Below are 144,179 nucleotides of genomic sequence, written 5' to 3' on the forward strand. Positions count from 1 at the left end.
GCCTCAAGGACAGTGTCCAAGAGCTTGAGACTCTGGGTCGGGGATACAACTGGGGAGAATGACCAGTACCTCGCCCAGGTGCCCTCACCTGCTATGCTGAACAGGGGCCTGGTGGTGGATGGGAAGATTGGAAGGGATAGACAAGGAAGAGGGAAGGAAGCGACCGTGGCCTTAAGTTAGGTACCATCCCGGCATTTGCCTGGAGGAGAAGTGGAAAACCCCGGAAAACCACTTCCAGGATGCCTGAGGAGGGAATCGAACCCACCTCTACTCAGTTGACCTCCCGAGGCTGAGTGGACCCCGTTCCAGCTCTCATACCACTCTTCAAATTTTCGTGGCAGAGCCGGGAATCGAACCCGGGCCTCCGGGGGTGGCAGCTAATCACGCTAACCACTACACCACAGAGGCGGACAGTAAAACTCACATCCAGTAAAAACATGTGGATTCCCTTACTGATCAGGAAGTTAGTGAATCGAGAAGCGGGACTTCCAATGATAAAGAGACAAATGCTTCGATTCACCAGCCTGTAAGAGAAATAATTACCAGGTTATATAGTGGTATCAGTGCATGCTTGGCAAAGAACTAACCATTCTTTCCAAATTGGTGCTGAAAATAACAACTAGAAGAAACCTTTGATTTTTCCAGGGTTTTCCATTATTTGAATCGGCGATTGCTTTATTTACTTAATTGAATTATACGTTACAATATTTGCAGCGCATTGACTTTAAAGTACGCCAATTCTCTCGCATCATTCATTCCGCGCATGAATTTAATATTCGGCATGGCAGAGACGTGAACACGGGGTCCCATCTGAGTCTGGCATTGCTTCCATTTCATTTTGCCTAGCTATTGTCTTTCATCTACACAATCCGATCTCCTTGTTGTGTTTTCCTGACACCGACAATATTAGTTTTATGAACCCGAGGAAGTCCGCCATTTCTGTGTCATTCATGATGCTTCACTTTCTTCAGCCGGTGCTTTCATTATTTGTAGTGTTAGACTTATCACTCTCGAATGATCAGAAGTCTGTGACTATGGCACTCTGCTATCACACCACCAACTTTTATTAATATTACAATTTGTTTACATCTCACCGACACATGTAGGTCTTACGGTGACGATGAGATACGAGACGGCTAGGAGCAGGAAGGAAGCGACCATGGCCTTAATGAAGGCTCAGCCCCAGCATTTTCCTAGTGCGAAAATGGGAAACCATGAAAAATTATCCTCAGGGCTGCCGACAGTGCAGTTCGAACCCACTATCTCCCAATCACAATTTAACAGCTACGTGAAGGAAATAACGCAGCTACTCCTCGGTTTATTCATTTAAGCCTTTAAGTTATTTGTTCTCTAAAAGAATAGTTAATAGACCCAACAGTAACTCCATTCCCAAACATAATTATATAATTACTTGACGAAATTTTTACAACTACTATTTGATTTACTTTACTTGGCTCATGAAAATGATCACATTCTAAAGATCCTAGATTATCATGTCTTTCTCTGCTTGACGGTTATAATTTCTGCGTCTTATTTTATAATCTCTCGCACGCTTTTATATCTTTTATGTATTTTATATCTTTTATATTTTTCGTTTTATTTTCATCCAGCAAGTTTTTAAAATATTTTTTTATGTAGTCTCCCGTCCAGATTAATTTGAGACTTCGTCACGTACTGACTGACTGAAAAGTCCATGTTAAATATTGCCTCCGTCCACAAAACTTTGAAAATTACAGTTTCTAAAAATGTTTGTTTTTGAATCCGTGGTGATGCGATTTATGGCCGTTATCAAGACGTCTAAGCCAAAATGAATCAAGCAGTTTTTTTTTTTTTTTTGTAAATGAGACAATGTACACAGAGAGTCCAGTGGCCCGCCAGCGCCGTCCTTTCTACTTAAAAGTGCCCCACAACCACTAATGATGAATGGGATGCCTAACATCTGATTTTCACAGGGGTATAACTGCCTGCAGATCATTTACGTCAGAATAATTTGAAGGGATAACAACCGGACCGCCACTCGCTGCATGTTCATGAGCGCTACTTGTCAATTACGTAAGCCTCATTTTCGAATGCTCTGTATCAGGCTGCTATTTGGTACAGTAGCACTGCAGTTGTGACAATATATCGGCAATGACGAATACATGGAATCTATGGAGAGTCTGGTCGGAATGCAGCCGAAGTTCGCAGACGGTATGCGCAGGGGTTTACAAATAGCCACCTGTCTTTTACACTCGTATTTCACCGAACAGAGTTGCAATTAAGGGCTTTGGGATCGTTGAAGTCACATATCATATACAAGAAATATTATGATAGAGTTGAATGTCCGTACGTGTGTAAATTAATGAGTTAATAAACTTTATTTTCTGCATCATTGGCATGTTTACAAATGAACCCTGTTACAGAACGTGTGTAATAAAATGACTGCTATTTATTCATATCCGAAATACAGCAGGTTGTAGCACCCCTTTGTAAACCAGCGACTGGGCATTCCATTCATAATTGGTACATTCTGGACACTTTTAAGTAGAAAGTGTCGGGCTATAGGGCCATCTGGTATATCACACGAATATTTTCGTGTAATGTTGACATTTGATTATATGATCATGGTGATAATCTATCTTATCAAATAGTTCTCCATTTATTCTATTCGTTCCACAAGCTCATAACAAAAGGAGCTAAGTAGATTGAACTAAAGTTACTTTCTATTTTCTCTGTATTTACAGTTTACAGTCTAAAATTTGTTAAATTTCTGCGTTAAATTCCTTTGATCTGAGCAAATGTTAGTACGACTTCAGGTTACTAAGCCACTGATTAACAAGCTCAACCATAATAGTCACATATTCTTAAGAGAGATCAGAGCATTCCCTAATCGTAAATATTATAAATTACGGTCCATTACAGCGACATTTTTGGTAAGTGTAGTGCAATACTATCAATTTTTTTCGGGCTGTAATAAAAATTTAACATTAAAATGCTCCAATTATTATGTATTGAAATCCGTGATCATAAAGGTCACTCTCATCTGAAAAATGTAGGCCTATAGTGAGTCAGGTGGAGACTTGAACTTTAATTTTGTACACTAATAATACATCCAATTAAAAACATTTGGCATTTATAATGCATTAATGATCAGTGATCACCATGAACTTGTTGTCAGCGTGTGTCGTGAACTGTTCTAGCAGTAAGAATGATTCGGTTTGCAGTCCTGTAAAATAATAAGAAGAAGAAGCAGAAAAAGAAAATGATTAAGAATGTTATTGTTTTACTACCTACTAACTACATTTTTAATTTTCTGAGACTCAGAGGAGACGAAATCTTGTCCCGCAGGTGTTCCCTTAAGTGACGGTAAGTCTTTCAACACGAGGCTGGTGGTTTTGACTCCTGTTCAGCATTTTAAATCAGATGAACTGGAGAGATCTTCTTCTAAACTCTTAGGGATAAATGTGAAATGTATTAACATACTGCTCATTAGATATTATCATTATTCGATGTGGTTGGCAGCTGCTCCAGATAGGATTATAGAGATTACCGTATTCTTACTCCTAAAGATACGTGCGTGTTTCTGAGTGTTTTGTGCTAAAATTATGGACTTGTAATATTCCATCTGTTATTTAACCGAAGTTCGGAAGGCGTGCTCGGTTCACCCAGAAGGACGAAGGCTCGATTTCCCGTCAGGATATCGAAAAATTTTGAAACTAGCCTTCCACTTCTGAAGGGACTTATGGCCCAGAAGTTCACTCAGCTTATAGGATAAAATGAATTACAGGTTAATCCCTGGGGCAAAGACGATTGAGCATAGAGATAACTCTATTCCACTTTGTGCTCAGGTTACGAATCGTGGAGGCCTTTACTTTGCAGTTCTCTAAAGGTCTTCATTGATTTTTTATACGATTCTGGAAACTTCCTGGAACACATGTCGTGAAGTACAGTTAAACAACTCTGAGAACGACCACTGATATTCACCGTAGCGTGGGTTGCAAGGTGGCATATTTGATTTCTTTCAACATGTATGATTATGAAGATGACTTACAAAATAGAATTGTGGATAAAGAAATAAACGTTATATGTCAAGGAAACTGATACAACAAAAGAATCCATAATTTAAAAAGTGGAAAAGGCAACTGACTTATTTTTATGAATGTATAGACAAAGGGCTCAAAGAAGTCTTACGCACTATACCTAAGAAACATAATAAAGATAAAGAGAAACGTGATGAAATTTGGGCCGATTGAAGATGATAAGCTTTCTGAACCGAAGGCTTACAGATTCTAAGTAAGTCTGATGATATGAGAAGGATTTACACATCCCTCTATGTATGTTCAGTCTTCAGTCCTAAGGTTGGATCCTCAACAGCTCTGCCATCAGCTGTCATAGATGGCCTAGGCATCACTGAAGAGGCATACTAGGGAAATGAGGACAGAGGTAGTTTCCCGTTGCTTTCCTTGCTTGCCAGAAGTTACTATTACATATCAGTCTGCCAAGCCCACTGAATGCATGCAACATCCGACCCTATGAGCAACATTTTCACACCATTTTTAGGAGGGACTGGCTGCAGAAGTAATAGCATCACTAGCATCGCTCATACCTCAGTCACTTTCATATTGTCAAATCCAAGGATAAGACAGAGACAGATCAATGAAAGTAACAAAACTGCTCTAGCCCATACCAGAAGACATAGCGCACTGTAAACACTAGGTCCTGCCATTAAAGGCAAACATTACTGTAACATTCTTTAAATTCAATCTCATTAGCGGAAATATTACAAACTATATCCTTCTTCCTTTTCTTCTTCCTCTTATGACATACCAAGTAAGTAAGTTGGTAAAATCTTCATATTTAGTTCAATAATTATTGTAGATCTCATCATTGATATTTACAATTCTGTGTTATTTCCTCCCAGTTTGGGTGGTGGTGGTTGTGGCGATAATGATTATTGTGTTATTCCGTCGTTATCTTGATCTCAAACATCAATATTTTCCTAAGGATCAGTTTTGCTTTACCAATATCTGTGGACGTCCATTATAGACCATTTATAATATCTAAAAATCCGTCTTTCGTCTCATATTAGACCTCATCCATCTATGTATATTTCTTGCAGAATCTGTTTCACTTCATCGTTATTTGACCTCATTCACCATATAATCCACAGAATTAAACTTTTCATCAATATTTGAACTCGTCCATGTATATTATCCTAAAAATTCACTTGTGTACGTGCATTTCAAAAATTCATATTTTCGGTACAGAAAACCCGCATTACATTGCAACGAAAGTAAAGTTTGTTTTTTTTTTGCTAGGGGCTTTACGTCGCACCGACACAGATAGGTCTTATGGCGACGATGGGATAGGAAAGGCCTAGGAGTTGTAAGGAAGCGGCCGTGGCCTTAATTAAGGTACAGCCCCAGCATTTGCCTGGTGTGAAAATGGGAAACCACGGAAAACCATCTTCAGGGCTGCCGATAGTGGGATTCGAACCTACTATCTCCCGGATGCGAAAGTAAAGTAGTCCACTGCGTATGAAATTGTAAATTCATCTTGTTAAATTTCAACACGATCCTACAAGAATTCCACTGGAGCAGTAACAGGGGAGCGAGAATGTACGCAGGTCAAGGCCAGAGTGAGTAAGATATATAGTTGTGGCTACCAAACAATTGCAAGCCCTATGAATAATGAACTGAACGTTACAGCAAGATGCAGATTGAAACAAGTCTGAAAATATAGTCTTAATAATTCTTTGATCTTTTAACCTTTTGAACTAGATTTGTCAATATTCTTTCTCTGTTTGCGTAACGGTTAGTTAAGTACAGTAAGTGCTGCTGTTGCCCACCCACAAGGCATTGCTACCACTCCACTTCAATTAGACCACAATCGAGTAGGAAAATCTCTTGAATATTTATGATTCCCTGGTTTAATGAGTGTAGTGGTGGAGGCCGGGTCGGCACTTTGCCCTCTCTGGGTGGTGCGACAGATTTCCGTGCTGCAGATAGCTGGATGGCTAACTTCAAGACGTTCAAGATATAACTGATACAAACTCACTTCAGTTATTTATTTACTTTTCCACTTGCTCAATAAACATGAACCAGCCGGTTCTCCTCTGACTTCTATTACCTCGCCGCTAGTAAGATCAAGTTTGTCTGCTTTAACAGACTTCTTGAACGGTCTTGACTTCAATTACAGTCGGGCCACACTGGTCTTGTTTTTCATTCTTCACGTAAACGGACCAGGTCAGAGTACTCGTCTCTACAAGATAAAATAGACTGGACATTGTTATATAAATATTTGTTTACGGTGATTATTATTTTAGATTATTTGTTATTTTATTGATCTGCATGAGAATAGTGAATTGAGAGGCTTATAAGGTTAGACAAAGATATTATGTTCGATGTCCACCTTGAGTTTGATTTCTTCATAGTTCCTCTTTCAGTCATCGAAAATGTTGGGATTATGACTTTCTTACAGACCAGGTCCGGCTCTGTAACTGACTCGACATTGTCCCGCCTTCGGTCCACAGGGTCCCGGGATCGTTTCCCGGACGTGACATGTGACTTTTTCGCTGAAAAGTCGGCTCGGAGAGAGTGTTTGTGCTGTCTCCGATATTCCTTCAATTCAAACAATCCACACACAACACTATACTCCAGCACATTAAAACGCAATTTACCACGCTGTTTTTAAAATTTACAATTTGCTTTACATCGCACGGACACAGATTGGTCTTACGGCGACGGTGGAATAGGAAAGGGCTAGGAGTGGAAAGGAATCGACCGTGTCCTTGATTAAGGTACAGTCCCCAAATTTTCCTGGATAATTTACTATACATGGCCTTGTAAACCGTAGAAAGTAGTTAGTGAGCGTAAAACCAACAATAGTATTATTACTAGACCCTCATCCAAGGGTCTTCCTTACAAGGCTAAACGCTGGGAAGCAGTACCGGTGAAACACGAATCCTAGCGTAAAGTATACTGTATACCGCTGCAACGCTCAAGAAACATGATGATCACTCGTAACCTATCTCTAGTACTTCAGTTTTCACAACATATTTGTGTTCATAGAGATTTCTGTCACTGAACGACATTAAAATAAGGAACAAAAGAGATTCCATCTGTAGATCAAGAATTACGGTTGAGATTCTTTCCTGTATTTAAAAGCTATGCAAAATTAAACAAACATTTCGCATTTAGTTGGAATAATAATTTAATTACTCACAGAAAATTCTTAATTTTTCAATTACTATTACATGCAGTTTTGTAATCCCCTGAATAGCTTTACTAAAATATTTAACATACATGCCTGATTTTATGTGTTCATATTTTTTACAGTGTATTATTTTCTTTGCGGCAAAGCCAAGCAATTTCGAGGCATACTAATGTTCTGTGGCACACCCTTTGAGAATCGCTGGATTAAATGGAATAGTCGAACGCCCGGCTATACATGCAACGTTTCTGATGTGTTGCATACTACAACCGAGTATCACAAATCCGGTCAAGTCTGTTTATCTTCAGTCCTTACTGTCTTTCAGATAATTCTTTGTTTTCTGTAGAATCTTACCACCACCAATAACAACATAATCATACGATATGATGTCTTCTCCATTGTAGTTTGTATTATGAACAGGATAAATAATTTTGCTTCTATATATACAAAGCAGAATGTCTGTCTGTCCGTCCGTTCCTTATATAAAACCATACATTTCCACTAATCTGAACCAAATTTTGTATCCTTATCTCCTGGGGTCATGCGTGTAAACCTGTTTACAAGAAATTTGAACAGTCCACTCCATTTCCGCTGAGATGAATAATGAAATTCCGGATGTCCTACCAAGTTTATCCCCCATCAGCATAGGGTGGAGGAGGGGAAATGGGTGAAAAACGAAAATTTCCAAAATACCCCAGCTCATGGATGTATGTACGTATGATCCAGCATAGATTTCAAGTAAACTTAGCACACATAAGGTTTACTACCCGGAAAAATACTGTGGGGGTAAGACATACCTATCACCCGTAAGGGAGGGGATAACATGTAAAAATAATCGAAAACGACCGATATTAGTGTCGAATCCATAGTTTTCGAGGTCGCTAAGATGAAATACGACACTTTGGATGCAGTTTTAAGTCCAAGTTCCGTCTCGCTATGGGGGTTCAGATAGAGTGAAAAAGAAAGTGTCCAAAATGACCGAGATGAAAGTTGATTCCATCATTTTCTGGATCCCTAGGCTGATTGGAGACAGTGCGTCATATCTACAGAGCAATGGGTAAATATATATAGTTATAACTTACTTGTATTAGTTTGAAAGGATCAACTACTTCCGAGATAATTTAGGGTGTCACAAGGAAATAATTTTAATCGAAACTAAATAATCTCAACTCAAAACTTAAAATTATACACATAACAATATTTCTGAAACTACAAAAGAGTTCGTAAATTATCAATTGATGTCACAAGAAAGAAATCTACAAAAACACACTTCAAACTTCCTTAATATAAACATTCAAATCAAAGTACCCGAACTAGCCGGAACTACAGCTAGTTATTATATATACCAGTGATTAATTAACATAATTATGTTTTCTAACACCATGAGAATACAGTGATAATTTAAGAAGTACATCATTTAAGTCATTTAGAACAATAGCAGATCCCTCCGGTTATAACAATAATCTTAGTGCAACAAGTTAAGAATTTCAAATCCATATTGCACCGTATCCTGTCTCAAATACAGCCTAGCTCAGCGTAAAAGCGCGTGGTACGTCCGAAAATAGGCAACAAAAATCTCTAATTACTAAATTATACTAAAAGTATATGAACAGGAAATACGTACCAGTACATATAAGATTAGTGAATAAGAACGCAGATATTCGGGTAAGATAGATTTATTAATCTAAACACATGAATAGAGCTCAAACTAATCAAAATAGCATATTAAATAAACGTAAAATCGACCGTAAAAGTGGGCAGAAAAAGTGATACGTACGTACTTATGATTGACATGTTAGCAATGTTTATACAAAAGAAACACGGGTAACGACCCGAAATTTACGATTACAAAAATGTACATGAAATTTGGAACGTGTTACATTATTTGGATTGTATGACTGATTCGTTAAACCCCTTTGCCCATAGGCTCGATCTGAAAACCCTCCATTAAATGCGAAAATAATACTCGATACATTAGTAATTTGTTTAACTGACATATATACATTCCGAATACTCGGACACAAACATATAAAAATACACTTGTTCAGGATGCGCCTAATCTACCCATCCAAAATAACACAGACTCTAATCATATGAGTCCGTATCCATGAGCAAAGAATCAGGGCAAAACCTGGCTTCCCGAAAATTAGCCAGCGGGCCAAATGGGAAACCACGGAAACCCATTTTGAGGATGGCGGACGGGGAAGTCGAACCCAGCTGTCTCTGGAGCTATCAATCATGACTGGCCGTGCAGAAGCGCACTGGCCAACCTTTTGTGTTCCTTTTTAGTTACAATCACTTATCGCGTTTCTTGAAAGACGTCCCATCGACGCTCGCTGGTGAACACCGACCCCAATTTGAATGAATGAGGTTTGACGTAAATAAAAATAAAATCCTTAACACAGTCGGTACGACTACAGAGATTTTTACTCGTCAACGTTTCTTCTCATTACTGATGATTAATCGCTTGTCCTTGTACGTTTCAGAGACTATCATTGCCACCAGCGTGACCGATATTCACACCACTCCCCCTGGAACGTTCTAAGAAGAATTGCATTCCCAGCAAAATTTGCTGAGGAAGCAGAAAGTTGCAATTCAGTTATTGCAGCGTGCACCATGACGGCCTCTGAAAGCATCGTGTGCCGTCGAGAAACTGTTAAAGGTGGTTTCACACATGAGCGCGGTACTGAGAACTAAATATGAGCCTAGTCCTTCAAATTAATAGACAGCAATATGATTACTTAACAGGTGTGCCTTCACTGCGGAGAAAAGGCAAGAATCCAATCGCTTGGGAGACAGATGAGTAATTCAGTTCATGGGTGAATGGCTTAACCTGTGCTACTTAACAGCGTTGGGTTTCAACAGCTCGTACCCTTAACAATAACCAATTAGAATAACGGATATCACAATAAATCCAACGGCGTTACGTCATCTTTCAAGAATGGAAGGTCGAATGGCTACTGAACTGAAACATTCTGCAATTCATTTATTAATGGATGAGTTCATAACTGAACGAAACTGAAATTCGTCCAGAGATTAATTATATCCTTATTTTTGTGGATGTTGTCTAGTCACCTTTGATTTCCTTCTGGAGTCTAAGAATGTATTCCAATCTGTACGACTCGATCCTGGTAGGCCTTGTGGTCTAGGGGCAGCGAGCTTGCCTCTCTTAGATTCCCTGGGTTTGATTCCTGACCAGGTCAGGGGATTTTTAACTCCATCTGAAGGTTGGTTCGAAGCGCACTCTGCCTACGTGAGAACAACTGAGGAGCTATCTGACGGTGAGATAGATGCCCTGGACTAGAAACTCAAATATAACAACTGAGAGAATTCTTCACACTGACCACGCGTTACCTCGTGATCTACAGGCCTTTGGACTGACCAGTAGTCGCTCGGTAGGCCAAGGCCCGTAGGGATGTAGTGCCATTGGGTTTGGATTTTTATGACTGGAATTCAATGATGTGAGTTTTATTGGACTGTAAAATAATGTTATTTGGATTAGGGCCTACATCACTCGACCATTTTTCCTTGATACTACATTATATCGAATTTCGCATGTTTGCGTTCTTCAAAGTAAAGTGAAAAGTGGGACCCCACGATACTGTACTTACTTAGAGCATTTAACTTCTAACGGGATAAAAACCCACCATCAAAATACCATTTTAAAGCCATGTAAACACTTTCTTAGACACATACTAGATGGCTACTTTGCGTCACGTGGGTGAGTCCATACATTTACTGACTAGTTATTTAATATCGATTATTTCGTGGATGGTGTCATCTGTTCTAATACTGGCCACTGAACTGAACATAACTTGTTCATCAGAATATTTTTAAATCAAGAAATTCGACAAAATATTGTGCGTTACATGGACAAAGGTGTTTCAGATATTCATTTCGAAATTCCAATGGATCTGAACGCGTACCTAAAACCTTACTTCAGCCCTTGTAACATAAATAATCAGTACGGTTTTAGGAGCTGCCGAATTGCTGGAATTTTGACACACAGAACTTATTTTACTTGCCAGTAAAGCTACAAGCAACAGGATAGCATATCTGTGCATTGTCTTAGTTAACAGTTATTCCCAACCCAGCGCTATAGATCTAAAGTGCTTTTAGCGTCTCTATGTTACATATTCATCCCATTATTGATCCAATATCCCCCGAATATCCTTCTACGATTAACTTTCAGGGGGATTGATAACGTCACTGTTTTCCCTTTAAGGGAACATTAATCAGAGTCATCATCATCACCACATGATGTCATTTGTTACAGTTTTATGCATAATGTGACTGCTAATGAAATGTGATAGTGTGACGAATGAAAGTAATGTGTTTTCTATGCTTCCGATTATTGATCATTCTTCCAACAAAGAATATATCATTTGCTACGTCAGTTTCACCTTATGGTATGCTTCCTTTGATATTTTGTTCTCAAAAGATGTGCCAATGCATTCCAGATACGGAAAGAATGGTAAGGGACCGCAGGGCGTTGCTTGAAAAGGTCGATGTGTTAGTTACGTGAAAGAACTGAAAGTGTTTAATTGTTTGTATTTAATCTATTTTTCACAGAACAACAATACTTAGTTGAATGCCAGGGTGTGGTAAAAGAAGTATGAAATGTGAGGTTTATCCTGCATTATATGTTGATTCTCCAGGTGTCCTACGGCCTCACTTTCTTAATGTTGTTCTTCTACGTCCCACTAACTACATTTGAAAGTTTTTTGGAGACGCCGAAGTGCCGGAAGTTTGAACCGCAAGAGTTCTCTCACTTGCCTGTAAATCTAATGTAATATAATAGTGTGATGATTGAAGGTAATGTGTTTTCTTTGCTTTTTATTTTTGATTATTCTTCCAACAAAGAATATATCATATGCTACGTCAGTTTCACCTTATAGTATGAAAGAATGGGGAGGGGCCGACAAGACTAACGTATTTGAGCACATTCAAATACCTGAACCAGGGCCGAACCTGGCAGGTTGGGGTTGGAAGGCCAGAGCCTCAACCACTCAGTCCGGCCTCTCACGTGACCCGCCGACGGCATCTATCTCCGTAAAGGGCGTCTCTCTAAACGTACTCCCACCGCACCGTCTCAGCTTTGCGCTAACCCGACATACTCGCTCGGTGGATGTCATTCTGGACTTGTTAGATTCCTTATTCGCTCCTCTTTGTAGTTAGATAGCTTCTCACCGGGCGAGTTGGCCGTGCGCGTAGAGGCGCGCGGCTGTGAGCTTGCATCCGGGAGATAGTAGGTTCGAATCCCACTATCGGCAGCCCTGAAGATGGTTTTCCGTGGTTTCCCATTTTCACACCAGGCAAATGCTGGGGCTGTACCTTAATTAAGGCCACGGACGCTTCCTTCCAACTCCTAGGCGTTTCCTATCCCATCGTCGCCAAAAGACCTATCTGTGTCGGTGCGACGTAAAGCCCCTAGCAAAAAAAAAAAGATAGCTTCTCGGTGTTCCATTGCCCCTTTACCCACTTATTTTGCATATTCATAGACGTTTTGCCACCATGTCAGCTTAAGTTCCACTTTTCTCGTCCGACATATTTGGTGGCCACTGTTAGATTCTGCTCTCGTGCTGGTGGCCTTCGCGAAGAGCTATAGAGGATTAGATCAATTTTCTTGACAATACAGCAATTTTAACCGCGGAAAATGGGAAATGTTACGGAAAAAGTTTTATCATAGACAAGACACGATTGTCAACCATATTTGTTGTTTGGTCCATAAGCTACAAAACTACACCTCCCGGGAGATACTACCCCATCCCGTTCCCATACTACAATGAACTTCGTGCCCTGAAAAAAAGGAAATCACCAGTTATCTTGGCAGCCTCTGTGACAACATTATCAACACAACTTATTTTGTTTATTTCTTTAGTCCTTGCTCTCTGCAAATATGCCAATATGCTAGATATACGTACAATGCAACTATGTTTTCAATAAATTTCAAATGTGACTATAAATGTACTTCATTTTTTCAACGTGGCACCCAGCACGGAACCGAATTAAACAATTAAACGATTAAAAACGTATTTTACATTGAGGACAGGAAATGTTTCGATCTTGTTGTTACATGATCTTAAGTTATTCCATAGAGCTTATCTTACATCTCTTTCCTAGATTCTCAACTGTAATAAAGTAATATGTCTAGAAGTAGGAAAGGGCGCTTGCCATTTTAACGAAAACTCCCTAAATCGGTTGTGACTCTCGCGAACTATAGCTGATTATATAAATTTTCTGGAATATTAAGCATTTATAACCGCGGAAATAGAGGAGGTTATGGAGGAGTAATAAGAGAATACATTTCTAACATAAACAAGGAAGTAAATACTATATACGCCCACACGGATAACAAGTTAAGGAATTCTGACATCATAATTAGAGCCCGGATTCTTATGACATTGTCATATTTAAACTGGCATATTTCCTCATACGTAAGTTAAACTTACATCTAATGTAGTTGTGTGAAAATACTGCTTTCTTGGGTCATGTGAATATATGGCCATAAATTTAGAAGTAGGTCATATTTTGGTGAGAAAAGTTAGAAGGTAATTCTTCATACCGATATATGAGTTCGGATGAAAAAGTATCAAAATAATTCCAGAATATTAAGGAACTCCAATGCCTTGAATAATTTTAGAGCATGAACGTGGTGCTGAAAATTATATTATTCATTCTGTACAGCGTGATTACTTTTATACAGCAGTATTTGATCGATTTAGTGCATTTTATGACTTTTTAATTAAGTGAAGAGAGTATTTTCGTGTACTGTAATTTTTAAAATGCTATTTTAACCGAAATGTTGAAGATTCATGAGGCTGAATACATTGCAGGGAGTGAACCTGAATATCATCACGCACTACAACGCCAGTCTACAGGCTTAAAGAGAGCATTATCACACTTACTGTAATGGAATGAGTTTAACCGTTCATCGAGTTTGAAGGGTATTTGTACGGATGTACGCTAGTAGAGTAAATTAGAACATCGAAATTGACTCACGGGCATCCTAAATGGCATCAAACCAAAAATAAATGTTTCTAGCACGGAAGAAGGGTTAATATTATTGTTATTATTGTTTCCAGTCCGCCTCTGTGGTGTAGTGGTTAGCGTGATTAGCTGCCACCCCCGGAGGTCCGGGTTCGATTCCCGGCTCTGCCACGAAATTTGAAAAGTGGTACGAGGGCTGGAACGGGGTCCACTCAGCCTCGTGAGGTCAAGTGAGTAGAGGTGGGTTCGATTCCCACCTCAGCCATCCTGGAAGTGATTTTCCGTGGTTTCCCACTTCTCTTCCAGGCGAATGCCGGGATGGTACCTAACTTAAGGCCACGGCCGCTTCCTTCCCTCCTCCTTGCCTATCCCTTCCAATCTTCCCATCCCTCCACAAGGCCCCTGTTAAGCTTAGCAGGTGAGGCCGCCTGGGCGAGGTACTGGTCATTCTCCCCAGTTGTATCCCCCGACCAAGAGTCTGAAGCTCCAGGACACTGCCCTTGAGGCGGTAGAGGTGGGATCCCTCGCCGAGTCCGAGGGAAAAGCCGAACCTGGAGGGTAAACAGATGATGATGATGATGATTATTGTTTCCGCGTTTTTTGTGGAAGAGGGAGGTGAAAGAAGGCGCGGGCATGAATGGGTGGATAGAGAAAAGATTACATTTGAATTAAAAGCTTAAAAATTAATAATTTTGTTTCTTGCCTTGTTTTTCTTTTCAAATTTGAACTTTACTAAGCAATAACAAATAATCAGGTACAAAAGTGGGATCGGAAAGCAATGTTAGAAAGGTCTAGGACAATCAGACAACATAAGTTAACAACCTGAGCTTCAAGCACCCCAGTTACAATTTTAACAAGAGCACCACCGCTCCCTTTAATAAATCTACAAGGAGACTGAGCTCCAAAATTTACAACAGTATGAAGAGCAGATTTGTTCCACACAATTTCTCTCCAGGAGACTGTTCTCCAAAATTTACAAGTTCCAAGCCTCTAAGGGCACAATCTACAGTTTACGAAAACTGAACACTAGGGGCTGCCTGGCCGAGGCGGTAAAGGCGTGCTCGGTTCGCCCATGAGGACGTGGGTTCGAATCCCCGTCAGGAAGTCGTAAAATTTAAGAAACGAGATTTCCACTTCCGGAGGTGCATATGGCTCTGAGGTTCACTCAGCCTACACCAAAAATGAGTACCAGGTTAATTGGTGGGGGCAAAGGCGGCCGGGCGTAGAGCTAACCACTCTACCCCATCACGCGCCGAGATTAACAATGGTGAAAGCCTTTACCTAGCACTCCTCCAAGGGCCTCCATGGCCTTTACAAAGGTGATTTTTGAACACTATTCACTCTCTTATCTGCTCAACAGTCGAATTTACATGTGCAATAAGTGCTCATTCTATCTGGCCTTAGAAAAAAGAAAATGTTAAAATTATTGGCCAGAAATGAAAATGTTGGGAGATCACTTGCACTCTTCTGAAATACACTTGAAAAATACCTAAGACGCTATTTGAGCTAACGGGCCTAAGTTACAGAGGCTAAGCCTGTATTACAAGAGGGATTCCACACTTTATTCCCTAATATTAATTAAGATCTTAGACTTGGATCGAGAATATACAGAGTTACATTACAAAAATTTCGAAACCTTCCCCTCGAGCTAGTTTTCTGAGACGATTACATGCTTAAAATATGTCTGCCATTACCTTGAGCTGGTGGACCTTCCTTCCGGAGATGGACGCGGCAATCACTCCCCTGCCTCCTCTATTAACACACTCTACTGCCGACTGAAGCGATCGAAAGACAATATGGCCCGAAATGTCCCAGCTTTTATAGTGGAGAGGAAGGTTCTACATTTCTCTGGGCCGAAGACCTGGCACACCCACAATTTCCATTGGACAATCAAATAAATATCAGAAACCCAGATTGGTTACTTAAATGTACTAAATTCCCTATTGGCTAAAATTTCAAGCTGGCTTGAAGAGATAGTTTTTGTTTTTTTTTTAACTTATAGTAAGCCTTTTCTCCCGATCTTACAGTTTACACAACCTAATCGATCTTAACGGATAAGAATAACAATCCTCAACAATCCTCAATTGGAAAAAAAGAAAAATAACCATACAAAACAACGACAATTACAACAAAGACCAAAAAACCAGGAAACCTAGATGTCATATACAATACATTATTAAGAGTACAATGATACCCCCCACTGGTTCGCATAACAGCATAAAATAAGAACACAACGGAAAGTTAGTCCACTGGCCTCTCTGCCAGCTGAATTAAAAATAAAATTAAAATTAAAGGGGCAATTAAAAATAACATTTAAAGGGCAATTAAAAATAAATTTAAAAGGGCAAAGTACGGCAACCCCATGTTAAAAGCACTTCACTTCCTGGATACGTGATGGCATGTCTCACCCGCCTGAACTAGCATCTATTGCATATGCTAATAAGTGAAGAGATAGAATTGCTGATAACCTTAGAACACCAGAAACAATCTACAAACAACACAGTTTAAGAAACCAACATTTCCCTTGAAATTTAATTGTCCATCCTCTCATCAAAGGGAGCACATATATTGATAGTAGAGACATCTGTCAGTGAATGTTCAAACTTCTTCCGAAATGCGTTTCATAGTTGATCTGATAGATTGCTTTCTAAAAGGCGCATAATTTAAATGCACGGAGCGGGTGTACCTCCGGTACAGACCTCCACCCCCTAAAGTCCTTCCACAGTTGACACTGTTTTGAAATTTTACTCTTTAGAAAAATTTGAATTTGAAGATTGAAGTTAGAAAATTTCTTGATGGAGAGTTTATTTGTAAGATATTACGTCCACTGATGCTGCACTTCTTATTGCAGAAATTGAACCATTATTTTTGGCTGCAATTTGTAGGGCTAAGCTTGCTTTACTCAAGCAAAATAGAATCTCATCATTATCACCGTGGAGGAACAGAGCAATTATTTTCAATCTTGACATCCTAGTATCTTTAAGAATCTTATCAGCGATAATTGCTCAAGCTCTCATGACTCTATAATATATACAGACGGCTCATGCATACCGGACAATAATGAATATGACCAACTTGGATGTGCCTTTGTGGTATATGAAAACGATCTTGAAATATTTTCAGAAAAACATAAGCTTTCTCAAGACTGTTCAGTTTATCAAGCTGAACTTTAGCTCATAAAGACAGCACTGCACTGGTGCATAGATAATGTCAAAAATGTAAAGGTATACAGTGAATCACAAGCAGCACTAAACACAATAAATGACAAGTAAAATTTAAATCCAATAGCTGCAGATATAAGATCCATAATCCGGAATGACCCCCACGTGAATTTATGCTGGTTTCGAGGACACACGGAGACAACTGGAAATGAGAAAGCACACCTGTTAGCAAAAGAGGCTGCAAAATCTGCGATGGAAGTATCATATGTTAAAGCTCCGATATATTACCTGAAAAGGAAGCTCAGAAATCACACATCTCTTCAGTGAAATAACATCTGGACCACAAGCACAAAAGGATCCGTAACAAGAGAACTGTTCTCTCCTGAGATCCAGCATCGATTTCAGTGCAAAGTTCTCTTGTCTGATTGTGTGCTTACACAATTTCTATCTGGCCATGGCAAATTTAAATCATATTTCGAGCGATTTAATATCAATGTTTCAGATAATTACTTACGCTTTTGTGAATCCTCTCAAACAGTGCAGCATTTAATTTTTGATTATTCTGCTTTCGAAAAACCAAGATATACCCTAGTATTTCACTAAAATTTTGTGATATTGAATTGAACAAATCTCTATTTCATATATTTAAAAAACAGTGTTGTTATAATAATTTTTTAACTTTCATCCACTGCATCTTTAATAAGCTTTCATCATAATGTTCAATCTGTTCCAAATTGTATGCAATTGTTAAACTATATCTCTAATATGCTTTTGCACAATAGGGTTCGCTTCTATTTTCATTGGAAATTCAATAATAATAATAATAATAATAATAATAATAATAATAATAATAATAATAATAATAATAATAATAATAATAATTCTTGAAGTGTTTATAATCTTGTAGACGTCCGGTGAGTACTGTCCACGTTTGTCGGCAAGAGCGGCCGCCAGGTCCCCCGGACCCCGCAAGTACCCTCATATACATCTCCTGCGCTACCTTGAGAGGGGTAGCCATGGTGATGGTCGCCACCGACTAACTGTTGAAATTGTTGAAGTTTTAGAACCGCACCTCAGCCCTTGCCACTAATGGTGGTGCTCAAGTTTGCCGTCGTGAAGGAGACTGGACCAGAGTGGGGTGGGCCTTTACCCCGCGCCAGCGTCACTCGCCAGTTGTTGTGACACGGTCTCAGATGACAATTAGGGCACTGAAACAATAATTTTCTGGGCGATAGTGATTGATTTTATAGAGAGAGTTTGTTTTATATTTTATGTTGGTGGTGCAAATCAGGTGGGCGGCATCGACGATGAGTGTGTGGAATGCAGGCTCGGTTTTTGGAGGCAGGGGCAAGGTAATGGCAGACAGGAAACGGAAGGAAAAGCAAAATGTTTCTAAAGGGGCAGGTTTATACAAATGATGCTACTTGAAAAAGGAGTACCATAGATGTATATTAACAGATCAGACGAACTCAACATTCAACTTGTATGAAAGTTTAAGATTCTGAGCTGTTAAAGAAAGAAATATAATAATTACATTTGCATAGTTGATGTTATAGATGGCCTTCTAAACGGTCCATAATTTAAATGTACAGAGCAGGTGTAGCCAAGGTACAATTATTATTATTATTATTATTATTATTATTATTATTATTATTATTATTATTATTATTATTATTATCTTAACTTATCTTATCTTAATCTGTTTACCCTCCAGGGTTGGCTTTTCCCTCGGACTCAGCGAGGGATCCCACCTCTACCGCCTCAATGGCAGTGTCCTGGAGCTTCAGACTTTGGGTCGGGGGATACAACTGGGGAGAATGACCAGTACCTCGCCCAGGCGGCCTCACCTGCTATGCTGAACAGGGGCCTTGTAGAGGGATGGGGATATTGGATGGGACAGGCAAGGAAGAGGGAAGGAAGCGGCCGTGGCCCTAAGTGAGGTACCATCCCGGCATTTGCCTGGAGGAGAAGTGGGAAACCACGGAAAACCACTTCCAGGATGGCTGACGTGGGAATCAAACCCACCTCTACTCAGTTGACCTCCCGAGGCTGAGTGGACCCAGTTCCAGCCCTCGTACCACTTTTCAAATTGCGTGGCAGAGCCGGGAATCGAACCCGGACCTCCGGGGGTGGCAGCTAATCACGCTAACCACTACACCACAGAGGCGACATTATTATTATTATTATTATTATTATTATTATTATTATTATTATTATTATTATTATTATTATTATTATTATTATTCACTTAGTCTTCGGTTATAGGGTATTAGATTTCGGTCATTAAGTACGAATTTACGGTCCTTAACCACCATTCGTAACAACGAGGAAATAAGACGTTTGAAATAGGCTAAAATATATTCTGCTTCACACATCTCAGCTTTCAGGTACAATTGGAAACAATCAGGAAGTGGTTTGCTCGATTTTAAAGCCAATATCTGGAAGATTAGATTCTACACAGAGCGTACTCCTTCACATTAGGTGAATAATCCCCGCTATCTTGTCTCATAGTTCGTCGCCCATAGCTTTTAAAGATAAATATGCAACAGCTAGCCATTATGTTTAACATATTCTGCCTCGAGGCCAGCAACGAGCCCTCAACTTCAGCATAATGCCGGTAGCGCCACTGAATTATGCGAATTACACCGCTAAAGTGCTTGTGCAATTGTCCATGACCACCAGGCTCAGAGAGTTATAATTTTACTTGGAGGTGATAATGCTGACCAAGTGAGACAATAATTACGTCCAGTAACAGGATTCAAAGATTGAAATCAAGTTCAACTGCGTTTGTCTCTCGTTTTTATTCTATTTAAATGTAATCATGGCTATAATCACGTGGAGACAGCAATTTTGAAATTATATTTTTTTAAAGAACTGGTCATAAAACGCGTGTGGATGTACTCCTACGGCTAGTACACCATTCTTTTCCCTACAGTACTAAATTACATGCCTGTCGGGTCCAAGAAAATGCAGGGTGTGGAATTTGTGTTACTTTAGTTTCATGGGAAGTAGAGACGAATTTGTCTTCTCCAGGAGAAATTAAACATTGCATCACCCAATGGGAAACTCTTACTCCAAAGAGAAGATCTGTAGATTGCATGTTCTTAAAGGTTTCCTGAATATCAAACGTAATATTTACCACAAGTCCATAGAAAGTCTTGAAGTGATTCCGTTGGTTGGCATTGTTAATTTAGATTAATTAGGGGTCTGATAGTTACTGACTATGGCTGCAATGACCAATTTAGGTATATGGACCAAGGACGTTGAAACCATGTACTTATAACAACAACAGGTATTCTGGATTAATACATCCATTTACACAAATGCAGTACAAATATATCTTACCTAATAAAGATTTGAACTGCTATGGCAACAGGAGAACACATAATTTTATTTGCCTTTCTCTCAATAACAAAATTTCAAAATTTGAAAAAAATTATCCGCCACTACAACATTTTCCGAACACTTTACTGTCTTGCCCTGTATGAAACACCTGTACTGACATGTGAAGTCAATTAATGTTAATGTTAAATAAATCTACAAGAAATACTTTCATTTTTATTTTCATGGGCCTGCTTTACCTATTATTATTATTATTATTATTATTATTATTATTATTATTATTATTATTATTATCATCATCATCATCATCATCTGTTTACCCTCCAGGTTCGGCTTTTCCCTCGGACTCAGCGAGGGATCCCACCTCTACCGCCTCAAGGGCAGTGTCCTGGAGCTTCAGACTCTTGGTCGGGGGATACAACTGGGGAGAATGACCAGTACAACGCCCAGGCAGCCTCAGCTGCTATGCTGAACAGGGGCCTTGTGGAGGGATTGGAAGATTGGAAGGGATAGGCAAGGAAGAGGGAAGGAAGCGGCCGTGGCCTTAAGTTAGGTACCATCCCGGCATTCGCCTGGAGGTGAAGTGGGAAACCACGGAAAACCACTTCCAGGATGGCTGAGGTGGGAATCGAACCCACCTCTACTCAGTTGACCTCCCGAGGCTGAGTGGACCCCGTTCCAGCCCTCGTACCACTTTTCAAATTTCGTGGCAGAGCCGGGAATCGAACCCGGGCCTCCGGGGGTGGCAGCTAATCACGCTAACCACTACACCACAGAGGCGGCATTATTATTATTATTATTATTATTATTATTATTATTATTATTATTATTTAAAACGGTCTATTATATAGAAAATAAGCATTTAGTTTTGAAATGTTTTCTTGAAACTTGAAATGCACCGGTGTCGCCAATAGTTTCCTATATGAGATTTTGATCACCTTCGCTCATAGTAATCATCATCATCATCTGTTTACCCTCCAGGTTCGGCTTTTCCCTCGGACTTAGCGAGGGTTCCCACCTCTACCGCCTCAAGGGCAGTGTCCTGGAGCTTCAGACTCTTGGTCGGGGATACAACTGGGGAGTATGACCAGTACCTCGCCCAGGCGGCCTCACCTGCTATGCTGAACAGGGGCCTTGTGGAGGGATTGGAAGATTGGAAGGGATAGGCAAGGAAGAGGGAAGGAAGCGGCCGTGGCCTTAAGTTAGGTACCATCCCGGCATTCGCCTGGAGGTGAAGTGGGAAACCACGGAAAACCACTTCCAGGATGGCTGAGGTGGGAATCGAACCCACCTCTACTCAGTTGACCTCCCGAGGCTGAGTGGACCCCGTTCCAGCCCTCGTACCACTTTTCAAATTTCGTGGCAGAGCCGGGAATCGAACCCGGGCCTCCGGGGGTGGCAGCTAATCACGCTAACCACTACACCACAGAGGCGGCATTATTATTATTATTATTATTATTATTATTATTATTATTATTATTATTTAAAACGGTCTATTATATAGAAAATAAGCATTTAGTTTTGAAATGTTTTCTTGAAACTTGAAATGCACCGGTGTCGCCAATAGTTTCCTATATGAGATTTTGATCACCTTCGCTCATAGTAATAATAAAGCTAACGTGTAAGCACTTTAATTTGACGCCGTCTGGCTGCATGCCCTTCAATTTTGATGTTCCGTTTTACTCTAGGCCTAGAAGATGGCAAGGCAAACCGGATCTCTAATGGGCGTCTATGGCTGAGATTTTAATTAATTTTGTGGGGGTAAATACCAAATGTGTCACCAGAGATCTTTCACATGCTGACATCGTACGTCGTGGACTATCGAATACACATTTTTCCGCCGGTCGACTACCTCTGCCAGGTTTGAACCCGCTATATTGGCATCCGGAAGCCAACACACTACCACTGACCACAGAGGGAGCCCATGACAACTGTACACAGAGAGAAGAAAATATGAACGTTTTGAAATATGTGGTCGTATATACAGGATGAACCGAAATTCGCGCACTCGGGCGTCGAAGCGCGACTCCTCACATGCCAGTAGTAAAAAAATGTCTTTCACAAAAGTTCGCCCTGCGAGTATATCCGGCAGGAAAGGGACGTTGAAGAGTGACAATCTTGCAACATTGTAACCACATGTAGGGTAACTACCTCTGTCAGCACATATGCTAGTCGTGCGCTACAGTTGGTGCAGCGGATAGCGTTTTGGGTTAGCATGCAGGAAGTCGAGGGGTCGGTCCTGGGTTGAGGCGTATTTTTTTATTTCGTAAATGTAGTCCAGGTGGTATGGTATCTGGCATCTGAGTCGTCAACAGCGAATAAATTCACGCCCACGATGTCAAAGCTGACCAATGGAAAGGATTGTTCGTCCATTTCTAGAATCGTAGTATGTAAAATGGTTTCTAGAGGACCCGCTGCAATATTTTCATATGACGCAAGAGATCACCTACCCTACACTTTAGTTCCGTTTCTTAATACTGTGCAGCGACGGGGATGAGTTGAGATGAAATTATATGGCATGTTTTACGGTCGGATGCCCATCCTGACGCCAACCTCAGTTGAAAAGCTAATGAAGATGAATGATGGTGAATTAAATTTGGTAAGGAAGTAGAATGAATAGGCTTTGGCCTGTGAATAGCAACTGTTGCGGCATTTGCCTCGAAGTGAAAATGGGGAACCACAGAAAACCATTCTCTGAACAGCCGACGATGGGGTTCGAACCCACTCGCCTCCCGAATGCAGAGCTTGGCCACATAGCTGCAGCGCGTTATCACCCACGACCAGTCCGCTCGGTTATAGTATGGAATCACTTACAAAATTAAGAATTTACGTCTAAAAATGTAAAAAAAAAATATATGAACTACTGAAGGATCATCATCATCATCATCATCTGTTTACCCTCCAGGTTCGGTTTTTCCCTCGGACTTAGCGAGGGATCCCACCTCTACCGCCTCAAGGGCAGTGTCCTGGAGCTTCAGACTCTTGGTCGGGGGATACAACTGGGGAGAATGACCAGTACCTCGCCCAGGCGGCCTCACCTGCTATGCTGAACAGGGGCCTTGTGGAGGGATGGGAAGATTGGAAGGGATAGGCAAGGAAGAGGGAAGGAAGCGGCCGTGGCCTTAAGTTAGGTACCATCCCGGCATTCGCCTGGAGGAGAAGTGGGAAACCACGGAAAACCACTTCCAGGATGGCTGAGGTGGGAATCGAACCCACCTCTACTCAGTTGACCTCCCGAGGCTGAGTGGACCCCGTTCCAGCCCTCGTACCACTTTTCAAATTTCGTGGCAGAGCCGGGAGTCGAACCCGGGCCTCCGGGGGTGGCAGCTAATCACGCTAACCACTACACCACAGAGGCGGACAACTACTGAAGGATTCCGATTAATATTGGTCATAATGCGTGGAGATCCGGGAGCGCGATGTAGAGAGTGGGTACACAGGTGAGGCGAGGCGAGACGAGGCATTGCATGGTATGGCGTGGTTCTGCTCCACTCCTGTTGCTGGTGAAGGGTGCTGCACGTTAGGTGTCAAAGGTTAAACACACAGCCGCGCTACTGTGCACTCTACTGTTTGATTTGTAACACTCCTACAAAGTAGAAGGCACAGAAATTGGCGGCTACTGCACGCATTCCACTGATGTATACCTTCCTACACTTCCCCAGCCCACTGTTTAGCAAAGAAAACTAGTTACTCCAAATTCTCCTTTAATGTTCATCTGCGCTCCTAACACACGAGGAGATAAGGGGAGGCATATTTATCACAATTGTAGTATTTCGATTTAGGCCATCCTACTTAACAAGTATACACAGCATACAATGTGTGGAACGCTTATCAAGTGTTTATGTTTCTTGAGGGCAGGATAATACAGTTATCTTGCCTTCCTGCATTAAACCTGTCATCAACACTCTACTAGGTGGCGTCATCAAGCAAGGAATGTGATGCATGAATTACATACTCATTAGATGACAAGAGACGGGAATTCGCCTATTTGCCTATTTTATTCCTGTGTTCAGAAACGTAGGCTTTTGAGATATAAATCCGTTTTGGGGTCTTTTTAGCTATATTTCGTTGGTTTTATTGTGCCTATAAATGCCTGTTTCAGGGGTTTCTGCCTATTTGGAGTATATTTGCCTATTTGATGCCTTTTGACTGTATTTTAAAAAAGCCATTTTTTTCAGTGCATTACCGTATACTGTAGTTAGTGTGCTCGACATTATCTTTTTTTCTCAATATCTGTTTTCACCACGAGCAAAAATGGGAATTCTCAGAAGTCACCAGAAATAGTTCTAGGGAAATTTCCATCAGGAGAAACAAGGAACAATTTCACCTCGAAGCCTTCAACCTCTCCAACCTCCTAAGATATAATGCGAGAAGCATTCAATGTCAAACTATGTTGCACAACCCGTATACCGTGTACCTCCCTCTTGATGCGAACTGTTGTAAGCATACGCTTTATGTTCAGAACGTGATGTAATTTATTGTGAAGTGGAAGAAGAAGTAGTGTGTTTGTGGCAATTCCCGAAGAAAAATCAATGAAGTCCTACAGGCTGAAGCAGTGGATCACAGGGGATCACAGGGTAGTCTGTCAAGCTTGCTGTAAGGAAGTAAGTTCGTTTGTTCCTTTTATCTTTTTTGTGATTGAGAATTGTGATGGCATTTCGTCGTAGCATATATAGGCCTATTAATTTATATATTGTGGCAAGTTGTTTTGTTGCAATGCTGTATTAGTCGTTAACTTTCAACAATTGATATTGCTAAAATGTAAATAATCATTAAATTACTGAAAGAGGAGTTAGTACGCCGGTGGTCTCTTCTCATAGAATTGATGAAAATTAAATCGGTACTTTCAATTGTGATTCATTTCCTATGAAAATAGAGATTTACAACTGAAATGCAATTTTTAAAACTCCCTTTAAAATATCGTGAATTCTTTTACACTTCCGTTAAGCCCTCGCGAAACACAGTTTGCAGATCCAATGTAGCCCGGCAAGGACAATGCTACAGCGTGTTTTCAAGGTTTGCCAAGGCTACCTTTACAAGACCAGGTCAGCGAAAAGATCGTTGGTCTGGATTGGTGAGGCCCGGTTAGTAACCGTTGTGCTTGGCGGGGGGGGGGGGGGTGATGTGAAGCAAAGAGAGCCTAAGGGGCGTAAACTCCCAGGTTAACAAGCCTCTAGCATTCCTTCTAGAGTCATGCTAAAATGTGACAAAAATAAGGTTATGGGCGCATGTCACGACAATTTCAAATTACGCAGTTTTTAATTTTCAACGAGGTTGGCGGCCTCGTGGGTACACATGATGCAGGACCCACTGTAGGCAACAGAGAATAGTCTTCATTACAGCTGACCCGGCTGACCAAAGTTGGCGAATAGAAACAAATAAAATGTTCACTAATCTGAGATTTATAGTGCCTCCGTTTTCAATCTATATATATAAAAGCAAGTCGGTCTGGAGCGATCTATATACAGTTATACTATATAAAGGTATAAAAATGAAAATAGACTGGAATTAATGAGGCACTTTTAGAAAACTCAGAAATTTGAAACTTGGTACCGGAGAAGCTGATGACCCCAGAATCCCTAGAAAAATCGAAAATTCTCAAAATTTCCTGAAGGGGCACGCCGGGATGGTACCTACCTTAAGGCCACGGCCGCTTCCTTCCCTCTTCCTTGCCTGTCCCATCCAATCTTCCCATCCCTCTACTAGGCCCCTGTTCAGCTTAGCAGGTGAGGCCGCCTGGGCGAGTTACTGGTCATTCTCCCCAGTTGTATCCCCCGACCCAAAGTCTGAATCTCCAGGACACTGCCCTTAAGGCGGTGGAGGTGGGATCCCTCGCTGAGTCCGAGGGAAAAACCGACCCTGGAGGGTAAACAGATTACGAACGAACGAACTTCTAGAAACATCATCTCTAATAGTCTTTTTTATTAAACAAGTGCATGACATATACTAAGCATTATTGCCAATTAGTTCAACTGTAGAAATTTAAGATATGGGGACAATGTAATTTATGTCAATTTCATTATTTTTCAGATCAAATGTAAGAAAAATACTACAAAGATCAACTTAGGAAAACTGCGATGCATCTGGTACGAGTACAGAAATCCGTATCAACGCAGCCTTTCTACCAATCCACTTTGGGTAGCGACCAACAACCATTTTCTTCAGACCTATGCACTGCAATGTTGGGAGCTAATATGCCCCTGCATGAACCGGAGCATCTTGAAATTTTAAGAAGCTGCCGGGAGCAATCACTAAGTTGGAGAAGAGTGGCGTGGCCCTGGTGGAGTCGTTTAGGATTGTGGAAGAAGTCAGGGGAAGTTTTGACCGAACCTCTGGGAAGGCAGCCGCCGTCAGCGAAATAAAACCAGATGAAGTGACTTCATTGAAGTTTCGTCCAATCACTTCATGTGATATTGAGAGATATTTCTCTCAGTACAAAAACATTATGCATGAGAGGAGAACAAGATTGTTACCGGAAAACATTGAAACGTTGCTTGTAAATTTCTTTTATAGTAATTGAGTGTGTCATTAAATTATACGGTGTATATGTCTATTTTGTTGCCTATTTTACACGTTAGTGCCTACATAAATGGCTATTTTGGCTGTTTTTAGTGCCTATAACTCTCGTCTCTAATGATGACAGACAAATGTAAATATCATGCATAATGTGACTTGCGGAGGTAGATTAGCAAAGGCTTAGGTTGTAAGATGACAAATACTAAAATGAACGTGCCGTAATCTTACTACGACTATACATGTGTTCATTATAGATTCTAATGTCTTTCAGCGTTCAGTCTGCAAGCCCCTGTGAGTTAACTATGTGCCTGTACGATCCTCCATTTTTGTGACCACATTTGGGTCCACACCTCTTATCATTAAATGATGTTCGGCTCCATGGCTAATTGGTTAGCGTGCTGGACTTCGGTCACAGGAATCCCGGGTTTGATTCCCGGGAGGGTCGTGAATTTTAAACATAATTGGTTAATTCCGCTGGCACGGGGGCTGGGTGTATGTGTCATCATGACTCTCGGGTCACCTACGGGCGTCAAATCAAAAGACCTGCATCTAGCGAGCCGAACTTGTCCTCGGACACACCCTCCACTAAAAGCCATACACTATTTCATTTTTTATCATTAAATAATTAAAAATTTAGTCTAACCATTGTCGCCTTGGTCTCCCTCTACTTCTCTTACCCTCCATGGCCGAGTCCATTGTTTTCCTAAGTAAGCTATTCTGATCCATTCGACTCACATGACCCCACTACTGAAGTTGGCTTTTACGTACAAATCCATCCATTCAGAGTAGCCTATTCCTAACATAGCTTTCCTCTCTTAATTCCAGGAACTCTCGTGCCACTGTTTCCATCTGTTTGTACCAGACATCATTCTATTTTTCTCTCTGTTAAATCTAAATCTGGAATAAGATATTCGAAATGTACCCAGTTTCCACTCTCGTACAGCGAAGTCTTACGGGAAGCAGACAAACGTAAAGACAGTTTTTTTTTGGTAGTTGCTTTACGTCACACCGACGCAGATAGGTCTTATGGCGACGATGGGACGGGAAAGGGCTAGGAGTGGGAAGGCCTTAATTAAGGTACAGCCCCAGCATTTGCCTGGTGTGAATATGGGAAACCACGGAAAACCATTTTCAGGGCTGCCGACAGTAGGGTTCGAACCTACTATCTCCCGAATACTGGACACTGGCCGCATTTAAGCGACTTCAGCTATCGAGCTCGGTAAAGACAGTTTTATCCGAAGGCGAATTCTTTTTCAGAGAATACCATTGATCGCAACTGTGAACTCCTTGCATTATGGACAGAGCGAATTGCATTTATTTGTGCTTCTCCCAGTTGGAGGCTGTCAAAAAGACAAAGCTTACATAAAAATTGATTAACAACCTCAAAGGTCGTGAACAGTATATAAATGATTAGTATACCATATATCTATCACTCAGTAAAAATCGTATCAGTCAATAATTCAGAAACCCATAAGGAACTCTTTATAGGACAATGGTATAGATAGGAGTATAAATGATTTCTGACTATTATTACGAGCCTTTCAGGGCTGCTAACCCAATGTCCTTAATAAATTGGTTATCCAAATCAAATTTCCTGCAAAAGTTTTGAAATATTTGAGTAATGGTGCTCTTACTCCTCAATAGACCACCATCCTGAGAAAATAACATTCTAAACATTCGGAATGAGCTATATTTCAAACATTTAGTCCTCTATGGTTTCTACTCAATGGACATCATGTACGTCTTGGTAATTGCATTTTGCGTAGCGGCAATGTTATAACAGGTGAAGTCTATCTGAAGTGCGATTATTGCTCGTCGAAAACTTCAACCTTACAACGACCGGTTCGACAAATTTGGCGCTCATTATGCAAGGGTGAGACGTATTTAACTGCTTGAATTATGTTCAACCGCAAATTACTGTAAATAAATCATTTCTCATTTTCTTCTTCGCGCACTCGTCTCAGGACTTCCAGCACATGCAATATTTCATGTTGCCCTGAGGTGATTTGAATTATACATTCAGTCTTCTCACTTATCATTCTAATGATCTAATCATTGTAATGTTTCGTCAAACTGCATAACGCACGCAGTCATCATTAAGTAAATGCATCCTCATTGGAACTCGTACGAAAACTTGTGTATAATTCATGTAAGAGGTAGCCGCGCCACGTTCTGTATATTCAGTGAACTACAAAGTTACTGTGTAATAATCGACCATCTACAGTAGCACTCCTGCCGTTGGTAATGCTATTTCAAGTTAATCATACTCGCTGGTCATTTCATTATTAAGAAGCAAATACTCATTACCATTACATCATTTAAAGACGGTGTGTTATTTTGTTTATTCACCGTGCGTAATATTCATTGCAGAGGTGTCTAAAATAAAAAAAGCCGGGCTGAGTGGCTCAGACGGTTAAGGCGCTGGCCTTCTAACCCCAACTTGGCAGGTTCGATCCTGGCTCAGTCGGGTGGTATTTGAAGGTGCTCAAATACGACAGCCTCGTGTCGGTAGATATACTGGCACGTCAAAGAACTCCTGCGGGACTAAATTCCGGCACCTCGGCGTCTCTGAAGACCGTAAAAGTAGTTAGTGGGACGTAAAAGCAAATAGCATTATTATTATTATTATTATTATTATTAAAATAAAAAATACAACCACAAGCTTTTATCTCGGTAAAGTCAGTGAAATTCTATATTTCTCTTCAAGAGATATTTGAGGAAACGAAGCTTACAGTTTTACGTGCAGGGCTGTGTCGAGGGTATACACAGATATACGCCCTACGCCTTCTGATTAACTCCACTCATTACAGTGTGCCTTCTGATTTCTTGCGTATACCTTCCCTTTTGGGTTTATTTTTTTCGCATTTCTGTCAGTGAGTTTTCAATCTCCAGATACGCCCGTAATTCTGAACATCGTAGGTTCAGCTTGATGAACAATATTATTATCCATCACTTATTTAAAGTTATCACTGTTCATACATTACGTTACACTTACGTTCATACATTCAAATGCCTGTTCAGTTGACGATTTAAGCCTGAAATCTATATGAAGACCTGGCTGCAAAACCACCGTAAGATAACGTAAACCAATTCAAGAGTTTGTTCCAGTGATCACAAATCAAAAGAGGATCCTTGGATTGGTTTTTAATAAAAAGAAGCACCTTGGATCGATTTTTAACAAATAGCTGGAAGTAGGTCCAGTAGAAAATAGAAAACTACTGTGTAAGAAAATTAAGATTATCAAACTAGTACGTTAAAATATGGAATTCTTCTTTGCCATCATAAAATGTCTTCTATATGCCTGATTTATGCCAAATTGAGGTGGTGTTTGTTATAATTAGTTATAACCCCTAATATGAAACCTAGGACGGTCTAGCATTCGGGATTTCTCATGCCCTGACTTAGCTATCTGCTTTACGTCGCACCGACACAAATATGTCTTATGGCGACGATGGGATAGGAAAGGCCTAGGAAGTGGAAGGAAGCAGCCGTGGCCTTAATTAAGGCACAGCCCCGGCATTTGCCTGGTGTGAAAATGGGAAACCACGGAAAACCATCTTCAGGGCTGCCGACAGTGGGGCTCGAACCCACTATCTCCCGATTACTGGATACTGGCCGCACTTAAGCGACTGCAGCTATCGAGCTCGGTGCCCTAACTTAGAGCATACCTTGTCAGAATTTTGTGACTACAGCGCTGTATCGTGATCACAGCCAGTGTTATCACGTCCCGCTGTCAGTCTATATTGAACATGTATCTATAAATGCATAATAAAATGTACTGGTTTTTATATTAAAGCGTTACAGCCTTATATGAAATCAAATGATGAAATAACCGTTGTCGGGCTGAGATTAAGTTGGCAGGTTCGATCCTGGCTCATTCAAGTGGTATTTGAAGGTGCTCAAATGTGTCAGCTTCGTGTCAGTAGATTTACTGGTACACTGAAGATCTCCTGCGAAAGAAAATTCCGGCACCTCAGCGTAAAGGTATTTAGTGGAATGTAAAACCAGCAACATCTATATATATAAAGTAGCTTGTCCTGACTGACTGACTGACTGACTGACTGACTGACTGACTGACTGACTGACTGATTCATCATCGCCGAGCCAAAACTACTGGACATAAAGAAATGAAATTTTGGGGATATATTCATATTAAGATGTAGGTGCTCGCTAAGAGAGAATTTTTGGATATTCCGTCGCTAAGGGGGTGAAAAGGGGGGTGAAATTTTAAAATGAGTGTGTCTATATCTCAAAACTTTAAAAGTTTGCAGATGTGAAAATTGGTATTTAGAATCTTCTTTAAAAATAAGGAAACACGTATTTTTTTTGTTTTCAGACAATCCTAATAGGAGGGGTGAAAAAGGGTGAAAAAGGGGTAAAATGCCTTTAATCCGGATACGCTACTTATATCTCAGCAACTGAAGATATTACAGTCCTCAAAATTGGTACTTTTGATCGCTGTGAAAAATAAAGAAACAAGTATTTTTTTGTTTTTGGAAAATCCAATTAATGCGAGGGTGAAAGGGGGGGAAATGGGGGGGTGAATTTTTAAAATGAGTGCATCTATATCTCAAAAGTTTTAAAGTTTAGAGATGTAAAAAGTAGTATTTAGAATCTTCGTTAAAAATAAAGGAACACGTATTTTTTTGTTTTCCGAAAATCCCAATAGGAGGGGTGAAGAGGGGTGAAAAATGTGTTGAATGCCTTTAAAGAGAATACATATATCTCAGAAACTGAAGACATTACAGACCTCAAAATTGGTACTTTTGATCGCTTTTAAAAATAAAGAAACATATATTTTTTGTTTTTGGAAAATCCAATTAATGCGAGGGTGAAAAGGGGGTGAATTTTTAAAATGAGTGCATCTATATCTCAAAACTTTTAAAGTTTATAGTTGTAAAATTTGGTATTTAGAAATCTCCTTTAAAAATAAAGAAACACGTACTTTTTTTGTTTTCGGAAAATCCTAATAGGAAGGGTGAAAAAGGGTGAAAAATAGGTTGAATGCCTTTAATGAGGCTACTTATATTTCAGAACCTGAAGATATTACAGACCTGAAAATTGGTATTTGGGATCTACTTTAAAAATAAAGAAACAGGTATTTTTTCGTTTTTGGAAAATCCAAATAATGGGGGGTGAAAAGGGGGTGAATTTTAAAAATGAGTGTGTCTACATCTTAAAACTTTAAACGTTTACAGATGTAAAAATTGGTGTTAAGAATCTCCCTTAAAAATAAAGGAACACGTATTTCTTTGTTTTCTCTAAATCCCAATAGGAGAGGTGTAAAAGGGTGAATAATGGGTTGAATGCTTTTAATGAGGATACATATATCCCAGAAACTGAAGATATTACAGAACTGAAAATTTGTAAATGGGATCTCCTTTAAAAATATAGAAACACGTATATTTTTTCTTTTGGAAAATTCAATTAATGGCGGTTAAACAGGAGTGGCAAATTGGGGTGAATTTTTTGAAAGACTATATCTACAGAATATCTGAGAAGCGTAAAATGTTACAGACGTAAATAGTGGGTATTTGGAATCTCCTGTAAGTGTAAAGAAACATAGGTGATTTGTCTTTGGAAACTCCACTTAAGGGGAACTAAAATGGGGTGAAATTTTAAAATGTGAATTTCTACAGTATATCTCAAAAAACTTAACATGTACAGAAGTGAAAAATGGTCATTTTTATCCTATTAAAAATAAACAAAAGTGTATTTTTAGTTTTCGGAAATACAACTTGGGTAGTGGGGGATGGGGGGGTAAAAGTGACTGAAAATGGTGTTGAATTCTTTTAATTAGGCTACTGATATCTCAAAAATGAAGATGTTACACACGTGAAATTTTATTTTTGGAATCTGCTTTAAAAGTAAACAAACACGTATTCTCGGAAAATCCAATGAAGGGGATTTGGAGTGTTAAAGGATAGAAAAAATTAATTGACTTAATTGTATGAGAATACATACATCTAATAAAAACTAAAGTTGTTACAGACGTGAAAATTGGTATTTTGATCTCCTTTAAAAACAAAGAAAAGCGCGTTTTGGGGGGGAAACAATCTTGGGGGGGGGGGCGGGAGTGAAAAGGAGTTGATTTCCTTTCATGAGGACACATAAATCAAAAACTGAAGTGGTTAGAGTGGTGATAATTGGTATTTAGAAGATCCTTTACTATTAAAGGAACAAGTATTTTTTGCTTCAATATCACTTTGTGATGGAGGGGGGGGGGGGGTGTGGAAGGAAGTTAAAAACGTGAATTATTTTTAAGGGGATACTTATATCTCAAAACTGAAGGTAATAAACGTGAACATTGGTATTTGGAATCTCCTTTAAACATAAAGAAACACGCCTTCTTTTAATTTTTTGGAGGGTGGGGGTAAATAAACTTAACGGTGGTGGGGTGTAAAAGGAGGTGAGACCAATTGATTTTACTGTTCGTAATGTACTTATAAGGAGCCTCCGTTGCTCAGTCGGCAGCGCGCCGGTCTCTCACAGCTGGGTTCCGTGTTTCAAATCCCGGTCACTCCATGTGACATTCGTGCTGGACAAAATGGAGGCGGGACAGGTTTTTCTCCGGATACTCCGGCTTTCCCTGTCATCATTCATTCCAGCAACACTGTCCAATATTTCATTTCATTTGTCACTCATCGATCATTGCCCCAGAGGGGAGCTTCGGCAGCCGGCACAATTCCTATTGTCGCCGCTAGATGGGGCTTTATTCATTCCATCCCTGATCCTGTCGAATGATAGGAAACAGGCTGTAGACTTGCAATGTACTTATTCTGATCATAAACCGATCATTTTTATCTTTCCTGGGTTCTTTTTCAACAGCCATATTTTCCTTCGGAGAACGTTCTTAGATTAGAGTAGATTCTCCTGGCATATAAATAAAAATCTAAACACATTTGAAATAAACGATAGGAATGAGATTGGCCGTCAAATTGTTCACCTCTATAATAAGGTCAATAATACACGGAGGTATGTCATTCGTATCGCCAGAAATTCCGCACACTTGCCTACGCGCAACAATGGTGCTGGTCACATTGTTAGCAATGACAATGGCAGCAGATGTATTTTACCGCCAAGTAGCGGTCTTGCATATTGCTGTGGGGTCCAGAACATATATAATAATAATAATAATAATAATAATAATAATAATAATAATAATAATAATAATAATAATAATAATAATAATAATAATAATAATAATAATAATGTTCTGGACCGTCGTCAAATGTGCGGACCGCGCTGGAAACGGGTCCTGGACGGGCAGGCCCTAATGACTAAGAATGCAGTCCGGTCGCGGGTTCAGTACCGCCAAGACACCCAAGACGACACCACGCCTGATCTGAAGGATTTGTTCCATATTAAAAATGCTTTTAGGAAAAGATGGCAAAGATTTAGGGACCCAAGTGACCGGGTGGTATACCTGGAACTAGCCCGGGAAGTACGAAATCGATTGCTGGAAGGAATGATTGAAAAGTGGGAGGAAACTTCCAGTAATCTATTAGAAAACGAGTCAGATCGAGAATTTTGGCTGATTCTCTCAGAAAAAGAGTCAGATCGCGAATTTCGGCGGATTATATATAAAACAATAAGCATTAAAATATAAATTTCAGTATAATACCGTAGCGAAGCACGGGTATCATGCTAGTTTTTAATAAAATTACATGTATGTTTCTCAGTCCGTAAATATCTTCAGGGAATTATTCTGTGAATGTTTAGAGTCGATTACTGCACTACAAAAATTTGGTAAACGTTAGTTACATTTAGCGTTGCAGTACTTCACATACATTCAATTTATTTATTTATTTCTATGCCTTGAGAATAAAATAACACTTCACAATAAATGAACAAGAACACAAACAACGCTGAAATAATCTGTTCCACCGTGATGAATCCGCGGTCAGATTAAGGATCACCTTTGAAATAAATAGCACTGAAATCATATTTGTAGCTGCAATCACATCCATTCCGTACACACAGATTACTCGAAATTTATCTACAAATTTATCCTCGAATCCTAGGCTTTATTTTTATCAATGATTATTATTGGAAAAGAAGGTCGAATAGTATTACTGATGACCTTCTGTTAAATTCTATACACTCAACATCTAACGTGACTTGTGATCGAACAAGAATTATCACTTAATTGAACATTGCTCCAACATCACAACGGCGATGTATTGAAAATAAATTATATTACTCAGAAGACATGGTAGAAACAATAACTAAGCATATCACCTGGGTTAAGATTGACTATACTCTAACACGTGGTCATTGAGTGTCCATAGATTATTATTATTCCTAATGTCGAAATACATTTCAACACGTGCTCTACTTTATCGGAATGGATTGTAACCCATCACTAATGCTTCCAAAATGCATATAATTGCCCGCAGGCTTACCATTTTCCAGGTAAATACAACTACAGCTGAGCACAACTTCACATACTCCACATGAACAACTCGAACATTATTTATCACTCACCTTCCAAGCTCTATGCCAGTGATATTGAACAGACACTTGTGTGGAACTGAAGTCACTTAAATTGGAAGGGATAATTTCTACAAATTAGGAGAATGCGAGCTGAGATACAATTTTTTCCCTTCCAGTAGCTGTTAAACTATCGACATCAATAATATTCTTGGGTAACATCCTTACTCTCAGGCGACTACCGTTGCTCAATTTCACCCTGTTTTTAACGTTGGTTGGCCGTGTGCAGTAACATAAATGAGGAACTCAACTGTGTAAGGTAAATTTAATCCAGTGTTAACATGCTTTTTAGTGATTTGAATAAGATCGATAATTTTTCTGAATAAGCAAGGAACCACATCGCCAAATAACTCTGAAATCCCATCAAAATTCTGAAATCTAGCAAATCTAAAAGAGGTTTCGATAGAACTACGCATCTTGCAGGTCTGTCAGTTATTTTTGTACAATCAGACACCAACTCAATTTCATTAGAGGTTATACATAGATTAGTAATCTACATATACAGTACTTTGTGATAATTCATTCTTCAACATTAACAAATGTCGGATATGCAAGTTATTAGCTCACCCGATGTAAACTTTTCTCTACTTCGAGGCGCGCTTCATCCGGGCCTGCTCATGAACATTCACTGACACTTATAATTTGGCTGTTCCTACTTTTCTGCATCCCTAACACTTCTTAGAATGCGTCTTAAGATATCGCCAAGTGATATGACTGTTTGTCGTACTCTTGTACTGCCGGCTTACTTCTCGATCATAGTAAGAAACTCCATAGTGCAGTGCACAAAATTCACTGCAGAAATGAAATGAAGCAAATAGTTGATGACAGGGTTTGGAATTCGCTCCCAGAGCGGTAAGTCATATGCGGGTGTGCTGCAGAACTAGAATATCGTCGCTGCCGGGACAAAACCTCCTATGTGATATATTTTAGCCTAGAACATTGGCCGGTAAGGTTCCGTCATCTATGGTGCAATATTGTGTGATATTGTCAAAGAATTCTCGCTCTTCACAATGTATGTGCTGCGGGTCAAAATGTCCACAAAAATATTATCATATAGGAGGTTTTGTCCCGGCAGCGACGATATGTTAAAACCCTCAAGCAATATTCTATATAAGCGAAATTCACAATATTCGATTTGAACGGAAATTTCACTTTGCCCTCTTTTCACACACTAGAACTATAAAATTCGGAAAATTTTTGTATTTAGTCGGAAATCGTGAAACTATGCCACAAATCAACTAACTATCGGGAAATTCCACCAAAATTCCTGAAATTTCGAGTGTGTACCGCAGATGATTTCAGAAATTTACCTCAAAATATTCAACAGAAGAAGTCTAAACTACTACTGAGAAAGAATGCTGTGTTCCATTAGGCCATTGTAGAAAGTTCTACGAGATTGGTAGGTATACTGCGTATATCAACACAGCTGCCATCAGATTTTGCACTATATACCTAACTCTCACTTGCTTCAGTCTTAGAATTCTTTCTTTCTTAATCTGCTTTCCCTCCAGGGATGGTTTTTCCCTCGGACTCAGCGAAGGATCCCACCTCTACCGCCTCAAAGGCAGTGTCCTGGAGGGTGAGACATTGGGTCGGGGGATGAAACTGGGGAGAATGACCAGTGCCTCACCCAGGCGGCCGCACCTGCTGTGCTGAACAGGGGCCTTGGTGGGGGATGGGAAGATTGGAAAGAATAGGCAAGGAAGAGTTAGGTACCATCCCGGCATTTGCCTGGAGGAGAAGTGGGAAACCACGGAAAACCACTTCCAGGGTGGCAGAGCCGGGAATCGAACCCGGGCCTCCGGGAGTGGCAGCTAATCACACTAACCACTACACCACAGAGGCGGACAGGGAATGTCTTAATTGCCATAATTATATACTCATGTCATGGGAGAAATAGAAATAGGTGATTCGGTATTGGTTAATGGTTTTTCTTATATATAATTATTTTGCCATTTATACTAAACAAATCGTCGCTGCTGGGACAAAACCTCCTGTGTAAAATATTTTTGCTTATAACTTTGGCTGGTAAGGTTCTGTCATCTAAGGTGCAATATTGTGTGAATATTGTCAAGGCGCTTTCGCTCTTCATAATGTATGTGCTGCGAGTCAGTATATATCCAAAAATATTATCACATAGGAGGTTTTGTCCCAGCAACGACGAGATGCAGACCATTTCTGGTGAAATGCGCTATATCTCCTGATATAGGCTAGGAAAAAATGTTAGCGCCATTGTTCTCAGTCTCATCTTTGGCTTTGAACGCTGCATTCTTTACATATAACGTGACCATGGAGATCCAAGATGGCAAAATACAATATAACGTATAATTTATAGGACAATTTTAACCCAGATATGTGTTCAACAGAAAAATCTTATCGGTTGTTATATAAAACAGGGGCTGACTGGCCGAGGCGCTTAAGGCGTGCTCGGTTCGCCCGGAAGGACGTGGGTTCGAATCCCCCGTCAGAAAGTCGTAAAATTTAAGAAACGACATTTCGACTTGCAGAGGTGCACATGGCCCTGAGGTTCACTCAGCCTACGCCAAAAATGTGTACCAAGTTAATTCCTGGGGGCAAAGGCGGCCGGGCATAGAGCTAACAACTCTACCCCATCAAGTGCCGAGTTTACGGATAGTGGAAGCCTTTACCTTCTACTATTCCAAAGGCTCTCATGGCCTGTACGGAGAAGACTTTGCATTTTTCTTGTTATATAAAACATGTTCAAAATGTGTACAGATTACTCCAAGATTCCACTTAAAATGCCCTAGAAGCTGCCTGGCCGAAACAAGGGATATCACACGGGCACCGAAGAGGAGGCTCCTTACCTCCCATATGCCCGCCTGTGGCCGTGGTAGTTAAGATGTCAAGTCTATATAGACTGATACCGTGGTTATCTTGTTCGATTGCCATTTGGACTGTACCTTAATTAAGGCAACGGCCACTTCCTTCCCCGCTCCTAGCCCCTTCCTATCCCATCGTCACCATAAGGCGATCTGTGTCGGTGCGACGTAAAGTAAATTGTAAAATGAAAGGTACCTAATTTTAATAAGTTTCCTCTTACGTGTTGGATGGTAGGGTAGGAGAGGTTGTGGTATACGATTTCTAATCACTAGATTGCATACCAAAAGTTTGGATTCAATTCCAAACCTCGTCGCAATGTTCATATGTAGTGAAGGCATATGCCACTATTGATGGTGATTCATCCGTCGGATGGCGACGTTAATCTTTGAGCAGTCTGTTTGGTATCTATATAAATAAAATTGTTTCTGTTTGTCTGTTTGTCTGTCTGTTTGTCTGTTCCACCATCACGTCGAAACGGCTGGATAGATCTCAACCAAACTTCATATTTAGAGTATACTGACCCCGGGGAAGGTTTCGATATGCATATCATTTTAAAATCTTTGAAAAGACGGGGGTTTTATAGGAAAAACGGTTTTCCTCCATTTTCTCTTATACTATTATAGGCAAAATATCGAATTTGTCGTATAAGGACGAGACAAAGCTCAATTTAATCGTCTTGACGCAAAGAACAAAACTCGGTAAGCCCTACGGGCCCGAAAACCATGTTTTAAGGCCCTAAAACCAACCGTTACGGAGATATTGGCACCACACTACCCCTGCTCTAGGAATCGGATAAAGAAATGAACTGCCGTAACCATGGCAACGTCAGCTCCAGGATTCTAGAGCAGTGAGATTATGGATGTACGTTTGGGCATAGCTGTCAACCAAAATAGGTACAAATAAGACTTAATATCTGGGAAAAAAATATACTGTTGTGTAAGGCACTCATAGGACTCCTTTGGGCGGGGATGGAAAGGGGGTGAAGAACGAGTGTAAAAATCTATATAAATAAAATTGTTTCTGTTTGTCTGTCTGTTTGTCTGTTCCACCATCAAGTCGAAACGGCTGGATAGATCTCAACCAAACTTCATATTTAGGGTATACTCATCCCGGAGAAGGTTTTGATATGCATATCATTTTAAAATCCTTGAATAGACAGGGGGTTTATAGGAAAACCAGAATGGTTTTTCCACCATCACGTCGAAACGGCTGGATAGATCTCAACCAAACTTCATATTTAGAGGATACTCATCGCGGGGAAGTTTTCCATATGCATATCATTTTAAAATATTTGAATATATGGGGGGTTTATAGGAAAATCAGAATGGTTTTTCCACCATCACGTCGAAACGGCTGGATGGATCTCAACCAAACATTGTATTTAGAGTATACTAATCCCGGGGAAGGTTTAGATATGCATATCATTTTAAAATCCTTGAATAGACGGGGGGTTTATAGGAAAACCAGAGTGGTTTTCCCACCATCACGTCGAAACGGCTGGATAGATCTCAGCCAAACTTCATATTTAGAGTATACTCATCCCAGGAAAGGTTCCGATATGCATATAATTTTAAAATCTTTGAATAGACGGGGTGTTTATAGGAAAACCACAGTGGTTTTCCTCTATTTTCTCTTATACTATTGATTTTCTGTAAACTTCGTTTACCGTACGTGAAACGTCTCTTCATTATAAACAACTTTCGTTATGTTCATAATTTACCTTACTCTTCACATGACGGAGAAATTTACAATTTTCTGCTGGTATCATGCTCTGCATTTAGTGACCGACAGACCGACAACGAACCTACAGGTTACCATGGCAACGTCTCTGACTGCATGCCAGTAGGGAAGTAACGTATTGCCATTTTCCTCATCATGCTTTTAAATTCGTGGTTGTTCCTTGGGTAGATGGCAAGAGAGGCATCAATCGGCTCATCTGCGGGATATTGGCGGAATATCGTTGGAGGTTATAACCGCCCTCGAATAGATTAAGTAATAACACCATTAGTCATCTTCATATTTGTTTACCTAAGAATCACTGAACCTAAATTTCTCCTCTGTTAGCGCTTTATTATATCCATAACTCACGGCATTTATTTATTTGTCGTTATCCGGCTGTCCTCAGTTATAATCCATTTTCTATTAGTTTCAACATTCTTAACTGTATTATTTTCTTCCTTAATTACGCCGTATGTACGTGAATGCTAGAAACTACTGGATGCATTTCCACCAAGATTCGTATTTAGAATACACCTGTCCTTGATAGGTTTCAGGGCAAATATTGTTTCTAAATCCCTGAATTAACTGGGGGTTTATACGAAACCGAAACAGTGATTTTGCACTTCCAAAAAATATACACAACAAAAGTTTATGGAAGTCTACCTACCTTGGTAGAAATTAATGTCTAAACCTTTTTTTCTCATGTGCATCATTTCGTGTTTATACGAAAGCCATCACATCGAAACGGCTAAATAGATCTCAACCAAACTTCATATTTAGAGTATGCTCATCCCGGGGAAGGTTTCTATGTGCATATCATTTTAAAATATTACAATAGATGGGGGGTTTATAGGAAAACCAGAATGGTTTTCCTCCTTTTTCTCTTATACTATTGATTTTCTGTAAACTTCGTTTACCGTACGTGAAACGTCTCTTCATTATAAACAACTTTCGTTATGTTCATAATTTACCTTACTCTTCACATGACGGAGAAATTTACAATTTTCTGCTGGTACCATGCTCTGCATTGAGTGACCGACAGACCGACAACGTCCCCCTGTGGGTGGGGGCGGTAGAATAACAAGAGAGGTGTCAATCGGCCATTCTGCGGGATAATGGCGGAATATCGTTGGAGGTTAGGCCTATAACCGTTCTCGAACAGCTTCAGTTATAACACCATTAGTCATCTTATATGTTTACCTAAGAATCCCTGCGCCTAATTTGCTCCTCTGTTACGGCTTTCTTATATCCATAACTCACACCAGCATAATTTATTGAGGGGCATAAGTAAGAGCAATACATTCACTTGGTATTTACATATTTGTCGTCATCCGGCTCTCCTCAGTTATTATAATCTATTTTCCATTAATGTCAGATTTCTTAACTATTATTTTCTTCCTTAATTACTCCGTATGTATGTTGATTGATTGATTGATTGATTGATTGATTGATTGATTGATTGATTGATTGATTGATTGATTGATTGATTGATTGATTGATTGATTGATTGATTGATTGATTGATTGATTGATTGATTGATTGATTGATTGATTGATTGATTGATTGATTGATTGATTGATTGATTGATTGATTGATTGATTGATTGATTGATTGATTGATTGATTGAATCCCAGCAGAAAGGCGTAATTGTTCAATACAATCCTCCACATTCGGTTGGCCTCAGGAACGGCATACGATCTTAAAATTGGGCCAACTCCCGAGATCTCTCAAACATAAGAACACAAGTCGGATGAGAGAAGAGAGTGGTGATGGTGCTGATTTTTGTTTCAAGAGGAACTACAACGGGGCAACCATCCTATATTAACAGTAATCAGTGACAAAAATGGAGGAATCCGACTCTTCCGAAATTAAGTTATCCGCGAAGGGCGTGGAAATGAGGCCTCGAATGTTCTTATGCCGTCGGAGTCTGCAAAGAACAAGAATAGACCACGGAAGTTCGGATAATATAGCTAAAGTGAGGAGCGTGGCATAAGTAAGTGCACCTAAAAGGGTCCGTGGTCGCGAGCCCACCCTGCCAAGTTAAGGACCCCTGGGGCGATTTCAGTCACCTGTTACGACAGGCAGGGAATAACCCGGATGTATTCCTCCCCCCCCCTCCCACCTTCACCACGCAACAGGCGGTTCACAGAAACGAACTACGATGCACACGCTACGCAAAATACAGTAGGTCACTATATACACCAACAGCAATATAAGGAAAGAAATTACGTACAGATGTTACATGGAAATCTTTCCTTTATAAGAGAGACAGCTATAAACAAAGAAATAAGATACACGTGCGGTTGTGTGCTACACAGTCACGGTGCTCCTGTGGGGAAAACCAACATCTACTGTCGTTCTCTATATGCGATTTTCTATTTTACGCAATAAAAATATCACACGAGAACACTTTAACGTATTCTAAAAGCAACTTTATTATCGCTACGAACTTATCCTGTCAGATAGAAGAAAACATTCAGTGCCTCTCTCGGAATACAAAAAAGAAAACAATCGCTCTCTAAAACAATCTACATGGAATTTATACATGTTTTACATCAGAGATCTAATGGTGCTGTTCCTTGACGCCATATTGGAAATCTGTGTGCCGTACGTCCGCACGTTATACGTCCATGGACACGAAACATAAATATAATAACATAATAATTTCGGCTCATCATAAACCTTCAAAATACCAGTATTGAAGGTTTTATCCTAATTAGGATACCTGTCCTACGACACTACTGCGCAACCAATCTGGGCCACCCGTGAGTCACAGGCAACAGCTACTTCGGTCAGCTTCAGCAGTCTATATCATCCATGTCGATAAGCGTAACCGAAATCAATATTGCTCTGAGCAAAAGGAACTTGACTGCTTAATGGTATTCACACTGGTGGCGCTTAGTTCTTCTCTGTATTACATTCTTACTTTCTAACTGAGATTGTTAACATATCTATGTGAGTGTTCATGTCAGTTATTGCGTTTAAAAATATCTGAAATATTGTTTCCTGTTTCAGAAGTGTTGCGACGGTACGTTAATTTATTTCCACTTTAGAAATTTTCGGATACTCTAATTTCATTGGGAACCACTGCATCTGAAATTCTTTTCTGGGCGGGGTTTGTGGTTGTTATTTGGAAGCATTTTGCGGCCTTTCCCTTTCTTTTGCCGATATCTTCATTCTTCGAAGTATCGGATCTCTTTCAATTTCGTTCTGATTAGTGATAAGGCAGGATTGTTGAGGAGTTGTCCTTCCTTTTGAAACAATCACCAATACGGCCATTTCAATTCTGTTGCTGATTGCGATTTTTAACCCCTTTGTGGACTTTATCTTCCTTTTCCGATATCTTCATTCTTCGAAGTATCGCATCTCTTCATATTTCGTTCTGATTAGTGTTAACAGAAGATTGTTGCGCATTTGTACTACCTCTCGAAACAATAATCACAACTACCTCTATTTTGTTGACTATTACCCCTTAGTACTTCCTGCCTTCCCAGTTTCTGCTCTGGGAGGGGTTTCTGTTTTTGATATTTTCGAGCTCATTGCGGCCCTTCCCTTTATTTTGCCGATAACTTCATTCTTCGAAGTATCGGATCTCTTTCAGTTTTCTTCTGATTAGTGTTAATAGAGGATAGTTGCCCCGTTGTACGTCCTGTTAAAACAATAATCACCAACACCACCGTCACCAACAGAAAATAATCACCACCACATGCACTTTGCTGCCCATTACAGAGTTACTGATTGGGTTTCGACACTTTTGTGACTGTTCCTTTGACCATGCCTGCTAGGAAGCGAATTAACATTGGACGGTCCATATCAAAAGCTAAAAAAGTTAAGATATTGAGGGCTTCCGAGACTGCTTCAGACCGCGAGGCCAGACTCAATGCAGACAGACTGAGGAAGAGCACTCACCGTGATTCGGAGAGTGCTTCTGAGCGCGAGGCCAGGCTTAGCTCACAGACAGCACGCCAGTCCACATCTAGGGCGTCTGAGACTGCTTCAGACCGCGAGGCCAGACTCAGTGCAGACAGACTGAGGAAGAGCACTCACCGTGATTCGGAGAGTGCTTCTGAGCGCGAGGCCAGACTCAATGCAGACAGACTGAGGAAGATCACTCACCGTGATTCGGAGACTGCTTCTGAGCGCGAGGCCAGGCTTAGCTCACAGAGAACACGCCAGTCCACATCTAGGGCGTCTGAGAGTGCTTCAGACCGCGAGGCCAGACTCAGTGCAGACAGACTGAGGAAGAGCACTCACCGTGATTCGGAGAGTGCTTCTGAGCGCGAGGCCAGGCTTAGCTCACAGAGAACACGCCAGTCCACATCTAGGGCGTCTGAGAGTGCTTCAGACCGCGAGGCCAGACTCAGTGCAGACAGACTGAGGAAGAGCACTCACCGTGATTCGGAGAGTGCTTCTGAGCGCGAGGCCAGGCTTAGCTCACAGACAACACGCCAATCCACATCTAGGGCGTCTGAGACTGCTTCAGACCGCGAAGCCAGACTCAATGCAGACAGACTGAGGAAGAGCACTGACCGTGATTCGGAGACTGCTTCTGAGCGCGAGGCCAGGCTTCGCTCACAGAGAGCACGCCAGTCCACATCTAGGGCTTCTGAGACTGCTTCAGACCGCGAGGTAAGACTCAGATCGCAAAGATTTAGACAGATGCGTTTAAGAGAGACAGAATCAGAGGATCAGCGGATGGCTCGAATGGAGCATGACAGAGAGCACCATTCCCTCACACGCGAAAACCTAGCTGCGGAGGAATATTCTCAGGCGTTAACACAACGACGAAGTACCTACGCATCGTTAAACGAAATGCAAAATGTCCAGCAGGAAGAGAAAAGACAACGTGCAGCAGAAAGACGTTCATCAGAGACCACTGATGAATATCTCAGACGGTTAGATGAAGATAGAGTGAGACATGCCAATGTTAGAGAATTACATAAAACGTCAATTGAATCTAGGTGTCCTAATATGATTCCATGGCATGAAAAGCAGCGAAGTGCATTTGCTTATAACCCTCTTATCGACTACCATCCAAGAGCCCATATAGGGTCTTTGAGTAAAGTGTGCCCTTTCTGTAGGGCTCTTAAATGGAAGCAAGAGCCAGAGGGAATGTGCTGCTCTTCCGGAAAAATTAAATTAAATCATCTAACTCCTCTACCGGAACTTCTTATTTCTCTGTTAAATGGGACGCATACTGACTCTCGCCATTTTCTTCAATTTGTGCGAGCCTACAACAGCGCATTCCAAATGACAAGCTTCGGAGCTACTAAAGTAGTGGAAGGAAATTTTATGCCAACATTCAAAATTCAAGGACAAGTATACCACTTAATAGGTTCACTTCTCCCTGCAAACAATGAAAATTCTAAATATCTTCAAATATATTTCATTGCAGACCACAAAGCAGAGGTAGATCAAAGAACAGCAATAATACCAAATTTAAAAACCCATTTAGTTAATGATTTGCAGGGCATGTTACATGATGTGAACCCATATGTCAAGGAACTGAAGACAACTCTAGAGACAATGCCGGACGGTGACACCCACAAGATTGTGATCCACGCCGACCGAGTTCCTGCTGGTGAGCACAGAGGCTGTTATAATCAGCCGACAACAAACGAGATAGCTGTCATATTGGTTGGACACGAATGTGATAAGCGAGACATCGTGCTTCGGACAAGAGACCAGGGCCTGAGACGAATATCTGAAACCCACCGATCATACGACGCTCTTCAATATCCCCTGATGTTCCCTCGTGGAGATGATGGCTACCACTTCCTACTGTACCACGTAGACCCACGAACCGGAGAACTAAAGACCCCTCTCAAGAAAACATCTTCTCTTCAGTTTTATTCTTATCGTATAATGATAAGACAAGGCGAGGTAAACTACTTACATTGTTACCGTCAACTGTCCAATCAGTTCTGGGTAGACATGTATGCTAAAATAGAGACTGAAAGGTTAGTCTATATCAGAACACACCAAAGGGAATTAAGGGCTGAGAGCTACATTCACCTTAAAGACGCCCTGAGGAAGGACGAGGGTAACATGGCAGATTTGGGACGGTTAGTCATTTTACCGTCCACTTTCACTGGAGGACCCCGATATATGCACGAGCGATCTCAAGATGCACTCTGTTATGTGCGAAAATACTCATGTCCAGATCTTTTTATTACAGCTACAACTAATCCAAAATGGGAAGAAATTGGTAATGCCGTATATAATGGTCAGTCAGCGAATGATCGTCGCGACATTATTACACGTGTATTTCACATGAAATTAAAATCTCTCATGGACTTACTAACCAGAGAACAAATATTTGGGCCAACTCTTTGTTTTATGTACTCTGTTGAATGGCAAAAGCGTGGCTTGCCTCACGCCCACATATTATTATGGCTTGAGGACAAGATACGACCCGTCGATATTGATAAGGTTATTAGTGCTGAATTTCCAGATCCTGATAAAGATCCACAGCTTTTTAACATAGTTAAATGTCACATGGTCCATGGACCATGCGGATCTTTCAACGTAGGCTCACCATGTATGAAAGGTGGACGATGCTCAAAACGATACCCACGAGCATTCGTCAATGAAACTGTCACAGGGAACGATGGGTACCCATCCTACAAGCGCAGGATTCCTTCTATGGGTGGCTTCACTGCACGCCTTATGATAAATGGACAGGATATGGAAGTGGATAATAGATGGATAGTGCCATACTGTCCTGTTTTGTCTAGGGTATTCAAAACACACATCAATGTTGAATACTGTAGCAGTGTTAAGTCCATCAAATACATCTGTAAGTACATCAACAAAGGAAGCGATCAGGCAGTCTTAGGTTTGCAAGACAAAAATGATGAAGTGTGCCAGTATCAGAGCGGAAGGTACATATCCAGCTCAGAAGCAGTTTGGCGAATTCTTTCATTTCCTATCCATGAAAGGTATCCTCCAGTAATGCATTTAGATGTTCATCTACAAAATTTTCAAAGAATTGTCTTTACTGCAGAAACGGCTCATGACATAGTAGAAAATCCACGTAACACCACCTTAATGGCATTCTTTAACTTATGTCAGACAGATGATTTTGCTAAGACACTGTTGTATGAAGACGTTCCCTCTTACTATACGTATAACAAACAGCAAGGTACATTTGTAAGAAGAAAGAAAGGAGTACCTGTGGTAGCATTTTCGGGCGTTAGAAAGCAGCACGTAATTAGCCGAGTGTATGCAGTCCATCCTAATAATTCCGAGTGCTTCTATTTACGCATGCTTCTGTTCACTGTCAGGGGACCAACATCCTTCACTGACCTTCGCACCGTCAATGGCATACTTCACCCTACATATCGGAGTGCATGCAAAGCCCATGGATTACTCCTGGATGACTCTCAATGGGAAGAGACACTGAAGGAGGCGATAGTTTCACAAAGCCCAGCAAAACTTCGCCGGCTTTTTGGCATATTGTTAGTCTTTTGCAGTCTCTCTGATCCGTTGGATCTGTGGAACAAATATAAGGAGAGCCTAGCAGAAGATTTCTTACGACAACTTTCCCCCTGTAACGACGGTACTGCTCATGAAATGATCGCCCATGTGGAAGACAGATGTCTTCAAGACCTCGAAGAATACGTTCTATCGATTGGCGGTCAGCCTTTGAACATTTACGGCCTTCCTTCCCCTCAGATCTTACAAACGTTAAATGCTGACTATCTCAGGGAAACAAATTACAATAAAGAAGCGTTAAGGTCTTTTGTTCTATTAAATGAACCAAAACTTACAGATGAACAGACTGTAGTATATCGGGAAATATTAAACTGTGTTAGAAATAAGGAAAGTAGAATGTTTTTCTTAGACGCTCCGGGCGGAACTGGAAAAACATTCCTGATTAACTTACTGTTGTCTAAGATCAGACAGGATAGTAAGATTGCTGTAGCAGTAGCCTCTTCGGGGATCGCAGCCACTCTTTTACCCGGTGGCAAAACTGCTCACTCGATGTTTAAAGTGCCTATAGATCTTGACTGCACAGAGTCACCAATATGTAACATCACAAAACAAAGTAACATATCCAAGGTTCTGCAAGACTGCAGTCTTATAATTTGGGATGAATGCACTATGGCTCACAGAAAGGCGATTGAAGCAGTTGACCGAACGCTGCGGGACATCCGAAACAGTGATAACTTCTTTGGAGGTGTCCCTATCCTCTTTTCTGGTGATTTTCGTCAAACGTTACCGGTTGTTCCAAGAGGGAGCAGAGCAGATGAAGTGAACGCTTCATTAAGGAGATCATCACTTTGGCCAAATATCAAAAAACTGTCTCTGACACAGAATATGAGGGTACATCTAGGTGGTGATGAAAACATACATACATTCACTGAAATATTGTTGTCGATTGGGAACGGCTCACTGGGAGACAGTAACGGGATCATTACTCTTTCGGATGAATTTTGTTTGTCGCTTTCTAACCTTGAAGCTCTCATTTCATCGGTGTACCCGGACGTAGAAAATATTAGGAGCAAACCCATCTCATGGCTCTGCTGCAGAGCGATCTTAACTCCAACTAATGAACAAGCGGCGTACATTAATTCGACTATCCTCACAATGTTCCACGGCGAGGAGACAGTTTATACGTCTGTCAATGAAGTAATCAACTCTGACGACGCAGTTCACTATCCTCCTGAGTTCCTGAATTCTATAACGGCTCCGGGGCTTCCATCGCACAAAATTACCTTAAAGATCGGCGCACCAATCATACTCATGCGCAATCTCAGCCCACCTAATTTGTGCAATGGGACAAGACTTCAGGTAAACGCCCTCCACAAACATGTGATAGAGGCAACTATCATGACTGGATGCGGTGAAGGAGAGTCAGTTCTTATCCCGCGGATACCACTAATCCCAACCAACTACCCGTTTGAGTTCAAGCGTCTGCAGTTTCCAGTCAGCCTCTGCTTTGCGATGACTATTAATAAATCCCAAGGCCAGACGTTGAGTATTGCTGGACTTGACCTCAGATCACCCTGCTTTTCCCACGGGCAACTGTACGTCGCATGTTCCCGAGTCAGCAGCAGCAAGTCCCTGTTTATATGTGCACCAGAAAATAAAACACGAAACATTGTTTATCAAGAGGTTCTTCAATGACTCTGTTCTTCCTTCGCTTCAGTACGTGTACTGGTGACAAATTAAATGAAATTGATCCCATAAACGAATAGACTCCTAATTATGGGAAGATCATCAGTGTTACTTAATTTTTCCAAGCACACTGTTGATTATCTGGAAGTAGAAATGGGGGCATGCCAACATAATGAAAACTGGCCAAATCGACACTGACTGGGAATAGGGAAGAAGACCTACGTTAAAATGGGAATTCTCCGAATTGACTGCGATTGGCCCTAGGTAAGGGGGTCTGCCCTTAAAATGAAAACTCTCGAGCTTGATTGACACTGGTGGTAGGCAAGGGGGAGTGCTATTATAATTAAAACTCCTCAACTCGATTGTGACTCGCAGTAGGCAAGCGGGACTACCATTATAACCAAACCTCGCCAATTACACTATGACTGAATATAGGAAAGAGGGCTGTGGCTATCGATAGGCAAGTGGGCCGGCCATTATAATGAAACCTGCGCAAGTCCATTGTGACAGGCAATAAGAGAAAGTATGCCTGACATCATAACTAAAGGGTGTATTCTGCCCGAAGGCAGGTCCGAACCTTCGTAGAGGTGTGCCTGAGCCGGAGTTTACGTACGGTAGGGTGGCCAGTCCCTTTCCGCTCCTCCATTCCCTTAACCCCACCCAACAGCGCGTGGCAACCCATCCAAATCTTGACCACGTCCAGTGTTGCTTAACTTCGGAGATCTCACAGGATCCGGTGCTTCAACACGGCTACGGCCGTTGGCTGTCATCATAACCAAAGCTGCTCAAATCTACTGTCTGTAGCGGTAGGGAACCTTCCACCTCGACTGTGACTGGCAATAGGCAAGAGGATCTGCCACTGTAATGAAAATACCCCACGTCGGTTGTGACTGGCAGAAGGTAAGGGGGCCTGCCAATATAATTTTAACTCCTCAACTCAATGTTTTTCGCAGTAGACAAACTGGAATAATATTACAATGAAAACTGTCCAACTTCGTTGTGACTGCCAATACGCAAGGGGGCCTGGCAATATAATCAAAACACGATAACCGGAAATAGGAAAGAAGATCTGCCGTTATCATGGGAACCCCCAAATTGACTGGGTTTGGCAGTAGCAAGGGGACCTACTTTTATAACCCACACGCCCGAACACATTTTTGATTGGTAATAGGCAAGAAGGCTTGACATTGTCATGAAAAGTCGCCAACTTGATACTAACTGGCCATAGGCAAGCGGAAATGCCATTTCAATGAAAACTGCGCAAATCAACAGTGACTGGGGATAGCAAAGACGACCTATAATGATAATGGGAACCTTGAAATTCGATTGTGACCGCCTGCCCACCAGTGGGCCTGCCATTATATTGAAGAACCCTAAATACATTTCGCTAACAGTAGACAAATGGGCCTTCTTTTCTAACCGAAACTTTCCAACTCATCTGACAGGGAATAGCAAAAATGATCTACCGTAATAACGGAAACCCTCCACCTCGACTGTGACCGGCACTAAGTAAGCAACCGAGCTCGATAGCTGCAGTCGCTTAGGTGCGGCCAGTATCCAGTAATCGGGGGATAGTGGGTTCGAGCCTCACTGTCGGCAGCCCTGAAGATGGTTTTCCGTGGTTTCCCATTTTCACACCAGGCAAAAGCCGGGGCTGTACCTTAATTAAGGCCACGGCCGCTTCCTTTCACTTCCTAGGCCTTTCCTATCCCTTCATCGCCATAAGACATATCTGTGTCGGTGCGACCTAAAGCAAATAGCAAAAAAATAAGTAAGCAGAACTGTCATTATAATTAAAACTCCCAACTCGACTCTGACTTCTACTCGAACTCCCCAATTGGACTAATACTGTCGGTAGACAAGTCCGCTTGCCATTATAGTTAAAACTTCCCAACTGATTATCATTGGAAAAAGGAAACAAGATATCCCATTGTAATGGGAACTCTCCAACTCGACAGCGACTGGAAGTACACACGGTGGCCTGGCATTAAAACGGAAAAACTCCATCACGTTTTTGATTGCTAACACCCAAGGCCACCTGCGATTTCATGATACTTCCCCAACTACACTATGACTGGAAATAGGGAAGGTATTTTCATTATAATGGCACGTTCCCTTTACTACTGTCAGTCGCAGTCGAATTCGAGTGCTATCATGATGCCGTGTCATAAGAGGCGACTACAAGCAACCTCAGGGGCTGTTAAGTAGGGAGTATGGGTTGGCGATCGCGGGGCCTTAGCTGAGTCCTGACATTGCTTCTGTTTCCTTGTGCTAGGCTTCTCACTTTCATCTATCCTTTTCGACCTCCCTTGGTCAACTTTCGTTCTATTTCAACTCGCACGGTATTACGTGTGGAGGCCTTTCATTTTCACGCCCTTTGTGGCGAGGGGGGGAGTGATATATACAAATAATCGAAAATAGTGTCGAATCCATAGATTTCGGGGTCGCTGACATGAATACTGACACTTCGGATTTTTTAAAGTTCAACTTCAGCCCCCTTTGCGGTGGGGGCGTACAAATATAACCTACTATGTGGAAAAAGTACTGTGGGAGCAAGACGCCCCTAGAACCCCTCGGTAGGGGGGTGAAATATAATATATATATTAATAAATTGAAGTCGCTTTGGAGACTCACCTAAGGGTCCGTGGTCGCGAGCCCACCCTGCCAAGTTACGGGCCTACTCACTGCCTTTACAGTAATTTACGGAGGAATCCGTATACAATGTAGAGTACCGTAGCGAAGCACGGGTACATTTGCTAGTTATTCGATAGGAGTAAACTACTGTGCCGACACCGGACTTCCCTCTCTACCTACACATGAAAGAAATCTAGGTACGAGCTATGCTAGTAGCACCATTCCTTGCATAGCCAGTCCCTGTTATGAATGTTGTGAAAGTGCCACTCTTACTGTCGGCTGTGTGCTCGTGTCACTTAGACTGATAAGTAATAAAACATTTTGATTCACTGAGGAAAGCAACGGGAAACTAATCCCTCAGTCCCTCGTATGCCTCTTCAGAGACGTCTAACACATCCATGACAGCCGATCTGTTGAGGATCCAACCATCCTGTGGGTTGAGTACTAAGCATATACACATAACTTACCTACCTAACAAACCTTCAGACTAGCATGTCAATTAAGGTCTTGTTTTTTACATTTGACTGTCTCGTGTGCCATCGGTTATTTTCCTTTAAAATCATCATGAAATCTTTCTCATTTGACTTCATTTAGGTATTAGTTTGCATTACATTTAAATCCATTCGACTGAATGTTTCATTATTTTATTTTGCAAAAATCACTGAAAATGCACTTATATAAGACAGGTTCAATTCGACTGAATGTTTCATTATTTTGCAAACATCACTGAAAGTTCAACTGCAAAAGACAGGTTCCATTCGACCGAATGTTTCATTATTTTATTTTGCAAACATCACTGAAAATTGCATTATAAAAGAAGTAAACTTTAAGAATAAGATACATCTTTGCTTTAGTGTAATACATTTTTTAAAGGTCATAGAATTATTCGTGACATATTTTAAAGCTTAATGTTAAAACATGCTATGTTGGTACATTTTCGACCTATTTATTACATGTTAAAAACATTAACATATGTTAGTACGAGTGTGTTGTGCGACGTTCCACAAAAGTCGTGTTCGCGTATCGCCTGATGACACGCGTGGCATAGGTTCGCCATCCCTGATCTAGACAAACCTACTTTTTCTGCAGAAGAGTGGACTATAATATTAATATCAGTAATTATAATTTGATTGAAAATAGTCATAAATCTAGCATGACAAACATTATTTTGTTTCAAATGTGATATCTAATTGTTCACTCCTAACTGTTTACTCTTATATCGTTGCAGGTAAATGTCATCGTAAACAGTTCGAGTACCTGTACCGTAAGTAACACGATATTGTCATTAATATATGACGGAAAATTGAGATATGTAATACTGTAGACAAGATTTTGATTATAAACTATTATAATCTTCCAGCTTTCATCAGTATGGCGTAAATTATGAATAAAGTACTCCTGAAATGGCATGATGTTTGCTGTGCACTATGTCAGGTACTAAGGGTGACGACAAGTTTACTTTTATTTGCCACAGTTTTATCTTTGGTTTTGAAAATATGAAAGTAGGACAGGCATGAGGGACGTCCATTATCCAGTCAGAAGGTATTGCTTGTTGAGTTGCCTAGTGTGGGCTTATGCTACAACTGACAATATTGTCACCGTTTGGTTCAGTAAAGAAGAACAACGGGAAAATTTCTCACTTCCTTGCTATTATCAGTTATCATCTTATATATCGTATAAATGAGACTGGAAGGAGTTCACGGCCGGTATTTACAGTGCTATAGTGTATTACTGAGGACGTGTGTATGTATGTTTAGTCCTCAGCCCGAAGGCTGGTTGGATCCTCAACAGCTCAACCATCAGCTGTCATAAATGGCCTAGGCATCACTGAAGAGGCGTACTAGGGAAATTAGGAGTGAAGTAGTTTCCCGTTGCTTTCCTCACCGAGCCAGAAGTTGCTATTACATATCAGTCTGCCAAGCCCACTGAAATACATGCACCAACTGACCCTATGAGCAACATTTTCACACCATTCATAGCAGGGACTGGCTGCAGAAGGAATGGCATTACTAGGATCACTCATACCTCAGTCACTTTCATCTTGTCAAAGCCAAGGATAAAGCGGAGACAGATCAATGAAAGTAACAATATTGCTCTAGCCCATACCAGAAGACATAGTGCACTGTAAACACTACGTCCTGCCAGCAAAGTACGAAACCCTTATCTGGCCTATATACGTCACTAAGAAAATCTAGCCGGTGTACCATTCTCTGTTACTCAGCGATCAGTTGTGTATTGAGGATTGAAGGAGATTACATTAAGAACATTAACTCCGAGGTATATTACTGAATCTTTAAAAGATATGAGGCGTCTAGTATCAAAACCGGCCAAGTCACAAAATTTACGAAAATGAGTTAAGGTTATAGAAGTATAGCACTATCAGGTGAAACAAGAATATGCTTTAAAATCGTCCATGTCTTCATGTTATAGAGCACTGAATTCTCGGTCGTGCAACAGAATCGGCCAAGTCATGCAGCCAGTGAATTCAAAACCGGCCAAGTCAAGGAACGAGCGACAATCTTTATGATGCAGCATTATTGTCTGGAATCTTGTGTTGTTACATTAAGCAACAATGTGATAATACCAGTAGGCAAAATTGTTCCTTGTAATGTATATTCTTTGAAGTCATTATATTTTGTTTTTGTTCCTTTGCAACACTGATTTACGTATTCGCGGGCTTCTTACCGTCATTGGCGCCAAAGCAATCCTATTTCCGGTGTGCTCGTATTTTGTCATTATTGTGTGCTGTAACGTGGATATTGTTCCGAGTGGAGAACTGAAAGATTTACTTTCATACCTTGTGAAATTGTACAAAATTGCAACAAAAACGGCCAAGTCAAAATTTAAATTAACAAAAAAGATGGGTTAATTATGAGTTCGATTTCTCAAAACAGCGGAACTTAAATATTAAACCATTAAGGATATAACTGTGAAAAAAAATCTTTTCTGACCATCATTGCTTTGTCTCTACAGGTTTTTCGTCCATATTGAAAAATATGCCTTGAGTGACTTGACCGGTTTTGATACTAGACGCCTCATATGCTTTCATATTCAACTTCGTAAGTTGGCAAATGATCTTCAATGATCTGATGGTTAACAATGTTTATACATGTAGACTTTAATGTGTTGATTTCAAGTCCAGTCTCATTATATCCTTGTAAAGCCATTCTTGTCACTTTCAGTCCAGAATCCTTGTCCTTTCCGATAATGACTGTGTCGTCAGCAAACGCGAGGACTCTTAGCGGGTTCAGAGTAGCTGTTAGTGAAAACCCGTGTTTGGTTGGTACAATTTCTTCAAAAAGAGCGTGAAGAATGTGGCCTGCAGTTAAATTATATAGAGCGAGTGAAAGGGCGAAAGGCGTGAACCTTGCATTACACCTGTCAATAATTTAATGAGGTTTGCTGCTGAATGTTTAGCATCGATTTATGTCCTTCTTGTAATAAAATAAGTGCAGTTAATTTGAAATGAACTGCGGAGTTTTCTTAAGATGTTCGTGGCTTTACGTATGTCAAGAAAGACGACGGTTAAATCCGACTTTGTGTCTTTGGCATTCCTTAAATTGGATTGCAATAATGCCGCATTTAGGTGAGTGCCTTGAGTATTGGCGAAGCTTCTTTAATGTTCGTGGAATGAGACAAATTCACGCAAATTCCAATCAAGGACTAGTTTTTTAATTCTTCTAGTCATCGAAGAGATGGTGACAGGTAGTTAGTTTTGTCGAGCTCTCTCCTTTTCTGGTCTATGAGAACGGTCTATGCTTTCTTGAGGCATCGGGGAACGAAGGATGTTTGGATGTTTTCAACATCCTCGTAGCCATAACGTCCGCGACTGATTCCTGTCATACGACTCGCATTAAAACGCGGTCAGAACCGGGGCGGTGTATCTGTTGTATACAAGGAATCGGTATACAGAAACACGACATAAATTTATTGCTTCAATAAGTTTTTACACAATCTGTACATAAATATATCTCAACTTTTCTTGAAGCTGGATGAACTTGTACGCAATTAATGATGATATTAACAGTAGACTGAGGGTCTGTGTGGAGAATTATCTAATTGACCGTACCTGTTCGCTACACAGCTAAGGAGTTTGAGCCTCCATGGACGTTAACATACTCTTGCTATGTACTTAATATGGACTCCATGAAAGTAATAGTATAGTAGTCATGGTGATGTTTGATGCTGTTGTAGCAGAGGATAATTCTTTGTAAGAATAAATCAGTAACCTATGACATTTCAGTGTTCTTATGAAGTAAAACATTACAGTCTGTTGAAATATACACTTTATACACACGAGAGTTCTATATACACACGAATCTATCTTGAGGAGATAGTCTGTCCAATAAGAGAGAGTTCAAGATAGTCGAAAACTATCTGTCTTGTAGAATTACTAGTATAACTTGCAATGAAAGTTCGTACTAACAGAATGCTAGTAATTGCCGTAGGCTTGTCAGGAGCGGACATAAATATTCACAATTAGTAGAATACTAATGTTGATGTCGGAGCATAAGTGAGGACTGTGGGATGAGTAGAATACTGACATCGGGGCTCGACGTGGCTACAAGAAGCAGGAGGTGAGGCAGTGTCTAGAGGTGAAACCTCCCAACCAGAATTCAGTCCACCTGTTCGATACACATGTTTAAGAGGGATTCGACTTGCAGTGTAATCTGGCGTTAGACACTGGGAAGTCCTGGGAAGTAGCGGAATGCTGCTCCTTTTATAGCGCTGGCTGACGTCATAAGCAAGCGCACTGCAGTCACCTCGTAGAGTCTGGAAAGATCCGGGCTGCGGCGTGTTGCGGAGCTATCAGGCACAGAGCTGAGATCGCGAGGGACACACAACAGTATCAACTGGAATCCATTTAAGAAGTGAACTTACTTCTCGTTTGGTAATTATGGCTGGACAAGTTTCACGGAAATTCTCTCGGGATCGGCAATTGGGCTAGGATAGTGATTTCGTACACAATAATTACTGATTGAAAACTCGTAGGAAAAAATGTTCTTCAGTATTTCTGAGGAGAATTTTACATTGCGGTAGGTTTTTAATTAAGATTGAGCAAATTATTTTCCTCCTTTGATTATAGTAAAATAACTGAGTCATTCGATACAAATAATTAGCTCAATTTTTTGCTCAATCCCTCTTTGTTTGCCGTTCGGGATTTGTGGACTATGAGAACATTCGCTGAATATTAAAGTTCTTTTTTTTCTTTTTAGCTCCTACAATCTCCTGGCATGTTGCTTTGGTCCGGGTAAGGAATTTGTTTAACCAAATATCTTTAATCGGAAGAAAAAGTGGTATTATCAACATCATGTTTGAATTTGTTTTTCCATTCTGTGATACTGTTCTTGAATTCCTCTATATTTTGACATAAATATGCCTTAGAGCTTGTGGCCATCTGAAAATTTGCATTACGAAATTACAGACAGGAGATGTGTGACGCAAGTGTAAGCTGACAATCGCGCAAACTGTGATGTACAGTATGGATGGATGGTCAAACAATGTTCATCTAGCAACCGTGCAGGCTTTGGCTGGTTGTCATCTAAAATTAGCAGCCGTTGATGGAAGGCCATAACCGAGAGACATATTTATGATGATTTTATTTTCGCAAAGATGGAAGAGGTTTTATTTTGACATAAATTTGTCTTATGGGTGGGAGTCATCCGAAAATCTGTATAACGTATATATATACAGTCTTCAGCCCTAAGGCTGGTTGGATCCTCAACAGCTCGGCCACCAGTTGTCATAGAAGGCCTAGGCATCACTGAAGAGGCGTACTAGGGAAATGAGGAGTGAGGTAGTTTCTCGTTGCTTTCCTCACCGAGTCAGAAGTTGCCATTACATATCAGTCTGCCAAGTCCACTGAAATGCATGCACCAACCAACCCTATGAGCAACAGTTTCATACCATTCATAGCAGGGACTGGCTGCACAAGGAATGGCATTACTAGCATCGCTCATACCTCAGTCACTTTCATATTGTCAAAGTCAAGGATAGGACAGAGACAGATCAATGAAAGTAACAAAACTGGTTAATTTCACTGGCACGGGGCTGGATGTGTGTGTTGTCTTCATCATCATTTCATCCTCACCACGACGCGCAGGTCGCCTACTGGTTTCAAATGAAAGACCTGCACCTGGCGAGCCGAACATGTCCTCGGACACTCCCGGCACTAAAAGCCATACGCCATTTCATTTATGTTATCTCAATGGAAGGGTCGGCAGAAAGTAGTCCTACATCATATGGCTGCGTTGATTGCGATCCGTTTCCTACAGTTCCAGTATGCTTCTGTCGCGCAACGACGATTCCTCTAGGAGTTTAGGGATTAGATTAATGACAATAGTTATGCAATGGAAAGTTTAATTCCGTGCGCAATATTAGTTACAGTGCCAAATAGTGGATAAAAAAGGCAAACTTTTGTAGAAAGCGAGTATAAACGGGTTCTAAATGAAGAGGTTCTGAAATAAAATAACGTATTTTAAAAGAAATTCATCATGGCAACTAGTGTAAACAAGAGTTTATGCACTGCATTTCCAAATCAATATCAATATGCATTATATATTCCCGCAAAGTACGTATAAAATCAGTCTATCACCGAAGATCAAAATGAAGTTAAAGTATCACTCACAAAAATAGCCTAAAAGTAGGCACTAGGACAAGAATTATTCATATAAAAAACGAGAATCTTCTACCAGATGACCTTACTCCCTAATTCGTAACACACAGACGTATTAGACATATAGAACAGGAAACTTCTTACTTCGAGCTAACATGGAGTCGTCACTTCTCACTCAGAAGTGAGTGAGTCATTTGGTAACGAACGAATGATAGTACTAGTTACAACAGACCAACAGCCCTTTATTTTCAAGTTCAGTCCGTTTTTGTTGGATAGGTCTTCCTTGTGGACAGACATGTTTTCTCTCCTGAAGGTGCGAAGCAAAGTCTCCGCGAAACGCAAAGAATTTCTCTATGTTTCCTTTGACACGGAAAAAAACCAAAATATTAATGTCTACCAATACGAGCCGTGAAAGCATCAATTTACAAATAAATAAAATAAATAAATAAATAAATAAATAGAAACCTGTTACCATTTTATCTTTACCGTTCTCATGTTATTGACCATCTACAGTCACGGATGTAAGTCACGGACGCTGGCCACTACACCAGCGGCGCTACAGATACTCACACCCATGTACAGTATGCAGGCTGTTAAATTTAAATGGGAAATTTCGTTTTAAATAAGAGCCAATGACACTAACCCACGGGCACGTACCTCTTTAATTTTTGTGTAGATCAGTCTCCCAAAGTTTGAACGAAATCAGTGACCCCAAAGCTGTGGTTTCCCCTTGTATATGTAAACTCATGTCCTCTTCCGGAGGTGGTTCATCTCTTTTTAGGCGCACATCCAATTGACGTGAGTTGCATGTACCATGTTAACTATATACCAGGCCTCTTGACATAATTAAATTTCTGACAGTATCGAGAATCGAACCATGGCCTCTGAGGACAGCAGCTAATAGCACTACCCGCTACGCTACGAGGTGACGGAAGAAATATTTGCTGCGTAGAGTTCAAACTTGGACTACGCCATGGTATTACTAAATAAGTGAAATTATGAGAGAGCACAGGGCGCTCAGGAATAGGTATGAAGTAAATTAAGAAATTCACACATTCTAGACCCCACATAACTTTGTACATATGGAATGTGGTAGAACAGTTGTATTGCATTCGGGATATGGTGCCTCGAATCCCATCGTTGGCAGCCGTGAGATGGTTTTCCGTGATTTCTATTTGTCACACTAGGCAAATGCAGGGTCTGTACCTTAATTAAGGCCACGGCAACTACCTCACCATTCTTAGCCCTTTCCCATCCTTGCGTCGCCGAAAACCTGTGATGTGTCAGTGCAACGTTAAACCACTAGCAAGAAATAAATGAATTGTAGTACCATTTTTTCCGCGATTAGAGAGAACTTTCTCATGATAGCCACATGAGGGGTGGGAATTGATATTTAAACAGCCAAATCACCGATATTTTTCAAAAAATTGATATTCACTGTCACTTATTAAAAAACTGCAACTATATTCACTTCTTCTTCTTCTTTGTCTACCGCTTTTCCAACATATTTTGGGATCGCGGGTGCGAACTGCGTCGCACATGTGGATTTGGCCCTGTTTTACGACCGGATGCCCTTCCTGAGGCCAACCCTATATGGATGGTTGCAATCACTATTGCGTGTTTCTGCGGTGGATAGTAGTGTGGTGTGTTGTCTGAATATGAAGAGGAGGTGTTGGGGCATACACAAACACCCAGTCTCTAAGCCAGAAGAATTAATCAGAAGCGATTAAAATCTCCGGCCCGCCGGGAATCGAACCCTGGACCCTCGGAACCGAAGAACAGTACGCTGACCGTTCAGCCAAAGAGTCGGACTGTACCTGTATTCACTACATCACTTATATTTGTTCCCGTGTCTATTTACGATACGAAAAAAAAAAAAGATCATAATATTTTAAATCGGTCGACGCATTCAGTCGCTACGGTGTTCAATGCACGCTGAACTTATCGTTGAGACATTTATCTGAGGCTTTGAGTTGCCAATATAGGAATATCAAACACATCGCTTTGCCTGAAGCAGCCTGTGATAAACAGGCTTTCCATGCACGCAGGCCTGCGGAGTGAGACACTGTTACATCAACAATCTAGGTTGTTCGAGTAACAATGAATGGGAACAATGAATGAAGAAGGGCGCGTACACAGTGGCTAATGAGCCGGAGATGGGTCACGTGGAGATTCACGCTCGCTAATACAGTCACTCTGGTCGCTATCATCAATACTGGTGATATTTAGTTGCTTTTACAACTACGGCACCGGGCTTAAGTCTCGTCTTTCCTACTCTTAATTATTCGCAGTCAAACTGATGAAATGATGTTCCCCTTTTTAACTCGCCTGCGTACCATGTGACCTTTGACGCGGTGGGGAGGCTTGCGTGTCCCAATGAAGCAGATAGCCCAGCCGCAGCTGCAACCATATCGGATGGGTATCTGTTGAGAGACAAGACTAACGAATGATTCATCGAAAGGGGGGTAGCAGCATTTCGAAACTTGCAAGGGTGGCATTCTAGATGATTGACTGATTGTCCTTGTAATAACACACAACATTGCTCAGCTGTGTTGATACTGCTACACGGCTGAAAGCAACGGGAAACTACAGCCATAACTAATTCCCGAAGACATGCAGCTCTCTCTGTATGAATGATGTAATGATGATGGCTTCCTTCCGGGTAAAATATTCCGGAGGTAAAATAGTCTCCCATTCGGATCTCCGGATGGGGACTGTACGAGAGGGGGCAATCAGCAGGGAAATGGATACTGACATCCTGCGAGTCGGAGCGTGGAATGCTAGAAGTTTGAATCGTTGTGGTGAGTTAGAGAATCTCAAAAGGGTGATGGATAGATTAAAGTTAGATGTAGTTGGTATAAGTGAAGTACGCTGGTAGGAAGAGCAGAATTTTTGGTGCAGCGATCACAGGATTATCAACACAAAATCAAACAGGGAAAATGCAGGAGTTGGTTTAATAATGAATAAGATAATAGGGCAGCGGGTAGGCTACTACGACCAGCATAATGAGAAAATTATTATTCTTGTCAAAATAGACACCAAACCAATGCCCACCACAATAGTGCAGGTCTATATTGCACCCATACGCCGAAGGGTGCAATATGCCCACTAGTTCAGGAGATGACGAAGAAATCGAAAGAATATATGAAGTGACACAAGATTTAATACAATATGTAAAAGGTGATGAGAATTTAATTGTGATGGGAGACTGGAATGCAGTGGTAGACCAAGGAAGGAAAGGTAATGAAAATGAAAACCTACAACTTGTTTTCCAGTCATTGACCGGGTCAGGAATGGAATGAATGAAGCAGATATAGGCTATTAGTACGATGGGGTCGCCACTCCCAAACTGATTTATTAATGAATGATAGATGCTATGAAATGAGAATGGAGAGTGTTGCTGGAATGAAAGATGACAGGGAAAACCGGAGTTCCCGGAGAAAAACCTGTCCCGCCTCCGCTTTGTCCAGCACAAATCTCACATGGTGTGACCGGGATTTGAACCACGGTATCCAGCGGTGAGAGGCCGACGCGCTGCCGTCTGAGCCACGGAGGCTCTAAGGAAAGGTAATACAGTAGGAGAATTCGGATTGGGACAAGGGAATGAAAGAGGAAGTCAGCTGGTTGAATTCTGCACCAATCATAATTTAGTCCTTGCAAATTCTATGTTCAAACACCACAAAAAAAGTCTGTATATAAAGAGGGTAGAAAATAATACAGGCGATTAAATTAAGTGCAGGACAGCTAAGGAAGAATGGCTGAAGGAGAAGTGCAAGGAGGTTGAAGTTTGTATGATCGTAGGAAATGCATACATGGAAAAAAGGAAACCTTTGAAGAAAGGAAATCTAGTGCATATGGGAAGAAAAAGAAGGGAAAGAAGACAAGGCAGAAAGATGACAGGAACATATCCAACACTTGTATCAAGATAATGACGTAGCTGATATGGCTCTGGAACAAGAAAGAGACTGTTGATACTGATTAAATGGGAGACCCAATTTTGTGGTCAGAATTCGACAGAGCTTCAAGAGACCTACATGGGGATAGGGCGCCTAGAGTTGATAACATTCCCTCTGAATTACTGACTGCCTTGGGAGAAACCAGCATGTCGTTGTTATGAGACAGGAGGAGTGCCATCCGATTTTCGGCAGAATGTCGTTATACCTATTCCCAAGAAAGCCGATGTTGACAAGTTTGAACACTACCGCAACATTAGTGTATTATCTCATGCCTGCAAAATTTTAACACGTATTATTTACAGAAGAATGGAAAGACAAGTTGAAACTGAGCTGGGAAAAGATCAGTTTCGACTCAGAAGAAATGTAGGAACACCTGAGGCAATCCTGACTTTACGTCTAAGAGGATCGAATAAAGGAGGACAATCCCACGTACATAGCGTTCGTAGATCTAGAAAAGGCATTTGATAATGTTGATTGGATAAAGCTATTTGAGATTATGAAGGCGATGGGGATCAGACACAGAGAACGATGAATTGTATACAATCTGTATAAAATGTTTGCAGTGATAAGAATTGAGGGCTTTGAAAAAGAAGCAGCAATCCAGAAAGGAGTGAGACACTGTTGCAGTGTGTCCCCCGTCCTTTTCAATGTTTATATAGAACAGGCAGTAAAGGAAATCAAAGACAAATGTGGGAAGGGAATCACGATCCAAAGAGAGGAAATCAAAACCCTGAGACTTGCTGATAATATTGTAATTTTATCCGGGACTGCAGAAGATCTGGAGAAATTGCTGAATGGTATGGACAGAGTCTTGGGTAAGGAGTACAAGATGAAGATAAATAAGTCCAAAACGAAAGTAATGGAGTGCAGTCGAACGAAGTCAGGTGATGCGAGAAATATTAGAATAGGAAACGAAGTCTTAAAGGAAGTAGATGAGTATTGTTACCTGTGTACTAAAATAACTAGCGATGGCAGAAGTAAGGGGGACATAAAATGCAGAATAGCACAAGCAAGGAAGGCCTCCCTTAGGATAAGAAATTTGTGGCATTGTATGGAAGTGAAACATGGGCGATAAGTAGCTCAGAAAGATAGAAGTTTTTGAAATATGATGTTACAGAAGAATGCTGAAGGCGAGATGGATAGATCGAATCACGAATGAGGGGATACTGAATTGAATTGATGAGAGGAGATCGATTTGGCTAGATTTTACCAGGAGAAGTGATAGAATGATAGGACACCTGTTAAGACACCCAGGACTTGTGCAGTTGGATTTTGAGGGAAGTGTAGGTGGTAAGAACGGTAGGGGTAGACCAAGGTATGAATATGACAGGCAGATTAGAAGATATGTAGGACGTAGTAGTTACCTGTATGTAGAAATGAAAAGGTTAGCACAGGATACGGTGGCATGGAGAGCTGCATCAAACCAGTGTACTGACTGATGACTCAAACAATGCTCCCTTTTAAAAATCGTGTAACTATTTTCGTTAAGGTAATGGATAATGTTATTGGCTTTACGTCCTCTTAACTACTTTTACGGAATTCGGAAACGTCGAGGTGCTAGAATACCTCCTCCCCACAGGGGACGAGATTGGCGTATTTGAACATTTTCAATTACCACCTGAATAAGCCGGGATCGAACCCACCAATTTGACCTCAGAAAGCCAGCGGTCTACTGCCTGAGCTACTCAGTCAGGCAAGATATGTCCTGTTCTTTGGCTGAATGGTCGCCGTAGTGACCTTCAGTTCAGTGGACCTTTGTTTTCCAGCCGGGATGGGAACTTAGACTGCGAGTGGTTAATTTCTCTGGCCCGAAGGCTGGGTGTTCGTGTTGGTCTTAATACACAACTCTTCATCCTCACACAACACGCTACACTACCAACTATCACAGAGAGACGCCACACCAAGTTGTAAAACAGAGCCAAGTACACATGAAGTGCCGGCCGCAACGAACTTGGAAAATAGCTAAGGAGAAGAAAACAACAAGATGAGATTTGAAGGGATGGCCTTTTACGTGCCACAGGTCTACTGAGCACGTGGCTGCGTTGTATAAGTCACGTAGCTGTCAGCTTTCATTCGGAAGATAGTAGGTTCGAAACTGTAGGCAGCCGTGAGGATGTTTTTCCACTTTCGCACCAGGTAAATACTGGTCCTGTCCTTGAATTAAGACCACAATCGCTTCCTTTCCGATCCTAGCCCTTTCCTATCCCATCGTTGCCATAATACTTATCTGTGCCACTGTGACGTAAAGCAATTTGTAAAAAAAAAAAAAAAAAGAAATTTAAACACCCTTGAATGCCAACTGACTGCTTATCACAAATACGAGCACAGGAGACGAACGCCTAACCAAATTCTTTTCGGTCAATCTATTACTCTACAAGGGATTACGCATCGTATCTTCTCCCGTTACACCTATTTCGTTCCTTTTTCCGTTTTTTTCCTTTACTCCGAAGTGGTTAAAATAAGATGAAAACTGCCTGCGTTTCACCAAAACATCTTTAAATCAACAATCGAACATTAAATTGCCATTACCAATACCATTGAATCGTTCGGCTTACCAAAAGGCGTCTGCATTTTGATCGAAATTGTCTGAGTGATGAAAACAATTACTGACATGGCTTAGGAAATTATTCGACCATCTGCTTCTAAAAGGGTTTGCCGATACCTTCATTTTCCCTCTTGTTCTATGCGTTTCGAGTGTAAAGAATCAAGTGTAGCTGCATTGCACTAGAAGTGAGTGGTCCATTACCGTACTCCCCAGAGCCAGCTAATGAGATGACAGAGCGTAGGGTGCGCGCTGTGTTCGGCCACTTCTGAAACATCTCACATGTCGGACACTTATTGATAGGATATGTCAATGCTAAAACAATACTATGATCATTAATCTCCCAGTCACTCCAATCTCGCCAATTAAAACGAGTGATACAGTGACGTCAGAGGCGAGGGGTCAGGAGGGCACCAGTAACCTGCTCAGCTATTGTACTGCGTGCCTACGTACTGGGCGTTAAGCCCGGTACACGCTATCAAATATTGTGTCAAAGTTACAGAGCGATCAGTCATTAGCTTTCCACTTGGTTGTTGCTCTCTTCGCATCCCAGCAGCCTAAGCCTTGTGAGCAGTGAGTAGCGATTTAATCAATCTAGCTGAGTCTGGCACCGATTTAGCTAGTGTCAAGATTCCCTCTTTTCTCTTCCTTGTCCGACCTCTCTGGATCGTGTCTCTCTCTCTCTTCGGACCTCGGTGGTATCAGGTTTATAGGACGTATGGAATCGTGTATTAACGCCATTCATTGTTCTTCCTTGTCCGGCTCCATGGCCAAATGGTTAGCGTGCTGGCCTTTGATCACAGGGGTCCCGGGTTCGATTCCTGGCAGAATCGGGAATTTTAACCATAACTGGTTAATGTCGCTGGCACGTTGGCTGGGTGTTTGTGTTGTTTTCATCATCATTTCATCTTCATCAGAACGCGCAGGTCGCCTACGGATGTCAATTGTAAAGACTTGCACCTGGCAAGCCGAACTTGTCCTCGGGCCCTCCCGGCACTAAAATGCAGACGCCATTCCATTTCGTTTTTATTCTTCACTGTCTTAACCCTTTAAGGGCAGGAAACTGCGCTGCATTTGAACAACCTGAACTTAATTTGACGTATATTGTTTCGTTCCAGTACTGAGTCATCGGTAGAAATCTAATGTGATCCAAAAAGTGTGTATCAGATATCCTTCAGTAATTTAAAAACCATACCCGTTAGTAAAAATATAATTACTGAGTTGAAGAGTGGAGGATCCAAAAGGTCTACTGAAAGTAGGGCCAGCGTTCACATCCACCATTTTGTGCAGAAAGAGCTCGTATTTATTTTTTAAATTTATTTATTTATTTATTTATTTATTTATTTATTTATTTATTTATTTATTTATTTAGGATCAGTAACAACATAATGCCGAATCACAAAGGTCCGTAATATTTACAATAGATATTAATCAAAAATGAGAAATATACATTTACAAAGGACGCAAATACACCCAAAATAAACCGTACAGCTCTGTAGTTTACATAGCTACATGAACAACGACATACACAAAGAAAAATCCATATAAATACAAGATAAGAGACCGAGAATGAAAAATCAGGAAAGAACTGGAAAGAAAAATGAAGGTATGTGAGAAACATCATGACAGAAGGAAGGATACGGTAAGAAGATATCTAGATTCCTATTGAGAGATAAGGCACCGGTACTTTACATTGCAGGAATACGCGTAGAGATGGACCTTCGGGTAAGAGAAAGGTGGAGGGTAGGAAATATGGAAGAGGGTCTTCATTTTGGTACTGTGAGAAGGGGAAAAAAGTAACGAAAGGAGAAACTTCACTACGTGCGTGAAGAATCATGAAATAGTCGAGCATTTGTAAAAAAACGTCCAAAATATCTAAATGCCTTTGTCAATAAGTCGCAGGTCTTTTAAAACCACCTGGTAAAAAAGTACCAGTACAGCGTATGGGCATACAAAAGCACTACTTCAACAATATATTTTCTAAATTTACACGTCATGTTGCAGTCTATTTATATCCCAACCAAACTTGTCTTGTCATCGGCTGTCACCTCAGATTTTTCCAGTCATTTCATACAGTTAGTTCAGTGTATCACTTTACCTTTAGCGTCTGACGTAATAGTAATATTTTTATCCATAAAAATTATAGAGTTACAGTTCAGGAAATATAGCAATTCTTGGTAATAGAAAAGCCTAGGATTCAGTTCCGGATGTATTATGGCCATTTAGATCCTACGTTATCTCCACAACACAGATGAATATCAAATTCAATACTCAGTTGGATGAGCCTCCAGCGGTCTACGCAAAAATTCCATGGCTGTACTGATTATAAAGCCAGCACAGTAGTAATAGTACCTCCGCCACCGGAGCATAACAGCACGTAACTCAATGGTCTGAGCAATTTCCTAGAACTGAACAAGCTGTTGGTTAGATTTCATCGTGTCATGCCATTTCAGCTCTCGAATGAGCATTCATTTGACTTATCCACATTATACTACGAAGAAGGAAAATTAACACACAGTGAGTTGTGGTTTATTTTTGTCCCAGGTGTTCAAAGTTGGCAGATCACGTGCTCGAATAACCTAGAACGGTCAATTGTATTCATGATAGAGAGGAAGTGTTAATTCCTGATTCCAAAACGGTGCGTTTGTTAGTGTAGTCCATAGTGTAAGAGCAACTGGGTTTAGGAAGTCTCTGATAGGAAAACTGAAAATGTTGACGGAAATTTACAAGGAAATTTTGGACGTGTACTGTGATCACTTGGACTACAGAGGTTTTAAGAAATTCGGTATAATGCAGGTCCTAGCTGCAAATTAGTTGGGGCAACTAAGAGATCCTTGACCTGCATAACACCTTAACGAAGTACTCCGTGCCTATCATCACCCATATTCAACTAGAGGCGCCGGAAATATCATTATTACCCATATCCCATGGCCCACAGTGAATCGAAAATTTCCCAGGTAAAAATGAGATACTGAAAGAACTCTTCCCACATGGCAGAAGATCTATTCGAGACAAAACTGCGTACTTAAGCTGGTAGGTACCTCAGTGCCCGCCCTAAAATTTAGACCTGGTTTCTCGTACTTGAATTCTTGAAAAATGTCTTCTGGACTTTCAATGCTTCCAATTAGAATGAATGAGTAAAATCTATCGTCTGCAGAAGGATATATGTCCCTAAAAATATATTTCTAAAACTAATATTAAGTGAACTTAGCCACAATGAGACAAATGTCAAATGTGGTATGTGAATGGGACATGTAATTTGTTCTTGTATATCCCTCTCTTTGCCTAGGTCTTAAACTTCTTGCGACCGAGCTCGATAGCTGTAGTCGCTTAAGTGCGGCCAGTATCCAGTAATCGGGAGATAGTGGGTTCTAGCCCCACTGTCGGCAGCCCTGAAGATGGTTTTCCGTGGTTTCCCATTTTCACACCAGGCAAATGCCGGGGCTGTACCTTAATTTTAAGGCCACGGCCGCTTCCTTCCAATTCCTAGGCCTTTCCTATCCCATCGTCGCCATAAGACATATCTGTGTCGGTGCGACGTAAAGCAAATAGCAAAAAAGAAAAAAAAAAAAAAACGTCTTGCGAGAAGAAACGTGTGTGTTACTATTTAATCATAATGCACTTCACCAACAAACTGTATGTTTGACATATCATATATCGAGGAGTGAAAATTAAATAACACATTTTACTGTAGAACAGTCAGAATTTAAATGAAGAATCGCGAGTCCAAATAGATATTACTTTGATAAATATTGACATGTTGGATTACTGTGTTTCTTTATTTTACTCCCTCCACTCCATGATGTAGAAAACATAGTAACAGGCAATGAGCTCTAATTAATTACAAAATGAAAGTCCTGTGCAAGATCTTGGACACAGATAATGACAAAGACTGGAAGATTCGCATAAATCATAACATAAGAATAAACCAGACGTGACTTCTATACTCCCAAGTAGACGTTTAAAATTGTTCGGTTACATTCTGCGGAACGAAATATAAATTGAAAAGTGGATGGAAAGAGACCTTTCAGCTGACGTAGAGTTCCCTGGAACGACCAAGTAGGTAAACATTATCAGAAAGTGGAAGGATTGCGAAAACAAGCAATAGATAGAACATGACAAAAAATTGTGGCACTTTAATATCTGTAAATGTCACCGGATTTATACAGGATCGAACTCGTTGCCTTAGGAACAGAAATACGGTGACTAACGGACTGCGTCACTGAAGTCATCTGAAGTAAGGTCGCAAATCAGCCAACAGTAACAATGTTTGTAAGAAGCCAACATCTGGAAGGACAAAAAGAAGATCAAGGTCTCTAACTCCAGAAGTAGGGTTGTACAACACGGACGTTGAAGTCGAGTTACATCGTCACAGATTTCTGAGCACAGAGGGCGCGATTCGACTACTGGGCATCTTATTTTTGAAAAGTATCATCCCATTCATTCATATCGAACTGGTTATTACGTTGTTAATGATCACAAGATTAACAGTCGCGTAAGATTATACGCTGTTTACATTTGATACTGGACAAGAGCAGCATTTGTTGGTGTTAAAATTTAAATACGTAAGAGTATTGTATAAAATATGATGGGCAAAGTAAGTGAACAGAATGTGTTGTTTAGTGCTCATCCTGAATCTTAGTTTCACATCAGCTGTCATAGAAAGCTTGAGCGTCGCTGAAGATGAAGATTAGCAAAGTAAGGAGTGAGATAGTTTCACGTTGCTGTCCACACTGAACCAGAAGATATCCGTCTACCAAGCCCTCTGAAAGGTACACACCAACCGAAGCTATTAGTGACACTCTCACACCATTCATCAGAGGGACTAGCTCAATAAGCGATGACATCACTTGCGTCGCTCATACTTCAGTCAATTTCGTACTGTCGAAGACGAGACTGAGACCGAGATAGGTAAAAGAAATTAACAGGTATATTAAAAACTAGAAGACGTGGCGCACTGTATCACAATGTTTCACCAGAAATGGATTTGGACTCCAAAAATCCATGTACCTTGCGATAGGTTGACCAAATCGTTCCGCTCTTCCTCTAGCCAACATCACGTGGCTGCCCAAGTGGCGTCTGCGCCCAATGTTGCCTAACTTCATAGATCTCACGGGATCCGGTGTTTCAACATGACTGTGTGGTTGGCGGATGTGGACTAGCGAATGAAATATGTTTGTAAAATGTATTTGAGAAATTCGGAACCTCCTCTGAACAAGTACTTCCAGAAATACCATGCCTACCTAGATGTTATACACTTCACATACATTCAATTTTTTTCAATATGTGTTTCCTTAAATATAGCTACTGTAAAAGTGTTTTTTTCTTAAATTTTTCGGAATAGCTGGTGCATCTATGGATACTCTAAAGTGTTCAATTTCTAAATTACTGTTGTATGAAGTATATGGATGTAAAAGCTTCACACATTCGTGACCTCTGGTGCAGGATATGACAGCAGTTCGCCATTGCCACACTTTGACCAAACGTTACCACGAGAGGGAATTATTTACTGGAGATAAAATCCCTTCGAGACTCACACCGACACCTGGCTGAGCTAACGTGGAGACAACTTAAATGTCCGTGTGTGTGTGTGTGTGTGTGTGTGTGTGTGTGAAGAGATCGTGACACATTATCTTGGCACTCCGTATTTTACCCCGACCTTGGACTTCAAGCCATGCGGTGGGCGTGAAGCACTAATTCATACAGGTAAACTCCATGCCAACTAATACCGGTTTTCTCCATCTCCTTTCTTTTGACATATATTCTGTTGCTGTCCTGGCTACCAGTGTCTTCAAATAGATAGCATAGCGACCGCAGTTGATACATCATCGCAAGATCATATCAGGATCTTTCTTATACTCCTGAAACTGAAAGCACTTTAAAAGAACTACTACTACACATTCCTATGCCCTCTTCAGATCTACAAGATAGTTTCAAAAAATAAGATAACAAGAGCTCGCACTTGAATATACAGGCAGCTATAAGGATATAAGGTAGTAGGCCACTAACACGCATTACTATTCAGTAACCTTTATTGCCCAAGCACTCGTTCCAACGGTAAACGATGTTATCGATACCGTCATGGAGGAAATGAGCATCTAGTCCTTAAAGCCAAGTCATGAGATCACGCCAAACAGGCCATATCGTCATTGAATTCCTTACCACCCAGAGGATTCTTCAACAGTCCGAAGAGAAGGAAATCACTGTGTACGAGTTTGGGACTGTAGGGATGAAGACCAGTAACTCCCGCCGGAAGCGCCGTAACAATTCACGCGTTCTGTTGGCTGAGTGTGGTCTAGTGTTGTCGTGCATCAACACGAGGCTTGTTGACGAAAGGGAAGGTCGGTTTCTGCGAACTGTTACCCGCAAGCGCTCCAGTGCGTCACAAAAACTGGCAGCATACACTGTCGCTCCCCTGGTGAGGAAATCAACCATCTGGACCATCCTCGCTACTGCCCCGAGATGGCACCCACTGATATCCATCTCTTCGGATCGTTGAAGCACCTGGGTGGTAAGCGATTCAACGACCATACGGTTGTTCAACATCTCATCACGACGTGGCCTCAGGGACTGGACGCAGATATCTTCCATGTCGGTATCGATGCCTTGATGTACCGTTGCAACCAGTGTTTGGACAAGAATGGTGACTATGTTGAGCAGCAATGCGTATCGGTACCCTACTGCCCTCTAAACTAAAATTACTCCGTACGAGCTCTTGTTAGCTTATTTTTTTAAACACGTTTGGAAAATCGGCATGTGAGGGCAATAATTACCATCTAATCTATAATGTAATTGAGAAATTCAGAACCTCCTCTGAACGAGTACTTCCAGAAATACCTAGATATTACACACTTCATATGCATTCATTTTTTCAATATGTGTTTCCTTAAATAGCTAAAAGTGTTTTTTTCTTAACTTTTACGGAATAGCTGGTGCATCTACGGATACTCTAAGGTGTTCACTTTCTAAATTACTGTTGTATGTAGTATATGGGTGTAAAAGCTCCACACATTCATGACCTCTGGTGCAGGATATGACAGCAGTTAGCCATTGCCACACTTTGACCAAACGTTACCACGAGATGCAATTACTTACTAGAGGTAAAATGCCTTCGAGACTCATATCAACACCTGGCTGAGCTGACGTGGAGACAACTTAAATGGCCATGATCTGGAAGACTATTCCCATGATCATCAACACCCTGTAATCACTCTGCTGACCTTTCCATTGCAACCGCAATAGACTAGTGGCAACATATTCTGAAGTTCCTGGTATACATCCCATATAAGGCAGAATGAATATGCATCCCAAAAAGTAATTGTTTAAACAGACCTTTCAAAAGAAAGGAATTACTTTAGTAACTAGGATGAAATTTGCTTTTTGAACCATCTGCTTGTTCATTACAGATCGTAGCACACACACAAAAAAAGCAGCAAAGATGTCTGATTTCTGTAACATTTCACGGATATTATTTACGTGAAGAATATGGGACTGTGGCGAAGGTTTTATATTACAAGTTAATAGAACTACATTATTCTTTGTGTAAATTCGAGATTAACCTCACTGGGCTAATTTGATGCAGGATCACACGCGGACCCTGTTGATAAATAAAATATACTATAACTTACCAATTGCGAATATCGCATGTCGAAACGCAATATGTATCAAAGATAGTCATACTGGAAGAATTAGAATTCCAGAAACTAAAATTTCATTTATTCATTTTTCAGCGGCTTCATATGAGAGAATGCCTAGCCGAGGTGGTAAGTGCGTGCTTGGTTCACCGAAAGGAAATGTGTTCGACTTCCTGCCTGGAAATTGAAATATTTAGAAACATGATTTCTACCTACTTCTGGAAAGGCACATGGCCCTGAAATTCACTCAGCGTACACCAAAAATAAGTACCAGGTATAGGGCTATCTGTGTCGGTGCGACGTAAATCCAATAGCATTAAAAAGCATATTAGAGAATGTCTCTTTGCAGAAAATGGTGGTGAAATTTCAGACTATCGAGGACTCCGAGTAGGGTAGGCTCCAGCTTAACAGCGGCTAGATTTGGCTAGCCTTGCAAGTCTACATTTTGGAGACGGAGGAACTGGCCGCTACCACCGGCTGTTCTGAGAATGGTTTTCCGTAGTTCTCCATTCTCCTACACTAAGGCGAATGCCGGAACACTATTTTAGGCCACGGCTGCAACTTCTCTGCAAATCACATATCCAATACAAATATCCCTGACCTGAGAGGCGGCGTTACCGCCTAGGAGGCCCACCATTCCCATTATGGATACGAAATGGAAACGTTAACCCAATTCCCAAACAACGAAGTCCATGAGAAGGTTACGAGAGCGATAGTTCTAGTTACCTTCAACCGCAACGCAGGTGGGTTATAAAACAGTCCAGGACAGATTTCAGCTGGATATCAGGCTCTAATGAGAAATATGTTTCACAGACCAAGGCTAATTGAAGCCTAATACTTAAAGAGTTAAGTTGAAAACCAAGCTAGTCAACAAATATTGGATTTTGAGTAAAATTATTTGTGGTTTTTCTGTCTAGAGACAACGGAATGGGTTTTCTGACCAGAGCTTCGCCTACTTTAAGTTACAATAGTCTTTCTTACTTGAATAATATATTATTATTTATTGGTTTTACTACCCACTAACTACGCTTATGATTTTCTTAGACGCCAAAATATCGAAATGTTGTCCCGAAAAAGTTATTTTATATGCTAGTATTTGTAAATCTAATGCCATTCACCACTATATCCAGAGAAATGCCGCGATGCAAGGTCTTCGCCACTTCCTTCTCATTCCTAGGTTACACCTACCCTCACAGAGCGGTACTAATAGCCATATGCTAAAAAAAATGAAAGAAAAATCGTCTGAACAACCTTTCCTTCCTTATTCTAAAATTCGTTATAAACTGTTAAATTAATGCGATGTTAATTTTTAGAAAATTTGGTCATAAAAGTATATCTTCTTTTCAACAAACTTACCATACATTTCTCCTTAGAGGAGGACTAGATAAAACCGAAAGTCATATAAACGTATTTTACCTCAGAATCAAAGCACACCCGGAATAAAATTATGTCTTTTTTAAGAAAATCTCGATTCTGATGTAATATCCTGGCCACGAAGGCAATATTCATTTTTTAATTTGATTTTAATATGATTTTGTTTAGCTACGAGGGAAGGGAATGTCAAGGACACAAATATATAAACGGGAAATCAAACAGAAAAGCCTAGCCTGAACCGAGTGAGTGGCTTCGTGGTTTGCGTCACGTAGCTTTCAGCTTGCATTCGGGAAACATTGGCTTTGAACCCCACTGTCGGCAGCCCTGAAGATGTTTTTCCGTGGTTTCCCAGTCTCACACCATGAAGATGCTGCGGCTATACATTAATTAAGGCCACGGTCGATTCCTTCCCACTCCTAGCTCTTTTCTACCCCATCGTTGTTATAAGACGTATCTGTACCGGTTCGACATAAAATAGACTAACTGAAAACAATACAAAACTCATCTGAGGTTACGTGATCATTACACCACGTCTCATAAGTTTCAAACCCGGTTGAAAAATACTTGAAAAATGTATAGTGATATCTAAAAAATGGCACATTGCACAATTACTGTTTGATTTGTTGATGAATTAACGATTGTTTCTTGAATCATTCATTGTGCTGTGGGTACATGTGGGATTCGATAGCCTACATACCGAGCCAACAACAAGATATAACTTGAAACTCATGGTCTGTTTTCAGAACTGCTTCCCTGATTGACTGAAGTTCATTAAAACAATATAAATATGAGTAAGATCACCAAAATGATTATTTCTTAGCAACCAACCTTGTTTCATTAGAACTTTGTCTATTGTTCAACTAGTCATGGGAAAAATTAACATATCATTGACGAGCGTTAACAGAACTCCTTTAGTGTGTACGGGTGGTGTTTATTCTATCCGAATCTGCCTTGTCAGTTACAATGGCAGAATATTGACTGGAACTGTGGAAAAACGCTGTCACTGATGGAGAATTAATTATATGTGAAACCAGATCACAAAGGGAATATCAAGATCAGACTTTTAGCATGTTATTATTCTCAAATGCAACTAAGAAACTAAGCAACTACATTTGGTTTGTAGACCCAAGGAAGGAAAATTGGACAGTCTCCAAGGGAAATGTTGTTGGCTGTATAGAGGGCTTATGGTGTTAAATGGGCTGTCGCAAGCAATCAGAAGCATTCTTAGTTGGAAATGAGCTGAAATGAGAATTGATAGTGAAATGTGTTCTTCATTTACAGCAGTAACAAGAATCAGACAGGGACATTTTACTCTTGTCGTTCATAATAAACATAATAAACATTGATTGAAATGATGTAAATTTTATTACTTAGATTCGAATTTGGTTTTAATGGCAATTGTGTCAAAACAAATATGCAGTATAACACAGTGTAATGGAATTAGAACAAAAATACCGTGAGTAAGATGTAATAGTCAGTATTTCGGAGGCTAAAGTTGTGCTGGTTGTGAAGGAATAAATCAAACTGAATACCAGACAGGGAATTCAGTATTATGTTAGGTTGGATAATCAAGAAATTTAATGAAGACACACGAAAGGTAATGCAGTGAATTCACTGGTGATGTCAACGGTGGCCTTTCAGATGAAAATAAGTTCACAGAACTCAATTGATTAAACAATTAAAAGAGAACGAATACTACATGAGCCGAACTCATGGAATACTTTCAGGGATAAATAAATACAAAGCAGCTCAAGAGGCATTAACACCGACATCATGTGGCATGAATTAAGGAGACGAGTTTCTTATTTTGAACAATGACGATATAAAGCGGAGATGGTAAAAACAAAATTTCAATGGTACAAGAGGTAGTTGTTGATTGATCAGGTGGCTGCGATGGAAAACTCGATTACCTGCATCACACACTGATTTCCTACTCGTCATCACTTGTCAGCCACACTCAGCTCATCTTGGTGAAAATAATATCTACTTTCAACATAGAAGGAAATACGCTTACAGGTAACGATACCCGGCACTAAGATACAAAATGGACAGAGTAGGGACTTGAAAGACGGTCATTTACGTGAAGTTAAATAATTCCCTGATTTCACCAGGTGATCATAACGCGTGTATTATTTGTCATAAATCCATGTGTGTGGGATGGAAACAGATATCTCAGAAGCGATTTTCTATTCAGTCAGATATAACTCATTAATATGATGCCTGTAAGGATGTAAACTATTAGATAGAGCGTTTCAAATTTCGACTGACCACGAGATTTGATACATTGTGCAATGAACTCTTATTTCCAGCAAGGTATCACGAAATGCTGGTTGCTCGCGGATACGGTCTCCGGTTTGAACCTAGCTGTCAACACACCACGCTCCTGTATTGTGAAATGCCAATGCGTGAAGGACGGTTTCTCTTGCAGGTGTGTCAGGTAGCCTGGCAAGACGCCCTGGGGGGACCCCGCCCGCCGTGCTCGCGACCTCCTGCCCTGCCCTGCCTTGCCCCGCACATTCCTGACAGCGCGCCACGCTACACAGGTCGCACCGCGAACTGTACAGGTTACATTGGGCAGTCCCTCCTCTTAAACTCGCCTCAATAATATTACAATAGGACTGTACAACTTACAATAATCCTCCATCCATAGGACAGTCACTCTTCTCAGGCCTATTCCAATAATAGGCACTGTAAGACTACAATAGGACTGTACAACTTACAACAACCCTCCATAGACACGACAGTCGCTCATTTCAAGCCTATTTCAGTAATAGTCACTGTACTACAATAGGACTGTACAACTTATAATCCTCCATCCGTAGGACAGTCACTCTTCTTACGCCTATTCAAACAATATTGACTGTAAGACTACAGTAGGACTGTACGACATACAACAATATCTCCCACAGATAGTTGGTCTTCTCGAACCTATTTCAATAATATTAACTATAGGACTACAATAGGACTGTACCGAGCTCGATAGCTGCAGTCGCTTTAGTGCGTCCAGTATCCAGTATTCGGGAGATAGTAGGTTCGAACACCACTGTCGGCAGCCCTGAAAATGGTTTTCCGTGGTTTCCCATTTTCAGACCAGGCTGTACCTTAATTAGGGCCATGGCCGCTTCCTTCCTACTCATAGCCCTTTCCTGTCCCATCGTCGACATAAGACCTATCTGTGTCGGTGCGACGTAAAGCAACTAGCAAAAAAACAAAAAAGCAATGGGACTGTACAACATAGAGTAATCCTCCGTCCATATAACAATCACTCTTCCTGAACCTTTAAGAGAAGGCTGCCTAGTCGAGGCAGTTCACCGAAAAGGGCATGGTTTCGATTCTCCGTCGGGAAGTCGGGAAGTAAAAACATTTAGAAACGAGTTTCCCTGGAGAGGCGCATGGCCTCAGAGTTCATTCAGGCTACACCCGAAAAGAGTCCTAGATTAATTTTTGAGGCTAAAGGTGATTACACAATGAACTAACTACTGCATTACACTTACCGAGGTTACGGATAGTGAAACCCTTCATCTTCCTCCCATCCAAAGGCTACTGCGGTCTGTACGGAGATACGCCCATTAGCACAGATTTTGGTGTTTAAAACCCGTGATATAATAAGGTCTAAGTAATCGTTAGGGAACTCTGAGTACAGATCTAAGTATTGCTCTCGTAGTGAATTATAAAATCGAAGAAATAGTTGCTAGGTTGAAGTTTTATAGTTCCCTAGGTGATCGGTCTGGGATGAGTTTTCGGCTAATAAACGAATTTAAAACTGGTTTGGGTTTGTACTATTCTCAGCTTTAAGAGCATATCTGGGAAAAGAATATGGTAATTGATCAAGAAACTGAGATTATGCTGTTTCCGTCCTCGATGACTAGTGAGTGCGAAGATCATTCCTTACATACTGGCTTTCATCACAGTATTAATCCATACGTGTAAACTGAGTCCAGTGCCACACAGGTTTTCAGATCGCGCACACTGAACACACACGGCGGTTGACTACGTTGAATCAAGCCTCCTCATAAGTGTTTTATTTGTTTAACGTCGCACTAACACATCAAAGGTTTTGGGGACGTAAGGATTTGAAAGGGCTAGGATTGGGAATGAAGCAGCCGTGGCTTTAATTCAGGCACAGCCCCAGCATTTGCCTGGTGTGAAAATGGGTAACTACAGAAAACCATATTCAGGGCTGCCGACGGTCGTATTCGAACCCACTATCTACCGAATGCAAGCTCACAGCTTCGCGACGCTAACCGCACTGCCAACTCGCCCAGTTCCCTTATATGTCAGATTTCTTAGTGCCCATGGTTCATATGAAGTAAATAGAAATGTGGTAACGATTAATAAACAATGTTAATCGGAGAGAAACGGGTTGCGGTTTATAATGAAAGTTCCTTCTGCCATTCAAGATATTGTGACAGCGAAGGCCGAACGTATGGGGACCGGTGAGAGGTGACAAGGGCGATGGAGTGGCGAAAATGTGGGTGGGACTAACTGTGATCAAAACAATAGCCCTATTAATTTATTGAGGTATGCAATATGGAGGCAGGCAGGCTCCTTAGAAAATTTGGAGGAGTAACCTGAATGATCTGGAATTGGAAACTCTAAAAAAGAAGAGTGAGCCTGGAGTCCGTGAGTCCGTGTTGAGGCAGTCGCGGGACAGTCATTCACGGGAGCGAGTCATTTGGGATGCGATCTCGGCTACACCGACTCAGGGCGACGTGTGAGTCGAGTTACTCCAGTTCCGGGCTTAGCTCTGCTGTAGAGGGAACTGCTCTGGGAAACGCTGCACTATAAGAGGTCCTGTAGGAGAGCAGAAGTTCGAGGCATCGGAAGGTTGTGTGTTCAGTCAAATTAGCGAGTACAAACTGCGTGGTGTGGAAAACACGAACTCGAGAACACTTGTAAATAACTGTACATAGTAGCTTTCATAAATGCAGTCGATAGTAAGGCACGCTATCTCTATGAGTAGTCATTTAGTTTTGAGAACCCTGTAAATGCGCCACAACATTTTCGAAATGTCTTCACCCGGTCATATAAGTTATCAGTTAGGTCTTGAGTGTAGCACAGTACATTCCATCCTCTTGGTCTGAGTTTGAAAATCGCACATTTATATTTGTAAAGTAAAATAGAATTATGTATATGTTCTTCATGTGTAATGTAATAACCTTAGTCAATATTTTCAGAATTTTCCCAAGAATTATGGTATACGTTATTAGAAACACTTTTATATTCATAACATTTTTTCTCCTATAGGCATGCTTTCGTCTCGATATAAAATTAAAATAAGTAACTTATCTTACATAATACACCAAGTAGAATACAACTTTCCTCACCATAAGACCTATCTGTGTCGGTGCGACGTAAAGCATAGTAGCAACAAGAATACAACTAAATACATACAACCTTCTTGATATATGCCAACGGCCGTAGCCGTGTTGAAACACCGGATCCCGTGAGATCTCCGAAGTTAAGCAACATTGGACGTGGTCAGGAGATGGATGGGTTGCCACGCGCTGTTGGTGGGGGTAAGGGAATGGAGGATCGGAAAGGAACTGGCCACCCTACCGCACGTAAACTCCGGCTCAGGAACACCTCTGCGGAGGTTTGGATCTGCCTTCGGGCAGAATAACCCTTACCTTACTTCTTGATATATGTTTGAGTTTTGGATATACTATTCCCTGTATATGGCTTCTAAAAGTTCCAAAATTTCCCTAGGTTTACTATATTACGCATACGTCCATCATGGGTAGCAACACAAAATGCAGTCCAACAGTTAAGCAAAGCAAGCAAGCAAGCTTGTGGTTTTACATGGCTCTTGACATCATGGTCACAGCCATTCGACCTCCAGTAGAATCTGATTCAGAGGCACACGACTTATCATTTTCAAAATCCCATGAGCATTTACTAAGATTGGAATAAGGTTGTCCTGATGATACGTCACTGACTATAAATCCATATTCAGTAGCAATGGGGGATAAATAGCAAGTTTACGGAAAGTTAGGTGACACAAACTGTCACTTTCGTACTCGCCTCTTACAACCGACAGGGGATATCTTGCACCACATCCCCCACCCCACCCCCACACCCCCACACCAACTCGACCCCATTCACTACCCACCCACCCACAGGTGTATATGATTTGATTTCAGAATTTTGAGCACAGGAAGCACTGCCCAACTAACAGCGCTGAGTAACCTGTATTAGAGGTAAAGCTACAGGCATAAGAGATGTGGAGCATAAGAGGCTACGGTTCCAGCTGCAAATAGATTATCATTCAAGCATTCGTTTTATTGGACACTTGAGACTCCAAGTTTAAAATGAAAATATTTCTCATCTGTTTTAGAGAACTCACTAATCGTAGATTTTATAGACGGCAGATGCATATGGGTTGAAATTCAGTATTGGTCTGGAAAAATGATGTCGCTCTAGGCTCACAAACGCTTACTGTGAATAAGAAACAATGGAATACCGCAATGTAATGGTCTGAGCCGTCACAAAATACTCGGTCCTTGCCATACATAAGTTTATGTGAGTGTTAACGACCGCATGTATTGTAACAGCTGTGTTCGCAATACACCATGACTGGAATGCATACTCCTGTTCGGGAGACCAATCAGCATAGCCTAACACATCGCCAAAGCCTTGAGATTCGAAGCACTTGAATAACCAGAGAGAAGTTCCAGGAATCCACACACTCTGCAATCTGTTGGTTGCCATTTTTAAATAATATGGAACACTGTCTATTAGCAGTAAATGACTCTACGATCGGTTTGCCTTAAACCTTTCATCCTGAACTTATTTAATTTTCATCATTACCATATACCTGATATTCCACCTCAAATTACAGTATAGAACCTATTTGAAAACTATAATAATTATGCATATACGTGATAGTAAATTGTGAAATCGGTGAAATCTTAAAAAGCATAACCAAGCACTTTATACAATCTGATAGGACAGTTGCTATACCTTTTATTGACTCACAAGCAGTGAGGAAAAGCTTCCCAGTCGAACACAATGTGTAGTAGAAAGAACACGTTAGAGCGTAAGAACTGAAATGAAATATATTAATTACAAAATGGCATACTTCAATAAAGTGAACTTCTTCAGATTTATCAAATTACAATAAAAAATAACAATCTTTATGAGATTTTCTCTGATTTGAGGAATCTGAATTCATTGTTAAATATTAAATAACGTATTCTATTTCAACTTTTACTTTAGATTTTTGATTATGTTATGAATTACTTTCAACCTATTGAAAAGATGTTTCTCACACATTATTTCATACGTTGTTGGAAAGCATTAGAAAAAAATTGTCTTAGAATGAGAGGAAATGAAATTATTTCGGACAAAGTAGGCCTACTTCCTCAACAATTGAAGATAATTGCTACATTTTTATGAGAACATCTTTGGGACGGAAACTGCTTCACATTAAGAATGAAATTCGACTGATAATCTGTATGATTGTGATGTATTTTTATTTTTATTACTTGTTGTTTTCATCGAGAAAGATGCAGTCCTGTCCAATACTGGTATTAGGCTAGATTTACAGCAAGCAGCTATGGAAGAAAAATTACTGGATGGTCGAAAAGGAGATTTAAATACATTTCATTTTAGTAGTTCTTACTGTAACTGGATCCCACTCTAGGCCTCTGAAGAGAATTAAACGTGGTTTTCCATTTTCACACCAGGCAAAGGCTGGGGGCTGTACCTTAATTAAGGTTATGGCCGCGTCCTTCCTACTCCTAGCCCTTTCCTATTCCATCGCCGTCATCAAGAACTATCAGTGTCGGTGTGACGTAAAGAAAATTATGACAAATAAAGGAGAATTAAAATCCGTCAGGACAGGATCAGAATTTGAACCGCTAGCAAACTGATCGCAAGTTAGTCACTACACCTTAACCACGACGGTAGGAGGGAGTGACGGCTGACTCTTTCATAAAGGTAATTAAAAAAAGCGCAATGTGCTTCAAGAAATTCACTGTAGACGAGTGATTGCCACCAAGAGATTGTCATTTGGCGTTCATGATGTAACCACACGTTAGTGGTGATGATTATGATGAGGATGATGCTGATGAAGAATAAAAAGAATAAAAAAGTGATATTGTTACCATATACATCATCTAACTGTAATACGTTCCTTGTAATAATGTGTCCGATTGAACACAGTTTTTCCAGTCAAATTTAATGTTACTTACTTCTGTCCACAACGTGGATAAGAGTGAAAAGAGTTACCAAACCCATCTGAGCGTGCTTCAGTAAAAGTACGCTTCAAATGTCTGCATTCCTTTTTTCTCGTCAGCACTGTCTTAGAAGAACAATTAGAGCCTTCGAAAAAAACTTCATGCCATCATCAATAATTCGGCCAATTCATGTGATGACACAGATGGTGATTCCGAAGGCAGTCCAGTACCAAATAAAACTCGTGTAACATTATGGAGTTGTAGTTAACCACTTACCGTACGGCAATGAGATTATTGAACTAACTTTTGTGTCAATGAACAAGTTATGTTATGTAATGAAAATTCGTGTCCTCGCCCCGAGGTGGTGTGGTTGTTTTCAGGCACGCCTCCAATTAAGGTGACCTATTAAACCACATACCGACACTCCTGCCAATGTTAAATTTCCGGAAGTAGCGAGTATCGAACCCGGGCTCCCAAGTATGGCAAGAGCTTATTGCGAATCACCGTATAGAAGCAAACTAGAATAGTGAGAATCTCGCCTGTCTTACTCAGCAAAGCGTGTTGCCTACATTTCAGGGGACACGATCTGAAGTGTACACGATCTGAATTTACTCACGAGCTCATATGACCTCCGGTATTGTTACACTTATGTGTGTGTGTGTGACAGGCGAGAAGGAGAGAGAAAGAGAGAGAGAGAGAGAACGTGTGTATATGCAATCCATCTACAAAAAATTTCTGGTGGGACTGAGTGGCTCAGATAGTAGCCTACAACAATGGCTTTCTGAGCCCAAGTTGGCAGTTTCGATTCCAGCTCATTTCGATGGTAACTGGATGTGCTGAAACATGTCAGCTTCGTGTCACTGGATCTACCAGCGCTGACTCTCTTGTGGGATATAGTTTCGTCACCTCAGTGCCTCCAAAAATCGTAAAACTTGTTTGTGAGTTGCAAAACAAATATCATCGTTCTTACCTTTACAATCATTCGAAGGAATGATCAAAATAGGTAGCCATTTCCCGTCCAATATTGCTGTTTATTAACGTGATGGGCTGATAAACCTGGCCCAAGATACTGGGCTACTACTACTACTACTACTACTACTACTAATACTACTACTAACGTTTTCATTCCTCCCCTGAAGGAGGAGGCGGGCCTCTTAGACGGTGACGCTGTCTCTCAGGATTTTTTACGGTGAAGGAGATGTGCGGAGAAGGAAAACCAATCTCAGAACAGCCGACGGTTGGGGCCAGCCGTGAGGTCCAGCCCTTTCCCGTCTTCCGAATGCACAGGCGTAGCGCCACGGTAGAGCCGTGAAGGGACGAAACCCAAGGCCGAAATCCACTCTGCATCTACCGAGCAAGATCCTGGATTATGTACTGTGCAGATAGAGAGGAACTGAGTGCAAAGCACCGGCAAGTTTTTCTTACCGAGTGCTTTAGCCTAACGTCTCACTAACTCGGTTAGATTTTCGGTGACCATGGAATAGGAAAAGGTTAGGACTGCGAAGGAAGCAGCCGTGGTAATAATTAGGGCACAGCCGCAGCATTTACCGTGTATTAAAATGGGAACACCCCGCCCATGGCGCAACAGGCTTGAAGGGCCTTGGCATACCAAGTGACCGCTGCTCAGCACGAAGGCCTCCGATTACGAGGTGGCGTGTGGTCGGCACATCGAATCTTCTCGGCCGTTATTCTTGGCTTTCTGCACCGGGGTCACTGTCTCACTGTCAGATGGCTCCTCAATTGTAATTACGTAGGCTGATTGGACTCGAGCCAGCCCGCAGATCCAGGTACAAATCCCTGACCTGGCCCGGAATCAAACGCGGAGCATCCGGGTAAGGGACAAAAACGCTACCCCTACACCGCGGAGCCGCCAATAAAATAGGGAAATCACTGAAAACCATCCTTAGATCTGCCGATGGTGGTGTTCGAACCTGCCACCTCTCTAAAACAAGCTTACAGTTATGTGGCTCGTACCATACAGACACCGAGCTCGATAACTGCAGTCGCTTAAGTGCGGCCAGTATGCAGTAATCGGGAGATAGTGGGTTCGAGCCCCACTGTCGGCAGCCCTGAAGATGGTTTTCCGTGGTTTCCCATTTTCACACCAGGAAAATGCCGGGGCTGTACCTTAATTAAGGCCACGGACACTTCCTTCAAATTTCTGGGCCTTTCCCATCCCATCGTCGCCGTAAGACCTATCTGTGTCGGTGCGGTGTAAAGCAAATAGCGTAGCCATACAGACAACACGGTCGGCCGTGAGTAAGTGGAGCATTCGTAGACTCTTCAGGTGTCTCATGGTAGTCTACAAGTCTCACAACTTGTAAGACCGTTAAAGTCGAGGTGAGTTGGGGGTACACGTTTTTCAATCGAGTGTAGAGTACGTAAACACAGTTAGAAATATGTCAGAATAAGAAGCGAAACATGACACAAACAAAACACATAATTCACATGCGTTACAAAGTAAAGAGCACCTAAGATGTTGAATGTGACATTTCCGGTGCTGAACAACTACGTGTAAATGGATGCTGCTAACACATACAAGTCTCGTGCAAGCGTAAAGTAACCTGAACTTGTGTACCTGTCTTGTGTCATTCAAATCCCCTTCACGTTCTCTTTCTAACACGACTCTCATAAATTACCGAAGGAAATCTGTCAATACCCTCGAAATAAGAAATTTATATACACTGATACCTGAAATTGGCGTTAACCGATGTCCAATATTCCATTCATGAAGTACTGAAAGATGTAATTATCGTGAAATAAAGTTTTATTGTAAGATAACGCTCGTAAATATAGTTGTTAGCTGCCTCTGTGGATCAGCGGTAGAGTGTCGGCCTTCGGATCCCAAGATAGCGGGTTCAAACCCGGCAGAGGTAGTCGGATTTTTGAAGGGCGGAAGAAAGTCCATTCGACACTCCATGTCGTACGATGTCGGCATGTAAAAGATCTCTGGTGACACATTTGGTGTTTACCCGACAAAATTAATTAAATCTCAGCCATAGACGCCCAAGAGAGTTTCGGTTTACTCGGCCTGCCATCTAGTGGGGGCCTAGAGTAAAACGGAACGTCGAAATTGACGAGCAGACAGCCAGATGGCGTCAAATTGAAATGTCTGCACACGGTAGCTGAGGCCATACGATTATTATTATTATTAATATAGTTGATTTATATTTTGTATGCATATATTATTAATACGATCACTACATACATACATACATACATACATACATACATACATACATACATACATACATAGATATCTCTTCATTTATAGACTGTTATGACTTTCAGCGTTAAGTTTGCAAGCCTCTGTGAATTAATTACGTGTCTCCACAATATTTCATTTGCTACTTTTATCACTGAATCATTACAATCTGAGTCTAACCATCATTGCCTTCGTGCCCTCTACTCTTCATAACCTATCCTCCTCCATTTGCCTCAAGTGGCCCCACCACCAAAGCTTCATTCATCAATGTTATTCCTGACTTAGCCTTGTCTTCTCATTCCGAGTACTCTCCTGTGATTTATCCCACCTGCTTGTACCTGCAATCATTATCGCTACTTTCATGTCCCTTAATTCTAACTTATGATCAAGATATCCTAAGTGTAACTAGCTTTAACTCCCGTACAGTAAAATCGGTCTGGAAACTGACCTATGCATAGATAGTTTTGTTCATGAGCTGATTTATAAAATATCGTTGACCGCAACTGCGGGCTCTTTGCATTAGTTTTGCCGCACCTTAATTGTTTCTCTTAGGATGCTCTCATCTTGCTTAATACACATCCTAAATACATGAAATAATCTACCTACTATAATTTCATACTTCCTACCTGGAATTCAGTCCTCTTAGATTTCTTTCCTACAGGCATAACTTCGGTCTTGAAAATGTTTATTTTCATCATACTCACTGCACCTCCTTTCAAGCTCCAATACCCTGTGCTTTTAGCACAGTCTGCCTCTAAAGCCAAGTCGGCCGCAAAAGATCAAACAGCTCACAATATTTCAACCCAACTGAACCCATACCCCCCTAACATGTTATCCCTTTCAGTAAATGAAAATTGGGTATAGGGGGAATACAAATTCCTGGACGAGCACAGCACCATAGAATGAACCACACCCCCAGGTTAAATGTAACTGCATATTACTTTTTTGCTAGTTTACTTTCAGTAATAAACTCTGGCTTCATTTGATTATTTATTTTATTTTTAATGCAAATTTACAATTAGTCCGTCCATTATGAACGTAATTAATCTATATTAAAGATGTCAAAATAAATAAATAAATAAATAAATAAATAAATAAATAAATAAATAAATAAATAAATAAATAAATAAATAAATAAATAAATAAATAAATAAATAATCTGCCTGACCTTTTCCTAGTTACCTAGGGTCGGTAACTTGTATATCTTCTGCGCAGTTTAACGGCCGGATGCCTTTCCTTACGCCAAGCCTATGTGGAGGGATGTATTCACTATTGCGTGTTTCTATGGTGGTTTGTAGTGTGGTGTGTTGCATGTAAGTGAAGATGTGTAATAAAAAACAAACACCCAGGCCCGAACCAGATGAATTTACTAGGAAAGTTAAAATTCACGATCCAGCCGGAGATCGAACCCGGGGCCCTCTGAAGTGAAGGGTAGTACGTGGACCATTCAGCCATAAATAAATAAATAAATAAATAAATAAATAAATAAATAAATAAATAAATAAATAAATAAATAAATAAATAAATAAATAAATTCTGAATGAATATTGAGACGTCGACTAAGATACATGCTATAATTTCTTTCTCGATCTCAGACTTAATCATATTGTAGTGGTAGAATCCTGACAGGAATCAAATATTAATTATACACATACTAGAGCCGAGACTACAATAACATAGGACAGATTTCACCCATCTACTATGTATATGGGTCTGTCAACCAAGATATTCTAGCCCCTTAAATTTACGCAACAACAGCATACATTCGAATACACTGTATATCGTGCTCTCACCTTGTAAGATTGTGCTGATAATCACGGGCTCCTAGTTGAGTCTTGCGTTGATTCTACTATACTGATGCCAGTCGCCCTCTTCCGTTTTCCAAATCCTTCATTCTTGGAAATTGAATCTCTGCTATTTTCTCCTGGTAAGAGGTGATGGTTGGCTAGTTGAGCTTCCACAACAGTCACCACCATCATCAGCAGTGTTCTGATGAGATGAGTTGTGATAGCTGTATTCAATCTTCACTCATTTGTTACCAAGACGGCTACGGCCAATACATGTGAAAAGCCACGTCCCTATATTTTGGATTCCCAGTTAATAATGCAGATACCATTGTTATGATTCTGATTGTTACAGTCGCGTAAATCTGATAAGTTTGCGTATTCCATTGTGAGAAATCTTAGGGTTACTTGAGCTCTAATAAAGAGGCTATTAAAATCCATTATGATTTTAACTGTAGGAAGGAGACCAATCGCTTCCTTGTAATGCAGGTGAGTGCTTATTACGTTGATGATCACGCTGAATGTCTATGTACGTGTTGCGAGGGGTAAATGTTTTGCATGATGATGGGAACGGAAGAGACGTAAGCTAAGTCCTAGCACGTAAGACTTTCCTATCTGAAAGACGTGAAGGAGTGTCACAAATGATGCAATATCCCACCCACGAATTATTACCAAGAGTGTCATCTGTAATTCTCTAGTGTGAAGAGACTGTGAAATGAAGGAAAGTAATTGACTCATCATCCGTCGATCAGGTTAGAGCTAATATGTAATGTCTTATGGGAAGCTTATATACCATTTGGAGTTCGGGGAGAATTATTATTATTATTATTATTATTATTATTATTATTATTATTATTATTATTATTATTATTATTATTAAGTTGGATATGTTTTTGAACTTGGGGGCTATCTGGAATTAGCGTGCACAGAAAATCTACACCGTGGTAACCATGACAACAACCGTTCGTCACCTACCTGTACTAAGTGTTCGTCATCTTCCTCGGGTTATTACCGTTTTCCAGAACACTGCCTTCTATATACTGTAGGTACAAATGGTGTCGTGTTTTAAACTATTTTCCACGTCTTTGACTGACGTTTCGTCTAGGTCACAGAAAAGCATCTTACACACGGTAACATCACAAAAGCCAGCAGATTTTTAAAATGAGATTCCACTGTCCAACCCTCCAGGGTTGGTTTTCCTTTGGACTTAGCGAGGGATCCCACCTCTATCGCCTCAAGGGCAGTGTCCTGGAGCTTCAGACTCTGGGTCAGGGATAGAACTGGGGAAGATGACCAGTACCTCGCCCAGACCGCCTCACCTGCTATGCTGAACAGTGGCCATGCGGGGGGATGGGAAGATGGGAATAGATAGACAAGGAAGAGGGAAGGAAGCGGCCGTGGCCTTAAGTTAGGTACCATCCCGGCATTTGCCTGGAGGAGAAGTGGGAAACTACGGAAAACCACTTCCAGGATGGCTGAAGTGGGAAGTGGGAATCGAGTGGGAACTGAGTAGAGGTGGGTTTGATTCCCACCTCAGCCATCCTGGAAGTGGTTTTCCGTGGTTTCCCACTTCTCCTCCAGGCGAATGCCGGAATGGTACCTAACTTACGGCCACGGCCGCTTCCTTCCCTCTTCCTTGCCTATCCCTTCCAATCTTCCCATCCCTCCACAAGGCCCCTGTTCAGCATAGCAGGTGAGGGCGCCTGGGCGAGGTACTGGTCATACTCCCCGGTTGTATCCCCCGACCAAGAGTCTGAAGCTCCAGAACACTGCCCTTGAGGCGGTAGAGGTGGGATCCCTCGCTAAGTCCGAGGGAAAAACCGAACCTGGAGGGTAAAGAGATGATGATGATGATGATGAACACTGTCATAAAAAGTAAAAAGTATTATCAATTTTATACACATAAAACATAACCAATAGTTGAACACCATATTTCTAAATATCATTATAATTTAGAACCAAATACGTTTTGATATTGCGATGTGTATTAGAAAAGTCTACTTCCTGTAGTTTATTGTGGTTCAATCCCGGCTCAGTCTTGTGGTATTTGTAGGTGCTCAAATACGCCAGCCTCGATTCTATAGATTGACCGGTACGTAAAAGAACTCCTGTGAGACTAAATTCTGGCCCCTCGGGGTCTCCGTACATCGTAAATGTTGTTATTAGGTATTCTAGTAAGTGATCTTGAAGAGATATTTCGACACGCTAAGTGTAGTGTTCTTTGAGAGATCTTCGGATGCTATAAGTGTAGTAAGAGTATTGGACACGCCAAGAGGTCTTCCTTAAGATTACCAGTGTCCGGCTCCATGGCTAAATGGTTACTGTGCTGGCCTTTGGTCACATGGGTCCCGGGTTCGATATCCGTCAGGGTCGGGAATTTTTACCATCATTGGTTAATTTCCCTGGCAAGGGGGCTGGGTGTATGTGTTGTCTTCATCATCATTTCATCCTCATCACGACGCGCAGGTCGCCTACGAAAGTCAAACCAACAGACCTGGGATCTTCCGGCACTAAAAGTCATACGCCATTATTATTATTATTATTATTATTATTATTATTATTATTATTATTATTATTATTATTATTATTAGAGTACCAGTACTTGGATACTCTCAGTACAGTGATCGTAAAGAGTGGTTTAGACACATATTCATATAGAGAAAGGATATTATAATTATGTGTAGCGCTTTTGAAGGGGTACTTGAATTATTCAAGTGCAGTGATATTGAAGAGACATTATTTTTGCCACCCTGGATGCCATGTCTTTTCATGGAGACCCCAGGATGCTATAAGTGTAATGATCTTGAAGAGATACGTTGATACTGCAATAGGTCATTGAAAGCAAGAGCTAATACGTTTTCCTTGCAAAGAGAGTTCTTCCGAAAAAAGCAAGCTGTTGAACTGGATCAACCGGGCCAGGAGAGCAGGCTGTCTGGCTGGCAAGGTCACCAGATGGCGGGAACACGTGTTCTGGGGGCTCGAGGTGACATGTCATGGGTGGTGACCTTTCGACTTCTCTCATTATCCGACTAACAAGACTTGCGAAATACGAGTTCATAGAAATAAAACAACAATAAAAGATTAAACATTTCTCAGAAATGATTGGCTACGGATACTGTGAGTTCGTGTACAATAGATCCAATGTAACTCGCATGCTGGTGTCAAGGTCGCGGTTTGACCTCTACACCAGACAAAAGGAGTCTGCTGAGGTCCATGTTCGCTTAGCCCTGCCAGCTAGAACTGGGACATGAATGATAGGCTACTGGTACTTGTTCATTTATACGGGCCCGAGAAAGGCATTTTGTGCAGTGCATTTTCCCTGTGAATAAAGCACATTTTCCAGCAGTTTATAGCCTAGTGTTTGTTTCCTTTTTAGGAGAACGGAATTTAAATCCTAGAGAGTAAAGTCTAAACTACTACATTTACCACGAATGAGTGAGGAGAGGGAACATTTTCGAAATTAACTATATATTTTTTTTTTTTTTTTACAATTTGCTTTACGTCGCACCTACACAGATAGGTCTTATGGCGACGATGGGATAGGAAAGGCTTAGGAGAGAGAAGGAAGCGGCCGTGGACTTAATTAGAGTATAGCCTCTGCATTTGGCTGGTGTGAAAATGGGAAACCACGTAAAACCATCTTCAGGGCTGCCGACAGTGGGGTTCGAGCCCACTATCTGCCGGATGCAAGCTCACAGCTGCGCGTCCCTAACCGCACGGCCAACTCGCCCAGTTTAACCATATCTTGAGATCAAACTAATTTAGATTTCTTGTTTTACAATTTGCTTTACCTCGCACGGACATAGCTAGATCTTATGGTGACGAAGGAATAGGTCTATGTGTGGGAAGGAAGCAGCTCTTGCATTTGCCTGATGTGAAAATGGAAAAATCACGGTAAACCATCTTCAGGACTGCATTTAGATTTCTCACAAAGTGACGAGTTTAACACATCGCGACGGCAAATATGATGTTTGTTGATGACGCTTATTCTTTAAAAGTGGCCTAACATGTAGGTGATCGGCCTACGATAAGTATGATTTACAACTTAAGCTAGCGGCTTTTTCGTGAGAACGTACATGGGATATTTGATCATAGTTTATTTTAAAGAAAAAATATTTGGTAATACCTACGATAATCTCAGACCAATAATAATAATAATAATAATAATAATAATAATAATAATAATAATAATAATAATAATAATAATAATAATAATAATTGCACAATAGTTAACATTTTTGAATAATTCCTTGACCTCCAAGACTGACGTAACAGAAACAATTGACAACTGTAAAATGTTTTCAATTTTCTGTGGAACACAAGCAGTTGTAGGAACAAAATCATACATCTCATACGATCTACCACAGATCTCACTTCAGAAAAATCATAATTAATCGCATTACAATAAGCAGAAAAAGAAATAGATGTTCCTTAACGGGGCAATAAGTAAAAGAGAAACTGGCTTCGCCAGTAATCTTCACTTGGTATTAATTGAATTACAGCAATGGATTTAACCATCGTCTTCTAGGTCATCCTTTGCATTTCTTACTTTGTATGGTTGAAAGTAATGTTCATCCATGGAGTTCAGTTTTATCTTCGTCTTTACGTCTTCATGGCGCTGCTATTGTTCTCGTCTATTTTAATGACTTAAACTAGACAGTAGAAACAGGCCCCATGTCCCCATTTCACAACGCTACCTCACTCTTGAAATTCCAATAATCAGCTATTCCAATATTCAACAATTTAGCTCAATCATTTTACAAAGCAGACAAACCCGTACCAGTCCTAGATGCCATTAAGGTATATGGCCTGCTAAGACGACTGCTACCGAGAGGGTTGGCAGCGCGGTTAGCGTCATGCAGCTGTGAGCTTGCATTCGGGAGATGATGGATTCGAATCCTACCGTCGGCAGCCCTGAAGATAGTTTTCTGTTGTTTCCCATTTTCACACCAGATAAATGCTAGAGTTGTACGTTAATTAAGACCAAGGCCACTGCCTTCCCTATCCTAGTCCTTTCCCCACCCTACCGTTGCTAAAAACATTCGATGTGTTAGTGTGACGTTAAGCAAATGCATGACGGCATCCTCAGCGGTATTCCTTGGCTTTCGCAACATATCAGGCAGGTCTTCAGTTGGTCTCAGGAGGCAGAGTGAACCTAATTCCAGTCCTGTGTCCGGGATTAAGGAGTTCTCGGACTAGTCGGACTCGAACCCAAGGCATTCGGGTAAGAAGCAAGCAAGGCGCCCCTACGCTATATATCATATTACACAGAATAAAAATAAAAAGTGAGCACCGGGTTCATCCCTCAACGAAAGAAATTTAATGTATTTGTGGATCATTATAATTATTTGTGGGAGTACCGTGAAGTATTCGCCAAATTGTTCAAGTATTTGAAATCTCCACCCCTTTCTAGAGGAGCGCAATGGACTCAGTTTGAATGATTCAATTCTGACCTTTACATTCCTATCAGATAATGCATTTTAACACATCGACGGCCTACTTCTAATACTACGTATCTGACAATTACGTTCTTACCTATTATTTCCCTTAAGACTGATCACGCCTCCCAGCAACATATTGATATGCAGTCCATTAGAACAAATTTCGTTGAATTCATTTTCCTATGCTAATGTGTAAAGGAAAATGAACCTTAAATACATAATACTCTAGGAGCGGATAAATATGTCATGCAAACATTCATTCCTACAGTTCGGTACAGTAAGGTTCATTTTCCTTTACACATTAGCATAGGAAAATGAATTCAACGAAATTTGTTCTAATGGACTGCATATCAATATGTTGCTGGGAGGCGTGACCAGTCTTAAGGGAAATAATGGATAGGAGGAGCATTGTCACATTCGTGGTTTTGGATATGCAGTCCATCAGAACAATATTTGTTGTGCTCATTTTCCTTACCGTACTGGAGGAATGTCCGGCTCCATGGCTAAATGGTTAGCGTGCTGGCCTTTTGTCCAGAGGGTCCCGGGTTCGATTCCCGGCCGGGTCGGAGATTTTAACCTTAATTGGTTAATTCCAATTGCTCGGGGGCTGGGTGTGTGTGTGGCGTTTTCAGCATTAGAAATGTCCGACTCGTTGGCTGAACGGTCAGCGTACTGGCCTTCGGTTCAGAGGGTCCCGGGTTCGATTCCCGGCCGGGTCGGGGATTTTAACCTTAATTGGTTAATTCCAATGGCCCGGGGGCTGGGCGTATGTGTTGTCTTCATCATCATTCCATCCTCATCATGACGCGCAGGTCGCCTACAGGAGTCAAATAGAAAGACCTGAACCTGGCGAGCCGAACCCGTCCTGGGATATCCCGGCACTAAAAGCCATACGACATTATTAGCATTAGAAATTGACCTAGGTAGGGCCCTCATCTACACAGACATGCAGGTCGCTTAATAGGCCGTCTACGAGAAAAAGACCCGCACCAGGTCACTCTGGAGGCCATACGCCATTATTTATTTACTGGAGGAATGTGTGTTTGTGTGGCGTATCATTACGCACTCCTACAGTATACTATATTTAAGATTCTTTTTTTCCTTTATATACAGGTCTAAGCATAGAAAAATGAATATAGCGAACATTGTTCTGATGGACTTCATATCCATATGTTACTGGGAAGCATGACCAATCTTAAGGGAAATAATAGACAAGAACAGCATTGTGCTATTAGAACGAGGCCGTCGACATACTGCTGTGAAGTTGATTGAAATATTTCTTGATAGTGATGGTCCAGCCATTCTCTATGTGAACGATTCTACCCGGAGTGAAAATTGTTAACTGAAAAAAAAAAAACACCTGTAGAGAATTCGATTATCTTTTTTCTTTTTGATATTTGTTTTTGCGTCGCACCGACACAGATAGATCTTATGGCAACGAAGGGATAGGAAAGGCCTAGGAGTGGGAAGGAAGCGGCCGTGGTCTTAATTAAGGTACAGACCCAGCATTTGCCTGGTGTGAAAATGGGAAACTACGGAAGACCATTTTCAGGGCTGCCGACAGTGGGGTTCGAACCCACTATATCTCGGATGCAAGCTCACAGCCGCGTGCCCCTAACCACACGACCAACGCACCCGGTAATTCGATTATCTTATAACCGTCTTTAATCTCTTCATTCATGACACGAACCAGGACTGTCGGCTGTGAGGAGATTAGCTATGGCTGGAAGACTCCAGTAATTGAGAAAAAGAAATATTTAATTACACTTTCTCGTGCTTGTAATTGTCATGTGATACAATGATACTGCTTCCGCGCGGATCGCACGTTACAGTGGTATCTTCAATTATCTGACTGCTCTTGCAAGTTAGTCAAGATCCACATCTAGTCTACCCTTCAGTACCACTCGCCGTACCAATTAACGCGTAACATGTTTTTTATCTTGCCTGTGGTAAGGAGAAGTGACTGCCAAGGTACAAGATCGTATGTGTGAAATTTGAATGTGAGTAAAATTGAAATACGACGATTGAAGAACGTGCTTATTTCCATGCAGTACGAGGTGTGTTCCACAATCAGTGTAATAGCATAGCTGCTTAACCGCTAGATTTTCTCCCTGATAACCGGCTTCATGGCTAAATGGTTAGTGTGCTGGCCTTCGGTCACAGAGGTCTCGGGTACGATTCCCGGTAGGGTCGGGAATTTTAACCATAATTGGTTAATTTCGCTGGCACGGCGGCTGGGTGTATGTATCGTTTTCATCATCATTTCATCCTCATCACGACGCGCAGGTCGCCTACGGGAGTCAATTGAAAAGACCTGCACCCGGCGAGCCAAACTTGTCCTCGGACAAGCCATACGCCATTTCATTATTTTCTCCCTGATGACCGAGGTTCATTTCCTGGGAAAAGTGAGATGGTATTTTCATCTGGAAAGAAGAATCAACAGCCTTAAAATCCTTATTAGGAGCACAGAAAAACTTAAATAAGTTGCAGAAGAGGTACATTCAGGAAGAACGTTAAATTGTTTGTTGAGTTCTCAGGCTGGTCCGCCTCTGTGGTGTAGTGGTTAGCGTGATTAGCTGCCACCCCCGGAGGCCCGGGTTCGATTCCCGGCTCTGCCACGAAATTTGAAAAGTGGTATGAGGGCTGGAACGGGGTCCACTCAGCCTCGGGAGGTCAACTGAGTAGAGGTGGGTTCGATTCCCACCTCAGCCATCCTGGAAGTGGTTTTCCGTGGTTTCCCACTTCTCCTCCAGGCGAATGCCGGGATGGTACCTAACATAAGGCCACGGCCGTTCCTTCCCTATTCCTTGCCTATCCCTTCCAATCTTCCCATCCCTCCACCAGACCCCTGTTGAGCATAGCAGGTGAGGCCACCTGGGCGAGGTACTGGTCATTCTCCCCAGTTGTATCCCCGACCAAGAGTCTGAAGCTCCAGGACACTGCCCTTGAGGCGGTAGAGGTGGGATCCCTCGCTGTGTCCGAGGGAAAAGCCGACCCTGGAGGGTAAACAGATGATGATGATGATGATGATGATGAGTTCTCAGCCTGAATGCTGGTTGTATCCCTGACAAGGCTACAATCAAGTGTCATAAGTAATCTAGACCCACTGAAACGGTGTACTGAGGAGATGAGAATTGAAGTAGCTAACCGTTGCTTTCCGCACTGAGTCATAAGATGCTGTTAAGGATCAGTCCGCCAAACCCACTGAAACGTCCCCACTAACCGACCCTATGAACAACAGTTCTACACTATTCATTACAGGGACTGGCAGCAAAAGGAATGGTGTTACTAGTATCAGTTATATCTTGGCTAATTTCATATTGTCAAAGCCAAAGATTATTGTGAGACAGAGCAATGAAAAGGCAATGAACTCGCAATAACTCAGATTTTGCACTAGAAACAGGGTCGATGCGGTAGATGTTGCACGTACGTTCTCCTCCTTCTTAACCCTAGGGTTGGTGGGTGACATGCATGTCTTCCAGTTGTCTCCTTTCTTTGGCCAACAGCTTTAAGTGTCAATAGGTGTACTGTACATTGTACTTTAGGTCTTCCTTTGCTCCTTCTACCTTCCAGTTTCCCTTCAAACAGAACGGTGCACCAGTGAAAATGACAAAGCAAGAGGCAAACGAAGCCTTCTCCTGTTTAAAATTTCAACCAAGGTGCGTGTCTCATTTGCTGGTCTGAGAATGCGGTAGATGTTGCACGTACAGGCTAGGTACCCGCAATATTTACATTGAATTACAGTAGTTTGGGATGCTTTTTGAAACAAGTGTATAATAATGTAGTCATCAAGTTGTGAGAAAATATTTCATGAAGAAACCTTTCTTGTATCTTGTATCTGTCCGCCATCTCGATATTATCGAATGTTTCCCTCCAGCCTGGTTCTGTTGTGATGTAAGCCGCTATTGGTGTACATTTCATGATCTCAGTTGTTCTTATAGCATCAATCCACATAAAACAGCCATCCAATTACCAAAATCATTTAAAGATGCGCACATTTGTGTATCTGCGGAAATCGAATATGCCAATGAAATCGATGCAAGAGAGGTCTAGCGAAAAAAATAGTATTCTCTTCCTGTATCAGAAATTTCCTCTCATAGAGTAGTAGACAACGAAATACTTCTTCTTCTTGTTCTCCTCCTTCTCAACCCTAGGGTTGGTGGGTGACATGCATGTCTTCCAGTTGTCTCCTTTCTTTGGCCAACTGCTTCAAGTGTCAATAGGTGTGCTGTACATTGTACTCTAGGTCTTCCTTTGCTCCTTCCACCTTCCAGTTTCCCTTCAACCAGAATGGTGCACCAGTGAGAATGACAAAAAGCAAGAGGCAAACAAAGCCTTCTCCTGTTTAAGATGTGCGTGTCTCATTTGCTCGTCTGAGAATGTTCTTGTTTGTGACTCCACCAGTCCAAGGTATTCTTAGGAGTCGACGCCGGCACCTTGAGTTCCAGCACTTCCGCTTCTCACAAGGCCCATTTTTCTGATACTCCATACCAGTGGTGGCTGGTGCAAAAAATCAGTTGTGTGCTGTAACCCATCCCCACTCCAAAAAATAAAAATATTTAGGAACATACCGGTATGTGGTTTTCAATAGGCTCTCCACTGAGTTTTCCACACTGAACAAACACGCAAACAACCCCAACACATATACACATTCCTCACAAAAAACTATAAAACTATATAACTAAACACGCAATAACACCTGCAATGGCAAAATATTCACGATCTCAAACGTCGTAATGCAAAATTATATGTTATGTTTCTATAGTGTAATTTATAAACGAGACATTTTTAATTAAAGAAAATCACAATATCATGTCCTTATTTTGACAATATAAAAAGTACAATTTTTATAGTTCATCGATTTACAAATGTGGCTATTGAATAGGCAAGTTGGTAGTATTCTATCCTCTTTGGTATTAAAAGACCTGGCGCGAACAGCTCTATAGTATTTTGTTTTCCCGTTTGATTTGAGCGATCCCCTCTTAAATACTACCGCTGAGTGAAGAGGGTGGCAGCTGCCACGTTCTCATATCGTTCGTAATGCAATCGTGACTAGTGCTAGTGCTGCCTCTCTGTGGTCGAACGAAGAATCGCAGTGAAGTGATGTCTTGGCTGTTGTTTTTGCAGCCTATCGGAACACATTCTCTTTGTATCGGAAAATTTCGGCACGCATGCGCAAAAGGCAGAGTTCCTGGTTTGTGGCTAATAGCTCGGCGTGGAGCGCACCAGTAGTTACCTGGTTGTGAGGGGAGTTGAATAATTTCCTATTCTTTGGCTGACGTCTTTTTCAATGCATTGTATTTGATTGTAGATAATATTTTTATACTAATTTATTTTCCCAATAGGCAATGTGCTGCAGCACCTCAGCACATAAGGTACGGCCGCCCCTGCTCCATACAAACCTTTTACGAAGTACTTTCTTACCTCCATTCTGATGGTCTTAGATGTTAGTAGACACTTCTATTTTGAGAAAGCTTCCTTCGCTTTATGCAATCCGGCCGTTTACATCTCTCGTACATTTTCCTTCGGATATGATCGGGCTTACTAGATATTCTGAATTACTTTGCTTGATCTAGTTTTCTCCATCCAACAACACATTGGTAATTTGGTCATCATCTCTTGTACACATCATTATCTTGGTCTTCCTTTCGTTTATTCTCACACTGCACCTCTCTTTTAGCATTTCGTTCCTGTGATTTAGTTCTTTTCCAAAACGATTTCATTCCTACATAATATCGATTAACTGGCATCGCCAATGGGGAGAATGTAGAGTCTGGTCGGCCGATGTGGCAAGGCACTGCCCAACAGAGCCCACGGCATTTTAAACAAGAGTGAGTCCGATAAAAGGGATCGCAGAAATGAAAGAGAAAGGCAGAGGAGAAATAACCACCAGGTCCTGCAACATTTAGAAGGTTTGACAGTATTGATATGCCAGCATTGGGGATGAGGTTGTGGTTCTAGAAAACGTACACTCAGCCATCTAAAACACCCATATCAGACGACTTTCATTCATTCGGCGTTTACCCGATGGCGAGTGTCTGCCTATGATGATGATGATGATGATTATAATGAAATATCATGGTGATGAAAATGTTATGGATATTGAAGCGAGTTATAATGAAATATGATACATTTAATTTTGTTCATTGCAAATTACGGAACTATCTGATTCATTTCCTCATCCAATCAATTGTTCTGGTAGGTTACTGGATAAGAGTCCAGCTCCATGGCTAAATGGTTAGCGTGCTGGCCTTTGGTCACAGGGGTCCCGGGTTCGATTCCCGGCAGAGTCGGGAATTTTAACCATCATTGGTTAATTTCTCTGGCACGGGGACTGGGTGTGTGTGTGTGTCGTCTTCATCATTATTTCATCCTCATCATGACGCGCAGGTAGCCTAAGGGCGTCAAATCGAAAGACCTGCCCCTGGCGAGCCGAATATGTCCTCAGACACTCCCGGCACTAAAAACCATACACCAGTTCATTTCACTGGATAAGAAGTATTAAATATGTCACCGTCTATTTCGTTGAATATTCAATTCTGTAGACCTACATGAGAAAAAATTAAATTCCGGTGCGAGAATCAGTAACAAATATTGGAAAGTAAGTTTCCTTTCTTTCTTCTCTTCTTTCCTTCCTTCTTAACTTTTTTCCCTCCAGGGGTAGTTTTTCCCACGGAATCAGCGAGGGATCCCACCTCTACCGCCTCTGGGGCAGTATTCTGTAGCGTAAGACTTTGGGTCGGGGAATAAAACTGGGAAGGAGGAGCAGTACCTCGCCCAGGTGTCCTCACCTCCCATGCTGAACATGGGCCTTGTAGGAATGATGAGAAAGATTGGAATGGCTAGACAAGGAAGAGGGAATAAAGCGGCCGTGGGCTTATGTTAGGTACCGTCCTGGCATTTGCCTGGAGGAGAAGTGGGAAACCACGGAAAACCACTTCAAGGATGGTTGAGGAAGGAATCGAACCCAACTCTACTCAGTTGACCTCCCGAGGCTGAGTGGACCCAGTTCCAGCCCTCGTACCACTTTTAAAATAACGTGTCAGAGCCGGTAATCAAACCCGAGCCTCTGGGCGTGGTTACAGCATCACAGAGGCGGACAAGAGGCCAGTCCTGTATGGAAGGGTGTGATCAAGAAAGGTTGAACAGGAATGTTGAAAGTGTTGAATCTGACTTTAATACTGTAAGCGGAAGCAATGCCAAGCTCTGCTAGTGTCTCCGTGGTTACCTGCCAAAGTCGGTAGCCCCAGTGGATCATTCCTTTCTGTGTAGTAGATACCACGGATGTACTGAATTATGTGACCTCCCCTCCCCACTCACTGGGAGTATATACTGTAACTATGAAGGAGGCCAATCGTATCCTGTAACACAAAGAGGAGTGCCACGTTCATATTCCGTAAATTATGAAGAACAAGAGTGTATTTCAAATGATTTATCGTTAAGTTGAACTTGAAGAGGTTGAAGGTGTTCGGTTCATGCCCAGTGGACTGCTTCGCGCTAGCATGAGTAGCGAGGTGTCCTCTTCATCCAATATCCGTGTCGCGAGGCCGGCAGGAACGCAGCGGCAAGGAATAAATCTCGATCAGCAATGTGGTCTCTTCCTCACTATTCTGTGTGACTTACTGTCTTGCTTGGAACAACTCGATTACACATCACCTGTAAGTCGTAATGTAATTATTATTTCATACTCAGAGCTATTGTTGCGAGAATGTTTCCATGTGCGTTTAAAATTCAGGGCGAATACAAATGTTTTAGGTGAGTAGCTGTTTCCTCCTCAGCACCTGTTACAAAAAGATAACATTTAGTCAAAATGGCAGTATTAGAATATTTGAAAAGATTAAATGCATAGGATTCTGTCAAAATCTCAAATCGAATTAATTTCCTTTTTGATCCGAAGATCGCGTTTTCGATCTCGAAAAAGATAGTCGATAGAGAGGACTTAAATCTTGGCAGCATTTCATGTTATTATGGCCCACTAAGAGTTAACCGATACATTTAAACCTACTCAGCCAAAATATCCTTCCATTAGAATACCACTTTTCTTGCTGCACAACAACACAATCGGAATGTTGAAATTCTTCGTTAGGTCTCCTGGATGGCACCACTTCAAAAGGTCTGAAATTCTGTAGATAAGACCATAAGATTATTACTATTATTTAATCAGTTTACCCTCCAGGGTTGGTTTTTCTCTCGGACTCAGCGAGGGACCCAACCTCTACCACCTCAAGGGCATTGTCCTGGAGCGTAAGACTTCGGGTCAGGGGGGTACAGCTAGGAAGGAGGATCAGTACCTCGCCCAGATGGCCTCACCTGCTTTGCTGAACAGGGGCCTTGTGGATGGATGGGAATATTGGAAGGGATAGACAAGCAAGAGGGAAGGATGCGGCCGTGGCCTTACGTTAAGTACCCTCCCGACATTTGTCTGTAGGAGAAGTGAGAAACCAAGGAAAACAACTTCGGGGATGGCTGAGGTTGGAATAGAACCTTCCTCTACTCAGTTGAACTCCCGAGGCTGAGTGAACCCTCGTACCACTTTTCAAATTTCGTGGCAGAGCCGGGAATTGAAGTCGGGCCTCCGTGGGTGGTATCTAATCACACTAACCCCTACAAGACAAAGGCGAATATTGTTATTATTATTATTATTAGCTACAAAACGGTTGCACGTTAGGTTGAGAAAGATATATATAGAGACGAAAGCAGCAAAAGCATGCGTGCTTGATATGCTTGCTTCAATCGGAAGTTGTACGGTTCAATTTTCAGCCAGAAATCGAGAGGCGAGCATGATAACTGTGTGGAACTGTCAGTGGCTTCTAACGAAGGTGACCGTGGTTCAAATATCGACCTTTACGCATGACTTTTTGTAATGAAAATGAATGTCGCAATGATTTTTTTGTCCTAAACTGGAGGTCTCGTGGCTATAACCACGATATCAGCAGTCACTTAAAATTACAAGGTCCCTTTTTTATACGAAGTCGAAAATTGTAGCAACACTAGTACCTCTTTTGGAAAGGCATGATATCCTGAGGTATACTCAATTGAAAAGGGGTACAGTGATATTCTTATTTTCGTGAGATATGAAAGAATGAAAAAAGAAGAGCTGTACAAAACATAATTGTGTTAATCTAACAGAATCTGGCCTTAAAATTTCCCTATTCATGAAATTGACACAACTGAAGGTGTTCTCCTTATCTCAATCGTTTCTGAGGCCACTGGAGCCATCCTGCCTCATTTTGGACTTTGGCCATAAGACCTTCCTAATGCTATGTGTGTATACCGAGCAAGTGGATGCTTGGTTAAGGTCACGAAGCTTCTGATGTTTTGAACATCACAGCATGTATATAAAATTATCAAAGTGTGGAATTAATTAGAAAGATGTATATATTTAATTTGTGGTAGGTCATTTCAGATTAATATGCTTGTATATAGGGTTTTAGTCATCTATTTCACATTATCATCTCAGTTCTTTGTATCATGACAATAAGGAAATCCGAACGAGCTGAGTCTTGAGTAAGTTATTATAATATCACCCATATTAACAGTTTGCAACCAGTAGCCCGAGGTCAGTCGACCGGACACGCCTTGCTAATTTTAGGACATCATCAAGATTGCAGAATTACCCTACGCCACCATAATCTGAAGAGACAGTTAGAATTTGGCAACTCTGACTTTTTGAAGCTGGCTACCTGACGCTTACGAAGCGCGCGAGATTTCAACCTATGTGAATGAACGTTACGAAACAAGATGATGGATAAACAGCGATGAAAAAAGAAGGGATAGAACATCAGATCTTACTGGACCATGTGATATGAGAGAAGGAGGAAGATTTGAGAGTCTATATACTACAACGACAAGAGCTCGAGAGCGTCTTAATAGCCTAACGTCTTATCAGCGGAAGTTCTTTATACGAGGACAGGGAGGTGTTTAGGTTGCTGCAAAAAGAGATAGCTTACAGGTGACGTTATCGGTTTGAAGTTCTATTACTTAATAATACTCGCACGACTTAATTCCTGCTCTATCGCTAAAAATTTCTGCTTTTTACTATATTGTGTTTCATTCCCCGAGGGCGGCGCGGGCCCATCAAACGGTGACGCCGTCTCTCTGGCTAGAGTTGTGTGGAGAAAGGTGGTGTGATGAGAAAAATACGGTGGAAGGACGAAGTGTAGAATTGTGTGGAGTGTACCGGGGAGGCCTCTTGGCTGGGGATATGAAAGAAAGCGAGCATTTTAATGAGGGAAAAGAATTGGTAGATTTAGATGGGAGTGTTGCGAGCCAGTTGAAGGGCAAGGATGTGAAATATTGAAGCCTAATGTGCGAGGAAATTTAGAAGTAGTCGTAAAAGGTCAGAAGTTGGTGGTAGTGGAGGAAGGAAACCGGGTGGAGGAGGATGAAAACGTATGTGATGGCTAGGTTGGTATGAAGGAGGATCCGGCCTGGGTCGGCGACGGGTGGGTTGACGGGTCAAGGGTTGGGGTGGGGAGCGAGAATATTCAACGTGATATCGGCGGCCATAGAAGCGTGCTCCGTGGGCAATAAGGTGATCGACGTCTTCTTGATGCGGTAGATGGAGGCGTACGTGGTATTATGGCCCATGTGCGTTGTAGATTCGGAAAGCTCGGGGGACGGGAAAGCCTTCCATACTAAGTCCTCGAAGGATGTCATCTGCAGAGATGTCGGGAGGACGGCAGGTGACGGCAGTGGCGCATGACGACGACTTGGTTCCACTTGATGGAGCTGGCAGAAGATACGATGAGGTACTGGACGTCTCTTTCAGTGGGCAGATATAGTCGGACGAAAGGTGTCGGTGTGGAGCCTCGTATAATCCAGGATACTTGATGAAGTGGGGCGCCCTCTAGGTGAAGTTCTTCTAGAATGGTTTGGGCGGAGTAGGAGATGTCGACGGAAAAATATGCGGGAGTAAGGGGAGTAGCTACGATGAACAGAGCTGTTCCACTTGCAATATATAGAGGTGTGATTATACTATATGTAACCAGCATCGTGATAGACTCTTAGCAATTCCAAACATTTTACGAGTAGGTTGGGGTCTTTACAGTATCTTACATCTTTTTTACGAGGATAACAGAGACTTGTCATTAACATTGCGTTTACATGCAGACAGTTGATGTGTAGGAAACGGTAGAACTAGTTTTGAAGTAGTGCGTGCTTCTGCGGTGGCGTTTGTAGGTAAGGATGGTTTGATTGCAAATATTCATTGAAATCTACTTCTTCTCCTTCTTCATTATTATCATCATTATTATCCTGCTTCTTTTCTTCTTCTTCCTCTTTTTCTTCTAGGTCAACATCCATGTGCTTTTCTTGATACGTTTGCACGGCGACAGAACGTGTAGTAGGCTTAGAAAATGAAGTAAAATTAAAAAGCTTCGATGATAAAGAAACGCTGAGATCTTCTTTATCATAATCATCATCCTTCTTCTCTTTATCTTGAGATGTGTGCAAAGTAGCAGAAATTGTAGCAGGCTTAGTGGAAGAATTAAAAATCTGTTGCAGAGTTGTACTTTTTAAGAATCAATCAGTAACTGCATGAATACGTTTGAGCTCTTTAAATTTGTTTCTTGATGAAACTACATTACACGCATTTTCATGACGTTGCCCGTTTCGAACTGTATTCTGCAATGTTTGCTTTGAATGAAATGACGCATGGTGCCGGAATGTGTCCGAGGACTTCGGCCCGTAGGCGACCTGTGCGGCATGATGAGGATGAAATGATGATGAAGACGACACATACGACCATCCCCTGGGCCAGCAGAATTAACCAATTGTGGTTAAAATTCCCGACCTTGCCGGGAATCGAACCCGGGACTCCTGTGACCAAAGAGCAGCACGCAAACCATTGCCACGAAGCCGGACAGTGTTTGCATTGAAAAATAGTCTTACAAACATCTTATGACGTCTCTTGTGATAGCTCCGAAGAAACGTTCTTCCACACTCTTTGCAACTATAGATAGGAATCGGATCTTCCATGACAGACGAATTTCTAATAACACAACTCTCACATTACTCACTAGATGAAAATCTGTCCATGGGCTCCTTATCTTGAACCGCACACTATGATGCTAATTAAATTATTGTGCATTAAAAGCTTTCGTTTAATTCAAACACCCGGCTTTCGAGCTCGTAAAATCAGTTTTCTGCTGAGATGCGCATATTATCAGGACACCGCTCTATATTACATTTCGTATAATCACGTTAGTAGCTGTTCTATCGAAAAATACGACATACCAAATGCTGTAGATTCTTGCATTTCTAATCATTTTGTCTGAACATGTTTTTTGTACAGGTTATAATAAGAGAGATAATAATAAATTTAGGCTTTTGCTGAGTTGCGATAATTTTTTGAACAGGGTGTACTTTTCACGCTAGAGCGACATAGATATTGTCGACTCGATTTGAAATCACGTAAAACAATCTTCAGAGTAGGGGTTCGCACTTACTGTCTCTTGTGTACAAGTGCATGGCCAATAGGATTTAAAATGTATGTAGCTCACTCGCTCTCTATAAGAAGAAAAGCGCGCTGCCTCCGACCGCGAGATGCTAATAGCTTATTTGCAATCTGCTAATGAAGTTTCTAGCTTTGATGCGATGAGTCCGCGCTAAGTTCCTTGGCTTATGCTAACGCTCTTTCTACCCTTGCACTGCATGGCGAAGTCAACGTTGACCTTATACTCTTATGCGGTTAGCTCGGGTGTTGAACTTTGAGTTGAGTCTCTTACGTTAAGCTTGTACTCTTAGGTTTCGAACTAGGGTTTGCATATGGTTAACGCCCTTAGGCCTGGGGTCGAACCCGAGGTCTGTAAGGTTACGCTTAGACACATAGACAGTGTAAGGCCATGTGAGGTTAAGGGCGAGCTCTTATCCAACCGCTCTACTTTTCAAGTGAGTTCATGTGAGGTTAAACATGCACTCTTAGTCAGCACATTCCGAGAGGTGGAGGCCTATCCCAAGGGCGTGTGGAGGTGGTGCTGGTACCAGAACCAATGAAAAACCACTGCTCTCATACACATACAAACGCAGTGTCTCATATGGCAGATGACAATCAACCTCCACAGGGGTCTGCAACCTGGCTTTGATAACCCTACAAACATTAATTCATTCATTCATTCATTCATTCATTCATTCATTCATTCATTCATTCATCATTGAAGTTTCTGAATTTTTTGTCATTTCCTTTAATCAGAAGTGAAAAGGTGCTACGTTCAGTCAATCCTCAAAAGAATTTAATGGATTCCCTCACTTATACTATTACAGTAAATACGAAGCTCTATTTTTGTCGAAATATATTTAGCTTGAGTGTCACACGCATGCGCCTTCAGCCGCTTTAGAATTGATTATCATCGGTGAAATGCATTATGTGATGAGGGAGTGGCTGTCTGATGCCGATTAATTCGACCTGAATTTATCTTTCACGTTTTTAATAGGATGTAATAAAACTTACCAACACTGGGCTACTGGTGTTTCAAAATTCCTTTGCTAATAGCAACTAATAGCAGGCCTAGGCCTTCATTATTCAGTAAAAACGAAGTAGATTAACTATTCCAGCAGTATTTATTGGAGTATTTGAAAATGACTTAATTACCTTACGCTAGATACAGTGATGTTGACATTGTTGTTACCACCTCGTTCCTGAGGTAAGAAACCGTTGTACTTCTGTTTTAAGAACATATTTCATAACCTTACCCTGACGATTCTGTTAGTAGTTATAGGTTACAACTACAATTACAAAGTCTATGGGTATATACTTGAAAATGGTAGTTTAGGAGCGTTAAATCATTTATTTATTTATTTATTTATTTATTTATGTATTTATGTATTTATTTATTTATTTATTTATTTATTTATTTATTTATTTATTTATTTATTTAAGGTAACTTAGGGAGATCCCGACATGAGGGAGAACTCGAAACTTTTAAGCTTAGCGCCTCTGGTAATCACAGTACTGCACAGGTCAAAATTGCATCTACATTTACTGGAGCCGTATGGTTTTGTGCTCATGGTCATCCTGTTAGCTGAAGATTATCACTATAAATACAAGGTATATGAATAACTGAAGGTGAGTTAGTGATATATGATTTAAAAGTAACTTCCTATAATATGATGAGTAGGTTGTGTAACGAAATAGGTAGATATGCGATACTTTCAAGATAATGTTTTAGGTTAGGCGCACTAAGCAAGTTTCGAAGAAGCGGTCGTGTCATTCCCAAATCGCCAAACCTTCATATTGGTAAGTGTTGCGACCTTTTGCCTGCCAATGAAACTCGGGGGAGATCTAGACACGACGTCGAGATATCCCCGAATCTTTAAACCGGGATACGTTTTGGGGGACATGGTTTAATGGTGCGTTAATACTACAGTTTAGTAGGAGTAATAAATGATGACAATGTAGTGTATTAGGATATTTATAATACTCTTGTAATGCGATATTTTTATAATAATGTTTGTATTGTCAAATTAAACTCAAATTAAGAAGGTTGGAGACTGATGATAAAGTAGAAATTTCGCATTAATAGTTTTGCATCCAAATGGTTATAGGTGGAGGATGCCAAGGAAATATGTGTACATAGTTCTGCTTGGACGATGGAATGCAGAAGATATGGCTGCTGTTATTAACGACGTGAAAGAAAATGGAATTACTTTAGCAACAGCTGCGAAGTATTTCAGTATTCCAAGGAATACACTCAGATCCAAAATACTATCTGGTATATCTACCAATAGAAAACTGGTAAAAGGAGCAACAATTGACAAAGCTATGGAGGAACAGTTAGTCAACCATCTTATTCATCTCGATTCTAAAGGGTATGGGCGAACAGTGACCGACTTACGAGAACTGGCTTTTAGGTTCACTGAGAGGAATGGTGTTAAGAAGCATATTTAAAAAACAAAAGGCAATGGTTGGATATGACTGGGTTTTTCAAGAGCCTGGTAATATTTTCAATGTCAATAAAACTGCTGTTTAGCTCATATTTGAGATTATCTGTGAAAAAGGAAATAAAAACATGTTTCACAGCACCACGCCAGGAAAGGGATCTACGGTAACAGTAATGGTGTGTGGTAATGCTATTGGATATGCTGTCCCACCCTTTGTTATAATGAAAGGGGTAAGGCAAAGATACAATCAAAAGGAATGCCCAGTGGATCAGTTGTTAAAATGTCCGAATCAGTGTATATGACCACTGAGGTATTTTCATTATTCCTTGATCACCTAAACCGTTACAAACCTCGGGGCAGGATTCGGTTCATAATCGACGGACCCTCAACGTCTGCGATTGGGTCGAAATCCACACCGAGTTTCAGGTAAGCAGTCTTCAGAAAGAAGTATCAGGCGGTTGGATAGAATTCGAGCGAGTATTTTCCCAGCAATAGATAGAAGAGTAATTCCATGGTAATTACCACAGTTAGTTCTGTCTCCTTTTTTTTGAAGATCGTAACTATCAGAGCATCTCTGAGATCAGGAGGTATTGCTTCAGTGTTCCATATTTTGACTATGAGCATAGTGTATGTTCAGCAAGAATTCGTTCACCTTCCTTGAAAAATTCAGCAGGAATTCCATCTGATCCGGCAGCTTTATTATTTCTGAGCTGTTTAATAGCATTTTCAACTTGTTGTAAGGAAGGAACTTCGCCAAGGTGAGATTTTGGAGGTTTTTGTGGAATTTTCAAGCTTTCTACTATGTTTACCTCTGGATCCTTGTTCAGCAGTTCATGGAAATGTTCTTTCCATCGTTCTTTAATGGAATTGCTCTATTTTAGAAGAGAAGAGTCATCCCTAGATTTAAGAGGGTTTAATCCTTGAACTGTTGGGCCATAAACGGGTTTTATCATGCTGAAAAAAGCTCTAGTGTTGTTAGTTTTGGCTAGATGTTGCATTTCTTGAGACTCATCGTCCACCAACTGTTTTTCAGAACACGGGTTTTCCTCTGAACATCTGCTTTCGCTTCTTGATATTCTCGTTTTTTAGAGAGTGAACTAGGATTGATCCGCCAAGCTTGATGTGCTGCTCTCTTTTTGTCTATTAGAGTGTGAATTTCTTGGTCATTTTCATCATACCAGTCTTGGTGTTTGACCCTAAGGTGTCCTACCGATTCTTCACCAGCTGATAGTATTGCAGTCTTCAGTTTTACCCAGTGTTCTTCAGTGCTTTCAGGATGTTCATCCGGCAGTTTATCACATAGGAGTTGTTGAAAGTTTGCTTTAGTGCTATGATCCTTGAGACGGTCTGTGTTCATTTTAGGTCTCGTAAGTTTTCTCTGTTTCCTTCGCTGCTCGTGGAAGTGAAGGGTCATCGTGGACCGTATAAGTCGGTGGTCCGTCCAGCAGTCATCCGCACTTGTTAGAGCCTTTGTGATTAAGACGTCGCGTTGGTCTCGGGCGCGTACAATTATGTAATCAATTAGATGCCACTGTTTTGACCGTGGATGTTGCCATGATGTTTTAAATTTATCCTTTTGTCTGAAGAGGGTATTAGTGATAGCTAGATTGTGCTCTGAGCACTTCGTGAGCAGAAGGGTTCCATTAGAGTTGCAATTCCCTACTCCCTCTTTTCCAATTACATTGGGCCATAGCGTTGAATCTCTACCAAATCGCACATTGAAGTCTCCCAAGAGAATGATTTTGTCAGCTTGGGGTATTCTTGTTAGAAGGTTGTCAAGTTGGCAATAGAATGCTTCTTTTTCATCTTCTTCACAAGTGAGGGTCGGAGCATAGGCACTAATTACTGTTATTATTATTATTATTTATCGTACGATGTACACAGAAAGATTATATAAATAAGTATGCAATATATACAAACAGAGGCCTATAGTTCCAAATCAAGTCCATTGATCCATTTTAAGGCCTCCTCAGTTGCGTTATGAATGTCCTCCAAAGGACCTTGAAATGCTCTCTGTGGACACTCGACAATTACATGGTGGATGGTCTGTGAGGTAGCTCCACAATCACACCCAGGAGACTTCTGCCAGCCCCATTTATAAAGAGTATAGCCGCATCTTCCTTGATTGACTCTAATGCTGTTTAGAGTCCTCCATTGACGTCTGGGTAGATGGAATCCGGGAGGTTGAACATGAGGTAGGGTCACAAGATGTTGATTGGGAACAGAAGACTGTTGCCATTGATGTAACCAGGCGTTCGTGATGGAGAACCCAGATTCTTCCAGTGTAAGTGCAGCGCGCCAGGATGGAGATCTAGACTTAAGTCCGTGGAGGGGCAAATTGATTAATATTCTGATGAACGGGGAGGTTGGAGTCCTGGCTGATCTTCTTCCACAATTTTAGAAGAGCTTCAGACCTTCTTAAGCAAGGCGGTGGAATATTGCTGAGTGTAGGCAGCCAGGCCACGTTTGTAGAGCGAATGCAACCAGTTATAATGCGCATTGCTTGATTTAGTTGAGCATCAATCTCGTTGATTGTTGGTGAGCTTGAGGCGTAAGCTCGTGAGCCTTTCATTTAACCCAGAAGGAAGTTCATCAAGGTGAGGGATAATTTCATTTGTAATGGCAAAACCAACACCATGAATGCAGGGCTCATGAATGCTTTTTCCTTTCCAGAAAAAAGTGTATCCGCCTCCTTGTTCTTTAATTTGTCCTTCATCGGGCCTTCTAGTTTCACTCAGGGCTGCAATATCGATGTTAAATATTTTTAGTTCACGAGCCACGATAGCTGTTCTCCTTTCTGGCTGATTAGCTGAATCATTATCCATTAGAGTACGGATGTTCCAGGTTGCAAAATTCATCTTTATTTTCTTTTGACCGCTTATGGTGTACCCTCTGGGCGCGGTTTCCCAGTCGGGACGTGATGAGGCTGACTATGTTTAGGGCACCTTTTATAGCCCCCTCCCCATTCAGGGTGAGCAGAGTGGTTCCTGAATAGGTCTGCTCAGTCACGAATGCAGCACACGAGTTGCTTTACAGCCTCTCCTCAAGCAAAACAGCGATCACACATTCGTCGCCTACGTGCCGGTTCGTCACTAGGAGCTCCCAGACTACACAATCCTGCTCCCGTCACAACTCCCCGATCGCCGCAGTACTTGTAGTGTATGTGCTGAGTTCTTCAGGAGACGCCTGTGCGTGACATCTTTGACATCTTTTAGTGTGGGAATGCTGCTGCACATCAACAATCACACATTTCTTGACAGACTCAGAACCTGTCCCCAGTGGCATAAGAGTTACGACGACTGGAGGCTCCAAGACTGCTGCAGCCTTCGTCCGCCTTCCCAGCCACCAAGGAAGTTTTAGTTGTCCCTACGGCTGGTCCGCCGTTGAGGACTTTCTATGCCGTTGACCATATATGGTTCTTCCGCCTTTAGAGGTGGTTTCCCACCTCAAGGGCAAGAGATTGCCCCAGCCCCTGCCAGCTCATCCGCCTATTATGAGATAGAGAGAGGGTAAAACTCGGTGTCGGCACATAGCCTACTCCTACTGAATACCACCAAGGGGTCTGCTTAAGGGTTAATGTCCCCTTCAGACGAACGAATCACCATCAACAACGTCATAATGTCCTCACTCCATATGAACATTGCAAAGAGGTTTAGAATTGGATCCAGGCGCAATATAGTAATTCGGAATTGTATAGCAACACCTCTCCTACCACGCCGGCCAACACTAGAATAGAGGGTTGTTTTCTTTTTTCACCTGTGGTACCTACTTGAACCGACTAACCACAGTGTTAGACCATAGAAACTTGACATCACCATGGTCGCTATACCAGCAGGTTGGCTCATCAGGATCTCAATATGGATGGAGCAACTTTTTTTCGTCAACCTCGTCGTCCAGGAAATAGCATAAAGAAAATTTCTAGCACTAATATTAATAATTTTCATTAAGGTTAGTAAAATTTCATTAATACAATATATTTTGATGTTTTGTTGGTTTATAAGATTAAGAATATTTAGTCCAAGTTTCTTTCATATTGTGAAGTAAATTAATTTTTTCACAGTACAAAGGGCACTAGGAAAGTTTTGCAATGTGAGTGAATGCTTTAGACTCTTTCAAAATAATTTTCACCACACTCAATACACTTCTCCATACGTCGAAACCAGTCACTGAACCAACTCTGCCAATTTTCTTCGGTTACATTTTTACACTCTTGATCCCTTGCTGCCAGGAGCTCCTCGTCGGATGCAAAATGCCGCCCTTTCAGCTTCATCTTCACTTCTGGGAAGAGTGCGAAGTCACAACCGGCAAGATCAGGACTGTGTGGAGGGTGATCAAGCACAGTCAACCCTGATCTGGTAAGAAAATCCATTGTTACATTAGCAGGATGTGCTGGAGCATTGTCGCGATACAAGAGCCAAGTGCTGAGCCGTGACCTTGGACGGAGCTGCTTGAGAGCCTGGATGACCTGAGGCAGACAAGTCTCATTGTACAACTTCGCAGTAACTGTCCTTTGTGTTTCTAACACAACCCGAATCAGGATGCCCCGTTTAGTGAAGAATACTGCAATCATCCTTTTTTCACTAACCTTCACTTTCGCACAGTCACAGGAGTAACCTCATCTTCAAACAGCCACAGCTTGTTCTTGGATTTTGTTGGAACATCGTAATAATAAAACCAAGTTTCGTCACCTGTAACGATGCTACTGACGTTACGCGAAGTCCCATTTTCAAACTGTTTTAGCATTTTTCGGCACTATTTCACTTGATGTGCCCTTTGTTCCTCTGAAAGTGAATAGGATACCGAAAGGGAACAAACTTTTCTAACATGAAGATGGTCGTGTAGAACTGAATGAACAGCTGGTGCAGGGAATTGGAGGGTCTCTTCTACCTGTGATATGTCAACCGCCTCTCTTGCTTCAACATGTTCCTCACAGCTTCAATGTATTCCTCAGTCACTGATTCAGATGGTCGCCCAGAACGAGGATCGTCTTCAACCGCAAAATTTCCCCTCTGGAACTCTTTGTACCAGCGGAAAATTGTTGTCCGGTGTGGACAATATTTCCCCTGCACAGGAGTCATTTCCTCCAGGCACTGGTCAGCAGTTAATCCACAAGCAAAATTGTAGCGGATAATTGCGCGATATTCACCTTTAGACCACACTGACATCATAACTTGCTTCCAATCCCATTGCTTGGTAACAACTGGTGTGAAGGTCGCGCTTTGCTGTCTTCTAGACAGGTTTTCACCCCTCTTTTCATCCCTCATCATAACAGGGGTGTCCAGCCAACCGTTTTTGCGTATTGCAAAACTTGCCTAGTGCCCTTTGTACTGCATAATGGCATTTATTTCATGCTTAACAAGTGTGAGTAAAATTACATTTTTGGTAATGCTGGTGAAAAAATTAATAAAAGACTCAGAAACAGGTTGCCCAATGAGATTCTTGCTTCCCTGCCATCTAGTAGAGTAAAATAGAGTTTCGGTACAAGGATGTGAAAAATGCAGTAAAAGTGAAAAACTGCATGTATACGTTAACATAAAGATGTTTTTCTTGCAGAAATGTTTAAACTAACTTCCTCTTCTTCTTCTTCTTCTTCTTCTTCTTCTTCTTCTTCTTCTTCTTCTACTACTACTTCTTCTTCTACTATTACTACTACTAATGGTGGTAGTGGTGGTTTTTTTCTGACAGAAGTCTGGTGACAATACTTTGTGTTTTTATTTCCTGTATCAGGGTTGCCGTGCCGTAACAAATGATACATTAACGTGAAAATTGTAATTCATTTTACGGATGAAAACTTTAAAATGTCATTTTTTTCACCTTTTGGCGTTCCAGTTCCTCTGAGATCTACGTTTAGGAAAGGTACTAACACTTTATATAAAATAATATTTCAGAAAATATAAGACACTCTCATATCTATTAAGATCTTTAACGGGGGAACGGACATTAAGAAGGCAGCATAGGCCTAATTTCCTGTTATAAAGTCCTATATAATGGGAACAATATATTTCAAGCCTAGTAGTCATTTGATAGAGAGATATCTCGTTCAAGGACTGAAAGTTTAATCAAAATATCGTTCCGCTCACTCAGACAATAATCGCCTACTGCCCTGGTGCAGTGGCTTAATTTGACAGATATATTTTGTAATATTTGTTAGCTATTGTCAGCAAGGCAGATCGTATCGTATTGGTTAACTGTTCATTTAACTTTGACCTAAATGGTTGTCTGGGTTATGTAGCACGTACCGCTTTGTGTATCAAATATGGATTTATTGACCACACAGCATGTCCAGCCGCTATCTACCTCCAACCTTGGCGTATTAAGAACATATAGGTCTCGTAACCCCTGTTGGGTCCACCCACTCACCTGCACAATACAGTATGTCAGGAGAAAGGACTCTATTCAAAATGTGGAGCACGACAAGGAAATAAATTAAATGTGCTAAAACGGCTCCTTTTCTACTTGACGTAAGTACACCTTATATGTAGCCACACATCATACACTACAGATCATGCGGAAGCAAAAACATTCAGGTTAACGGGTTCTTCTTTGTTGAATCAAATTAACTGGGGGGTGAAAGTCCTATTTTATGAGTTACATGTCTCATAATAGGAATACAATACAAAAATTATCTCAATATATGGCGTCTTCAATATGCAGTTCCATACAAAAGTCTCTCTAATCGTCAGTTGTTCGGGAGATTGGGGTGAAGTCCCGATTTTACCACAAATCGAAAAATTGTATTTTAGAGCTCTGAACTGGTATTACTTGTCCTTTAGAGAAAACAGTGGAAAGGCAATCTCCCTGCCTCGAAATCTAACAAAGCGAGTGACTTGGTTACGCGATACTCGTCTTCTAGTTCGAACTAAAAGGTCGGAAATCCTGATGGCGATATTTTTCCACATTTATACCAGGTAAAAACTGGAACTTCACGTAATTAAGGACATAACCTCCGCTTTTCCAGTCCTGACCCCTTCCTATCCTTGCGTCAATGAAAACCTACGTGCCCGATTAGCAAGATCGTCGTTTCACAGGACTGTTTACGGGACTAATTCCATCCGGCTATCAAGCCCTCTCAACGTATTGTCCTAGAGAAACAGGTATTGGACAATATACACAATTTTTAAGCATTATTGTTCAATTATTATTATTATTATTATTATTATTATTATTATTATTATTATTATTATTATTATTATTCCTCTGTTTTTCCCATACCTTCTTGAGTTCGTGGGTATATTATGCCGTATGGCCTCCGGAGAGGCCTGGTGCGGATCCTTTTCACGTAGACGGCCTATTAGGCGACCTGCATGTCTGTGAAGATGAGGCCTCTACCTAGGATGTTTTATAACGCTGAATACGCCACACACACCCAGCCCCCGAGCCATTGGAATTAACCAGTTAAAGTTAAAATCCCTGACCCGGCCGGAATCGAACCCGGGGCCCTCTGAACTAAAGGCCAGTACGCTGGCCATTCATCCACGGAGTCGGACAGTTCGTGGGTGAGAACTGCGTTAGGCATGGGGATTTGGCCCCGTTTCATGGCTGGATGCCCTTCCCCTTCCAAACATGAACCTTATGTGGGGAGAAGTATTTACCGTTTAGTGATTTTGTGGTGGTTGATAGTGTGATTTGTACTGGGGCAAACACAAACACCTATTACCCGAATAACAGGAATTAAACATGCGGCTAATATTCCCCGAGCCGGCCGGGAATCAATCTCAGGGCCTTCTGAACCGAAGACCACAACTTAACAATTCTGCCAAGGAGCTAGGTATTATTATTATTATTATTATTATTATTATTATTATTATTATTATTATTATTATTATTATTATTATTAGCCTCTCAGAAAAACAGTCGATTGACGATGTGGGCAACACGACTCGTGAATGTGTTGAAGGTTGTGTGCCACTGGAAGCGTCTAGCCATTTCTAGCATCACCAACCGGAACTACCGAGCGTAACTCAATATAGTCAAACATAGTGGACCATAACTCTGGTTTCCATCCCGGGACCGTAACTCAGCGACTGGTGGAGCCGTGCCGCAGGCTAGCCATTGTTGCAGTGGCAGGGAATGGCGCGAGACGCACGATGCACTAGAAACACAATAGGAAGTGCTGAAAGCCATTGAGCGTGCTCTCACAATTAAGAGGTGCCACAAGATAAAGTACACCACGTTAATTAGGCTAGTAAACACCAGGCGGGGCTGCCTCATTATCGCACCACCGAGCCTCATTGCTCCCAGACAGAAACTACAGTAGTCCTTTCGACATAGAATACATCTATCGTTTGGGAAATGTACTCGGTCGAAGGCGTTACAAGAAATGAAAGTTTTAAATTCGAAACACCACATTCTATGAAAGTATTCAATATCTCGTTGTAAACAGGAAGGACTAATGTATCTAGCAACAAGAGTCTGGCCTCGGTATGAAGTCATCTTAAGGTACTAAAATCGTCGTGTCTTTAACAGTTAGCGTAGCTCTGCACTCAGGCGTGGAATTATGTCGTGTGAAGTGTCCTTTGACTCAGTTTAGTGAGTTCTACAATATACAGCAAACATTTAAAATAGAGAACAATTGAGATGTTTTAGTGTGATTGAGTGTAAACAATGTCTTTCTTTTGCAGAATGTCGGGGTATATGAACAATAAATAGCAACAAAATAATCGAAAACGCATTCAGAAGCTGCTTCTCAACATTCCAGAAAGTCGAAAATCACCCACGCCGAGCGACAAAAGGCTTATTGGGAACATCTCATGGTGGTGATGGTGGTTATTGTTTTAGGGGAAAGTACTACTGGACAATCATCCTCTATTAACACCAATCAGAAGGAAAATTGGAAGAGACACTACAATTCGAAAAATGAAGGTATCAGCAAAGGACATGCAAGAGCCACGAAGGCAATAAAAATGAAATACACCCTAGGCCTCAAAAACCAAAATATCGTCCGGCTGTGAAGAGAACAAGAGGACCTTAATTAAGGTCAGGGCCACTTCCTTCCCATTCCTAGCCCTTACGTATCCCATCATCGCCATAAGACCTACATGAGTCGGTGTGACGTAAAGCAACATTTTAAAAAATGTTTCCTGGAAAAAATCATCAGAGATTGGAGATCAAGAATGACCAAAAGGGAGCAACAGAAAGATAAAAATAGGATGTGGGAAAGGGGCGATCATATTTGACTTGCCTAGCCTTCGCTGATGATGTGATGCTCCTAATTGACAATCTACACTCAGCCGCGAAACAAGTAGAGGAATTGAAAAATGTGGTCACCAAAACTGGTTTAAGAATTTCTTTTGAAAAGAACCTCATATATGGACTCAGAGGAAACAGATCTGACAGACAGAATCAAAACCAAATTTGAGGGAAATCCACCGTGTTCAGAAATTCTAGTACCTGGGAGAAATTCTAACCCCGAATGAAAATAAGAAAGAAGCTGTAAATAGAAGGGTGGCAAAGATGGAAGCAGGTTTCAAACTATGTCATCGAACTTATAAATTCAAGTCCATAACATCAAAAAATTAAAACAGTATTGTGCAGTGGTCAGAGCACAGTGTCTATATGCGGCAGAAGCCATGACGAGAGTCATTGAACCAAGTCATTGAAAAAGGGGAAAGTAGATTCCTTCGGAAAATCTTAGGTCCAAAGAAATCGCTAGATTCACAACCCATGTTCCAATTGAGACCGAACCGAAAAAAATTATTAAAAGGTTGAAAAGATAACGACTACTATGAGTATAAAGATAAATAATAAATTCTAGTCTTCATCATTTTAGAGGATGTACCCAAAGAGACTGGCAAACAGGATACTTAGTCTATAAGAAAAGTGGAAGCTACAACCCTTATTTCTTAAGGAGGTTTGCAAGGACTTAGAAGAAGTTGGGATCCAGGAGGGTGATATACAGTAAAGAACTACCTTTAGGAAGAAAATTGTGAAAATAAATGATGCCCCGAAGAAACTCCTGGAAGTCTCGCAACATCTTGGTTGAAGAGCTAGAAAGGGGAGGTTTTCTCGCAAGCTCATCATCACCGTAAATTAAAATTGAGATATAGAAGATCTGGCGGATTGTGTAAACGTGGTGCATCGATGACCATAGCAAATGAAATAAATAAATAAATTAATAATAATAATAATAATAATAATAATAATAATCTATATGGCAAACCAAACGACACTGAAATGTTACTTAACTATGTTGGTATAACATGTGTTCAAAATGTGTACTATCACCACAGGTTTTTCTTAATGTTTCTGAAGTTTATTGAACATGTTGTTGAACAAAAGTTGCTGTAAGGACACAAAATTGGCGTTATCTCCTCGCGTAATTCGGAAATATTTGCAGGTGTGTCGTCGGTTTTGAAAACTGGTTCCTTCAATATGCCGCGTAAGTAGGCATCTGGGGCTTTGAGATTCGAGGAGCAGGAACAATATGGGAATGGAGATCCATGAGATCTAGGTGTCGCTGCAGACAGGCATGTTCCTTTCCATTCTTTGTACTGCTTATTACTGTGTTTGAGCTCGAGCGGCAACGCAGAGAACAGGTGGGATGTACTGCATTAGAACAAGCACGTCGTTTCGAGCCTGGGTAGACGAAACACGATCGCTTGATACTGTTGTTTATAGCATAGCGGAACGAATACGTAAATGTGATTGTACTGAAAAACCTGTTGAGCTGTTTGCGATATCATTTTTAAATCAATATGGCAAGTGTGCTCCGTCTTTTTCTGTAGTAAAATAAAGCTTCCTGCCCGTTAAAAGAAACAGTCAGTATATTAAAATACATTGCGATCGTACATCGTGCAATAGATAGATAGATAGATAAGAAATGGGTGAGCCCTGTTTTCGCAGAGCTCCACACGTAGGTCTATGAAGACCCTTTGTGCCCCTTGAACGGGTTTGCCTAGTCCAGACCTAGTGCTCCTATAAAGGATACCAGTGTCCGGATTTTGGCGTTCCTGATGTCCTCCAGGCTCACAAAATGTGAGCCCAGGTATCGATGTCTAGTGCCTGCAAAAGCCTCGCACTGACATAACACATGCGCGGAGGTCTCCTCCTCCTTACCGCATCTTCTACACATCGGATCCTGGGTGATTTTCATGATGTGTAGGTGTCTCTGTAAGGTATTGTGGCCTGTTAACAGTCCAACTACCATTCTCATTCTGGTCCTATTCAAATTCATTAGGACCTTTTTATAGCTTTGACTAGGCCCTTTGATAAGTTCACGTGCCTGTCTTGCTATGGTTAACCTCTTCCAAATATCTAGGTGAGACTGGTTTATCCATTGGGATATTGCCAGTCTCACACTTCGGAGTGACACTCCCAGGAAGGGCTCTGGTCCTGTGAAGGAACCCATTGAGCCCTGTTTCGCTAGTTTGTCAGCTTCTTCATTTCCACTGATTCCTGTGTGCCCAGGAACCCATAATAAGGTAACTGAGCTAAGCTCACACAGCTGATCTAACATCCTTTGGCATTCCCAAACCAGTTTTGATGTTGTTTTAACTGCACATAGTGCTTTTAACGCTGCCTGGCTATCACTACATATAGTGATGTGTCTTCTGTGTCCAGGCATTTTCCATATATTTAAAGCACAGGCTAGTATTGCGTATACTTCAGCCTGGAAAACAGTAGCATATTTACCCATAGGAAGGGAGAGCCTTGTCCTAGGCCCCCAGACCCCGGCGCCTGTGCCCGCCTCCGTCCGCGAGCCATCTGTGTACCATGTACAGCCCCCAGACTTAAGACGGGCCCCAGCGTCCGCGGCCCACTCCTCCCTTGTGGGTATCACCACTGTGAATTTATAATTCAAATTAAAGCTAGGCTTCATCAGATCCCCGATCATCATTGTCATAGGGCAAGTCTGGTGAAGCCTTGTAAGAATAGAGGCATGACCTCTATTCGGGTTTTTGAAGGACCATCCTCCGAGTGACCAAAGGCGATAGGCACTCATTCCCGCTATTACCTTAACATATAAATGTAAGGGGGGAAAACCTAGGATGGCCTCCATTGCACATAATGGTGTAGTATCCAGTGCCCCTGTTATTCCTAGACACGCAAGTCTTTGGACACTGTTTAACTTGGTGCTCACAGTTTTACTCTCTGAGCCTGGCCACCAGACTATAGATGCATAGGTGATCGTGGGCCGTACAATGGAGATATAGAGCCACTGGACCACCCTAGGTCTTAGGCCCCAAGTCTTCCCGACGGCCCTGCGACAGGCCCACATAATCTTGCGAGCCTTATCCACCTTATGATCTATATGTTTCTTCCAACTCAGTCTTGCCTCAAGGATTACCCCTAGGTACTTAACCGAGGTTGTCTTAACTAATTTTTTTCCGAATAGGAAAGGCTCTGACAGTCCGTCTAGCCTCCTCCTCCTGGTAAATACCACGAGCTCCGTCTTATCGGGATTAACCGACAAGTCTGTCTCGTGACACCATCTTTCCACCCTACGTAGAGAGCTCTGTACGAGTTCGGAAACCGTACTGGGGAAATTTCCTACCGCCATCAGGCTTATGTCGTCTGCATAGCCTTGGGCGTATATTCCTCCAACATTTAACCTGGTAAGTAGTTCATCCACTACCAGACACCATAATGTTGGTGATAATACTCCTCCCTGTGGACACCCCCTGTCTATATTAGCTCTCAACATTACAGCGTTGAGAGTAAACAGAACTTGACGGCCCTGCAGTGAGGCCATAATCCATTTTATGAGCATACTGCTCACTCCTCTTCTCTCTAGACTACGTTCTATGGAGCCCAAAGATGTATAGTTAAAGGCCCCTTCTATATCTAGGAATACAACCATAGCAAGTTGTTGCTGATCCAAGGCACTCTCCAGCCTAGAAACCAGCTGGTGTAGTGCCGTCTCAACCGACTTCCCTGGTTGATATGCATGTTGATGAGAATGCAGGGGAAAGTCTCTTAATACTTTCTCCCTGATATGTCTATCCACCAGTCTTTCCAAGGTCTTAAGTAGAAAAGACGTTAGACTAATGGGTCTATAATCCTTAGGTCTAGTATATGAAGACCTTCCGGGTTTAGGTATAAATACCACCTTCGCCTGACGCCACAAGGAGTACACGTACCCCATAGTGAGACAGGCTCTAAAGATTCTGACCAGGTATGGTATAAGGACCCCCCCGCCTCCTGCAGAAGCGCCGGGAAGATCCCATCCACACCTGGGCTTTTGTAAGGGGCAAAGGATTCTAATGCCCACTTAACCCTTCTTGGGGTAACAATCTCTGCGGCTTCCCTCCAGCCACTTTTATCGGGTCTGAAGGATCCGCTCGATTCTACCTCACTATTCGTGATTACCGAACCTGGAAAGTGGGCATCAAGCAGTAAGCTCAGGGTCTCCCCCTCTGTGGATGTGTATCCACCAGAAGGAGTCTCCAATGAGCCCAGCCTTGCCCTTCTATCCAAGGTTAAAATTTTATGAAGCCTTGCCGCTTCATGTTGACTTTCAATGGAGTCACAAAATTGTCTCCAAGATTTCCTAGAAGCCTTCTTGACTTCTGACTTGTACCTTCTTTGAGATTCTTTGTAAGAATCTAGGCTTTCTTGATCCTGAAGTTCCCTGTATTTATTCCAGAGCCTTCGTGTATTTCTCCTCAGGTGTTCAAGATAACTATTCCACTTGAAGCTTCCTGTTACTCTTTTTGCCTTAACAATAGGGCAGTTTAATTCATAAGAGGTAACCAGTGTCCGTGTGAGGAAACTCACACTGAGCTCCAGCTCCTCTTTGTTTTTAATTATATTTGAGGGTCCTCCCTCCAGTCCCCTCCTCACGTCCTCCCTAAAAGATATCCAATCGGTTCGTCTAGGGTTTCTGCAAGACGGGATCTCGATGGAGCCCTCTATATAAAACACAATGTGTCTATGATCTGACAAGGAAGGCTCCAGAGAGACCTTCCAGTCTTTAAATTCCTGCATGATTCCCATGGAACCCAGGGTAAGATCTATGATCCCTTCGCTCCTATTATTAATGAAGGTAGGGGTATCACCAATATTCATGATCTCAAGATCAGTTGTACATAGAAATTCTATGAGTTGCTCTCCCCTTCGGTTTGTATTTTTACTTCCCCAAATGCTATGATGAGCATTGGCATCACATCCTACTACGAGGTTTAATCCTTGTTTCCTACAGTATATCACCAGTCTCTTGAACTCCTCCGGCGGGGGTGGAGATTCAGAGTCTCCTGGGAAATATGCAGAACAGACAACCAAGTCTCTTGGCTGTCCGCCCTCTTCATATCTCATTAGGACTGCTACTAGGTCTCTAGTAATGAAACCCGGTATAGCCCAAGCGTTATGATCCTTAACTAGTATACATGCTCTAGGCTTCTCCTCTGCTATTCCACTGAAAGGAGTGAAACCTGCACAATTTAGTCCCATGATATGTCCCTGTCTAAGCCAGGGTTCTTGTATCAGGGCGACCGAAAACCCGCCTTTCTGGATACTTCTATTAAGTACCCTAGAGGCCGCTATACAATGTTGTATATTTTCTTGTATGAAAGTAATCATTCTTTACTTTCATAGAATACTTTACCTTATGCGGTCTCCGGAACTTGCAGCTCCGTCTCCCGCGATGGATCCTGGGGTTTGGCTGGCCCCGGTTCCTGTCCGGGCTCCAGCTCTTCGCCCCTGCTGGTCTCGGTTTTATCTGTGGTGGGGTTGGTCCTCTGCTTGTCACGCTTGCCCTCCACTAATGTGAAGGTAGCCACATGCACCCCGCAGAAGATCTTCTTCCCCACCACTTTCTCCACATCCCTGGAGTCCATGCTGACCACAAGGCGGACGCCTCTCTTCTCCTCCTTGCGGTCGTAGACCCTCCAGCTGGCGGGATTTAAGCCATGGTTCTGGCGTGCCATTCTTCCCAAAAGGACGTTATTGTCCTTTGGTTGTCCTGGTATCCAGACCATGACTCTCTTGTAGGAAAGGAGTTTGTCCATGCCCACAATTGTGAGCCTGGCTCCTTCCCACGGTTGTATATCTGTAACAAGGCTAGAAAGCCATGCTACAGTTTCATTGTTCTCCGCTATGATGACGGCCGCACCCCTTGACAGATAGCAGTCCAGGAACTGAGGCTTAATGGGCCCCTGCTCCGGAAGCTCGTCTATCAGATTGGTGATAGCCTCTTCCACAGCTTCCACCTGTTTCTCGGATAGCTGCTGGTCAGGATATCCCACAGGTACTATGGCCATCCTGATCCCAGCTTTAGCTATCCTGGCGTACTCCACTTTGGGTCTCTTGCGGGTCTGCCGATCTTCTTCTGGGGTTGCCCCCGACAGAAGTCGTTTCCCCGCTGGCATCTTAGTGGGTGGGGTCCTCTGTGCCCTAGAAGCAGAGCCCTTTTCAGGGTCCCGCCTCTTGTGCCCATTGGATCCCTCCACTGTTGTCGCTGTTGTGGTAGTAGAAGTCCCCTCAGCCCCAGGAGTTAGGCCTTCTTTGGCCTGCTCCCGGGCCCTTAAGGCCTTCTTGTACCTCCTCTTTTCAGCGCCAGAGCGCTGTTTCTTCTTCTTCTTCACCTGCAGATTGCCCACCTCTTGAGTGAGCCCTCTAACTGTTGAAGTCGTACTGTCCGAGGGTATCTCCGAAGAGTCCCCTTCGGTTGTTGTTGTGCTGGTATTTCTCTCGGAGGCCCCAGAAGAGCTCTCCGGTTTATGGGTGGCTACGGAACTCATGTAGGTCCCACGAGTAGCTAGGGAAATATATGTCCGCCCAGGCAGAGCCCCGCATACCTGGGTAAGGCTACTTACTTCGAGAGGTCGCCAAGTATCTCGAAGGCTCCGTTCAAGACACATCTCCCATGTGCCATGCACCCCATCGGCACGGGTCGCGTTACACCTTAGGGTTGGGCGGTGCTTTAGCTTCCTCCTCCTTGTATGCCGAATGGTTACCCAATAGGGCTCCATTCGGCATCGCAAGAAAGGAGCTACTAGTCCCCCTCACCGCGAAGAGGATCTTCAATTGAAGAGGGTAACCAAGGTTAGCCCCCTACAATTGTAGAAGCACACACGAGGGGGCATCGTGCAATAAACCAAAAGTGACCAATGCACTTTTCATTGTCTTCTTGCAAGCTCTTCTGAGCTTATCCAACAGGTTATTAAACGTTTCTTCAGTAATACAGGAAAATGTATCTCATGCTCGAATAACTTGGGCGCTAGTATCAGTGTCTAGGGGCAATCAAAAGATTTCCCTTCGACGGGCGTACAGTCCTGAATCGGAATGCCAATCAGGCAAAATTGCCGTGAGCACAGAGGCACAAATCCCATAGACGCACCAGGTTGAAGAACCCCGTGCGGTAAAACACCGCGTCCTGCTGCTTGAAGAAGTCCGTAACAGCCTGCTGCACATCCTCATCCGACAGCAAGTGTTGACACTTCAAGGCCTTTTTGATGGAACTGAAGACGTGATAATAACATGGGAAGATGAGGACTATAGGACTCATCCACCGCCCGCTTGTTGTTGTCGGTAATGGCTGAGACTGGCCTCCCAGATCGACTGGCGTCTTGTGTCGAAACGCGATCTGCACGGAACAACGTTCCACAACGCTGGTTTTCGACATACATGCTGCCCCATACACAGTCTTCATTCTTCGATGAATGTCCACCGGTGTTCGTCCTTCCGCAGCCAAGAACAGAATAACAGCACGTTGGTCCTGTTTGGACGCATTTGGTAATAACGTCGCCATAGTTCACGTGGCTGCATTTAACGCATCCACCTCGGCACAATACTACTGGCACATTAATGTCTTTGCCTACAGTAGGGCTCTCTAAAGACTAGGTATGCTCGCCCGCCATTATGGTTCATTCCTGCAGTACGTTGGTAAGGCAGTTGACCGCCCCAGCCTTGTATATCCCTCTTTTTTACTGTTCTCCACGCTAGAAAATGATGCTAAATAACATACTGTAAAAATACTCATTCTCCGTATTATTCAAACGGTTACTCAAAATAAATAGATTTCGTACCTTAATGTGTAATGTTTACTCTAGACGCGATTGTAAAAGCAAGCTCGTTAATAATTTGACTTGTATTAAACAAACTAGGCATGTACTGTCACTGGAGAAATATTAGAAAAAATAGCTTACTAATAAATCGGTTTTTTATTATTATTATTATTATTATTATTATTATTATTATTATTATTATTATTATTATTATTATTATTATTAGTATTATTATTATGGGGAGCCTCCGTGGCTCAGACGGCAGCGCGTCGGCCTCTCACCGCTGGATACCATGGTTCAAATCCCGGTCATTCCATGTGAGATTTGTGCTGGACAAAGCGGAGGCGGAACAGGTTTCTCCCCGGGTACTCCCGTTTTACCTGTCATCTTTCATTCCAGCAACACTCTCCATCCTCATTTCGTAGCATCTATCATTCATTAATATATCACTTTGGGAGTGGCGACCCCATCGTAATAACAGCCTATATATGATTCATTCATTACATCCCTGACCCGGTCACTGACTGGAAAACAGGTTGTAGTTTTATTATTATTATTATTATTATTATTATTATTATTATATTATTGTTAAGTGGAATAGATTGTTCGTAAGCTATGCGCCGCATTACCGTCAAATGAAATGAGGGACATCGTGGTATTGATATAGGCTACTGTCATTCTTAAATCGTGGAATTTGACGTGGTAATCGGTCAGTGTCGAAGATATATAAATTGTGATAAAAGATTTGGATACCATCTCTGTCGGTATTTCATACTTGCATGAAATTGATTCAATGCTGTTTTCAATGTTGTCGAAATAATAATAAAAATATTCTTCGAAAATATTACGCTGAAATGTGATGTACGAAGACGAACACACTCAAGTAACTGGGATTCCTTAAGTTTATTTCTTTCTTCTAAAATTTAGTCCCCTTTCTTATTTACCAGTATTTAAAAAATACATTCTATTTGCAAAATAAACTTAGTGTATGGTGAGTGTTATGAATCTCATCTGCTTATGGAGTTGTAATGAATACAGGATTTTAGTTTGTTCAACCGAACATTCATGAAACAAATGTTATGTTATTATAAATTACATTCGGGAAGAAAATAGGAATAGAGTAACTACTTCTATAGCTCAATCTTCTCTTCCAACCTGAAGTATTACACTGATAATCAGTTACCAGTGACTTGTAAGGGGAGCGGCAAACGAGCTGTGGAGAATATTGACATTTTTTGACTTTGGCAGTTAACAGTACTCTTTATATCCGAGATTCCTCTTGTTTGAGGAGAATTAGTATTATTTATCAACACGACTCACCTTATTAAACTTCAAAGGGTTGCAACATTGGTTGACTTGCTCAGACAGCACATTAAAAAAAAGATATTTAAGTAATATTTTACAAATTTACTGTCTCCTTTTATTACAGTATTTACAAAACAATAACGTTCCATTCCTTGTTTATATTTTTCTGTTCTTTTCCGAAGCAGTTCCATACATTTTACCTCGTTTCCGTACATTCTTGTTAAAGTCCACAACAGCATAGGATCGAATTTGGAAGAAGTGCCTAACAATTTTTTTCTTTTAAATTACAGCACGTTGGAAAACATGTACTGATACATTTATCATTCCAAATTTTCTCCGTTACAAGATTTGCATCATTTTGTATTATACAATGCTTATAGTTCCTATAGAAGACCTCACAGTTACAAATTAATTTCATAACTTCACAATTTGATTTCTTTAGACCATCCAAATAAAAAATACGGATTGTCAGAGCTTGAGTCAGAAAGCTCATAGTTTAAAACCTGTCTGCATATAGGCCTACCACAGATCTTTGTTTTCAATAATGCATTTGTTGTACTACTACCAACATTAAACAAATTATTTATGTCATATGAAGTTAGTTTTGACAAATATTATAACTGTGGTGTTTGGATGTTGAACTTCTGTTGCCGTACTTTGGAGGCAGAACTGAATATTGAATGATCAATGTGACTTAAGAGATTTAAGAATGTCAGTGGGAGCTGTATGCAGGTTTTAAGTCAGCAGTTGAAGTAAAAGGTGTAGCAGAGGCAGTGGGGGAATAATGCAGACGAGAAAGGAATCTAAACAACCTGTATCTCGCAGTAGAGACATTACTACAATTAGGTGCAGAACAACCCACCTGCATGCGGTGATTAAAGCGATACGTTCAATGTGACGAAGCGAGCGCTCGTAGGAGAAACTAGAGTTTGATCACATGGCTCATTGCGCATGTATGAACCAAAATGGCGTCTAAGCATACCCACCTTACAGAGCCATAGCCTACATATCCGTGCTTATAACCCCGCATCGGAGTAGCGCCATGTTTCGTGAGCGCTGCAGCAACGCCATCTAACCGAAAATTTTTGATCACGCCTTTTACAATAAAATTGCCTAACTAAAGTTTTTCCTTTACTCTCACAATCCCCAAATTACTGGTTGAGAATATGTTTTCTAACCGCTAAATATTAATGTTTACCATCCATACGGGAGTGAAGGTAGCTGCTGGTTGTTAAGGTAACCATGTAGTGTACGGTAATTTGATGAAAAAGGTCATTTTTGGTTTCCAAGGGAATAAAATTCCACATTCTTTTACGAATAACTTGATGTATAATTTATTATAAATTATTTACATTTATGCCTTGAAAATTTATTGTTAAGTAAGTAATGCACAGATTGCTCTAAAAGTACCACACCCACTTTCACTTCAATACTTTCTTACTCATTATGTTCACAATTTTTTTCTCTCAGAGAAATTTGTGTTATGCTTAGGTCCATACGTTGGCTATTCTGTTGCCCTTTCTTTTTTTCCATGCAGGTTTAGTGTGTTGATATTATTTTTTGTTTATATATCTTCCCGGAAGTAAAACATGGGTAGTAATCAGAAAGTATACAAGGAACGTAAATTATTTAGCAATAGACATTCTGTATATATAATCAAAAGAGTGAACAGCGATTCTTTGTCAGAGTCATATGTTAGTGTTGATTTCAACCCAACTTATCCGTGTGGTATTCCTGGAAAAGTTTCACAGCCATCAAGTGCATCCAAAAGAATTCTTTCTGCAGACAAATTTCATTATATGGATGGTAATGAGTTTGCATCACATGTTAATGCTGGCAATGTAATTATAGACTTAAAAATACTGTCAGCTTTAATACAGGTTTGTAAAATGAGTGATAGTTTACCAGTTGTGGAGGATGTTTGTGTACGGAAAGGTTCGTCATCCAAGTTAATTTTAAAATGTGTTGAGTGAGGCGAATTGAATTCTTAAGAACTTCCAAACTCACAGATGATAGGTGGCAGAAACTCTCTGTGGGGTGTTGGATCTTCCTCCTCCTCCATCAAGATTTACAAACTATAATGATTATACGAAATAGTGTATCAAAAGTCAGCGTGGATTCTATGAAAAGTGAGAATGATGGTTCAGCTGATGTAACTGTTGCTATGGATGGGACATGGATGCGAAGAGGACATTCTTCGTTGCATGGTGTAGTATCAGCAACATTGTTTGACATAAGGAAACTCTTAGATGTTGACATTCTGTCAAAGTATTGTCAATGATGCAGTAATGAGTAAGAAGAGCATAGTTGAGTTAAGAATCATGATGGGTCTAGTGGTGGTATGGAGGTATAGGCTCCAGTGAACGTTTTCAAAAGATCAGAAAGTGAAAGAGGACTGAGATATGTAAGTACTTGGTGATGGAGACTCTAACGCTTTTGTGAAAGTCAATGAATTACAGCCATATGGGTACAGTATAATAGAAAAGCTAACCATCTCTACATTGTGTGTGTATGTTGTGTGACAAACATTGCGATCGCTATCACTTCAGCAAGTGCAACAAAAGAACAAAATCTTTACTAGAATATGCGAAAGATTAATGTATTTTAATGCACATTTGTGCGCTATTAAATATATTATTATAATAGAAAAGCTAGAATGCATAGGTCATGTTCAAAAACGAGTTGGTTCCAGACTCCACAGACTCAAAAGGGACATGAAAGGGAAAAAGCTTAGAGATGGTAAAGGTGTCGGTGTTATAGGTCGCTTAACTGATGCAAAGATAGATCTTATGCAGACATATTATGGGCTGGTTATCAGGAGAAATGTTAATGACTTAACCTCAATGCACAGAGCAGAATGGATTACTTTTTCATATGTGCTTGACAGATCATAAGCCAATTCATGAACTTTGTCTTAAAGGCCCTGATTCATGGTGTAAATTTTAGAAGTGTGTTGCAGCTGGAAAAACATATGAATATAAAAATGTTACACCAATGCCATTAACGGAAGCCATCAAACCTATTTATTGGGAATTTTCACAAGCAAGCCTATTGAAAAAATGCTTGTATGGCAAGACACAAAACACAAATTAATTTCCCAACAACCTGGTATGGGAGCATGTACCAAGAATGTATTTGTACGGGATGAGACCTTGAAAATAGGGGTAGAGGCAGTGCTTAAATTTACTGATGGTGTCATTGCAAGGAAATAGGTGTTAAAGGAAATGGGTGTGAGAGTTGGGAAAACTGTCCGGAGTCATTGAAGTCCATCGACCGGGAGCGTTTATATTATGCTGATAAAGCTGCTGAAGCCATGAAAAAGGATTCAAGAACCAAGAAGAGGCTCAAAACTAAGAATAAAAAGGGAGAGGATGAAGCCCAGGATTATTATTCTCCTGGGATCTACTGAGGTTAGACTCCAAGCTCTGTCATAATGTTTTTTGTGAATTTCTCAAAATCTACATTTTTTGAAACACGTGTACCTTTTTCTCAAAACTTGGTAGGACTAACAGGCTGACATTTTGTATTTACAGTATAGCCATGCCATAGAGTTCTGATGACTAGGATTATTCAAATTTTTTCAGAAAATTTCATGAAAAATGGAATCTTTTTTCTTACAGATTTCAAAAATTACTACTTAATGACCAGTTCAACATAGAGTTCTGATTCCAGTTACCATAACAGAACAGTATAATTACTTTATCTCTGTAAAATTATAATCTCACATAACAATTAGTTCCTGAGGAAAAAGTACACTAATATAGGCAGCGGTTGCAAAATTTGACAATTTTAAGTGTACTGTTAGTGCCCCTATGACTATACTGTTTGATTTTGAGCAATGTGAATTACACTGTATACTCATACGTGTACCTTAAACAAATGGCACAAATTTCAAAGTAGTAACTAGAAAGTGTTCTGAAATATTTGGATAATTGTGAAGTTCTGTCTTATTTGCCAGTTTCACACTACACGGTTACCTTAAGTGAAGATGCAAGCAGGAGTACGGCGGGAAAGTACACTCCTGGGTGCAAGTTTCAGAAGGGTAAGCGAATTCTCAGTGGTGTAGGATGTAGTTCCATTTTGCTGGAGGAGTAAGTTTCTGGCGCTACAAAAACGGCGCAAAACTCGCGTGAATGGGGTAATAATGAGTTCTCTGTAGACTACCCGGACTACCGTTCTTTTTATCCTGTGCAGTATCCTCGACGAAATAACGGCTCAGTATTCCATGACCGGATATTGAGCACCATTATTTTTTTTTTTTTTTTTTTTTTTGCTAGTTGCTTTACGTCGCACTGACACAGATAGGTGTTATGGCGACGATGGAATAGGAAAGGGCTAGGAGTGGGAAGGAAGTGGCCGTGGCCTTAGTTAAGGTACAGCCCCAGCATTTGCCTGGTGTTAAAATAGGAAACCACGGAAAACCATCTTCAGGGCTGCCGATAGCGGGGTTCGAACCTACTATCTCCCGAATACTGGATACTGGCCGCACTTAAGCGAATGCAGCTATCGAGCTCGGTACCAAATTTTTACCCATGCACTGTGTATGGTAGTGGTTTCTGTATAATATCAGGGCGTTTAAACCGTAAGAAACAGATTGCTGCCACTTGATGTGTTGGAGAAGAAATCTGGATCCTCATACGTCATATTACAACACTCGGCTGCAGTACCGCAATCGCAATCGCTCATCCCTCTCTGTTAGACGCTGAACGACTTCAATTCGGTATGCAAATCCACCCCGCGCTTTAAACATCCACCAACCAGACCTATCACTCAAACTGAGTTTCAGCGATGTTCGTTGAAGACCACCCTTTGGGAACTGAAAAATCCGTTGGAGAAGTCTCCATGATTCTCATTTGTGGTGACAGCTTCTAGGCACCCTGTTGTCCCCTTTCATTGAGGTAAGACTGATCCTGTAGGACGGAACTTGTCAATGACAACTAACATTCTTCTGTTGTTTGGTGCCTCCTTATTAAATCACTCACCATACTGCTCTTTAACGTGAACAAAGCTCGGCCCATTCTGACGTCACACTCCGTATGACCGATAAACACTCTCTCTTTTGTGACCACAGTAAAAGTGCAGAAATCGATACAACACTGAATTCACAATATGTCAAAATATTATACACAATAAATAAATACTTCGTTGCTCGTGAAACGAGGATGGCAGATGAGGATTAATTTGAGTGCCGTTCCTTTTGCCACATACAATAATAATAATAATAATAATAATAATAATAATAATAATAATAATAATAATAATAATAATAATAATAATAATAATAATTCAAGGAACTCAAATACGACAGCCTCTTTTCCGTAGATTTACCGGAACCCAAAAGAACTCCTGCGGGACAAACTTCTGGCACCTCGGCGCCTCCGAATATCATAAAAAGACGGAGTTAATGAAACGAAAAACTAATAATAATAATAATAATAATAATAATAATAATAATAATAATAATAATAATGCAAGTCAATCTCCTTGAAAAGACAGCCAACATGACAGGCTTGAGAATCTCTGCTGAGAAAACAAATTTTTTGACGAATATAAAAAGTCCCCAAAGGTTTTAGTAACGGATATTGGTCAAATAGAAAAGGTAAATAAATTCAAATATTTGGGTGAGACAATTCAAGAAAATGGTTTAGAAAAATCTGCTATGGAGGAGAGGATACAAAAGATGGAAAGAGCTTACGGTACAACTAAGAATACTTATAACAAAAAGTGCTTATCAAGAAAACTTAGAATAAAGCACTACAACACAGAAGTGAAACCAGAATGCCTTTATGCCAGCGAATGTCTAGCACTGAACTAAAAGCTCGATAAATTAGAAATATTAGAAAGAAGAATTGTAAGGAAAATATTAGGTCCTCTAAGAATTGCAGAGTTTTGGAAATTAAGAAGTAACAATGAAATTTACCAGAACATATAAAACATATCAGAAACAATAAGAAAAAGGAGATTGCTATTTCTTGGACACATTTACATAATGGATGACAACAGACTAACTAAACGAATCTTCAAGTACCTTTGGGAAAGGAAATCAACTACCACCTGGATTCAAGAAGTCAAGAAAGACCTGGAAAGGAACAACATACGAGAAGAAGAATTATTGGAAAGAAAGATTCTTAGGAAGAAAGTCTTACAAATGGAAAGATTCCAAGGGAGGAAGGAAAAGAAAATAGGCACAAAGTGGACTGAAGACAAGAAAAAGAAGCACAGTGAAACAATGAAAGAATATTGGAAGAAAAGGAAAGAACTAAGGAGGAAGAATTGAAATTGTAACGTGGTCCTTAGAAGGCCGGAACGCAAGAATAATAATAATAATAATAATAATAATAATAATAATAATAATAATAATAATAATAATAATAATAATAATAATAATAATAATAATAATAATAATAATAACTTCTGAAGCAATTTTATGCTGTAGGTCACTTCACCTTTAAATATTTTAAATTAAACTAAAAGAAGAGGATGATTCTCGGTTCACAAAACATGATTCAATAATCATGTAATGACCCAATATTTAACTCTTATAGAATCGTATCCTTTCTTTCTTTCTTTCTTTTTCTTTCTTTCTTTCTTTCTTTCTTTCTTTCAGAATTTTCTGGGATATTCGTATACTACATTCACACATTAATTAGCAGACCAGTTTTCACTGATTCTTCAAGATCCACACCCAAAAATTGTTGGAATGATTTTTGGTGTTCGTGTGAGTTTCAGGAAGCCCGTATGACCGGGACATGTGGGTGGCCGTGCGGTGTTGTACCTTGGAGTTAAGTAGCAATAACTTCACTATATCTACTTCACACAATGACCGAAGTAAAAGGAATTACTCTTTATAAGGTCAACTGTACACTTAGGTAGGTTAACAGCTGGTGAATGCTGTCACCGATAGAGTGAAACTAGCAGAATTTCTGGTACTTGTAGGGAGATTTATCTTTTGTACAATCGAGGTCGTTTGTTAATGCGAAACTTAATGGAACGAATAAAACTCACAGAGGGTACAATTTTTGGTGTATTATAATTGTCTCTTTTGTTTATTATTATTGTTATTATTATTATTATTATTATTATTATTATTATTATTATTATTATTATTATTATTATTATTATTATTATTATTATTATTATTATTATACTGTCTTCAGTTTCGTTATTACTTTGATCAGGATGATATATGTGGATTCTTCGAGAGAAGGCTTTGCTATACAGGTCGATTGTTCGCGTTAATTTAGTTCCGAATATAGGTAAAATTAGAGGTTTTGTGGCTATGATCACATTATTAACAGTAGTGTAAAACTTCGCAAAACGATATGCTTGCTTACTTGCTTGATTTGCATGTAATAGATGTGAATACTATTTTTAAAGGACATGCGTTATTGTCACGCTTCAACGTGTTCACTTTCATTGGCTATATCAAGAGAAGCACAGTTTAAACTGAGAATGTTTTCGTATCATGAAACAGTTATTCAGACACACAGAAGTACCAGAATTTGGTCTCGCAGGAGTTATTTGCCGTACCAGTAAATCTATCGACGGAGCTGGCGTATTTGCCATCTCCGAATACCACCAGACTGCACCAGGACCGAACTCACCAACTTTAGCTCAAAAGATCAGCGGTTGTGCTGTCTGAGCCACTCGACCCGGCAGTACTTCCAGCTGTTACTTGTGCCAGACTCCCGAATTTTATCTTTCCTACCCGACTCCCTTAGCCTACGTTTGTATTATTTTAATCCCCGCAATATTGCGTATGTAAGGCCGATGGAGTCTTTCAATTAACGAACGAGTTGGCTGCGCGGTTCGGGTCACGTAGCTGGGAGCTCGCATTCCGTCGTCAGCAACCCTGAATATGGTTTTCTGTGGTTTCTCATTTTCACGTTAGGCAAATGCTGGAGCAGTATACTATTTAAGGCTGCTGTTCTGCCATCCTCCCAGTACTACACCTTTCCGTCGCCGAAAACCTTCGATGTGTTAGTGCAACGTTAAACCACTTGTAAAAAATAAATTATTTCACCTTCTTCATGACCCACCCCTTTCTTTTACCATGTCATCAGTGAAGGGCAGGATCTCTTGATCCTGTGTTTAGCGCCAAGAGAATGTGTCTGTTGGTGATAAAAAAAATAATCATTACCAATCACAGATCACTAGCTTATTACACAGTATAACAAATTCAGTAAAGAATGAATGTAGGGATCTCGTTGAAAAATCACCCTAAAGCAAGCTGATTATATAACAGGTGAAAAAACGAGAATAACGTTTATCACGACGTTTCTTCTACATGATATATTGATTCTCAAAGGCAAATATATCTAAATTACAGAAGAATTTTGTTATAGCGACGTTGGTTTCAACAACCCCTCCTATAACACCAGATATTCTGTGGTATCAAAATATTCCTCATAAGGAAAGTTTATTTTTTTTCAGTCTTGCTTAGTAGAACAAACGCATATACGTCTACGTCGTACAAAATGTCATTTTAAACCTCAGTTTGGATTAGGACTTTTTAAGAACCAAAATATTTTTAAGATCTCTGTTGTTACATGAATATTTATAAGTCGTAGTTTGTAGGGTTGGCATTCAAACACATTCCTTACACTCGCCTGTCTACTGTCTACTGCATGTTGTATCGTACGTACTTTAATTTTGCACTTTTTCTTTGCTATTTGTTTCACGTCGCACCGAAACGGATAGATCTTATGGCGACGAGATTATTTTTTTTGCACTCGAATGTCAGTCTTAAAAGTGATATGTACAATATGAATTATGTCTTATTGAGTTTTCTTCTGTGTCAATACTTCTTCTTCCTTTTCCTGTACCGGGCGAGTTGGCAGTGCGGTTAGGGCGCGCGGCTGTGAGCTTGTATCTGGGAGATAGTGGGTTTGAATCCCACTGCCGGCAGCCCTAAAGATGGTTTTCGGTGGTTTCCCATTTTCACACCAGGCTGCACCTTACTTAAGGCCACGGCCGCTTCCTTCCAACTCCTAGGCCTTTCTGATCTCGTCGTCGCCATAAGACCTCTCTGTGTCGGTGCGACGTAAAACCACTAGCAGAAAAATCATTTTCCTGCCTTTCCTTTTTCTACTTCCAGTCCTTTTCCTAATTATCTGGGTTCGGCTTACTGTACGGGTTTAGCCCACTCTTATTGTCAGATGCATTTTCTGACGCTAACCCAATGTGGAGGGATGTTTCTGTGTTTGTGTGTTTCTCCGGTTGTTTGTAGTGTCGCGGTTGTATTTAAATAAAGATGTGCGTTAATACGAAAACTAACACCCAGCCACCAGTCTAGAGAAATTAACCAGACGCCGTTGAAATCCTCGGTCTGCCCAGGAATCTAAGCCGAGGCCCCAAAAACTCTGACCATTCAGCCAAGGAGTCGGACCTCTCTGCATATAGCCTACAGTATATGTGAAATAGCACTCATTCATTTACTCATCACGATATCCCGGGAATCTGCAAACAGATGAAAGTGAAATTAGGCATGGAAGTTCTCCATATGTCATACGTAAAAACTAAGAAACCTTTTATATTTCTTCCGTTTTTAAGTTCAACCCTTAATAGTCTGAAAATAAGAACACTGGGCGATGTTTTAGTGGGGGGGGGGGGGGTCATGAGCATTTTTATGCTACTTGGGAATCATTCATATAATTCTTTTGGCGTAGCTTTCTCTGTGTTGTGGCAAGCAGACCAAATTTTGGGAAGGAGCAGCAGGCAACCGTACTTCTTGTTTTGTTCTCTTGATTGAAAGTGAAGAATTCTACGTGTTACAGCAGATGTCACAAAAAATTGAAAATCCGGTACTTAAATTTTCCTGTATTAGCCTATGTGTAATTATGAACCAGGTAGTGGTTCCTCACTATGTGGTCGGTAGACAGTAGTGTCATACAAAACATGCTCCATGGTAGGTTCAAATTTGTCGAATGTGGCCATGACCGAACTTTGCTTCTGCGAGGTGAGGCGAGCTATGTTCGTTCGAACTTGCCCCTTGATGCTCGCTCCTTCACGCGTTCTCTCAGTCACAGGTAGAAGTGATGGTCTCCCCTCGTTCTTGTTTAGCGGTACTATTCTGTTTGTCTCGCGTAACTTTATCTATCGAAGCATTACGTTTTTGGCACAATTATGGACTGACGACTGGGCATGTAAATGTCAACAGTTAAACTCATATTTGTAGACTGTGTTTTTACACTACTCTGGACTGGGGCTGTCTCGTTTGTAAGATAAACTGGAAATAATGTAGTAAATATGACTCCTTTCGGAGAAATTGTTAATGAATTTCACATGCTGGCACGTGTATTCCTCCTGGCTAGCATGCTTCACTGCTCTATGTAAGCTACGGAAATGAAATACACATTATTAGTGCATAAGCCATATATTTCACTACTAGCCATACCAAACGCATTTTATATAAACTGTGTGAATTAATAAGTCATTATATCACGTAAAGTTAAATCTAAACCTCAAAATTAATTTTTAAAAGTCATCTTTGCTCAAAGTTTTCTATCCAAAGAGATATGGCTAGTGCAAATATTCTGGTTCCAAATTGGAAATGGTTTACAAACTAATTATTTATTGTTATGATTTTTATGAATTAATAGCAAGTCATTGACTTGGTCTGGGTCTAGCTGGCTCCTACAACTCACTAAAAACATTCCAGAATTACTACCGTTTCTTTCACTGCTTGTACGGTTTGCTGGAATGCACAAGGTACGTCTGGCAATTACTGACAGAGTAGGTAGACTGATTACATGCTTCTTCCACCAGGAGAATGGGAAACCACAGAAAACTATTCTCAGGACAGCCGACGGTGTGGACCGGTCCCCTTCCGTCTCCCGATTACAGAGGCGTAGAGCCACGGTAGAGCCGTAGTCACCCATCCTCTGCTCGGTTGGCCAGTCGGAGTGGAGAGCTGTCGAACTACGGACCGGCTATGGCCACTTGTGGGCCGAGACCCACTCTGGATCCGCCAACCATTCCATCACACTTTTATACCTCAGAATTTCCGACCTTTGCTCTTTTGAGAACAAGGGCTTACTCATAATCTAGATTAACCATATTGTTTGCAACGCCAGTAAAGCAAGCAAGGTCATCCTCCCTAGTCAGCAAACTTCGCTTCGAATGTGCCCTGTCGAACGAATTGGAGCAAACTCGGGCATTTTGCCTTACACGCTCTACTCATGCGTGATAGTGGTTGCAAATGCAGCGAGGCACATGTTACTCCGTCTTGGTTACCCATCTCAAGTTTGAAGAATGCATGCAACTAGCACATATAAGTGTAGCCAAGAGAAGTGTTGTAAATCACGTACTACCTAGCAAGTTGGCCGTGCGGTTAGGGTGGCACAGATGTGAGGTTGCATTTGGGAGATGATGGGTTCGAATCCTACTGTGTGCAGCACTGATGATAATGATTTTCCGTAGTTTTCCATTTTCACACCAGGCAAATGATGTGGCGGCACTTTAATTAAGGCAACGGTCGCTTCCTTCCCAATCCTAGCCCTTGCCCATGTTTGCATCGCCGGAAACCTTCCATGTGTTAGAGCGACGTTAAATCACAAGCAAAAAGAGAAAGGAAAGAAAATCTTACAACTGGCGTAGACTAGAGATCAAGCCGTACTTTATGACACCGAATTGTGATTCTTACAAGATCAAGGCTGAGTACGTGACTGAGGTGGATAGGCCTAATACGTTCGGTTCAACTTGTGAACAGATGATGAGCAGCGAGTTGTTTCCTAGTGAATTTCATTAACGAAATTCCCCTTCGCGAAGAACGAGACTTTTCTACTAGTACTGCAATAGATGGCTCTCCAATTAGTTACAACAGAATGTCAAGAAATTTTATTCATATACAAACTAGTCTACAAGACGAGGAAGAGTTAACAAACTCAAAGCAGGCTTGCGGGACCTCCAATTTTACGTGGAATCCGAACTACAGGGAGGTGACTTCTCATTTCAGAAGTACTACATACTTCGGCCGAAGTTCGAATCGCGCGGCTTATTGTGAAGGCAATGTGAATGCCACTCGGCTATAACGTACCCTTAAAGACTGTCAAGTATGATAATCAGAAACCGATCGAGTTAGCTGTGCATTCCAGAGATAACGGGTTTGAATCCTCTGTTGGCAAATCTAAGAATGGTTTTCCGTAGTTACCCATTTTCACTTCTTAATTAAGGCAACGGCCTCTACCTTCTCAGTATTAGCCTTTTCTTATCCTTGTGTCACCGTGTAACTTTCGCTGTGTTAGTAAGACTTTGAACCGTTAGGAATAAAGAAAAATACTCAAAAATCGATCCGACATACGAAGGACACTCGAGGATTGCAGCTTCTTAATACAGATAATGATCATTATCATGGATTAGGCATAAAGGTTTAGAAAATATCTCATCATGACTCAATATTTCAAAAATTTGATCCTCTCTCTTGGCTTGCTCAAATACCTTCGGCGCGGGTGTCGGAGCACAAAGCCTGGAGGCCAAACCGTTGGCTCGAGCGGGTGAGCGAATGTCATCACGTCCTCGGTGCTGCTGAAAGATTTCCTTACAGATCTTGGCAAGCAAGCGAAGTAGTACAGTACAGGTGCCTGCGCCTCTTATCAGGTTGTGAGGGTGTCAGAATGCTACTGAGCTTTGCTCTGAACAAATTGGCAAAAGTAGAGAAACAGCCAGGTAAAACAGTGTCTTATTTACAACCAACATTGTTGAAAGCGAAGGAATTGCACACTGAGGTGATTCACTTTTATAACGGAATGTTTCTTAGATATGAGCAGAAAAGTCACTGTGGAAGCATGGGACACCACGATCCTAGTGCTGCATGCAAGAAGAGAACTAAGGAAGGAATATCATGTGAATTCAAGTAATTCTACTTTTTCCTATTTTTATATTGAGATTCACAGAAATAGATAAGCAGAATGACAAGAAGGTTGTCATAAGGGTCTGTCGTGTAGCATCTTCTCTACTAGTCCGCGCTGGTTCGTGCTGTTTTAAATGCTGCCCATCCATCATATTCTGGGACGTCTTATACTCCCCGCTTCCCCTTCCAAATTTCATATCTTCTTCTTCATCATCTTCTTCTTCTCCTCTTCTTCTTCTTAATATTATTAAATCCAATGATGTGGTGATAATATAAACAAAGGAAGAAAGCATTTAAAAGTAGAAATTGATATGTCGCAGGACATAGCGGAGAGATTAAATCCACTGATATGATACTGATATTATGAAAAAAACAAGCATTTCACACAGATTTTTTTATTTTTAATTATTAACATATACATCGAAATTGGGAAATATCCCCGTGGCAATGGTCACTTACAGTAGTGTAATAATAAGGTAAAGTAAAAACATAATAATCCAACAACAACAACAACAAAACAAAAGTACAACAAAAATAGTACCACAAGCAATTCCATGGAAAGAAAATATTAAAAGAAATATGACTAGTTTAATATTTTTAAGAATAACCAGTGCTTAACATTACGGCTCAATATACTCTAGGTTGAACTTACTAGCTTAACATTGCAAGTGATAATGAATTAAAGTTTAAACCTAAATACCCATCAACACCACTACAAATAGAGTACTACAAGCAGTTCTATGGAAAGAAGGTAAAGGTAAGGGTGTATTCTGCCCGAATGCAAGTCCGAATCTCCGCAGACGTGTGCCTGAGCCGGAGTTTACGTACGGTAGGGTGACCAGTTCCTTTCCTCCCCTCCATTCCCTTACCCCCACCAACAGTGCATGGCAACCCATACAAATCTTGACCACGCCCAATGTTGCTTAACTTCAGAGATCTCACGGGATCCGGTGCTTCAACATGGGTACGCCCATTCCCTATGGAAAGAAAATACGAAAATAAATACTACTAGTTTAACATTCAAAATCCAGCATCATCATATAGAATGTCATGTTCTTGTTTGAGTCATCAGTCCATAGACTGGTTTCATACAGTGCTGTATGCCACCCTATCCTGTGCTAAACTTTTCAATTCTACATAACTACTATATCCTACATCTGCTCTAATCCGCTTGTCACATTCATACCTTGGTCTAACCCTGCCGTTCTTACCACCTACACTTCCCTCAAAAAACCAACTGCAAAAGTCCTAGGTGTATTACTGTAAGATGTGCCCTATCATTCCATCTCTTCTTCTGGTCAAATTTAATCAAATCGATCTCCTTTCACCAATTCGATTCAGTATTTCTTCATTCGTGATTCGATCTATCCATCTCACCTTCAGCATTCTCCTATAACACCACATTTCAAAAGCTTCAATTCTCTTTCTTTTTGAGCTAGTTATCGTCCGTGTTTCACTTCCATACAATGCCACGCTCCAGACCACAGTCTTCAAAAACGTATTTCTAATTCCTTTATCAATGTTCGAGGTGAACAAATGTATTTCTTAAGAAAGCTCTTCCTTGCTTGTGCTAGTCTGCATTGGATTCCCTCATTACTTCTACCATCATTAGTTACTTTACTACCCAAGTAAAAATATTCATCTACTTCCTTTAAGACTTCAATTCCTAATGTAATATCTCCTGCATCACATGACTTTGTTCGACCGCGCTCCATTACTTTTGTTTGGGACTTATTTACTTTCATTTTGTATTCCTTCTCCAAGAATCTGTCCATACCATTCAGCAATTTCTCCAGATCCTTTTCAGAGTCATATAAAATAATATCATCGTCAAATCTCAGGGTTTTGATTTACTCTCCTTGGGCTTTGATTACCTTTCCAAATTCGCTTTGATTTCCTTTATCGCCTGTTCTAAGCAAACATTGAAAAGGAAAGGGGACAAACTGCAGCCTTGCCCCACTCCTTTGTGGATTGCTGCCCCTTTTCTTCAAAGCCCTCGATTCTTATCACTGCAGACTGATTTTTGTATAGATTGTAGATAATTCTCCTTTCTCGGTATCTGATCCCGATCACCTTCAGAATCTCAAACATCTTGGTCCATTCAACATTATCGAATGCCTTTCCTAGATCCACGAAAGCCATGTACGTGGGCTTGTCTTTCTAAATTCGGTCCTCTATGATCAGACGTAAAGTCAGGATTGCTTCACGTGTTCCCACATTTCTTCAGAAGCCAAATAGATCTTCTAACAACTCAGTTTCAACTTTACATTCTTTTGTAAATAATACGTGTTAAAATTTTGCAGGCGGGAAATACTAAACTAACGGTGCGGTAGTTTTCACACTTGTCAGCACCGGTATAACAGGTATAACAACATTCTGCCGAAAATCGGATGGCACTTCTCCTGTATCATACATCTTACACACTAAACGGAATAACCTCTCCATGCTGGTTTTTCCTAAGCCAGTCAGTAATTCTGAGGGTATGTCATCATTTCCCGGTGACTTGTTCTTACTCAGGTCTCTCAAAGCTCTGAGGAATGCTGACCTCAAAATTGGGTCTACTATGTCATAAGCATCAACAGCCACTTCTTGTTATAGAACAATATCATCTACTTCTTTACCTTGATACAACTGTTGGATATGCTCCTCCCATATTTCTGACTTGTCTTTTTTCCCTATAAGTGTTTATTCATCTGAGCTTTTAATATTCATACACCTGGCTATTCTCTCTCCAAAGGTTTCCTTGTTATTCCTGTATGCAGCATCTACCTTTCCTAGGACCACAAAACCTTCAAAATCCTTGCACTTCTCTTTCAGCCATTCTTCCTTAGCTGTCCTGCATTTTCTACCTACTTCGTTCTTTATTCGCCTGTACTCTTTTCTGCCCTCCTCATTTTTTACTTTCTTGTACTTTCGTCGTTCATCAATCAGGTCTAGTATCTCCTGAGTTGTCCATGGTTTCTTAGCTGATATTTCCTTTCTTCCTAACTTTTCTTCAGCACCTTTACTGATCTCATTTTTTATGGCTGTCCATTCTTCCTCTGCTGTGCTTCCTTCAACCATTTCATTTAGTCTTTGTGTTACATGTTCCTCGAAACAATCCCTCACACTCTTTTCATTCAACTTGCCTGGATCCTATCTCCTTGCATTCTTCCTTTCCTCAACTTAAATTTCAGATGGCATTTTGTGACCAACAGATTGTGGTCAAGTCCACATCTGCTCCTGGGAAAGTCTTGCAATCCAACACCTGGTTTCTGAATCTCTGCCTAATGATTATGAAGTCTATTTAATACCTTCCAGTTTCTCCATGTATTGAAACCGTACAGTGTCCTGTACAGCTCATTGAAATCATAGGTGCCTTTCTACTCTATTAAAATCACATCTAAAAGTCGCGTCATTGGTAGGAAGATGGGCGATGGGGATCGAGCGGCGTCTGGCCAGAACGGGACCCGCAAAAGATCGCCTGGAAAACAAAAGGAAGGTTGGACAGGAGCCAAGCCCCCGTGAAAAAGCCCTCTCAACTCGCAGACAGAGTTGGAGATATAACGCGATGCCACGGTGGTCAAACACGCCCCGAGGTGTGGCCTAGTTTCCCAGGGTTCCAAACTAATAGGAGGAACTTCCGGCTTTTTATGCACGTTTCACGGGTGCCAACGTCGAATTTTGGCGCGTAAAATTTATAGGATATTTTGATCCAGACATGGGAAAATTATGGGAGGCACACCAATGAATAGAGCTGAATTTTCTGCGTATCCCAGACTAAAAATATGGAATACTTTATTCAAGGGACGAAAGGAGGTCACCAGATGTCCAGCCGTAACATATATCAAACACGTGTGGATGTAAAGCGTCCCCCAAGCTAAGAATCGCGCTCAAAGATGACTCCACCCATCAGAAGAAGCTAATGGAATAATTAATAGGCGGTAACCAAATTACGTAAGAACTGCCGATCGTCGGTAGATCACACCTGGTTCAAATAAGAGAGGAAAGAGAGGGTTACAATACGCACCAGTTAAATGTCTGGAATTCCTGGGATGAAAGGAGCTGTGGTCCTTAATGATCCGTGAAACGTTTACGCCCATAGTCTTCCGGTGTAAAGATAATAAAGGCCGGGCGGGCCCTCGTAGAAGACAGTTCCTAGCGGGTCGCTGAGAGGGGAGAGTGTGTTACATTGTGTTCCAGTTTACAGTCCGAAACCTATTGAGCGCAAACTGAGACAGTGTTATTGTGCCCCTCGCGGCCGTGAATTAGGAAAGCCTTTGTGAAGTGTAGACGGGAAGCCAAGCGAGCCTAGGCGAATGTCTCTGTGCCGCATGTCAATTAATTAAGCTGCGATCATCATTTATAAATGAGTAGCGGGAGTCGGCTATGGACAATGCCGGCCGAAATGAGTCCGTGATATTAACGAATTGGTATCACCCAAATCGCTACTCTGAGTCAGGGCTCTCCAGTATCGTGAGCCACCCGACTCATGCTGTGAATGCACCCGTTGTGATTAGAATGACCTGCTTGTTTATGGTGTAAATTCTGTGTGTGTGTCGCGGTAAGCAGAGGAACGTGTGACGAGCTGTGGAGTGTTACCCCTTTTGGATTACTTTAAGATTGCAGCATTGAACGAGCCCGCCAGGATGACGGAATTGCGTGGACCAGGGACGAAGGACAACACGCTCGTTTCCAGCGCTGAGGCCATGCAGCAGTAAGCTCCGCCATGGGTCTCCCGTAGGAGGAAAAACCACGGCCACCAAACAGATGAGTTGATGTGAAATATAAATTTCTTGGCACGTTAAAGTAGAACCGGTCGTAGGATGAGCTTTCCTTTGTAATACCTAAATGTTGTAAAATAATGCATGTCCTAATATGGAAATTTTATTGTTCTTTATCATGTTAACGTAAAATCAAGGGAGCTAACTCCCCGGACGACCCATTTTTTCTTAGTGATTAGTTTATCGTGAGGGGTTATTCTTAGTAACATGTAGAATATCCTAGCAAGTATGGGAAACAAGAATAGGAGGGTAATGAGTTCCGCTACGGGTGGTTGGAACAAGAATGTTGATGAGCAGGGAAAACCATGTCCAAAGGCTGTTAGTTTATGTCCAATATGGCTATGGTATATTCTGGGGAAACTCATGGGTCAGTCAGGCGACGCACGCGTAGTTTATACATATAATAATTGCATGGGCATCAAGAGAGAAGAAATCTTGACTAAGAGGGGTACATAAATGTGTTATTTAGGTATAATTGTGAGGGACAGTTTGCGAGTTTCCCATGATTCTTGAGTATTTCACCAGAATTGTATGGAGTTTTTATCTGCAACCGGGATGCGACCCAGGGAAGCCAGAGTCTAATGTATGGTAAAAATATAAACATATGCATAACTTTGAGCGATGAGCGAAGGGGATGAGAAGCGTGGAACTGAGGAATCCTGAGAGTCCTATGCCCAAGGAAAGAAGATACGCGAT

Source organism: Anabrus simplex, chromosome 1 (assembly GCF_040414725.1).
Source record: "Anabrus simplex isolate iqAnaSimp1 chromosome 1, ASM4041472v1, whole genome shotgun sequence".
NCBI lineage: Eukaryota > Metazoa > Arthropoda > Insecta > Orthoptera > Tettigoniidae > Anabrus > Anabrus simplex.